Source organism: Chrysoperla carnea, chromosome 5 (assembly GCF_905475395.1).
Source record: "Chrysoperla carnea chromosome 5, inChrCarn1.1, whole genome shotgun sequence".
NCBI lineage: Eukaryota > Metazoa > Arthropoda > Insecta > Neuroptera > Chrysopidae > Chrysoperla > Chrysoperla carnea.
Window position 1 is genome coordinate 64,794,782 of NC_058341.1, and position 130,534 is coordinate 64,925,315.

General features: G+C 29.9%; 7 protein-coding genes across 9 annotated transcripts in view; 4 read left to right on the forward strand and 3 right to left on the reverse strand.

Annotated features, from left to right (window-relative positions):
* The window catches only part of LOC123301301 (ester hydrolase C11orf54 homolog), a 6,561-nt gene extending 4,441 nt beyond the window's left edge, over window positions 1-2,120 (forward strand). The window contains exons 5-6 of the mRNA XM_044884037.1: window positions 1,477-1,643; window positions 1,916-2,120. Of these exons, the coding sequence (XP_044739972.1) occupies window positions 1,477-1,643; window positions 1,916-2,101 (353 nt within the window). The 3' untranslated portion in view covers window positions 2,102-2,120. The remainder of the gene's footprint in view (window positions 1-1,476; window positions 1,644-1,915) is intronic.
* Window positions 2,121-20,664: 18,544 nt separating this feature from the next.
* Window positions 20,665-35,376, reverse strand: LOC123300711 (protein argonaute-2-like). 3 transcript variants are annotated; one of them, XM_044883334.1, is made up of 12 exons: window positions 35,191-35,375; window positions 34,734-35,133; window positions 33,919-34,616; window positions 31,273-31,591; window positions 29,712-29,910; window positions 28,465-28,707; window positions 27,910-28,095; window positions 25,392-25,571; window positions 23,341-23,598; window positions 22,128-22,364; window positions 21,054-21,238; window positions 20,665-20,980 (listed from the first exon to the last, which is right to left on the reverse strand). In XM_044883334.1, exons 1-12 carry the CDS (start codon window positions 35,207-35,209, stop codon window positions 20,887-20,889), a joined length of 3,018 nt encoding a protein of 1,005 aa, XP_044739269.1. In that variant the 5' UTR covers window positions 35,210-35,375; the 3' UTR covers window positions 20,665-20,886. The 3 variants fall into 3 exon arrangements, with proteins under 3 accessions (XP_044739269.1, XP_044739268.1, XP_044739267.1); XM_044883333.1 differs by having other exon boundaries at window positions 33,919-35,133; window positions 35,197-35,376; XM_044883332.1 differs by having other exon boundaries at window positions 33,919-35,133; window positions 35,191-35,376.
* Window positions 35,377-37,986: 2,610 nt separating this feature from the next.
* Window positions 37,987-39,319, forward strand: LOC123301302 (transcriptional adapter 3). Its single transcript, XM_044884038.1, has one exon. The coding sequence runs from the start codon at window positions 37,988-37,990 to the stop codon at window positions 39,317-39,319; it is 1,332 nt and encodes a 443-aa protein (XP_044739973.1). The 5' UTR covers window position 37,987.
* A 15,982-nt stretch (window positions 39,320-55,301) lies between these two features.
* Window positions 55,302-78,864, reverse strand: LOC123300899 (serine/threonine-protein phosphatase 2A catalytic subunit alpha isoform). Its single transcript, XM_044883563.1, has 4 exons — window positions 78,754-78,864; window positions 62,187-62,396; window positions 58,812-59,356; window positions 55,302-56,008 (listed from the first exon to the last, which is right to left on the reverse strand). The coding sequence occupies exons 1-4, from the start codon at window positions 78,853-78,855 to the stop codon at window positions 55,936-55,938; spliced, it is 930 nt and encodes a 309-aa protein (XP_044739498.1). The 5' UTR covers window positions 78,856-78,864; the 3' UTR covers window positions 55,302-55,935.
* Window positions 78,865-80,142: 1,278 nt separating this feature from the next.
* Window positions 80,143-87,304, forward strand: LOC123300898 (guanine nucleotide-binding protein subunit beta-like protein). Its single transcript, XM_044883562.1, has 5 exons — window positions 80,143-80,328; window positions 80,641-80,849; window positions 83,579-83,785; window positions 84,820-85,071; window positions 87,084-87,304. Exons 1-5 carry the CDS (start codon window positions 80,220-80,222, stop codon window positions 87,258-87,260), a joined length of 954 nt encoding a protein of 317 aa, XP_044739497.1. The 5' UTR covers window positions 80,143-80,219; the 3' UTR covers window positions 87,261-87,304.
* Window positions 87,305-97,331: 10,027 nt separating this feature from the next.
* LOC123300729 (zinc finger protein OZF-like) lies at window positions 97,332-98,805 on the forward strand. Its single transcript, XM_044883359.1, has 2 exons — window positions 97,332-97,342; window positions 97,469-98,805. Exon 2 carries the CDS (start codon window positions 97,486-97,488, stop codon window positions 98,785-98,787), a length of 1,302 nt encoding a protein of 433 aa, XP_044739294.1. The 5' UTR covers window positions 97,332-97,342; window positions 97,469-97,485; the 3' UTR covers window positions 98,788-98,805.
* A 3,299-nt stretch (window positions 98,806-102,104) lies between these two features.
* LOC123301303 (odorant receptor 4-like) lies at window positions 102,105-108,224 on the reverse strand. The gene is made up of 4 exons (XM_044884039.1): window positions 107,889-108,224; window positions 106,458-106,667; window positions 104,216-104,476; window positions 102,105-102,165 (listed from the first exon to the last, which is right to left on the reverse strand). Exons 1-4 carry the CDS (start codon window positions 108,222-108,224, stop codon window positions 102,112-102,114), a joined length of 861 nt encoding a protein of 286 aa, XP_044739974.1. The 3' UTR covers window positions 102,105-102,111.
* Window positions 108,225-130,534: the final 22,310 nt, after the last annotated feature.

Consider the following 130,534-nt stretch of genomic DNA (forward strand, 5'->3'; position numbering starts at 1 on the left):
GTTTTGTAAATCCGGGCCTTCAGCGATCTTGATACCATTGGAGATAGCCAAATGCTTCTCAAGCTTTGAAGCCTGTTATTAAAATAAGTGAAATTTACAAAATATAAAAAAAATCCCGATAAATTTTTCGGGTACGGAATCCTAAACTCGTACTTGAAACATATCTAAGAACACACTCCATTAAATTACCTTTCAAATTACAAAAAAAATCTAATTCGGTTCATCAGTTTAAGCACTACGATGGCACAAACTCATAAAACCCCTTCTTTTTGGTTCAGGGGTTACAAATAAGGAAATTTTTAATATAATGTCGGGGCCAGACACAAAGGCAAACAACAATAAAGATAGGCAAATATGAAATGGGTACATACCATTGCGTTGTGATGTTTTTTACTGTTTGGTACTTGCCTATTTTCGTTGTTGTTTGATGTTCACCTTCGTATCTGGTCGCAATTTAATTTAGTTAAATACTATTACCCGACTGCGCGACTCAAAGTAGTGGTAATGAATTTATCAGTCTATATATGTATGTATGTATGCATGTATGTATGTATGCATGTATGTATGTATGCATGTATGTATGTATGCATGTATGTATGTATGCATGTATGTATGTATGTGTGTTCCTTTCAAGCACATTAGAAACCAAACGTTATGATTCGAACGATTCTATTAATCTTGCGAGTGTCACTGAAGATATGGCATTAATGAAAATTCTCTATGGAAAAAAATTAAATTCGAAAAATTATGTTAAGTTGGGTATCTTTGAAAAGCTAAATAGAAAAATCGATATAATAGATTGGAAAAAAAATTATTGCTGATTTGACTAGAGTGGTATGACTTCGATTCTGCTATACTACTTTAACATTTTGAAAATATATCTAGCTACCTTGTCACACACTTAAGAGTTAAAAAATAAACTAGTTATTAACGATAATGGGATCTTACTTATCAAAAGAATACTAAAAATCTTCATAAAAAAATGCACTAGCTCGCCCCGTGAGGAATTCGGCTCCCGTAGTTACCTTAACTCGTGCTACCCTGTACCCGTGGTTAAAAATAACAAACAACCAATTTCGTAGGAAAGTGGTGAAAAAACCAATAGACCTTCAATTAATATTAGGAGAACATGTATTAAAAATAATAATTATATGTCTACAGTATTAGGAGAGCATCTGTAAAAACTAACATGTTTGCTAATAAGCTTATAAATTAAATTTATTTAAATTCATGATATTTTGTCTAGCGTATTTGTCTAGCGTGTGTTTTCCTAAACATATACATAATAAGCTTGAAAATGTTGGGCGAATCAAAGAATTTGATAAAGGACTAAGGAAGATAATGTTAGGACAGAAATAAACTTGCTAGAGTAATAATATATAAGATAAACATTAGACTTATGATATATTTCCGCGAGGCGCATAAATTTGATTCTGCACGCAACGAATAAACCTAGAATAAATTATTTAATATTAGGATTGGGTGGAACATTTTTACTAAAGGAAGGGCAAGCTAAACAGCATGTGATGCCGGATTTTTCTAAAACGCCCATTACATCCGGGGAAGATTTTAATGATTGGTTAAAATTTTATAATATGTCTGCACCACTTATTGCGGTAGGAACTTTAGTAACTGGTCAAACTGTAAGTAAAACATTTTTTCGAGGAAACGAGTTTGTCAATCTAACTAACGACTAAGAACGTATTAAGGATCCAAAAATTTTTATAAAAAAATCACTTCACGTATGAAAATAGCCTTTAAAAGCTCAAACATCTGAATCAAAACGATGTTTTTGAAGAATTTGAACGGCTTATTGTTTTGATCTTATCACGTGCGTTAATCAACGCCATTTTAAAGTACGTTTATTATCAGTCTAATCGTAAAATAATTTTATAAATATATATTTGTTATGCAGGAACTTGATCTGCGTGTTCAACATTTCCACAGTTTCAGTCATCATGGAGAAGGTGGTCATTATCATATTGATACGACGCCCGATTCTGTGGAATACTTAGGTTATTTTAATCTTGGTAAAATTCTATATCGTTTGGACAGACCAAATTTAGATGAACATCAAATGATCAAGTTTGAACGCTTCTGACATTTTGATTTTTATACAATAAAGCGATTCGATTAATTAGCAAAAAAAGAATGTAGATAACAAAACAAAAAATTATTTTTTATAAAGAATAAGGATTATTATTATTTTTATACCATGTATAAATATGTAATATATATAGAAAATTGGAAAATTCGGAAAAATATAAAAATGGTAGCCAAAAACAAATTATTTCGTTTTTTCGAAAAAATAAAAGTTGGGTAATATTGTGCTCTAGTTGTGCTACAATATGCCGTTTAAAAAAATTTAATTACTTTTAAAATCGCTAAAAATTTTCGGGTGAAATGACCCACCAGGGATCATGTTGAAAAAGAAACAGCGTGGTACATGTATATCTGTATAAATTATATGAATGTCACACCCCTTGGTGTCTCACCCCTGCATCAGAAATTTGAAAGGTATTGCTGGATTCAAGCTCTGAAGAGATATTCGAAGCGAATTATATAAATACCGTACAGAAATCAATTTCCGAAGCCCCAGGTGATTTATTTCAGTATGTCATTTATGTAATTAGCTTCAAATACTTATGCAAGTTAGTATCCAGAAACACCGTACAAATTTCTTAAGGCGGCATTTCAATTTTAGAAGCGGCAAAATTTTAAAGACGAAACAATTCAAGGAAATCCTAATTAATTAAAAATAATACTAAAAATTCGTATCGCCGGAGTTGCGTTAGCTAAGCGAATTCCCTCAGAGATTGAAAAAAAAAACAATTTTCTTAAAATGGAATATTGCATTTTGAATTGTTCAAGAATTTTTATTTCGAAAAAAAAACGTCTTGAGAAAAAAATCACAAGAGTTTACAACTGATTTTATAAATAAAAAAAATTTTCTTTGCAAAAATTCAAAATTTTGAACTTTGCGCACCCCCACCCCTTGTTTATCTGTCGACTTTTCTCATTAACGAACTTAACCTTTCAAATACCAAAACCCTTCTTGATACCAAATTTTATTCAAATCGGATTTAAATTGCAACCGCTAGAGAGTTTACAGACATATAAACGTTTAGATATATAAATAAATATATATATAAAAATATATACATTTTAACGATGGTCATTTTTGACATCTATTAGGTAGGATCGATGAATATTTGAAAAATTTTTTGCCAGAATTCCATCATCAGTACAAAAGCAATAGCTCCATTTCCTTCGGCAAATCATTAAATAAATTTATTAAATAATCTAATGATTGAATTTTTTTTTAAATTACCGCAACGTTAATTTTTTAATAGATTAGTAGGCTTTTATCAATATTAGTCTTGATCGATAAATACTATGGATTAATTAAAAAATAATATGGACGAATTGAAAAATTTTGAGAAAATTTTTTTAAACACATTTATGTTCCTCAATGTATTTTTTAATAATTAATTGTTGTGAGCTTTAATTTGTGGAAGTTCATTAATTTAATTCGATTTTAGAAAAATAAAATTATGTAAATTAATTATTTAAAAATTATAATTAATAAATAAATATTTTTAAATAATTAATTTACAAAAATATTTTTTTTCTAAAATCGAATATTTTTTAATATTTGTATTTTCAGTGATATTAATCTCATTACATTAACTTTAATATTTTGATAATTAATCTGAAATTATTACAAACGAGTTGAAAACAAGTGAAAATCAACAATTGAGTTAATTGTTGAAATACCATGTATAGACAGTGTTGATTACGGAATCGTTGGTTTTTTCATGTCATGTAAGTAAAGAGAGATAGCCAGTCATGCATACATGTCACACCCACATGACTGATATCCCCATATAATACATACTATACAATATTCGAACCTAATTTGCACCCTCACGAGTAATCAGTGATGTTTTCGAAAAAATGTTTCCAAATTAAATTGTTTATTTTTTATAAGGAACATTTCAATTTTTGTTCTACCTCTAACGGTTTACAAAATGGGTCCTAAGGACCCAAGACATAATTGACCTATATTGCTCATTTACGAACTCGACATCACTTTTTACGACCTGAGCACGGTGTAAAAAATTTTACTTGATATCTTTTTTTGTTTTTGAGTTATCGCGATGACAGGCGGACAGACAGACAGACAGGCAGGCAGGCAGGCAAGCGGGAATGAACTAATTAGGTGATTTTATGAATCCCTATAACAAAATTTTGTTCATAGCATCAATATTTTTAAGCGTTACTTGGGACTAAACTTAGTATACCTTAATATATTTCATATACATGGTATAAAAATTCAGAACAAACTCGCCAGTAAATATCCCAACAACTTACAAGAAACATTGGTTACATTATCAAAATTGAAGACACCTTAGCCAATGAAGATGTACGCTCGGTATAAAACGGATGTAATTTATTGCATTCACGAAATTTTCAAGATGTTTATCCTAATGTAGATATTGTTCTACGTATTTTTCTGAGTATCGAAGCTACAAATTGTTCAGGAGAAAGATCTTTTTCCAACCTGAAAAGGGTAAAAAATTACTTACGTGCAAGCATGGGCCAAGATTGACTTAATGCTCTTGCATTATTGTTTATTGAAACTTAATTAGTGCAAGAAATTGATTATAAAGATATATAAAATCGACGTTATTCCGCGCAAACCAAAACCAGAAAGAAGAAAGTGATTTTTTAAATAAAATGTTAATTATTTATTTTTGAAAAATTATATTCAAGATTATAATTTATAAGTATTTAAAATTATATTTATAATTAAATAAAATTTTACCCTAAAAAATTAAAAAATATTTGAAAATTAGATTTTTAATTTCATTAATCATTCCTTTAGGAGCCGATTATAAAATATGAGTTTTAGGATACCAAAAAAAAAGTAGAAATAATCACTCCATCACAAAGTAGTGTAGTCTATCTATTTTGACCACAATGTTAAATTTTTGTAACCGAGGTTCAGCAAACCAATACATGTAAAAAATCGGAAATTTTCCGTAGAAATCAATGCTCTATTTTTTACACTTTTAAAGTGTAAAAAATAGTGCAAGTGTAATAATTAAGTATCACATTCAAAATTGCTGCCAAAGTTGTATTTTTTTTAAAATACTCTTTGTATCAAAAAAAGTTTCGAACAAAAATGTTGCGAAACTTTTTATTTCGGATCGATCTAGCCTAGTTAGATGTCAAAAAATTATGAAATAAAAAATTTATTGACAAGAAAAGTGTTAAAAATTGCATTTTTTTTAAACTCCGGTATCTCCTTGAAAAAAATATATTTTTAAACGACCCTTACGCAAAAGTTAGTCCTTAATATGCCCAAGAAAAGCGTTTTTGCAAATTTGAAAAATATTGACAAGTTTGGGAAAAATCGCTTTTATCGACAAAAAGCCTTTTTCTTTCAATTCTAATAGCTCATATGCGCGTGCTTTTTTATTAACGTTTGTGTGCTTAAAATTTTCTTCAATAGTTGCCTGAATTTGTGCGGATATTGCGCGCTTGATTAATTGATCGATAACATGCGAAATATTGGTAAAAAAATCGGTTGTAACACATTTTGAAATACTATATTAATTATTGTTTCAATTTTTTACCTAGTATATTTGCTGCTAGTTGATATTTATACTATTAGTGAGGTCTTAATTTCTGATGGAGGTTTTTTACTTCAAAAATTTGTTTGGGCATCTAGTAAAACTGTGCTCGAAATTTTAAAATTGTTTCCAAACTACTCGCAAAATCGTTTTTTTTTTTTCGGTCATCCGGATGATGCTAGAGTACTAAGTCAGTAGGACGTATACGTAGTTAATTGAAAAACCGGCTCTTAAAACAGAATTTGACTGATAATAATGCGTCCAAAAGAAAAATTTCTATGTAATTAAAAAATTTTTTATTGCAAAATAGTACGATATGAGTGATGAACTGCAGTACCTTCAGTAGGTTGAAGATTCGCTAAGTTAAGTAACCACCTACAAACATATTGAACTTTTTTGAAAGTTTTTTTTTAAAAACCTAAAAAAACTATTTTAAACCAGCTTTGGCAGCGATTTTGAATGTGATCCCACGCTTTAAAAGTGTAAAAAGTGCATTAAATTCTACGGAAAATTTCCGACTTTTTACATGTTGGTTTGTTGTATCTTGGCTTTAGCTCGATAAATGTAGATTGACCAGTCCAAAGCAAAAAAGGGCGGCATGTCAAACCGTGCCTAGGGATACATCAAGCCTAAATTCGCCACTGCAAGTTTAATAAAACATCATATATTTAGTATATAGCAAATATTTGCTAGATAAAGAATTTCGAAGTCTAGTCGCATACCTACTTACTCTTAAACGTAAATATCAATTCATAGAAACTTGGAAAATGTACAAAAAAATAAAAATATGATGTAACAGCTTTCACATTAATGCCCTTCACTAGGCAGCTTATAATTTTAAAATTAAATAAGATGCTCAATGAAGAGCCGAAACGTGATCGGCAAAACGAAACAATTTTAAAATAATAAAAAAATTAAATATAAGGATATAAAAAAAGCAAAAAAAGTAGAATTTGTATACGATACATACCATCAAGAAAACCAAGAGTAAAGAAGGTCTTCAACAATCTCACTAAACTTAGACTTAGATGTTCTTTGAGTAATTTTTAAATATTAAATGAAATTAAAATGATTTGTATTTGGTGTTATAAAGGATAACTAAGCAGTAACTAGTGTAATGTAGCTTCCGGTATGGTATGCTTATCACCAAAAACATCCGTTACAAAGCTAAACTAAGAGTGATAAATTCATAAAAATTAATTTTTATAAATTTTTAACACAATATGGTTTTTTTTCCATATCATTATAAAAATATAGAAAGATGATTGAGATGTTTTACCTCTATGTATAAAAATCATGTATTATTATTATTGAGGCACTTAAACCAGGCGGCCAACCTTCTACGGGTATTTTACTATTAGGCGGGGAGTCGGTGACAATAAAACTGCACTTACATGGATTTCGAAGGTACAATATGAGCTAAAAGTGTGCCAGGGTTTATCCTGGCAGAATTTTTATAAATCTTTATATTTTTAATTATGACAAGTATTATGCACTTTCATGGAAATTAATTTGTAAGAGACCAGTTTATTGCAAATTTTACAAGCGTGAATCCAGGGCACAAAAAAAGTGATGTCGGCCAAATGCGAATTACAAAAGTAAATTTGTGTTTTTTACACATCACAACGTCACATTTAGACTGATAAATTCTGAGCCAATTTTGATGAAACTTTAAATCGAATTAAACAACAGTACCTATACATTTTACATTAAAAAATGTTCCCTATAAACATTATCAGATGAGGGTTTAGTTGAAATTAGGAACAATAGACTATTTAAAGCGATTCATTGTTTTTTTTTTTTAATTTTAATAAATCATAAGTCCATTTAGGTGATGGACATACTCATCATGCCCATATGGGTGGATCCGCCACCAGTGGCAGAAAAGTCAGACACACCGTTTTTTATAATTCATTGGAAACCAACTTTTTTGAGGTACACACTTCGTGACCATGGGGATGGATTAGAAATTTTAACAAAAACAAAAATCCAAAAAAGTTGCACAAAAATTTGGCTTAAAACGATCATTTTTTTAGATTTTTTTTTTGGAAATTTTTGAAAAAAACGGTTTTTTGGGAAAACTATTGATTTTTGTTGATAACATTAAATGGGAAAGTTGAAGATAATAAAAAAATATGTATTTCGACCCTGTATGTTTATTCGTTCCCTTATTATAAGAAATTAAAGTTTTGAAAATGACAAATTTTTTTCTCGAAAACGGCGGAGGTGGGGGATAGTAATAGTTTGAAAAGGTAGTACTTTTTATGTACTATTTATGATATAACACGATATATTATTATAATATAATTAATGTTGAATTTTTCAACGTTCGAATTATTTTCGGAGATACAGCGGATTTTCTGGTAACGAAGGTCGAATTTATCGCTCTGTACTGCGAGTTTCTGCTGCTTCAAAAGAAAACAAACCAGCTCCGTCAACAAAAAAAACTTTGCAAGACATTGCATATGAAGTAGAAGAAGGACTAATGTATGGATTTCGGATCCCCGATTAATCCAAAATGAGTAATATTATTATCCGAGTTTCTCTGTACATGTTTTACTTGAAACTACATTTTTCGAGTTGGTTGACTTGATATCTCAAGTTCTACTCGATTCCTTTGAAATTTGGTGGGAATCTTCATTATAAAACTCTCTATCGTCTGAACCTTAGTTTTAACAAAATTCCAATTTTGATTATTTAAAAACAATTCGAATATACCAAAAAAAGGGATCAAAACAACTTTTTTTTTCATTTCGACGATATTTTATCTTTTTTTTTGGCTGAGGTACAGACGAGAGCGTTATATTATAATGTTTATAATAAAAAGATATAGCGTGTCCCCGGAAAACTATACTTGTAAATTTTCTTATTTTTCATTTTAAGAAAAAAAGTCATTATTTATAAAAATTTTTGCTTGTTCTGAAAAGTATGTAGGTATATATAAAACCTCTAAATAATGTACAAGGTACTCAAAATATTGAAATCACTATTTTTCTTTTTGGTAAACTACCCCCTGGTGGAAAAAATAATTGAAGAAAGAATAAGAAATTCTGAAAAAGTCTTAGAACTTTGAATTTCTCAACGTTTTCGGACTAGTCTAATTCAGAGTTATTCAGAGTTCTTAATACTTTTTTAAAGTTTCTAAAACTATTTCAGAGTTTCCTAAGACTTATTAAGACTTATTCTTTTTTCAAATATTTTTTCCACCAGAGCCCTTCCTTTTTATAAGTTGACAAAATGTTCAGAAAAGTTGCTCGCAATTAACAATTATGAAGCATCATTTTTTGTTTGAACAAAAGTTGTAAGTACAAAAGAACGTGTGAAAGAAAATAATCATAAATCAAATAACATGTACCATTCGAGAGTGTAGTTTTTTGTGGACTAGGTTAGAAAATTAAAAAGGAAATTCATTTTCTCGCATAAACATTCACTAAGAATGGAATTGTCAAAGATGGAAAGATCTTCGTGAAATTTTGTATAGAATCATAATTGTTAATTTCGAGTAACTTTTCTTAGTAACATTTTGTCAACTTATAAAAAGAAAAGGTAGTTTACTCAACAAAAAAAAATAGTGATACCAAATTTTTCGCTACCCTGTACATTATTTAGAGGTTTTAAATATTCCTACATACTTTTCAGAACAAGCAAAATTTTTTATAAAGAATGACTTTTTTCTTAAAATGCAAAATAAGAAAAGTTACAAGTATAGTTACCTCTATCCAGGGACACACTGTATAATGCATAAAGAATTTTCAAATTGTAACCTTTATAAAAAAAAACTACCTTTGAATAAACGTTCCTTGACACTTGAAAATTTAATGGACATAGCGTTGTTAGCGTGGATCAGGGTCCGCCTTTGAACACATATACTTCATACCAAATTGTTTTTTTTTTTTTGTATTTTGTATTTTTGAAGAAACATTACTGTAATTTATGGTTTTGTTGTATCTATATAACGATTTTATAATAATTTTCCATATATCTTCCAAAAATAGAGCAGGTGCCACATAGAGTTGAGTGTACAAAATTCGAGGACCATTTTTTTTCCATTGATTCTTGCTTAGAAAATCTTATAAATTAATATTCCGAATGTCGTCAGAAACCCTATTCGTCCAATTTTTGTATAAACAGTCAAATGTCAATTTTTTGAACCAAAAAAAGCCGAAGCTTTTTGGGTAATCTTACGTCATAAATGATCCTTGTTATTTTTTCCTAAATTTAACCGTTTTGAGATATTAACAGTTTGATGTTTAAAAAAACTACAAAAAGTTATTTTCAAAGCTGAAAATTAAAGCATATAAATTAAATTTTTGAGCTTTTCCAAATTTTAAAATCATTTTTGAACATCTTTCTGAAGAGTAATTACAGAATGTTTAATTTTGAACAAGTTCTGAAGAGTAATTACAGAATGTTAAATTCTAAAGTCTCAATTTTTAAGTGTTAAAAATTGTTAAATTGTTAAATTATGAATTCTTAAAAGTGTTATAATATTTAAAATGTTTATTTTTTTGTAATCAGGCTATATATTTTAGACCGGGAGATAATGACAGAAAACGTTCTCCCATTTTCTGATGCATCCCTTTTTAAAAAAAAAGATAAGATAGAGAAGTTATTAGCAGCTGCACGCTTGCATGTTAAAGCTTTTCTTTTTGTCCAGAAATTTAGTGGCTTTCCGTGATATTATACTGCCTGTCTTTGTAACATAAGGTAGTGCAAACAAAATCAAACATTAATAGTTGATGGCATGCAATTCACAACGGCGGAATGGGCTCAAAGGGCTACGGAAAATGAGATGAAAATGAGTTACGATAAGAGATGTTCAAAGATGATTTTAAGATTTGGAAAAGCTTAAAAATTGAATTTATTTGCATTAATTTTCAGCTTTGAAAATAACCTTCTTGCAATTTTTCCAAACCTTTAATAACTCTTTAATAACTCAAAAACGTAAAATTACCCAAAAAAACCTCGAATAGCTTTATTTGGTTAAAAACATTAACATTTGACTGTTTCTGTGAAGGGGGTGGGATATACAAAAATTGGACGGATTGGGTTTCTGGCCACATTCGGAATATTAATCTACAAGCTTTTCTGAACAAGATTCAATTGACAAAATGCGGCCCTCGATTTTTACACATTCAACTCTATCTAGCGACTGCTCTAAAACTAAATTACAACAAGTGAAAACAAACAATAGACTGAATTAAGTGTTAAAATACCATGTATAAACAGTGATAATGCCGCAATCGTTTGTTTTTTTACGTCACGTAAGTAAAGAAAGATATCTACTCTTAGATAGCCACACACACATAACTGATATTCCCATATAATACATACTATAAAATTGGCACCCAATTTGCAACAACAGTGATTTTTACGAAAAAATGTTTCAAACAAAATTTTTTTTTTTTATAAGTGACATTTTTTACATTTTAACTGTTATTCCATTTCTAACGGTTTGTAAATGGACTAACTATAGGTGATTATATGAATACTTGTACCAAAGGTTTGTTTTTCAATTTTTCGCATGTAGCTCGAAAGCGGTACACCGGACAGAAAATATCATTTTATCCAATATTAAAGAAGGTTAAATTTTTCGTCGAATGAGCCCATAAAACTTCAAATTTTAGTTCAGTGGCACTGTCCAAATCAATGGTTAGAATCAAGGAGTTGAAAACACAGTATAATTTGTATAAAAAAAGGTTAGAAATCGGGAAAATTTCTCATTCAATTGCAAGCTTATATTTTTCGACTTTCTATATAAATTTCAAACAGATTACGCCTGTTGAAAAAGTCACAGAATAAAAATTGTTTAAGAATAAAATTTCACGTTATATATGACACCTCAATTTTCAAATTCAATCATTTTGAAAGACTAGATCTGGCAAAGATTTACCCAATCAGAAAACTAGTTATATAAAGCAAATAATTTTTAATTAGTACCTATTATTAATATTGAAATAATAAGCATTTAAAATTGACCGGCTCAGTGGTCTGGCGGTCTAAGGCGTTAGTCTTTGACCGTTTGGCTACTGACTGGAAGGTTGCGGATTCGAATTCAGCCAGCGACAGTGTGAACAAATTATAATTAATGGGGGTGCAGAATTAATCACATTGTCGTCGCTTGGATAAGAACGAAGTAACCGATTCCACCCACATCATAAAATATAATTGTATATATACGAATATATTTAAATAAATAACGATGTGGGTGGCCTCTGTTAAGGCATATGTCAGAGAAACGGAGATTAAGCCCCATTATTTAAAATTGACATGACATTGATAAAAATGTGAATAAAAACATTTAATAGTATTTCATATTGAATAACATTTTCCATCGGGCATACCGTTTTCGAGCTACAAGCGAAAAACTGAATAACGAGCAAAAATCAGTTAATTGGCTCCCAAAAGATATACACACTACCTTGGATTGGGCAAACTCGGATTACACGCATTTAGGTCCAAATTGAGGCATTAAAATAATTTCCATCTTGCTAAAAAAAACAACATGTATTTATGGTAGTATCAACTTGCCCAAAGCGAAGCGGACGGATAACGGCTCGTTTTAATATATTGTAGTGGTCAATTAAGTATAACTAATTTTTTATCCATGAATATCAACAACTTGAGGTTTCCTTTACAATTATACTTTTTTCTAAAATTAAAAAATTGAGGTTTCCTTTAAATTACCCCAAATATAATAATTAAACTAATTAATTGATAGCAAAATTGATTTTATTCATATTTTAATTATTTTTAAATATGTATATCAACTCATCGTTTCGATCATGTACCTTTAAAATAATTGATTGAGTTAATTGTTTAAATATCCTTTATAGACAATGTTTAATATCAGTGTTTGTATTATTTTTAATAAATTAGAAAACTTTAAAAACCAAAACATTTATTGTGACTATCCGGCTTCCATTTGTTCCATTAGTTTTGTTAAATTTCGAAAATTTTAGATAACTTTCTTTTTTTCGTTTTAAAAAAATCTTTCACAATACTCACTAGTTGAAGCTACCCACAAATTTTCAACTCTCTATCTTTTATAGTTCTGGAGAAAATGGAAAGACCCAATTAGCGTATGTTGCTCATTTATAAACTCAAATTCACTTTTTACGTCTTTACAGTCGGACAGACAAACAAAAAATGGATTAATTAGGTAATTTTATGCGCACCTTTACCGAAATTTTATTTGTAGCATAAATTTTTCTAAGCATTTTGCACAATTTTTTTTCTACAATACTATATAAACATGTCATTTGTTACCGAGATATGTCGCTTCGAAAAAAACGTCATTTTTCAAATCTACCTATTGTACAATTCGCAAAGGAATTTGTAAGTCAGCTAAGTGCTTATATTAGTCACATCAATAAATGTTTTTAATCGGGAGTCCTTAATAACAGCTCCGATTTCGATGATTCTTTTTTTCAAAATGATTCTTTTTGTATATTATTTAGAATCAGAAATATTCCAGAGGGGGTAAATGACGGAATAAGCACTGTCGCGACTGCGATACATCGACGTGTAGGATATTGACTTTATACTGTAGATGTCATTTAAGAACTGATTTTTTTATATTCATCTCCTAAAAAGATGAAAAAGGGGATGAAAATTTGTATGAAAATATATCTAAACAGTCATTTTTGAGTTCACTACTTAACCGATTTTATAAATTATTTCATCTGTAGAATGCTACATTATCAGCAAGTAACATGGGCGTATTTTCTTTTCAAAATAATTAGAGATTCACACTAAAAATTAAAATCCATTAAATAGTGGACAAAAGACACGTTAACAGAATTGAAGGTTTTAACCTGGATATCTGCTAGTTATTTATATTGTTTGAACAATATTTGTGCAACTTATTTAAAAAAATCACTCTTGCGTGATTTTTCACACAAAATATGTATTTTAACTTATTAACAATAAAAATGAATTACAACTTTTGGTGCGTAACCCTTACTATTTTTTAAAACAAAGTACAATCCACGTTAATTTCACCCTTTTACGGGATGGATTTCAAAAAATTTTATCTTAATTGACACTCACAGTGTGATATATTAATATCCATTCGAAATTTCAAACTTCTATCATTAGCGATTTAGGCTGGACGTCGCTATATTAGTCGCGACATTGCCTATTCCCCCACCAGATTATTTCCCCCTTCTGAAATGTTTCTGATTTACAAACAATCATTTTGAAAAAAAAAAATTATCAAATTTGGAGCTGTTATTGAGGACTCCCTAAGAATGGCTATTTTATGTATTCCTTTATCCGACTCTATAAATTTCAAATTAAAATGCAACACTTCGATTAGAGGGCAAATATTAAACAAATAGATACTTTTTTAGCGAAGTTACAAAAATCGATCCGTTACAGGGTTAATTGTTTATACAACTTTGAATTTATTATACAGGCGAACTGCCTGGTTTCGAGGTCCTAAATGGCAGAGAAAACAAGTGAAAACAAACAATTGACTGAGTTAATTGTTGAAATACCATGCATAGTCAGTGTTGTTTTCTTTATCACATTACACATACAAACATGTGACACATACATAACTGATAATCAAGTATAGTACATATTATAAAATTTCCGCCTAATTGGCGCCCTCAGGGGTAAACAGTGATGTTTACGAAAAAATGTTTTAAACAAAAGTTGTTTAATTTTTGATAAAGAATATTTTTTACATTTAAACTTTTGTTCTATTCTGACGGTTTACAAGATGGGTCTTACGGGCACAAGACCCAATTGACCTATGATGCTCATTTACGAACTTGATCTCACTTTTTACGTCCTGAGTACGCTGTAAAAATTTCAGCTCGATATCTTTTTTCGTTTTTGACTTATCGTGTCCACAGACGGACGGACGGCAGGCAACCGAAAATGGACTAATTAGGTGATTTTATGAACACCTATGACAAAATGTGTTTCCTAGCATCATTATTTTTAAGCGTTACAAACTTGGGACTAATTAACTTAATATACTATGTATATTTCATATATACATGGTATAATAATAGCAGACGCGACTAAACTTTTTTTACGTCAGAAAAAAGAGGCCAATTTATTGACTATTTTTTTGAAAAATACTCAATATGAAAATTTGTTAACTCTGGACTTCATTGTTAAAAATTATGATTTTTAGCGGCAATTTTCATTGTTTTGATGCTTTTCGACTTTATAAAAAGAAAACGGTGCACCGCACATAAAAAAAGATAAGAGCTAAAAAATTTTAAGATTTTATCAAAATACGTAGTTTAAGATTAGTTGCGACCTTTTGTCTTTGATCATTCAATTGTTGTAAACAAAACAAAACAAAAACTAGCTCAAAACAACAATTTCTGTTTGATTTTTTTTCTGCTGAACAAATGCTTGTATAGATATCTTATTTCAGCGAAAATGTTGTATTTTGTTTATAAAATACACAGTTTTTAAACCATGTATAAGAAATATACCAAGGTATACTAAGTTTGGTCCCAAGTTTGTAACGCTTAAACATATTGATGCTATGAACAAAATTTTGGTACAGGTGTTCATAAAATCATCTAATTAGGCCATTTCCGGTTGTCCATCTGTCTGTCTGTCTGTCTGTCCATCTGTCATCACGATAACTCAAAAACAAAAAAAGACATCAAGTTGAAATTTTACAGCGTGTTCAGGTCGTAAAAAAACAGGCCGAGTTCGTAAATGAACAACATAGGTCAATTGGGTCTGGGTTCGTAGGACCCATCTTGTAAACCGTTAGAGATAGAACAAAAGTTCCTTATAAAAAAATAAAAAAACTATAAAACTAAACTTTTATTTGAAACATTTTTTTGAAAACATCACTGTTTAATCGTGAGGGTGCAAATTACGTTCGAATATTGTAGTGCCATTCCCATATGTATTAAATGGGAATATTAGTCATGTATGTATGGCTGGCTATCTCCCTTTACTGACATTATGTGAAAAAACAAACGATTCCATAATCAACACTGTCTGTACATGGTATATCAACAATTAACTCAGTCAACTATTTGTTTTCACTTGTTTTTTTTTTTTTTTTTTTTTGTTATTATATCTCACGTATTTTGCAGTTGTTTAAACAAATTAACCAATTTCTATATAAAGGATTTGTGACAATTTTTTTAACTTGTCACTCCGAATGAGCATAAGTATTAAGAACTAACAACTACAAGTTCTTGCTAAAAAATTTTTATTTTTCACCCATCGCACGGAAAATAAATGGTTTATAAACAAATTGAATATCTTGACTCAGAAAAGTCGTATCAAAATGAAACATAGTACAAATGAAAAAAAAAATTAATTGCATAAATTGGCCTCGCTGCGACCAGTAGAACCGGAAATGTCGACCACTTTGCGTTTAATCGTCTCAATTGTTAATTTATTTATTTTTTTTTTTATTAAATCTTTCATGAATATAAAGATAATATGTTAATTTAACTTCTTTTAATTTTACCACAAAATTAATGAAGTTTTTCATAGATTTTTCTCGTATTCAGCGCATTTTTTTATACAAAATTAGTCAATAATCTGACCTCTTTAATTTTCTCACGGAAATCAATAATTTTGACTACAATACGACCAGGTTATAACTTTATTTGTACTGAAATAATTTTTTCTTTATACACGGCCGAAAGTATGTACTTTCTGTTGGGAGGCAGAAAGTCCCACATTTATGCTTTGGTTCTTTGGATAATAATGAAAAATAGTATACATCACACGGGCAGAGAGTTTGAGATTACTGTAAGTTATAGATCTCAAAATAACCTATTGATTGACGTCTGGTAAGTCCGATTTGGATGCGTAGGTGCTGAGAAACTTGAAAAAATGAGCGATAACAGTCGTTTTTACATTTGCTTATAACTTTTTATACCATGTATATATGAAATATACATAGTATATTAAGTTTAGTCTCAAGTTTGTAACGCTTAAAAATAATGATGCTAGGAAAAAAATTTTGTCATAGGTGTTCACTAAATCACCTAATTAGTCCATTTCCGGTTGTCCGTCCGTCCGTCCGTCTGTGGACACGATAACTCAAAAACAAAAAAAGGTATCGAGCTGAAATTTTTACAGCGTATTCAGGACGTAAAAAAACAGGCCGAGTTCGTAAATGAGCATCATAGGTAAATTGGGTCTTGGGTCCGTAGGACCCATCTTGTAAACCGTTAGAGATAGAACAAAAGTTTAAATATAAAAAATATTCCTTATAAAAAAATAACCAACTTTTGTTTGAAACATTTTTTCGTAAACATCAGTGTTTACCCGTGAGGGCGCCAATTAGGCGGAAATTTTATAATATGTACTATACTTGATTATCAGTTATGTATGTGTCACATGTATGCATGTGTTATATGATAAAGAAATCAACACTGACTATGCATGGTATTTCAACAATTAACTGAGTCAATTGTTTGTTTTCACTTGTTTTATTTTCGATTTTAAAGTTGATATTTAGTGAAGTTATGAGTAATAAGTTCATAAATCTTCAGTTTTCTTTTCGGCAAAAAATTTTGAAAATTTTCAATATATCGCTTTTTTTCGAAAAGGACACCTTTCGTAAAAATGTTCTGCTTTAAAAAATACCAACATTAATAAAATTTGTAATAGAAAAGGCGCTCGTTGGAGTTGAGTGTGCAAAAATCGAAGACCGCATTTTGTCAATTGATATTTCTTCAGAAAAGCTTGTAGATTAATATTCCGGATGTTGCCAGCAGAAGTCTATTGGCCCAATTTTTATATATCCCTCCACTCCACAGAAACAGTCAAATGTCAATGTTTTAAATCAAAATAGCTACGGGTAATTTTTGGTAATTTTACGTCAGGTTTTTCGAGGTTTTCTGGGTAAATTTACGTCAACCCTGGTGAAAAAAATATTTGAAGAAAGAATAAGAAATTCTGAAAAAGTCTTGGGAACTTTGAATTTCTCAACGTTTTCGGACTAGTCTAATTCAGAGTTATTCAGAGTTCTTAATACTTTTTTAAAGTTTCTAAGACTTTTCAGAGTTTCCTAAGACTTATTAAGACTTATTCTTTTTTTAAATATTTTTCCACCAGGGAAAAAGACTTCTTGTGATTTTTTCCTGAAGTTCACCGTTTTAGAGTTATTACAGTTTAATGTTTAGAAAAAATCCAGGAATGTTATTTTCAAAGCTGAAAATTAATGCAAATAAATTAAATTTTTGAGCTTTTCAAAATCTTAAAGCCATCTGAAAAATCTTTGAAAATCTTTTACATATAAAGTTCTGAAGCGAGTAATTACAGACTGTTTGATTCTAAAGCCTCAATTTTTAAGTGTTAAATATTATTAAATTGTTAAAAGTTATTATGAATTTTTAAAAGTGTTATAATATATGGAATTGTTTATTTTTTTGTAATCAGTTTATAAATTTGAGTTAGCTACAGTTAAGTCAAACGCGCCAAGTTTAATTAAATTTTTTTTAAACCATCCAAATTTTATAAATTTATTTCGATAATTACGTACAAGCGTTGAAGGACTCCCTCCTCCATACCATTAAAAAATAGTAACATTATGATTAGAACCCCCCTCCCATCCCCTAAATTTGTTACGTAATTTAAGTACAGCACCTAAAAAAATTCCTTAAAATTAAAAATTGTTAAAGAAATAGAATAAAATCAACACAATTATGTTATTTCAAGAAAATAATTTTTAATATTGCCGCCATTTTTATGTAAACTTAAGTTGTTGTTTAAGTTGGTTTACTCCATTGAAGTAATAACAGAACCGCAATGTGGCTGTGCAAACGGTTGATCGTTTTAGAGAGAGACCTAAAAAAAGTACGCGTATAGCTATCTTCGTCTGTCTTATATTACCTCTATGAAATACACAGAATCTACAATGACAAGTATGACAACAATACTTTGTATTGGCATTTCTACACCGCCGCCATGATGGATTGGACCTAAGCAATTACCTCAGTTGTTGGCACGCTTAAAATCGTTTGACGCTGCCCAGTCTATGTAACTTCATGTTCTAAGGTTTTACTTTAATTGCCATGATAATTTTAGTTTTGCGCCTCAAACTCTTAAGTTTTTGCTAAATTTAGAATGACACGCTGTTAAAAAATTGTATAATCTAATTTCTGCCAGCTCACCTTTAGATCTCTGCCAGCTGACAGAAATTGTTGGCATGGAAGTGAAACAATAGGGTGAAAAAAAGGTAATAAACAACATATTTAATTTATTATTCAATATATTTAAATTATTATTTGCAATTTTAATATAATTTAACAGTTTCAATCTTTCATTATGTAGACAAAAAAAAAGTTTTAGTTAAAAAGGGTATACAACGTGCCTTCTAAAGTTGGCTCCATATGGGAAACTTTTACTATAAGGTTTACGAAAAAAGTTATTCTTTATAAAAATCTCCTATTTTTCAGTTTTCATTGATTTGACTAGCAATATTTGACTAGAATACAACAAGCACAAAACCAATAGGGTATTATCGTTAGTCAAAAATAAATTATGAAATTTGAAAAAAGTTAAAATTTATGTAAAAATATACTTAAATATTCTGATTTCGAGTCATAAAAGCACATTTTTCTTTTAAAATATTAAATCGTAATTTTTAAACTGAATACCATCCACGTGACATAAAACGCGGGCAAGCCCTGCTGTGATGTCATATCGGTATGAGCCATAGACCTTCAGTAGATAATAAGTATTTATATTTGTTATAATCAGATGTCTATGAATATATCTCTCAAACTTATTTGTGTTATTTCGTATAGTGATACCCATATTACGTCATCAAATTGGATGCCCGCGTTTTTCACAGTTTAAAATTTAAGTTTTTGGCAAGAAAGCGTGTGTATTTTTCCATAATAAATTTTTGGTGGCTTTTTACTAGCAAAATCAACATTTTGAGGTACTTTTTCAAAAATAGTAGAATACCCTATTGATAGCGTGTTTTTTAACGGGCATTATTAAGATATCTTCTTCATTTATGAAATATATTAACATTACACACTACTGAAATCGTCAATAGAGTGAGAAACTCGTCTCAAAGTAGATTGACAAGGATAATAAATGCGGAAGCATGGTTACTAGTGCGCATGTCTTAATATACTTCAAAATATCCTGGCACGTATTTACAACATAATAATTGCTATTTAATAAATATTATTTGATAATTAAACTTTACTAACATGTGATACATTTCTACTTTAAAATATTCCTTGCAAATAAAACAACTACTAATCATTTTTTATAACTTTTATACAGAATTAATTATACAAACAGTAACTATTAAAGCAGCTGATTTCCGTCAATACGATTATGCGCATTCAATACCATGCTTCCGAATTGTGTTTTCTCTGTCAGCTGTTTGAATATTGTATTTTTGTCTTTGTTAATCTACTCTGTGAAGCCAAAATATACATACTTGGTATACGCTGGGCTTATCTATTAAAAATATATGATCTAAGACTACACCACTGTAGATTGCCGCTTATATATCAGTAGCGCCAATTCAACAAAAAAATCATACACTATAAATATTCTGGTTTGTTCCACTATAAACATAAATTTAATAGGGCATAATCACACTCACGTCTAAAAAACTAAAAAGCTATGAAAGACCAACTTGCGGAACAGGAAGAAGCTTTTGATGAATTATATGGTTCAAAAATCGCTGATTGATGATAGGTTATGTATTGATAATATGCCTTAGAGATAATACATATAGAGAACGCGAGGTATCTGCTAGCCTGCATGTGGATGCGATATTATGAACGAGAGAGAAGACTGCCAGTGAGTTCCCCTGTGTCCTTGTCATAATCATATGATGCGTAGAGATTTTGTGTCTGTTATTATATTTGTATTATTTGTTGTATGTAATTTGTTGTAATATTGTAATATTTGTGCAACTTATTGAAAATAATTAAGCCAGTTTCTAATAGTCCAAAATTTGTCAAAAAAATAAATTATTTTATTTTATTGCGATTATATCAATCAAAACTTTGACTAACACGATTTTGTTTGATTTCATTTTTTGTTTGTTTTGTTTCGGACTACTGAAACCGATGCTAGAGTGGAAACCGATTTTTAGAGCTATCGCAATCAATGTGGTGTAAACAAGTGTTTTTAGCCGAAAAAAATTTTTTATACCCTTTAATACTTGTATAATATTATTTAATTTTTTTTTTTTTTTTTTTGCCATGAACAATAAAATTTCTCTAAAAAATCGTCGATTTTTTGTGTCTGAGAGATAAGCCTCTTAAACAAAAAACATGGGACTATTCTTCCAAAAATCATTTTGAACAAGTAATTTTTTTTCTGTTGCTTTTAAATTTTCCATGTTAATTTTGTACCTAGAAAAATTAAGAAAAATTTAATTTAATTAAGATAATTCATGAACTATGTAAATAAAGAATTTAAATTTACCCGTAAAGATAATTCCGTGCTCTAAAAGCAGCTAAATGTGCGTAGTATGTCGGTGCTGGATATGACACAGATCTTGTACATCGTGCAAATAAATGACACAGGTAATAAGTTAATTCTTGAATGTCATCTTCATCGAAATTATGTTCATCTAATAGAACACAATATCTGGTGGGTCTACTTACACCCTAAAAAATAATTATCAACAAAAAGATTAGAATAGAAATAGTTATCCAGTAAAGAAATGTTCCAATATTCTTCAGATGATTGAAAATCTATCCAAAAAAAATCACATCCTGAAGGCGATGTGGGACTATTCTTTTTAACGGTTGAATAATTTTCAATTTTTTCCCCCGCGAAGTCGATTTACGGGGAGAGAGGGGGGGTTATTCACTTTTAAGGAATAAATATTCTGTAATTTTTTTTCTTAGAATGTTAATTTCGAATATATAAACATTTAAAATTAGTCAAATTTTAGCTATAAATTTGTCTTTTCAGAAGTTTTCGGAAAACTTCAATATGAAAATACAGATGATTAAAGAAAGATCTCGCAACGTGGTTCTAGTCAATTAAAATTTCCTACTCCTTCTGTAGAGACGACTTGAAACCACCAAAGTCCTCTCGTGAGGATGGATGTATGTGTGCAAAGAAGGGTACGAAGGCGAAAAGTTTAGCTAAAGGCGTTGCCGACTAGCAGTCACTACTAAAAGCCAATCAACTCCGAAAAAGGTAAGCGAATTATGTTGGGTTTCAGTAAAATTAACTTACATCACAGCGAAGCAGACGCAGCAATTTTTATGAAATATAAACATTGCTCTGGTGCAAGAACGAGGGTTTAAATTATTTCCACGACCAATAGTCCCAAAGCTTATCTGGTTTACAGGGACCTTGACGCAGTACCTATGCCGTTTCTTTGTGGTAGAGATATTTCAACGATCCCGGTAGACGAAAATCTCTTGGAATAAGAGAGAGATGTAGTTCTGAGCTCAGAGAATTTTCTGTTAACCTCGAATTAACCCCCCCTCCTTTTAAATATCAAGCATTATTTTCTATTTAAGTAAATTAATTAAGTAGTACCTGCAGGGAAGCATGGCTGCATAAATAAAAATCCGTTTCATCTGGAAACGTAATAACTGAATCCACAATAGTTCCTGGTTTTACATTTCCATTTTTCCTATCTCCATCTGCTTGGCGAATAGGGAAAAATCTTGTATGATGTCTTTTTTGCACGACTAGAAATGATATTTTTGGCCTATAAGTTGGACTTAGCTCACGACAAGCGTTTATAATAGCCGGTATTTCTTTAAGTCGAACCTAAAATAAAGTATTCAATTATATTTCTAAATCAGGTTCATTTTACTCGCTATTAGACCAGAGTTACCACATCTCATGTTTTTGCGATAGATCTCACGTATTTATCTAATTCTACCGCTATTTACCCTTTTCGAAAAATCAAATTAAATTGTTAATTTTTTTTTAAATTTTGTTTTTGCATATTCAAAATTTGAAACTCGCACGTCTTTTTATTTTGTAAAGCCATATAGTTTTTTATAACCATAAAAAAATCTCTAGAAAACATTAGAAAAATGGTACCGATTGTAGGAATGTTTTTAATTTTTATAGTTTTTTTTTTATGTTTTAGCTACCGAATGGAACTCATCGCTTACCGCTTTAGTACGTGTGGTAATATTTTGACAGACATTTTTTTAGCAATCCTAGATTGCTAAATCTCCGGGAGCGTAGACAATGCATGTGCAACGATGAGTTTTTTTATTGGTTGAACTTTAAGCTAATCCTGGTGTAGAGTATCTAGGAGTATTCTCATAAATTCCCGGTTGAGGAAATTTTGGTTATGAAGTTTGGAACCGTACTAATCTAACAATCTTGATTCCACACTTATTAGCAGTTCTATCTCTAAGTTAAATATGATTGGACTAGGTGGACAAACTTGCTTTACACCCACATTAATAGGAATTAGAAATATTTCCCCATCTTTAGAGCAAATGATTGTTTGTTTTTTCTTTTGTTTTCTTTTGTTTTTTGTTTTTAATTTGAAGCTGTGTTTGTATAGAGAAGATAATGAAAGGAATGGACAGACAGTAAACTTATAAATATTTACGCGAGGCGACGCTGAACTAGATTCTACACGCAACGAATCGCCTATCTCTTCTAATCCTATATTTCTGTTTAAAAATCGATAAAAATACCACCATACTGATTTTTTAGTAAAACTGGTGCTTTGTTATAAATGTTCTGGAACCCTGTACTGGAAACATAACGGAATACTTACTTCAGGAAACTGTCCTTTAGAGACCCCATCTCTAAAAAATAGAATAGATGAAGGGAATTCCTTTGTATTTGCTTTAAATTGGATTAATTGTTTTTTTATGATTAATCCTAAATCTTCAATTATTTCAGCAGTTGGTCGTTGCAAGCTTGAATGAAAATTATAAACAACTCCATCTAAATCACAGCTGGCAGCCACCGCTGCCACACTTGGTACTGTTTGTTGATCAGGCGATGGATGTGTCACATCAGCTCCGACTATCTACAATGGATCCAACAACAAAATGTATTTATTGAATTTTAATAAATTATTATTTTTGTAAAACTATTCTCTTAATTTCTATTCATTATGGAATACGCATATTCCATTGATAAGTCCTGTGACAAAAATTTTATGTAAAATAGTTATAGCAATAATTTATAACAGAATTCATGGTGAAATTGGCAAATATCAAAATAGTTTTGTTAAAGGAAGAGGAACACCTAATTCTCTGCTCCAGCTTAGAATATTAACAGAACGATCGTTAGAAGTTAATAAACCCGTTTACATCTGTTTTGTAGATTTTAAAAAAGCGTTTGATAGTGTACCTCATAACAAATTGCTCAAACTTAGTGAAATTGATATTGATGGGAGAGATTTAAGATTTATTAGCTCCCGTAATACCACCTGACTTGTTTACTTTGTACTCCGAATTGATATTCAGAAAATTTAAAAATGCCTCTGGAATAATAGTTGTTGGCGACATTACTTATCAGTGATAATGAAAAAAATTTTCAATCCATTGTCCACGAGCTTGTGAAATCATGTGAACACTACGGCTTAATGATAAATACAAGTAAGACAAAGTGCATGATGATCAGCAAAAAAAAAAGTAAATGTGAATTGAGAATTGAGAATTGATAATACCGTGGTGGAACAAGTGAACCAATATGTATACCTTGGAGCTCTTGTAGTTGAAGACGGCAGATGTGTACATGAGGTCAAGAGACGTATGACTCTCGCAAAATGGCTTTCAATAAATTCAGGTCGCTACTGACAAATAAAAATATTTCAAAAATGCGGGTGCTAAAATGTTATGTGTGGCCAAAAGAACAGGAAAAACTCCTAGAAGCAGCGGAGATGTGGTTTTATCAACAATATGAGCGTGTTTCGTGGACCAAACACATTATCAATGACAAAGTGCTAAAACTGTTTGGTGTTAATCGTGAATTAATAGGAACTTTAAGAAAAAGGCAACTTAATTTTTGGGGCACATTATACGAGCTAGAAAGTTAGAATACAATTTAGTAACTGGGAAAATTGCGGGATCAAAAGCAAGAGGAAGAACTCGAACTTCATTAATAACTACCTTAATTCATAATAACATGCGAAGGGTAGACTTCTCCCGTCTTGCTGATGATCGTAATTAGTGGAACGCTATGATTACCAAAGTTTGCATATAGCAAACATGGTACTCGTTATTATTATTATTATTATTATTATTATGAAATACGCATGCAGTGAAGATTTGGAATTTTTTCTTAAAAACATGTAAGTTTAAATTTTAAATATGTTGTTTTTTTGCAAAAATAAGATATTTTTAATACTTAAAAAAAATTATTTAGTTTGATATACTCGTTTTTTATCTTATTACAACAAGTTAAAAATGACGCAAAAAGGCCTATTTTCAGCCTTAAATTAAAATTATAAATAATGAAGATAAACTCCCGAAAGTGGGAGTTTTTTATTGTAAATTTCTTCCTCTTTAAGAATTTTTTTTTAAATTTCATATACTTATATCAAGAGTTTATGAAATATCGGCGAAAAAAGAAATACTTTCTTTTCCATCTTTAATTACTTATAGCTTTTGAAATTTTTTATATGCTGAAAAACGCTTTCAGCACATTTTTCTAGACATCATTCCGAATCCAATAAGCTATCACACGTATTTTTAGACTATTATTTCTATATTTCACCAATTTGAACTTGTTGACCAGACTACTAAGTTTAAAGTGTAAAATCCTTTCAATATTATTTGGTCAAATTTTCATACAAATTTTTGACAGTGTACGTACCATACAACGTTCATCTCGTAATATGCGTGGAGGCGTCTTAAGTACATGATTGGTACCATTTAGTTTGGCATTGACTTTGAGAAGAATGTTCGATACTGTTGATGGATTCATTCTCTGCATTGTTCTCGATTTAATACATTGTGTTAAAATACCATATTTAAGTTCAGCTTTCTGTTTTACCTACAATAAATGTTACAAACAATAAAAATAACTTATATTTATATATGTATGAATATTTCAATCGCTGGGATCAAGATAAGTACCGCCATCGATGGTGACAGGAAGAGACATTTTACTATTCCATTATGATATATGTACATCATGACTAAGTGATATTTTGGCTTTATTCGTGACTCCAAAGTACTGATCTGATCAGTGACGTAACTATCATAGGGCTAGGTGATGCAGTGCACCAGAGTCCAGAAGCTCAGAGGGCCCCCAAAGCTTTAAAAAAATAGAGCAGTCATATTTATCAAAAAATTCATTAGAATTTGTTTTTACGCCATGTATATATTAAATATATCTAGTTATACTAAGTTTAGTCCCAAGTTTGTAACACTTAAATATATTGAAGGTATGAACAAAATTTTGGTTTTGGTATAGGTGTGCATAAAATTTCTTAATTAGTCCATTTTCGGTTGTCTGTCCGTGGACACGATAACTCAACAAAAACGAAAAAATATATCAAGCTGAAATTTATATTATAGCGTGATCAAGACGTAAAAAGTGAGATCGAGTTCTTAAATGAATACCATACCAACTGGTTCTTGGGTCCGTAGCACTCATTTTGTAAACTGTTAGAGAACAAAAGTTTAAATAAAAAAAAGTTGGTTATAAAAAATAAAAAATTTTTGTTTGAAAAATGTATATGATTCGTAAACATCACTGTTTACCCTTAAGGGCGCAAATTATGTACTATGTATTATATGGTAATATCAGTTCTGTGTAGCTATCTAGGAGTGGAGCTTTACTTATATGACGTAAAAAAACAAGCGATTCCGTAATCAACACTGTCTATATATGGTATTTCAACAATTAACTAAGTCAATTGATTGTTTTATAGATTCCAAAACTAGAAAGTACAAGTTTTCAAACGGGCTATTGCGATTCGAAGTTAGATGATTTTTCGGAGGGATGCAGCTGCTTGAAATTATGGTAAAATTTTGAGTCAAAAAATTTCCCTTTAATACTTTATTTTTATCAAATATTGTATTTGATACGACAATTCCAGTAGAACCTCGTTAAGTCGTAAACCTCCTTAAGTCGCAAAAAGTGCCATTCCCTTCCGCTAAACTTCCAAATACGCGGTATTTTAAATTATTTAGACTTTGTAGCCCGAAAAACAAAAATACCTACGACACGTACAATGTTTATATATACAATCGATTTGAAATTTGCATATATATATATATATATATATATATATATATATATATATATATATATATATATATATATATATATATATATATATATATATATATATATATATATATATATATATATATATATATATATATATATATATATACATATATATATATATATATATATATATATATATATATACATATATATACATATATATATATATATATATATATATATATATATATGTGTATATATATATATATATATATATATGCAAATTTCAAATCGATTGAGTATAAAAATTAAATAGTTAAGTTTTTCTTAAACGAAAACTTTAAGTTAATTCAAAAGCGTCATTATTGATTTGAAAGCGAATAGATCAACCAAAAAAATGTAGCATGGAAATATATCTCTGCGTCACAGAATCTGCACAGCTTTTACAATCCGTTTTAGTCTACAAGCCCATACTAAAATTTTTCAGGCTGAAATAACGCACCAGTAATCATGTTGAAAAAAATGCTCCTTTATGTAAAAATAAGTTCAAGCACTATGGTGTCAGTTTTGCGCATTACAGGTGAGTACAGGTGAGAATACGTATGTCACACCCCTTGGGGTTTCACCCCTGCACTAGCAAATATGTACGGCGTTGCTTAATACCAACTTTGCATAAGTATTCGAAGCGAATTACATAAATGCTGTACAGAAATAAATCCGGTTCGATATCGGAAGTTAAAAAAACGTGATTTTCTTCTGTACGGCATTTATGTAATTTGCTTCAAATACTTATGCAAAGATAATATCCAGCAACGTCTTACATATTTGCTGGTGTAGGGGTGACTTACCAAGGGATGTGACATTCATATTCTCACCTGTACCGTGCAAAACTGACGCCATGGTGCTTAAATTATTCGGAATCATTTCACTCGAAAATTTTTATCATGAATTTGTAGAGTATTTAGGTGGATGCCACAGGCAGACAAGTTAAACTAATAACACCCCACTTTTTCGCCGGGGCTCACAACAGAAAAGTAAAATATGATAGAAATATTTAAAATGGTCCATTTCAAATTGTGTACAGTTAATTTTCGGTACCTTCAATGATCTAAAATGCAAATTAATTGTACAAGATAATGAAATATATATTTACCTGACAATATACGTCCGAAGTTCTTTGTGAAGGCAGCACAATAAACACCAGATTAATTTTTGTTTTATGGAATTCACTGAATAATTTATCTATGTCGTCAGATGTTGAACGAACGATATCGAGGCAGATGAACGTCTGAGGATTTTCAATAATCATACCCATTTGCTGCTTTCCTGTATTTATCACCTACATTTCATAATAATGATCATCAAATTAATAAAAAAAAACAAAAAAAGGAAAAAATTAACAATTATTTTTATGAATACACTGCATATTCATTCTTGAGTATGCGTTATATTTTAAATTTTTAATGTCAGATATGTCAGATATCTTTTTTTTTGTCAAATGGACACCCTACCGTACGAATGGCCTCAGTATCAGCCAGAAAGTTCATTAAATGTTGTGTTAAACGATATGACTGAATATCATTCAGGTCGCTAATTGAACGACGCTGTTTAGTAAAAAGAGTAGGCTATAAACCGAACGGCTAATTTAGCTAACTGGACTGCGATATGCTTATTATTACTCCAAATTGAGCATTAGATTACTGCTTACCATATCTTCGAATTTCCTTAAATCTTCTTTACGTACGCGACTATCCAAACTTAATATTATCCAATGTATCAATTTAGGTGAATCGTAGAAATGACTTGGACGCCAGGATCCATCTCGAGGCTTGGTGTCATTATTACGATAACTTAAATAAGGTGGATCTAAGATACGTGAATTAACTTCCACAAATTTTTGATCCACTTCTAATCCAAATTCTTTCATGCATAAATCACCATTGAAATTGACCTGAAAATGTAATGGTATTTAGAAACTAAGAATACTAGGCGAAAAATGCGAGAGTAATAAATCCGTGGAAGCTACACTAATTTTATATTTTGAACTAATTTTATGATGAGGATTACTTTTTCTGTGCCCTTACCTTTAAATATCTAAACTTTATTAAATGAATTTGTAGGTATTAAAATTTCCTATAAATTGGTTTTGGAAGTAATGGCCGATTAGCTTTGAAATTAAGGGAGTTACTGTCGAAAAATCAATTTCGTTTAATAGTTCGAAGTAAATTTACACAACTAAAGTATGAAAGGAACATTTTTTAACGCCAAATTTTACCAAAATTTCAAACACGTGTATCTCTGTGGAAAATCATCGAATTGGGAACCTCAACAACCTGTTTAAAACTTATACTTTCCAATTTTGGAATTTATTGCCAAAAAAGTTTTATCACCTCATGCTGCTTTACACGGAAAGTTGAAATGGTCAAAAATGTTATTCCTAAATTTTATATGAAGTTTAGAAGCGTACCAAAATTTTAAAAATTATTTTACAGCAAATTTGTTAAAATCACTCGATAGCTTGTTTATAGCTCATTTCTTAGAAATGAGCTATAAAAAATTCCCGTACGAGCTTTTAGAGCTAAGATATTCTCAGGTGAAAAAACGTTTAAAATATGGAAAAATTCTGTATTTTGAAATGTTTTAAAAACGAAAAGTAGGAGAGTGGTAAAACTTTTTTACAAAACAATATGCAAGGGCTGAAAAAAGGGCAGTTTAAGTTTTCGAATGATATGTGAAAAATTTCAGTGCGATTATTTTTTCAGACGATACATGATTTTAAATCGATAAGTGTCAATTTTGCTTTTTGTTACCATCGTTAAAATTCAATCAATTTAATATATTTCGCAAGTTACTTTAAGAAAAAGAGTGATAAGCTTTTTTTTAAATTTATTCTAAAGACAAAATGCATTTATTTTACACAGCTTTCACGCTATGGTTTTTGCTAATTATATTTACTTTATTAACGGATGACATAATCTTCTGTTTCCTCTCGTACGTAGATGTTGCTGTTTTTCTGATCATGTTTGTTGTCTGCTCTTCGTTTAATTTTTTATTAATTACTTGACCACCAACAATCGTACATAGTTCTGCTGGGTAATATATTTTTTTGTTTGGATTTCCAACGTGTAGACATGGTAAATTTGGATATAGCAACCTAAAAAAATTTTATATAAAACTAGCTGGGAACTACCCGCTTTGCTGGGCAACATCCCCACTTGCACCCCTCCCTCTACATTTCCTTGCGTTGGATAACAGTTTTGTAATGTACACGTCATGCTCTTTTATTTGATACCCCACTTAGGTATATTTGTAAATATTCGATATTTCCTTCCCACTTTCTCGCTACACCTTTCTACCCTCCGAAGGTTAAAAAAATTTCTAAATGTAATTTAAAACATTCTGACCAAGTTTTGAACTATTAAAAGCCATAATTGAAAAATATGAATTTTTTATTCATGAACACCCCCGCAACTCCCCTTGTGGGTGGAATTTCGTAAAATCCGTTCTTAGCTGACCTCTACTTGGCAAAAGGAATATTCCTACCAAATTTCAAGTCTCTAGGTCTTATAGTTCCAGAGATATCGTGATGAGTGACTATCTATATCTATAGAAAGTCTCCTATATATTTATAGATTTGTTATCATCTCAAAAATTTCGTTAGGAATAAAAGTTAGCGTCCTTTTTTCGAGGCGAATATTTGCACAGCTGATATGGATTCTGGGTCACTCTGGCGTTAAAAGGAATGAAGCAGTGGACTCGTTGACACGAGAGGGGTCGTCTCAATCGCACCTTTCACCTTAGTCTGCCATTCCATAGCAAGATGCTCTGTAATTTACCGAATCAAAGAATCGCTACCCATCTTGATTACTGGGACTTTGCGCAGAACATGCGACAAGCCAAATTGTGTATAACCACAGCTAGGCCACTCGACTGTGCTCGTCTGAAACCTACTAGAGCACAGTGGCGAAGAGTGGTGGGTTTTTATCATATTTAAATATTTAATACTTCTCTTGAGGAATATACAAATTTGCCAGGAAATTATTTGCAATATGATAAATCCTGCAGATTAATTGTGAAAAATTTTCCAATAACTTGTAATAATGAAGTCTTCAAACTGCTTAATAAATTTTACATAGATAAGTTCATACTTTTTCAGAGTGTTTCAGAACTTTTTAGACTTACTTATTCTTCTAGAATTGTTTTTCAGAACATTGCAAGACTAAATTAGGCTATTGGCAAAAAATAATCTAATGATTATAATCATTATAGACTTTTATCCAACCGTTTTATTCTTAGTGGACAACAGCCTATTGGAGTAATACCAATAAGTTAACAATTTCCTGTCGAATTTTCTAGTATATTTCCACAAAAAAATGTTTTAGACTTTTATTACAATGAAACCAAATTACAGCTCAAGGAGGCTATGTTTTACACTTCTCAAAGATCCCAGATCTCAAGGCTTAAGAACTTTCAATTTTTTTTGGTTTAAAACTTTTTACATCAAATTTATCTTTACCTGTAATTTTTTTCTTTAACAAAATACTCTTCTACTGTCATTTCTTGGCCATCATTTAATTTGAATTTTGATTTTCTTGCAGATCCAACAATATTTACAACTTTAGCTATACGTTTTGTAGTTACTTTTTGTGGAATTTCATACTTTATTTTCAATCCTTTCATAAAGGTTTTAAATTTCTCATAAATGTATGGCCGCAATTCTTGCCGTAATTCCGCAAGTCTATCCGATGATCTATTATCTGAACGGAAACCTGAATCCATTAACTCTAATAAAAGTTGAATCACTGTTTGATCGATTGGAAATGCTTTGTGTGCCACTGAAATAAATACAAAATTATATTTAGTAACAAATAGAAACCAACAAAAAACATTCGTTGATTAAACTTTCAAAATTTTAGATCCAAGAAAATGTAGGGTTTTCTATTAACAAGTTTCATTTCACGTTACTTTAAGCTAAGCTTGTGGTTAATCTATAGAGTTTATTATAAAATGTTTCGAAAAAAGTTTCTTTTCTTTTTTTAAATAAACTTCGCTTAAAACTTCGCTTGATCTGGGCATAGTATCAGAAAATTTTAAATTTTAGTATACTTATTAAGGATATTACAACACAGTTACCATCAAATGTTGAAGTCGATTGATCGTCTGCAAATCGAGATAAATTAAGGTTCGGATCATTAACACGGAGAGCTTAGGAGAAGTTTTGTTTTCAACAAGTTTTTCAATTATAGAAAAAGAATTGTCAAAAATTTTCAAAAAACAACTGTTCATTGTAGTACAACTAATAAGCCGGGATGCATAGAAAAAGTTGGAAAAGAGCGCCGATTTTTATGAAAGTTTTTGCAACGTGTTGATAGGATCCCAAGAAAACATTCACCCAACTTAACTTAGCCATAAGGGGTGGTCATATGTAACCTAAATTTTTATGAAATACTGGATACTACTACTGAATACGAATCCGATGTCAGATTACACAAATGCTCTCACGTATTTTTGTATCGGGCATCGGATTCGTAATCAGCGGCCAAAAATAGCTACTAGCCCAAAGTTTTGACGATAAATATTTAGTTTGCCGTTGTTGTACCAAAAAAGTGAAATTCTTGGTCAAAAATGGCACAGTTTTCGGAATAAGTGACAGAATCCGTTAATCTTACATCAGATTCGTAATCAGCGACCAAAAATACCTCTTAGATAACAGTTTGAACGATGAATACTTTTCCCGTTTTTATACCAAATGGAATTTCTTATTAAAAATGATACGAGTTTTGGAATACGTGACAGAGTTCGTGTAAGCTGACATTCGTGTTCAAGAGATGACAATTTTAAGCCAAAATAATCATTTCAAAACAATTTTGGACTATATATGTCACCCGGTACCGTTTCCCCACTTTTCCTATGCATCCCGGCTTATTAATTGGACTAAATCAAAAAATTACTTGAACAAAAGTTGCAGAGTTTGATGAGCGACAACATGTTCTGACATCAGATTGGACCTAGTTCTTCGGGGTTCTTTAAAAGTCAATTTAGATTCTAAACGGTAAGGCATAGAATAACACTTTAAATTAGAAAGTTGTTTCTTATAAAAAACTAACATTTTTTATTTAAATTATTTTTTCGAATAGTTAGCTTTCGGAAAAATATATCATTGTTGAATCTAGTGAATCGAAAGAAAACATGGTAGCTACAAATGTTTTAGCCAAAAGTTATCAAGGGCAATAGAAGACATTCGACTGTATCCTTGACTTTGATCCGTAAGTCTAATCCTTTGATTTTGATCTTCAAACGACCTTTTTTGTTCTTGATAACATTTTTCTAAAAAAATTTTCTAGCGTATTTTCTTTCGATTAAATGCAACAATGACAACAATATTTTTAAGTCACATTTTTTTCAAAAGCTAACAATCTTCAAAAAAAATGGTAATTTTTATGAGAATCTCGCTTTGTAATTTAAAGTGTTATTCTGTAAACTTTAAACTAAACCACGCAAAATAATCAACAAAGAAATAAAATTTTAATTCAAAGTTTGATCCTTATGAAATTAGGCTTTCAGAAATACAAGAGAATTAACAGCATCATTTGATAAGTGGTTTTTTATTTTAGTGCCATTGTTTCGCGATAAGTAACGAAAAAAAACAGCTTTGTAAATTTTTTCAATAGTGGGGGTTCGTAAAAACTTATTTCGATTAAATGAAATAATGACATATTTTTAAGTTAAATTTCCTCGGAAAGCTAACGTTTTTCGAAAAAATTATTTAAGCAAAAACTGTTGGTTTTTTATGAGGATCAACTTTCTAATTTAAAGTGTTATTCTATCTCTTACCGTTTAGAATCTAAATTGACTATTAAAGCAACCCAGGGTAGCCCAATCCGATGTCAGAACATAATGTCCCCCCAACAAACAACTTTTGTTTAAAATATTTTTTAATTGGTTACTACAAAACGAACTATTTAGCCATAATGAGATTAAAATGGTTCACCCTGTATAATAACAATATTTATGTATTCATTGATTTTGCATATGTAACTTGATTTTATGTCACTCAAATTTTGATTCAGGCCCACAAAACAAACTAGCAAAATAGTAATGATAGTAGATCATTACTTGAAAATTATAGCAGTTTCAAATTTTATAATAATAAAATGCTTACCATCAATGTTTAAAAGCGGTTCAGATCCCAAAATAGCACTTACGAATGTTCCATGCCATAATTCCATACCACCAGTTAATTTGATATTCTCCGAAGGTTTTGAAAAAAATGATCTACCGACTCTTGTAAATATTATAGATGGAGCATGCTGAATTACAATATCCAAACATTGAATAGCTCGTTGGGGTTTTATCATATTTTGACCAGCCATATAATTGACTAATGTTGTCAAATCAATTTCAGACGTAAATTGTAGTTTAATTTGAAAACTAATGGATCGTCCATTATCATCTTCTATACTAACTTCACCTTCCATAACCGCTGGTTTGTTTTCAACGTCAATCAAGGATACTGCACTATATAAATTTTTTCTACCATCAAAAACTGGATGATTATTTGGAAAATATTTCAAACGGAAATTTTCCCACGCTAATTTATAAAACCACTTAGGTCCTTTTTGGGGTGTAAATTCTACGTCATAATGATACGCGGTGGTTTTCAATTTGGCTAATCTCAACTTTAGATAGTTTGTTTCAATTCGACATAATCTTCCTTTCGTGCCACCTTTTTTTGATTTTTGAATGATATTAGTTTCCGGACTTTTAATAGAAGTCGAAGTGGAAGCTTGCACCTCTTCAACCCCTTGATATTTTTTTTCATTTTTTGGTATGGTTCTTGTACTACTAATCTGACGTTCCCTTTTTTGTTGTTTTCTGTCACTACATTGACCCACATTCTGTTTTGAATAACCTTTCAAACATTTATCACTTTGTGGGTATTGATCACCAGCCAAATGTTGATCTTGTTGATCTTCCCTTTTTTGTTGTTGTCTGTCACTAGGAGGGTGCCCTCGAGATTGTTGATCACCTCTTCGAAATTGAGCCACATTCTGTTTTGAATAACCTTTGAAATATTTATCACTTTGTGGGTATTGATCACCAGCCAAATGTTGATCTTTTCGCCAGCTTGTTGAGCGTTGATCGTGGCTTTTACGTTGACCCCCTTCTGATCGCTGATCATCCCTTGGTACATGGGTTGGTTCTACAGGTTTATCCCAACCTTTATTCAGTCCGACATCTTGTTTTGATAACGATTTGCCATCTGACTTTTGTCTAACATTCTCTTTTTCGGGTTTTAAATCAGAAATTGATGATTTTTGCTGTGTAGGTTCAGTTGATTTATTAAAGTTTTCCCGACCTGATTTTCCTCTTTTATCTAAAAATTAAACGAATGCATTTATATTTTTTTCCAGAAAATTAAATTGAATATAACTCTTACTTTTTTTCTCCATAATTAAGTTCAATTAATCAAATATATATTATTTGGAATAAAATGTCAATGGCGTGTAGTTTACAGGTCGAAATATAACAACTTACACGTCTCTGCTTTTTCTTTGAAATTAAAAACAATTTTCCAATTACTATTTATTGAAAATAATAAAAAAATTTATTTTATTTTTTATCACTAATAAATATTTATTACATATCTTTGATAATTTGGATAATTGATTAATTAAAAGTACTGTAAACTAAATATGATTCCTAAATTATCCAAGTTATATATAGAAGTCTGACAATGACGTTTTCGTTGCGTAATATTATGAAATAAATCTATATTTGATGAAATCCCCCAATTTCATATGACACTTCAGTAATGCAACTTAAATATATATTCTTTAAAATTGGAGCTACAAGCAAAACAAAAGTCTCCATTTGTATAATTACATATTTTGGTGGTTTCCATTACTCATAAAGCAGCATATTTGTGAGCACTATTGACACTGTGTAATATAGTGAATTCACATCGCATACATTAAGCACCGTTGTGACGTACGACGAGTGATAAGCGAATATTACTAGAATTCCTCGAGTGGGAGTCAATTCGATTGATATTGAATCTCAGGTGAAATTAACGCTGTGTGACAATTGTGCAAATATGTATTGTTCTAATGCCTCTGCAACTGAAAAAGAAATTCTTTGATCAAGAAATGTATTACAGCAAACCGACTAATTGCAAACTAAAAAAATTAAAATCACACACCCCTTTTTTTTAATGGCCAAAAAAAACTGTTAATTCCTATGATCCACCCTGTATAACAAATAACAAGAAAATAATTTTAAAATATTAAATTCTTATGAGACATCGAGACATGTAATTAAATAATGTGCCATATAGGTATGACATATGGTTTTAAAATATTTGTGTATTTTTTGTATAATTTAAAATTTAGCGCGTTATTTAAAAAAAAATTAAAATGATTGCATCTAGAATAGAAGAAACCTTTGATTCTTTAATGAATAGCCTTGATTAAATATATATATAAGCTTATAATACAATGGCTCAAAATATACAAATAATTTTAGTTTAAAAATTTAATTGTCAATTACTTAAAAAAATATGTGTCGAAATAAATTAGAAAAATGGATAAGTAAAACAGAAATATTATCACAGATTTTCATGTCTACCTACTGGTTAAGCAGGTATTTTGGTAGTGGTAGTATTCAAGAAATATTGTTTTTCTTCCAAGAGGACCCTTTCCCGGCTATAAAAAATTCTCATTATGTTAACGTTATCTATCATTTTACGAAATCCTGCTTTTATTATATAGAAACTCTGTATATACCATTCGTATCATATATGAAATAGTTGGCGGGTACTGGCACAATTTTTGAATATTTTAAAATATTACCACGAGGAATAATATAAATCTAAATTCATTTATCCTACGTACATTACCAATTTGAAAGAATAAGAGAATATAATAAAACTAGGGCTCTATATATCTAAGTAAGAAATTCACCATTTTGATGCTAATGTCAAATAGACAAAATGTCGTCAAATCCTATTTTTCAGTGAAGGTAAGTTTTTATAATTGATTATTTATTAATTTTATCATCGGTATGAAAAATTAAGTTCAATTGATTCAGAAAATCTTTTACATCTAAAAATATCATAAACGTTTTTTAACAAACCATAATGGACTGCATAGCAAGTAAACGTCTATAACGTAATAACATTAATTTATACAAAAAAAAAAAAAATACTGCTAGCAAAAGTTGAATTTGATTCAAGAAGGAAGTCATATTAAGTTTAACTCAAAGCAGAGTAGAAGCCGAAAGTTCGATTTCGGTTGAAAAAGTAGTTTCGATCGGAATCAAATAAATGCAACTAAGTATATAATTTAGATCTCAAATAAGCCATGGGAGTACCAGAAGGGGGTCTCGTCAGAGTAGCTGCTCCATTTCTGAGCGTGAATTTGCCATAGATTTTGTAGGCTAATTATCTGTTTCTCGGGTAATTTGAGTTCTGCCGGGTAATTTAGCGGGTGATTCAATATTACCGGGTAAAACGGGTAACTGCTTATACATGGCATTTCAACAATTAACTCAGTCAATTGTTTGTTTTCACTTGTTTATTTTGATGCGCTTTAAAAAAGCAACTTTATTGTTTTTTTTTTTGTGATTTTTCTCTAGGTGCTTAGTTATCGAAATAAAAATTCTTGGAAAACTAAAAATGCAATTAAGAAAAATGGGTTAATTTTTCAATCTCTGAGGGAATTCGCTAAGCTAACGCAGCTCCTGCACTACGAATTTTTTTCTTTTCAGATCGCAGAAATTATAAAAATTTTACTAATTTTTATTTAAAATTTTTATCTTCTTACATGTTTTTGAATAAAATATCATATGATATTTTATTCAACACCACTATCTTCTGTAATTTTTTGAAAATAAAATAATTTTTAAATTTGATTTTAATAAATCTAATAAAAAAATCGCTCAAGTTTTTCTACTTCTTATTAAATAATGCCTGTTAGAATCTTATTGTCATAATTCTATTAAAAAATTTTTTTACGAATGAATCTAAAAATAATAGAAAATTAAATGATTTTGAATTGAAATATTTGAGGTCATCTGATTTAACCGTTATGAAATAATAACTGTCAGAAGAAAGGATAGAAAGATTGAAATGTCAAATTTATAATTTCATAACCTATAACAATTTTAATATAAAAATAATTACAAGTGTGTGAATTTGATTTAGTTCATAAATAATTAATTATTTTTTCAAAATGTTTACAAAACGTCCAACTGCAAATCGTAATGGTGGAAAGTTGAAAGAAAGTCAAACGAAATCTTCTACGGAACCAGAAGTCAACTTAGCAGTTCATTTTCCATTTATTAAAAGCACGGATACAGATTTAGTTCCACACTATTATCATATACTTAAACAAAATGATACTAAAGGTATGGACTTGGAATTAGATGGGTTGCAAATGGATCTTGAAAAGTTATTAAGTTCTGTAGCGATCCGTAATCGAATATTTCAAACCGAAATTAAGTTATTAGAGAAACGTGGAAAATTGTTTGAACGTCAATCAACATCTGGTAAAAGGAAAAAACAAGATGAAAAACTCATTAGTCAAAAAGAAATATTACAGAAAATTAGTAAAACCCACTATAATTTTAAAACCAACAAAAATCAAAGTGGTTATTCACCGTCAAATTCGGTAGGCGGAGGGGGTCCAGTCCATGAGAATCTGAATATCACAACAGATATTCGTAAACTAAATATTCCCAAAATGACTCTACCTAAAAATGACACTGCTAATAGATTTTGGGTCACTGTAAATGAATATTGTCGACCAGTTACTTCTGAAGATGTGAATTTATTAGATCAATTAATTGAAGAGCATAAAGAGGAAACCGAACTGAAAATACCTGAATTAGGGAAACATTATTCATATGAATGGGGTGAAAGTGACCTGTCATTTTTAGATAAAAATGGTGCTCCACCAGCTAAACGAATAGATATTAAAAAAATAAGTGCAAGTGAAGAAAGCAGTGAATTATTGAAAAAAGGAGAAACAGCCATGAAATTGGATTCAATTCCAGGACCATTAACACAACGTTTAGTTTTGGCACTTATGGAGGATAATGTTCCAAATGCAACAAATCGCTTACATCGAAAACCTAATAGGGCACCTGGACAATTAAGTGATGCTCTATGTATTGAGCGACGTTTACGAAAACAATTAGTTGATGTTGGTATTTTAGAACCAAATGATTTAGCTGAAATTGAAGCAGATACAATTACTGAAGAAATGAAACGTGTTCACCAGGAATTGTTGGCTGTGAGTAAACAAAACACTGAAATATTGAAACGTTTAAAAGAAGACGTAAGTCAAGAGTTAATTCGACAAAAAATAGCCAGACAATTAGATGAAGTCGATAAGAAAATTATAAATCATTATAATTCTATAATTTCATATAAAATGAAACAAGAGGAAATACCACCAGAAGTTACTTCATACGCGCATAAATTAATTATTAAACAGGAGGAGTTGTGTAAAGAAATGGAAAGTGTTACACCAAAAGTTATGCGCTATTTTCCTTTAGAATAATAGTAATAATTTTAACGATAAGGCTATTCGTATACAATCGTATCTTTAGCGTGAATACTTTTTAAGGTGTTTCGATACCAAAATGAAAGTGTTAACTTAAAAACTGAAATTTTATTTATCAATTAATAAGTCTTCTGTATAAATTTCAAGTGGATTCTCTGTACGGTTTACGATAAATTAATTAATAATAAGTGAAAACAAACAATTGACTGAGTTAATTGTTGAAATACCATGTATAGATAGTGTTGATGACGCAATCGTTTGTTTTTTGACGTCACGTAAATTAAGAAAGATTTCCACTCTTACATAGCCACACACACATAACTGATATTCCCATATATTAATACATACTACAAAATTTTCACCTAATTAGCTTCCTCGTGGGTAAACAGTCATGTTTACAAAAAAATGTTTCAAACAAAAGCTGTTTATTTTTTTATAAGAAACATTTTTTACATTTAAACATTTGTTCTATCCCTAACGGTTTACAAGATGGGTCCTACGGATCCAAGACCCAATTGACCTATGTTGCTCATTTACGAACTCGACCTCACTTTTTACGTCTTAAGCACACTTTAAAAATTTCAGCTTGATATCTCTTTTCGTTTTTGAGTAGTCGTGATGAAAGACGGACAGACGACAAACAGACATACGGAAATGGACTAATTAGGTGATTCTATGAACACCTAAACCAAAATTTTTTTCGTAGCATCAATATTTTTAAGCAATACAAACTTGGGACTAAACTTAATATACTATGTATATTTCATATATACATGGTATAACAAGTGAAATTTACAAAATTTAAAAAACATCCAACCAATTTTTCGGGTACGGAATTTGAAACATATCTAAGAACACTCTCGATTAAATTACTTTTTTTCTTAAAGCCTATTCCAAACTGGGCCGATTTTGAAGATCATCGCCAATTTTTTAGTTTTTTCGGTTATGAAACCCTAAATTCGCACTTGAAACATAGTTAAGAACACTCTCCATTATTACCTTTCAAACGAAACAAAAAAATCGAAATCGGTTCATCCGCTTAGGCGCTACGATGTCACAGGCAGGCAGGCAGACACACACACATAGCAGTCAAACTTATAACACCCATTTTTTTAGTTCGGGGGTTAAAAACAGCCCATTTTATACATGGTGGTATATCAAGAAGTCGTAATAAATGTTGGTTTTTTAGTCAATAAGTGTTTTTAACTTTAAAATCATACCAAAACTAAAAACTGTGCATTTAAAAATGAAAAACTTTTTTTGCTATAAACACTGGCTTTGGTAGTTAATTTCTCCTAAACCGTTCAGAAAATCGATATGAATTTTTCACTACGTATAAAAGGGTGACTAATTGATGAATAAAATTTTAAATCCTTGGTATCATTTTCAATTTACGGTATCGAAATACCTTAAAGAGTTGAAATGAAAATAATAGCATAAATTTAAAATTTTATTTATCAATTAAAATCATCGTTGTATAGGTCTTTTGTGAATAATTCATATCGATTCGCTGTATGGCTTATACGAAATATGCTCTTTTTTGGTAAAAAAACTAACTTTGATAGTTAATTTCTCCTAAACTGTACAGAGAATCGATATGAATTTTTCCACGACGTATAAAAGGATGATTTATTGATAAATAAAATTTCAAATCTTTGGTATCATTTTCAATTTACGGTATCGAAATGTCTTTAATAGTTGAAATGAAAATGAGAACAAAATTAAAAATTTTATTTATCAATTAATCACTTTTGTATAGATCTTTTGTGAAAAATTCATATCGATTCTCTGTACGGTTTATGAGAGATGTGCCCTTTTTTTGGTAAAAAAATTTACTTTGATAGTTAATAGAGACGTTGCATGTTTTTTAATTTTATTTTATTTCGAAATAATTTTTTTTTTTAAATTAATTGTTCATATAAATTTACAATTTGAAAATGGTTTTTCTAAACTATAAATTCAAACGGCAGTGACGTCTACACTTCGCTTTCGTAACGCCATCGCACCGAAAAATAATAAATTAATATGAATAATGATAAATGGTTTGTCTCTTAACTGGCTTTCACTATATTATAACACATATTTCCATAGAAATCGATTTACTCACAGACTCAAAGGTTGCAAATACGTCACTACCGTTTTTTTAATTCAAAAATATAACTATTTTTAATTAATAATTAATAAAAAAAATGGAATTATTAATTTTAAAAAAAAATTACTTAAATATACTTTAAATAAATTATTGTTTCATTTATATATGTATTTGTGGCAAAAAAATTAATGTAAGTTCTCTATTTCTGCTAAACTGTTCAGAGAATCGATATGAATTTTTCACAAAAGACAGGAATGATTAATTGATAAATAAAATTTCAAATTTTTTGGATCATTTTCATTTTTTTGGAATCGAAATACCTTAAGATAAATTATCTGAAAATTAGCGTGGTTATTGTCGGCTATCGTAAAGCTATTTATTGTTGACTATAGAGGAGTTCGTTGGGTTCTGATGTTATAGCCCTTGCGTTAATAAATGGGACACTATTACAGAAAACGGAAATATTCTATTCACGCTAGAGATCCGCTTGTGTACTTATAATTTTAAATACTTAAGTAACAAATGCATTTGTCAAAAAATAGGTTCTTCTAATACTTAGCCAATAGCCATCAAAAATTACTCGTGTTCAATCAATAAACTAGGTATGTTCTATTGTAAATTTTATACCTAACTTAAGGACGTTCATTTACCCCCCTGTTTAGCTATTTGCGTTCATAGAGAAACAGTATATGTAAGTTTTAAATAATTTTAAATGAATAGAAAAACTGAAAATTTTGTTAAATTTTGAAAATTTAGATAATATAATACAGTAGTGAATAAGCCGGGAAAAAGTGTCGATAGTGGAAAAGTGGAGAAACAGCACCAATTTTAATGAAAATTTTTGTAACGTGTTTATATGACCCCAAAGAACATTCCATCAACTTAACTTAGTCATAGTGGATAATAGGGCCTCAGCGAGGGGCATATGTACTTTTGAAATGCTTATTGGGGCATTAAATCGTCATCTAGTCGCTATTTTTGATCGCTGAATATGAATTCGATGTCAGATTACTCGAATTCCGTTACGTATTTCGAAATCGTTTCATTTTTGATTGGAAATTTCACTTTTTTGTACAATAACACGGATTTTTCCGTATCTTATCTCAAATCTTATATCAAATAACACGGATTTTTCCACATCTTCCGAAAATCGTGCCATTTTTTATCCGAAATTTCACTTTTTGGCACAAAAAATATTAAATATTGACGTTGGAAATAATAAATTTTATATTTACACAATTATATCAAGGTAATAGTAGTTTAATATTTAGTTACTGGCAAAAATGGCACAATTTTCCATTTTTGAACCAAAGAGTGGAATTTCCGATCAAAAATCCTGATTAAGTGGCAGAATCCGTGTAATCTGACATCGGATTCGTATTCAGCAATCAAAAATAGCAACTAGATGAGAATTTAAAGCATAATAAGAATTCAAACAAATTTTGGGCTATATACGTCCCTGCTCTGTGCGTTCCTATGAATAGGTTAAATTGGTTGAATGTTCCTTGGGGTCCTATAAACTCGTTACAAAAAGTTTCATTAAAATCAAAACTGTTTCCTAACTTTTCCTATGCATCCCTGCATGACCAAGAAAATATTTAATGTTCGACTTAAATGATAGTATTACTCGAGTCAAGCGATTGCTATCGGCACATCTAAATAGATTGGCAGATTTTAATATTTTATACCGACATGCAAATATGACATACATATAAGTTCTTAAAATTTTCAATATTTATTGACAACCGTCATACCATGTTGACAAACAACGGGTCTAGCCCGATCACGAAACTAATTAAAAATTTTCTTTTACCTATTATCGATCACTATTCAATGACCGTGAAAGTCAAAGTCTGAACTTTGCACAATTCTTTTAACCATAAAATTTTTGTAAAAGACTTTCTAAAATCATGCAGCTATTTCTTGTTTTATACTTTTTAGTTCGTTATAAAAACATGGTACATAGTTTTTTGCAGGCAATCCAATATCATTATTTTCCGTAATTAAATTATCTTTCATCTGATATCAATTTCGAATGGTTAACAGGTCGGTGATAAATAATGGTGTAGGCTTGCCAGCAAAAAACCGCTCATGGAAAACATTGATTAAAATTAATTTAATTAAAAATAGCCGTGATCACTTTTCGATAGACAAGCTAGTCCCCTATACTATTATAGTTTTGAAAAAAAGGAAACTAAAACTAGTTCCATCTAATGGTTTACAAGAGAAGTTCTGCGGATTAATGAGCCAAGTGAACTATGTTCCTCGTTTTCGAAGTTAAATCACTTTTTACGTCCCTAGTACTCTATAAAAATTTCAACTCGATATCTCTTTTCGGTTTTGATTTATCGTGAAGATGGGCTAACAAAATTTGACTAATTATGTGATTTTATAAACTCCTAAATTTTGTTTATAGCATCACTAAATCTAAGCGTTATAAAATTAAATCTCTCAATCTGATATATTTCTTTTACAGGGTATAAAAATTATCATAATATCGTGAGGTTTAGGAGCTTGTACTATATTCGTAGAAAACTAAGTACCTATTTTGTATTAATTTCAATTACAATATTCAGAAGTGTAGAAGAATGGCTCCTTAAATATGGGAGAGTATGAACAATGCTATAAATTCGATTGTATGTTTCTAAAACATTTAAACCGAATTAAACTAAATTTATACTCTCCCATATTTAATTTGACTACACTACCAAATAATATTCTACTAAGCTTCTAGAAGTCTTTAAAGCTTTGTTAAATTCTAAAATACTTATTTTTATACCATGTATATATGAAATATATCAAGGTAAATAAAGTTTAGTCCCAAGTTTGTAACGCTTAAAAATATTGATGCTATCAAAGAAATTTTGATGTAGGTGTTCATAAAATCACCTAGTTAGTCCATTTTCGGTTGTCTGTTTGTCAACACGATAACTCAAAAACGAAAAAAGATATCAAGTCGAAATTTTTATTGCGTGCTCAAGACAGGAAAGTGAGGTTCGAGGTTTGTAAACCGTTAGAGATAGAACAAAACTTTTTAAATATAAAAAATGTTCCTTATCCAAAAATAAACAACTTTTGTTTGAAACATTTTTTCGTAAACATCACTGTTTCCCCGTTAGAGCTTAAATGAGGCGCAAATTATATAATATGTATGTTACTTACATGGTATTTCAACAATTAACTCAGTCAATTGTTTGTTTTCACTTTTTATAACTAAATTGTTAAAAGAAGAAACTCTCGATTTTTTGTCATGTTATAAAATTCGCTCAGAATTGAAGGGGAAGTAAATAATTCGGACGCCATTTAATTGGTTTCAATTTTCTATTCTCTATCATCGTTATAATACATGAAAATAGATTAAATTTTCGTCATACAAAAAAGTAATTCAAATGTAGGTAAAAGTGAATGGAAATTATCAGATTTAACTAAAATTGTTGTTTTTGAAGGTTTATAACATTTAACTCTCTCTGTGACCCGGTCATCCGTAAACAATAAAATTTATTGTTTCATAATTAAAATAATTGCGCATTCCAAAACTTTATGCAAAATTATTGCGCGTACGTACAATCGTTTAATTCAGATATTTTCGATATAATATTGGTATTAATCGACGGCGTTGTTTTCTCTCTATTAAATGCAAAAATGGTATATTTTTAAGTCGCATTTCCTCCGAATTCTAACGATTTTCGAAAAAATGTTTTAAATTAAGAAATGTTAGTTTTTTTATTTGGATCAACTTTCTAATTTAAATTGTTATTCTATTTCTTACTGTTTAGGATCTAAGTTGACTATTGAAGCAACCCGGAGAACTAGGCCCAATCTGATGTCGTAATATGCTGTCCCCCCAACAAGCTCTGCAACTTTTGTCTTAAGTTATTTTTTGATTTGTTAACTACAAAACGAATTCTTAGCCATATTATATTAAAATGGTCCACTCTGTATATTAGCATAAAAAGCTCAAATAATCGTATAGTACCCGAATGTTGTTTTATTTTATTTATAGACAACGAATTGACGCGCATATAATTTTGCAATGAGTTTTGAAATGCGACGTCCATGCACAATTATTATACCATGTATATATGAAATATACATAGTATATTAAGTTTAGTCCCAAGTTTGTAACGCTTAAAAATAATGATGCTAGGAAAAAATTTTGTCATAGGTGTTCATAAAATCATCTAATTAGTCCATTTCCGGTTGTCCGTCCGTCCGTCTGTGGACACGATAACTCAAAAACGAAAAAAATATTGAGCTGAAATTTTTACAGCGTACTCAGGACTTAAAAAGTGAGATGGGTCCGTAGGACCCATCTTGTAAACCGTTAGAGATAGAACAAAAGTTAAAAAAATGTAAAAAATGTTCGTTATAAAAAATTAAACAACTTTTGTTTGAAACATTTTTTTCGTAAACATTACTGTTTACCCGTGAGAGCGCCAATTAGGCGGAAATTTTATAATATGTACTATACTTGATTATCAGTTATGTATGTGTCACATGTTTGTATGTGTAATGTGATAAAGAAATCAACACTGACTATGCATGGTATTTCAACAATTAACTCAGTCAATTGTTTGTTTTCACTTGTTTTAATTATGAAACAATAAATTTTATTGTTTACGGGAGCCCGGGTCATGGAAGTATGTAAGTTAACTGGTATTAACCTACAAAAATAAGTCGATATTTACCTATTTTTGAAGGTTAATACCAGTTTATATAATGTACTAATCTATCTCACTAAATAATATATTGAGATCAATTTTAAAAATTTATATTTTTTAAATAAATAATACTATTCTAATGAAAAAAAGGGAAGGTTTATTTATGGCAAAAAAAAATTCCTAGTGGCATAATAGTACTTGAATCTGAGTAGGGCGTGTTATGGAGAGTTGAGAAAATCTAGAAACCCCGATTTTTCGAAAAATCCAAGTCTGTCAAGTTTTGATCCTAAGCTGAAACTTCTCGGATTAAAACCTACCGAAAGCAGTCAGTAAACACTTACTGTACGTTTAATTTAATATCCGCAAATAATGGGTTTAAAAGTTATACCACCTTTCATTTAAGCAAAATTTTAAAGCCAACATTTGCGGACAACCAATTAAGCGTAGTGTTTCCTAAATTCTCTATTGATATGTTTTACTACCATAATTCCAACTTAAGATAAAAATTTAGCAACCTCAGCTCTTGATATAATAAAATTTATTAATTTACACTTGAAGGCTAAAGTTTTAACTTTTAGAGTCATCTAAATCACACACAAAACAATATAAAAAGACCTTTTATACTGAATTAACAATTAATAAAAATATTAATTTTCATCTCGAAAAATGATTGTTTCAGTTCGCCATTACAAGTCGTACTCAGGACAAGGTTTTGTATGCCCAAGGAAGCTTTGTGTCAAAAACCAACATTGAATGCCAAAGTGTAGGTCAAAAACTGTATACGGTGGATTGTTAAGAGAATTTTTGAGGCTATAATTGGTTGGTTAACTCACCAAAGTGCAAACAATATGTACTTTAAAAAAGAAAACGTATTCAAATAGATTTTCCTGTATTTTAGTTTTTTCTATTCACATATTTGTATGGGAATAGAAATAAGTAGTTTTCTCAATGTACAAAAATATGGAACTTATACATGATACTTAATTTCACTCTAATTTTCTTAGATATTAAACGGTTATAAGAAATATAAAAATTTACAGTTTAATTTTAGTCGCATCAATGAATGCTTTTACTCAGGAGTACTCAATAACAGCTCTGATTTTAATGAATTTTTAAAAAATGATTCTTTTTTGTATATTATTTAAAATCAGAAATATTTCAGAGGGGTGGGAGTAATCTGGAGGGGGAGAAGGCAATGTCCCGACTGATATATCGATACCCAACCTTAATCGCTAATGATAGAAGTTTCAAATTTCGAGACGATATTGTTTTTATACTGTAGGTGTTATTTAAGAAAGGATTTTTTGAAATTCATAAAGGAGTGTAAAAGGCGATAAAAGTTTGTATGAAAATATATACAAATGAGTTCACTATTTAACCGATTTAAAAAATTATTTCACCTATAGAGTAGTACACTATCAGCAAGTAACATGAGCTATATTCAGTTTTCAAAATAATTAGGGCTCTGCACCAAAAGTAAAGTCCGTTAAATAGTGAAACCGACATTTTTGAGTTCACTACATAAAATTTTAAAAATTATTCATCTAGAGAATGCTACATTATCAGCAAGTGACATGGCCGTATTTTCTTTTCAAAATAATTAGGGATTCGCACTACAATATTTAAATAAATAAAACAATATTTGTGCAACTTATATAAAAATGCATTTCTGCAAAAAATGTATTTTAACTTACTAACAATAAAAATTAAATTTAACTTTTGGTGTGGAACCCTAATTTTTTTGAAAATAAAATATAACCCATGGTAATTGGTGATAGTGTAGCATTATGTAGGTGAAAAATGTTTTAATCGGTTAAGTAGTGAACTCAAAAATGTCAGTATCATTTTTTAATGATTTTTACTTTTGATGCGGACCCTTAATTTTTTGAAAATAAAATACAACCTATGTTATTTTCTATTAATGCAGAATTTTATAGGTGAAAGAATTTTCAAAATCGGTTTTAGAAAACTGTAAAATGAAGATTAGTATATATTTGCATACAAACTTCCATCCCCTATTTCACTCTTAGGCACAGCACAAATTTCGAAAAATCTTTTCTGAAATGACACCCACAATATAAAATCAATATCCTCTCGAAATTTCAAACTTCATCATTAGCGATTTAGGCTGGGCGTTGATAAACTAGTCGGGACATTGCCTTTTCCCCTCCAGATAATTTCCCCCCTCTGAAAGGTTTCTGATTTTAAACAATATATAAAAAGGAACGCGACTCTATGTTATTTCCTTTACGCGACTAAATGGTATATCCAATTTATTTTTAATTCAGGTGCTCCAACCGAAGAAATTGAATGATTTGAAAAAAAGTTGTAAAATGGTAACGAATGTAGAAAAACTAAAAACTGTGTGGTAGTATGCAGGCTTAAGGACTCTCCTACTGCAAACTGTCATACGTTTTGTGCATTTCAGCATTCTTTTTGCAGGTTTTTTAAATTTCTCATTTCTTCAATTTTCAGCACTTGAAATAAAATTGAACTTGATATGACATTTTAAACAGCTAATCTACCATCCTATTAAATTATTATTTTGATTAATTATTATGTTTAGTATAAATGTTTTAAATTAGGGCATTTCGAATCGAACATGCCATACATGGAGACTAGAAAAAGAGACCAAACTCAAGCGGGAGAAATCAAGGTGCAAACGGAACTACTGACATCTTATTTGTGACAGGCATTTGTTTACATGACCATAGATATCCTTCTCTAGTCTTCATGATGCTATACTTGAAATATCAGCATTTTATATCGATACTAAAACTGCTAACTTCATATCTGATCCTGATAGTTTCCTAGCGACATTCTAGTCGTTTATTGAACCTGTATCGGATGCATTGAAGTGTCAGATTTTTCACTAGAGATTCATATAAGAGAGAACTCCTTATGTCTATCCTCTATATTTTGTTGAAATTTATAATTTAAGGAGAAAATGAATGCTGACTTACGCATTTTGAACCAAACCGTTCAAAGCATAAGCGAATTTGTATACTTAAAATGTCGAATTAGTAGTACAAAAGACGTTGTAAGATGGAACTTCATCCATCTGACGAGACACAACCAGATGAGACACATCAATTTTTCCATTAACGGTTTTTTTGCAGGCAAGCTTATGCCATTATTCTTGTAACTAAAATATATTTCTTCTGATACCAATTTCAATTGGTTATCAGATCGTTGTAGTTACCGTTGTACTTACCTTCTGTTAACCAATTGAAATTGGTATCAGAAGAAAGATAATTTAATTACGAAAATAATGGTACAGGCTTGCCTGCAAAAAACTGTTCATGGGAAAATGGATTAAAATTAATTTAAAAAAAAAAAGCTACGAACACTTTTCAATACAAAAATTATGATAGGAGTGTTTAAAAACCAATAAAATTTCATTAAAAATACGGCTCGTCTGGTTATCACATGGGTATAGTTCGATCTTATACCGTCTCTTAGACTATTGGTTCAAAAGTTTTTTTTTTTCAGATCAGATCTTATGCAAAAAATATTGGCATAAGATCTGATTTTGGTCAAATAAAGATTAAAAACCTGAAAATGGTAAACAAAGTTTTCGATATCATAAGGTCTATAATCAGAGTCTGCCTAGATTATCATAGTTCACAGGCACACGCATAATCAACTTTGTAATTACTTACTCAAACAAAATTTATTTATTACAAAATCTCAATTTTGTGTATGTGTCCTTTATGCCCTGTTGGACAACTTCTTGTGCCCTGTTGGAAAATTCTCGATTACGTAGTTTGAAATATGCCCACAAGCTTGAATTTGATAAATATCCGTTTTTGTTATTCTAACAATGAAAATCATCGAATAATGTATGAAAAATTATTGCGTCCAATATTAAAATTAATGATTTTTAAATTTGTTATTAGGTGATCCTTTTCGTTAGAATAATAAAATAAAGGAATGTCCATCAATTTCAAGCTTATGGACGTAATCAAAAATTTTCCGTGCCTACTTAAAGTGAACGCTTCGTTATCCAGAATTTTCTTAACTTTCTTTCGTTGTACAACAAGACATAAAGAGGACATATACAAAGCCTCAACGGTGGAGCAATTAAGTTTTTTAGGAATGGTCGTGGTCTATAGTATGATAATCAAGAGCTTATGAATGATATGAATATAATCAAACCCCACGAATACAGTATAAATATTTGTTTTGTTTGTGCCAACTTAATTTTTTTGGTTTGGAATAAAATGCTTAAATCAGTACCTCTCCTACGCACCAGCGAAATAAAGTGCTTGCTCGGTACCCGTTATCGTTTGTCAAATAGATAATATTTTCTAGTATTGAATGTACATTATGTTTTAGTTTTTATTTAATAATTAAAAATATCTCAATTATTTTTAAAATTATTATTTCTTAAAATTAATGAAAATGAATTTTTTTTTTTAAGCCAAATGATATAGAAAATAATATTGATATTTTATTGGATCGTATTTTAATAAATCACGCTAATTAAAAATGTATGTTGTTTTTTATTTCTAGGGAACTTGAAATTCATATAATTTGTTATAAAAGCTCATCCAATACAAATTTAAGAGTTTTGTGGAACCTCGATTCTGTTGAAGTGTTGAAATGTTTTCACTTGTTTAATGAAATATTGTACAGTATGTTCAAACACTAGCCTGTAAATAAAATGTTAAATCTAGCCTAGAAGTGACTCAAAAAAAGAAAAAAAAAATTCAAATAGAAAGTCGCAAAGGCTCAAGAAGTGGGTTAAACAGTACAGACATTATATGAATAGAGTGCGTGAGTAGCCATAAGTGACAATGTCTGCAGGTATGAGAGAGAACTCTGCCGAGCTACCGTATCTCTCTCTATGTATCATATGATGACGTCACCATAGAGAAAATGATATGGTAGCTCGCCAGCGTTCTTATCTGCGGACACTTTCACTGTTCTCTAGTGTACTCTGTTCTTATAATATTTCTATGGGTTAAACTAACACAAACCCCCATTTACAAAAAATGGGTACATGACAATACAAAACACCTAAAAATAAATGGGTGTAAATATCTATAAAACATTCCTGATATAAAAGTTGGATTCATGAATCGTAAATTTCGGATTCACTATGTTATTTCAAGTGCTTTTGTCTTCTAAACGGTGCCAATTTCTATAAAATTTTGGCAAAACAGACTCTCTATTTGAAGGAAGCATTTAAGAAGTGAATCCCTGAATTATTTTTAAGAATGTTTATTTTGAATCCGAAATTTGAAATTTTTGAGGGATGTTAGTAACACAAAATATCCCGCTGTAAATAGCATTTTTGTTAATTCGCAATTAAAAACCAACGTAGATGTCAGCACTTGCGAATTTATAAGGTAGGTGTAACCGATTACATATAAATTAGTAAGAAATATGAAATGATAACTTAAAATAGCTTAGAGAAAAAATAGTAATTTAAAAATGTTTTCAGTATTAATTTTTTTTAAGTTAGTTAGGTTAGATATACCAATGAACATTAATAAACCTAGCTAGCGATAGTTACGGATTTTAAAATCAGGCGTCAGTCATTTTGCTTTTAATCTTTCAATTGTGAATTGCTATCTTTTAAAAAATTTCAAATAGAAAAAAATTAATGAATTTAAGGCAAATATTATGGGATTGTAGAGCATATTTCTCTCTAAGGTAGATTTATAGAACGGACAGCAGGACTTATTATATTAATTCGTTGTCAAAGGCATACCCAGATTTTGGCTCTTTGGCTCTGTGAGAAAACAAATTTCCATAACGAAAAAGTATTTGAGCTTCAAACGTGCTAATGAGACTCAGTGAAATATAAGGAAACTTTGGTTTCCATGCGTTATTTGACATAAACTGAGACTTCTTACTTAAAGGAAAAATAAATGTTAGGTGAGATAATTTTTAAGATCAGGACCTGTAAAAGAAATTGTTTTTCGAATTTTTTATTCTACTCTCGTTTTTATCGAAAGAAATAGGTAAGTTTGAAGAAATAGCTATTCAAATTTTTTTTAAGTATTTTAATAGCTATTAATTATTTTATACTTTTTAGTCCGTCATAAAAACAATTTTTTATTTTTTGATACAAAATAAGAAATAAATAAAATTTTCTTTTTCATCATTTGCAGCAATTAGTACAAATTAGTAGCATTTGCTTACTGTGAAGTTAATTCTATATTAAAAAATAATGTTCTAGAAAAAGAACTAATAATATGATGCTAAACGCCTAGTTAAAAGCTGGAAATACTTCAACTCTATACTTTCTCTGGTATTTATAGATGGTCTTATTCTCACCCCGTCGATTAGAGCGAACGGGACTCTAGTAATATAACTCAGATTTGAGACTTGATTCATAATTTTGAATTCCATCTTGAGGTAACTAGGTGAAATAATGATGAAGTCATCAACGGTAGGATAATAGGTCTATATATATTACCTTAACCAACGGCATCACAAAGAGAGGCAGGATAGTGGTCACCCCCCTGTAGAGATACGAAAAAAGCGAAATGATAGTAATTAATTGTGAGTTTTAGTATTCCCGCTCGAACAGTTGATATTCTATATTTTAGAATTGTAAATTTTATCTGCCCACTAGTAAATTGAAAAATTTTCAACAAGAAACTCATGATTTCATTCAGTTTGTGGAACATTTTTGTACCACAGTATACAAAAAGCAGCAAGCTAGCAAGGGAATCTTCTTACTGACTGTTTTTGATTGGCTGCGGTTTAAACATATTGTCATTACACATTTGTATAATACTCTCTCACTCTCTGACACAATGATACCCTGCCTCACGCCCCTAAGTGAGACTCACCGTTCGGTTACATTCCATTCCTGCGTTTCTTCATCTATTACAAAATTATTTGTTAACGCAAATTAAACTTCCATGGTATTTTGACCCGCAAAGAACTTTAGTTTTTAAAACAAGCACATCTAATATTGCAACACTGATTCGCAGCAGACTTACAACTACATTTTTGGAATCCCTGCTCACCAAAAGATGACTGACTTAACGACTACGTTATCGATCCAAGTCATTTGACTAGTTATATGATTGAATATCCGAATATATTCAGGCCGCTAGTTGAAAGCTCTCGACTCTGCTCAAACTGAATACTTAATATTTTCTTTTTTTTTTTGTTACTAACAATAATAATTATTTAATAATTTATTTTTAATCTATCAAAAATCATTAATTAGTCAGTCTCAGTCAAAGTCGATTCGTTTTAATTTTTAGTTATAATGCTTCTAATTGGCTGCCTATTTTAATAAATAGCTAACTATCCGTGCATCGTATCGGATCAAAAAATGGAACAGGACTCGTCTTAAATTTTATTTTCTATCTAATGCAACAAAAGTGTGCGGTACATACGGAACACTCTCTGTATGTAATTCACTCAATTTAAACATGAAAAGTGAACGCTGCATCATATCAGATATTTTTGTTTTTTTGATATGTTGTTTGCAATGTAAAATCCAAATTTTCTACCTCGGCAGACGACCGGATCAAACCGAAAAATTAAAAAATCTTGAAAAATTTGACCTTACTTCACTTTGACGATTTTGACCTTTTCATAAAAAATTGTGATTTTCATTTTTAAAGAAGGTTAAATTTTCAACAATTTGAGATAGACAGTTTTTATATAGTTTGTCTCTTTTTCAAGTTACACGTTTTTTCGCAAATTTTTAATTGTAAAAAATGTTGTCTTAAAATATTACAAACAATTAACTGAGTTGATCTCTGTATAGAAAATTTTGAATGTCAGTGCTTGTATTAGTTTTATTTTTTTTTTATAAATTAGAAGGGTTTATAAAAATACAAGTATTTATTTGTTTTTCGAAAATTTTTGAATATCACGGCTAAACAATGATGTTTTCGAAAAAAATTTTCAAACGGAAGTTCTTTATGTTTTATCATGAACATTTAATACAAACTTAAACTTTTGATCTATCTCTAACGGTTTACAAGAAGAAAATTTGCGAAAAATCATGTAACTTAAAAAATAGATAAACTTTGAAAAGCTGTATTTCCGAAACTATTGGTCCTATAAAAACTGGCTTGGTCTCAAATTGTTGCAAATTTAACCATCTTTAAAAATGAACACCACATTTTTTTATGAAAAACCAGCCCCACAGTTCAAAATTTTCGAGGTTTTTTTATTTTTATTTTTCGGTATTTCATTTTATTGGTCGTCTGCGTATACATATATCAAAAAAACAAAAATAGCTTATTTAATGCAGCGTTCAATGTTTAGTTTGATTAGCCAAATATTCTGTATAAAATTGAAAATTGATAACTACATAAAGATTTGAATTTCCTGAAAATTAGATATAATTTTACTGGACAATAAATTATCTTATAAATTAGAAATAAAGAAACAAAGCAAATTTTTTTTTGTAAATTATAATAATGACGATAATGATTAAATACAGTAAATATATTTAATCCAAAAATTAAAAAAAAAAATACATTTGTATATACATGAATGAATGAAATTATTTTTAACCATAAGTTGCTACATAATTTTAATAATAATAATAATAATAATACTTGTACTTGACATAAGTATAATATTAATATATTATTATAAAAAATAATTTTTAAATTGTACTAAATTAACTTTTATTAAAAAACAAAACTTGGTTGCAATGCATTATTTTATGCAAAACTCTCATCAACTCAAACATCTTCATATTGTTCTAATCTCTGACGCATGAACAAACAAACATTGCTCCAATTCATAAATTTAGTAGAAAAGTATTTAAAAAAAGCTTTTTATTTAAGTATACTATCTACATTACAATGTCTTCCTTTCCCATCCCTCATCCATCACAGTTTTACTTAATTAACCCCACTTTAATTGTTTTGTTGATCCCTAGTATCCAGATAGATATTAAAGAATGTAGATATTTTTGAATCTAGTACAATTTAAACATAAATTTGTATTAAAAAAATATTTCTTAAAAAAATACCTACCTGTTGAATGAAACTGAATAAAAAGATCAAAAAGAGGGGAGGGGGTTGTGAATAGTGAATACATAGGTTGTGATAGTGAACATGAACAAACGTATAAAAGGAATTTGAATGAAAACAAAGGGGTTAATATTATTTAAGAAGTAGAAGGTATTTTGTACGAAGCCATTATTTGTTGATTTTGATACATCTATATTAAAGACATATTATTTTAATACATTAATTTTTTTGTTTTTTTGTTTTAATGATTCCATAGTACTTATTTTATAATAATAATAATAATAAATTCAAAAACGTGAGCTGTTATAATAAGCAAATCTCTACAGTTTACAATAAAAATTTTGATTTTGGTAAATAAAATATACAATTTCATTGTTGAGATTTTGTTTTTATTATTGATACATATCTCAATCGAATCCAAACGATAATAATTGATTGATTTGATCGATTGTATCAAAATAGATAGGATCAAAAAATGAACAATGCAATTTGGCTGTGAATTACAAGAAAGTGGTGGTTTTTTTGTTTGTTTGTATGTTTTGTTGGTTGATTGCTTGTGGTTATAGATAATAATGTAATAAAATTATCGATGATGATTTTAACGGATCTTAACTTTAACCATCAAGTATTTATTTTACATGAGACAACACAAAAAAATGATTTATTATAAAGTCTGTTTTGTTTTATTTTGTATTTATATTTAAATGATTTGGATGGTGGGAGCCGTGAAAAAGTGTAAGTCACGATATTCTTTCCAAAACAATATAAAGAATGGGATACGGATACGGATAGGATATAATTCATGATTTGGGCATGCATGTATGTTTTGTTTGTAGGAAATAGAGGAGGATATCAAGGAAAATAATAATAAAAGACAATTATTGGCGTCATTTATAAGAAATAATCCGGCGTTCTTCTAGTAACATGTGGTTCACCTCGTCGAGGCGCAGGATCAAACTGCAAACTGTAAATAAATAATTATACTATTATTATATTTTAAATAGATGTAAATGTAAATTAATGCAATTTCATTAATTCTTTAGAAATATTTCATATTATGGAATTTAATTTTATACGTGTTGTACGACACTCACATGAACGCTGTATCAAATTAGGTACTTTAGTTTTTTTGACATTACTAGTTGTTTATAATGTAATAGTACAATTAAACTAAATATCTAAAGGAAAAAATTAATGCATCTTTGAAAATTTCCACATTTGTTTATTAGGTTAGGTAGAAACTTCGTAAAAAAGTCGACCTTCCATGGTCGTACCTAACCCCCATTTTTGGTTTTGGTTTAATCAGTTTTTTACAAATTACAAAAAAATTATGCATTAAATAAAAAAAAAGTTCAAGTAAAAGTTCTAGCTGAAGTATTTTCGTTTTCTTTTTCGACTTTTTAACTTCAAAATTGACCGAAATATGAAAATTTTAAAATGGAATTTTTTTGCTCATTCTATCAAGTAAAAAAGTATCCAAATTAGTGATAGAACAAAAGTTTAAATGTAAAAGTTATTCCTTATAAAAAAATTAACAACTTTTATGTGAATTATTATTTCGTAAACATCACTGTTTATCCATGAGGACGCAACTTAGGAAAAAACTTTGGTATCCATTTTTTCCAAAACTATAAAAAAAAGGGTGTCGAAAATGTTCGGTTTAACTTCAACCAGTGGTTATGTGAAAAAATTTTCCAGAAAATATTTTCGAAAGTAATTTGGAGACGCCTCACGGATAAAAAGGGATGTTTAAAAAAAATATTTCAAACGAATATTGTTTATCTTTTTATAAAGAAATAACTTTTTATAAAGAAATAAAGTTTTGTTCTATCTCTAACGGTTTACAAAATTGTTTTTTTTTTTTTTTTATTTGAATAAATGAGCAAAAAATTTTAGATAATTTTTAAAATTTCCTGAAATTTTTTTTTTCTTGAATTATTAACAAAACTTCTAGTTTAATTTAATCTGAAAATTTTCAACACACTTTTTTTATAGTTTTGCAGAAAATGGACATCAATGATGTTTTTTCGTAAATTGTGCCCGCCCTCACGCTTAAACAGTGATGTTTACGAAAGAATGATTCAAATAAAAGTTGTTTAAGTTTGTTTTTATATAAGGAATAACTTTTACATTTAAACTTTTGTTTTATCTCTAACTTTTTCAAACTTTCATATCTCGGTCAATTTTGACTCTAGAAAGTCGAAAATGTGCACAAATACTTCAGCTAGATTTTTTATTTGAACTATTTTTTTTTTTATTTAATACATAGTTCTTTTGTAATTTGTAAAAAACTGATTAAAACCATAAATAATAAAGTTACAAAAAAAGTTTGGAAAGTAAAATATTCTGCGGAAAAAGAGCTTTTTTTTTCTCTAAACTTTTTTTGTAACTTTATTCTTTTTCAAGTTATTTAACGATAGAATAGATTAAATATACTCGACTCCAACGGCGCCGGCCGTTCTTTTTAGTCGAAACAATAGCCTCAAGTTACAAGAGAATATTATGAGTTTTTATGTGCATTTATTCTAAATATTAGGCTGTATCAAAAGTTTTGTCCGTTTTGATGAGTCTACAATAAATTGTAATATCTCAGTGAATACTTATTCATTTTAATCGAAATAAGCGCCACTTGAATCAGTGTACTTTTGCCAACATAACACAAGTTGATTAATTCCTTCGGCATAAAAATTATTTACTCGGGATTCGATGAAGTCGGTGGGGGCAAATTTTTGACTTTTCTAATACGTTTTAATTCATCAAAGAGGCAAATGAATAGTATCAATGCATAATAGACTAGAAAATTCTCTACCGATCAATATACAGGGTGTATCATTTTTATATATAATAGCCTGTTTTGTATTTAACCATGCTATAATAGCCAATTTAGATTCTAAACGATAGAAGATAATTAATTACACTTTAAATTAGCAAGTATATCCTCATAAAAAAAAACTAACAATTTTTGTTTAAAACATTTTTTGCAACTTAAAATATGTCATAATTGCATTTAATCAAAAGAAAATACGCTAAGTTGATCGATAATTGTAGGTCAAAGTCGTGGACACAGGCGAATGTTCTCTATTGCCCTTGACAACTGTTACCTAAAGCATTTTTCCGTAGTTTGGGTGTTTCCTTTCGATTAAATTATAATGACATATTTTTAAGTCGCATTTCTTCTGAAAGCTGACGATTTTCGAAAAAATGGTTAAGATGAAAATTTTTTTTTTTATAAGAATCAACTTTCTAATTTCTAAGTGTTATACTATCTCTTATCGTTTAGGATCTAAATTAGCTATTAAAGAAACCCGAAGAACCAACTAGGTCCAATTTTATGTCAGAACATGATGTCACACATCAAACTTAGCAACTTTTGTTTAAAGTGGTTCGGCTGTCGCGTGATTAGTCAATTTGTATGACGTAAATGTAAAAAAATGCTCTAAAAATATCGTAAAAGCGTCAAAAATCGATGTATTTTTATGTTTTCTTTTCTTTTTAGAAAGCATCGTAAGGTAATAGGCCCCAAATGTGATCAAAGGACTTTGAACTACATTTACCGCAAAAAAAAAAAATGAACATTCACCGCGCTAACTACAAAACGAGCTATTAGCCATTATAGATTGAAATGGCCCACTCTTCATACAACAACACAGTATAATAAATATTTATTGAAATACGGAGCTACAAAAGCACATGAAATTAAAACGGACAAAACTTTTGAAACAACCTTATTATTTGAACAAGAAAATTATATTGAATGTGTTACTTACAAGGAGTATTTTAAAGCGTCATCAAGTTCCATAATTGCGGCCTGGTTACCACAACGATAACAATAATTGGGTGCTGAAAATATAGTAACAACATTACGATCATGACACCAATTGTATCCTTCCATGACGAGTTGATGTGCGCGAGAGACAAGAGTTAAACCATTACTATGATTAAATGTTTCTGATATATCTTGACCAAATGTGTAACCAGCACCTCTAGGTGAAATACCCCAACCACCTCTGTCATCTGGATCGGACCATAACAAATCACACATAGGTCCTTCATGTGGTACTTCTTGTAATCTGTCTAATGCTCTGATGTGATCCAATGTATCTATACTAGGACTAAGCCCACCATGTAAACAAAATATTTGACCGTCTACTAATGCCGTCAATGGCAAATAGTCAAATAAATCAGTAAAAAATTTCCATACGTTTGCATTACCATATTTTCTTAAACATTCATCGTAGAATCCATATACTTGTGTAATTTGTCTGGATTCATGATTTCCTCGCAAAATTGTTATTCTTTCTCGATACCGTACCTGTATTAGATAAATACATACATATATTAGTCTAACACTTATTTATCAAATAGATACGTTTTTTTGAGAATTTTCCTGCCTGTTTTGGGAAGTTTTAAAATATTGCTTTTTCATTTTTTTGCTAAACATTTCTCAGAAAACGATTAATTTTCTTAATGTTCATCTAAAGTAAACGACGGAAATAAATTTTCCTGTTGGAAAATGATAATTTTATTTTAATACCAGCTGTATCTCGCCACACTTCGCTGTGGGACATTATGGTTACATGGAAATAGAAGCGAAGTATCTAGTAAATTTTATAAAATTTGATAAACTCCCCATAAAAGAGTTCACAACTTTTAAACAGCTGAACTGATTTTCATGTAATTAACAGTTTTTTAATGTATATATCATGCCCTTTTATTTAATAGCAGACTTGGATATACTTGAATTATTCGATCATTTATACCCAATTTCACCCCTCCCCCATATCCTCTTGCGTCGGGATAACAGTTTTGTAATGTACACGTCATGCTCTTTTATTTGATATCTCACCACTTGAATATGAAAATATTCGATTGTTCATGAATAGGAAGAACGTGTCCATGACAGGAAAGGAAAATTTTAGTAGATATTTTATAAAACCGTAGCTATTAGTAGTTCTGTATCAAATATTCATTCCATATTTGATTTTGTAAGAAAATTTTTTATACTGAATTTGCTTTAGGAATTTGTTAAAAAATTCAAGTTTCTATCTTCAATGGTTTGCCACTTCCGGTTCGAATTGTTTCAAATTTTTCGTACAACGATGAAATATAGTTTTAGATATTCTATTAATAAACAGACTTTCCTAACATACTGCTTGCGAGAATAATAATAATTAAAATTATCTTTTATAAATATTATAAATCACATGAAACTTGAAAAATGAAAAAAAAAAAACCTAGTAACACGGCATTTAGGCAACCTCTGATCTGTATTTACCAAAAAAATTATTTACATAGGTTTTCTCATATACAAAATTTCATCCTCACTTCCACCCCCTGAGATTAAATATAGATAAAAACCATCCTCGAAGCAGGTTGCATATCGTGTACAAATTTGAGCTAAATCGATGCAGAACTTTTTGAGTCCATAAGCAATACACAAACGAACTTAACATTTTTATATATAAATAGATTCTATTGCATGATATAGATTGACGAAGAAACCAGTTTCGACCCAGAAAACAATCCAGTTTTCCAATTTAATGGGGGCGAATAAACAACCGCAAGCCGATTTTTGTGCGTAAACTTTGCGATTAAAATGCAGAAGCGTTTTACAAGTTGGACATGCCTCTAATGAAGGTCTTCGAATCTTTTGACTCGTTTAATTCTGTTACCCCGTCCACTCTCAGACCCAAGAGAGGGTCATGCCTTTAATTAAGTCGAGTTAGCAGAATTAAGATACCATTAAAAGCCTTGAACAGATTTCTTGTGAGTCATACAAGCCGAGAAAATAAATTGCGTAAAACTCCATTCTTATCGATAAAACAGCGTTTCCAATCGGATTTGACTTAATTTAATCTCACTTTTTTCGTTTTTTAATGCTATAGCCCCCTATTTTTTGTTTTTTTTCTTTTTAATGCTCTTTTGTCTTTTTTTGTGTGCAAAAACCAGTGTTTCGCAACTTTCTGATAAAAAAAAAAAATAACTTCCTACACTTCGATTTTCTCCAAAGTAGTTTTTCTTAAAAACTACTATTTTTCTCCTAATTATCGCGTTGAAAAACCGGACAAGTTAATTTTTTTAACACTGAAGTATTTTGTGTTAATTTATAACTCTACTTATAGCACTAGTTATCCGATAGGCATCGCAACATTTTTCATTCAAAAGTAAAGTTACGACACGTCAATAGACATCGAAAATAAACTAAACCTCTCACCTCATAATAGGTCTAGACCAGACGTAGTAGGCAAACAGACCTAAGTCATTTCGTCAAATACTCTCTAATAACTGTCATATATGGAATTTTTGTTCATTCGGGTATCCCTAAAGTACCTGAATTTTATTGATTCTTCACATTAAACGAAGCGAACCACAAAACGCGTGTGGGAGTGTCCTCAGTCGCCGTTTTTAGCACTATTTACACCTCCAAATTAAAATGATAAATATTAGTAATAGAGTTCTGGGTGGTTAAACTTTTTTAAGGTAATTTTCTGCTTTAAGAATTTTTTTCCCGATTTCCAATATCTGTAATAATTTCAAAAAAAACTCTTTTTTTAAATTAATTATTTATAACTTTTGCTTTTTTTGTGGGACTTCAAAACTTTTTATATGCAATTACGCATCGAATAATACTTTGATAGAATAATTTCCTAATTCAAAATTTTTCTGTTATTAGTTTACAGTGCGAATTCATTTTTAAATGACCTTGTAAGTCAACGTCTAATTTACGGCTTCTGTGTGGTGTCACTCTCCAAGTAGCACAACTTTTTCTTGAAACATTTTTTCCAAAAATCTTTCACTGAAGAATTTTCAACTAAATTATTCGAAAGAGGACACAAGGTAGGTTAGGTTAGGTTATATTGGCTGTCCACGTTAGACTTACTTAGGCTATAGAGCCCATTGTGAAACCATATATGTGTTTTACCACCTTTCCGCTGAAGAAAAAAATAAAAAAAGTGTCATGATACACAACTATTAAAGTTCTATCATTTTAAATGAAAAATCCTTTACATATTATCCACACTCTATATCTGGAGTATTTAACGGAGCACTCTGTATATAAAAAGCAACTTCCTCGTAATTTTGAGCAATTTATTGTCTATACTTGATAATATTTATTTATATCCAGGAATACTAGTACTTACTTTCAATGCAACAAGTAATGTAACTGTTTCCACAGAATAATATCCACGATCTACGTAATCACCCATAAATAGATAATTTGTATCTGGTGATCTTCCGCCTATCCGAAATAATTCCATCAAATCGTGAAATTGGCCATGTACATCTCCACATACTGTTACAGGACATTTTACTTCTTGTACGTTTGACTCTTTCGCCAATATTTCTTTTGCCTGAAAACAGAAAATCAAACAGCTTTATTACCTATTCAAAATTGTGTTAAAAAAATATTTATATTGTATTAGCCCGTTGCACAGTGTTTCGTCTAATGCAAGCTAGCGGGACAAAATTATTTTTTGACTTATTTTTATTTTTTATGTATTTTCTGGGTATATTATGCTATTTTAAGAAAGAAAAAACATAATTTGTACACATTAATGTATGTAGACCGTAGATCGGTATTGATATCACAATTTCGCACGTGTCATTACCATTCCCGGGGTGAAATGTAGGTAAACACGCTGTAATTAGGGGTATATACCTACATACGTACCTTACTTACTAATTTGGGTAGAATTTATCATTTATACTTCCTTCAGGTAGATTTTAACATTAAAAAAAAAAAAGATGAATTGTCAAAAACTATATTTGATTCGGTTTCAATATTTTTTCAAATTTTTATATATTAAATTAACTAAAATATGGTAAAAATAAAATTAATAAGCTAAAGTACTAAGAAATTATTTTGAAATATAAAAAAACTTAAAACTATGTAGGTTAGTTGCTAGAAATATAAATCTTAAAACGAGTAACATATACTATATTAAAAAAAATACATAATACTACATTAAAAATAAAAAAAATAAATATTAAAAAAAGTTAATCAAGAAAAAATGTAAAGTTAATAGTCGTCATAAGATTCTTCGTCATTACTATCCCATTCTGTAGAGTCTGACAACAAATAATCCTCCTCATTAATTTCGCGTACTAATGACGTGGATTTTGATGAAATTGAAGGTGGGGCAATTAACGGCAGAGTCTCCGCTGGCAAAGAAGTATAATTCTTCCGTGGTAACTCTCTAAATGCGTTTATTACAGGATCGGAAGTAATCAGAAGCATTCTCAATAGATCTGTATTGGAGGCAACACGTGACCTCTTTCTGGTGTTTTGCTCACTGAATCTACGGCAATCTTTATTTCTTACTTCCTGAGCTTCCTTGGATAGCTGCCCAATTGGAAGAAGACAAGATTAATGACTTCTGTACTGTCTATAAGACTTCGTCTGTAGCGTTGCTGTTCTCGAATCTCTGCTTATATAGAATGTGCCCCGAACTACCATCACAGCCCCATTCACTTATCAAAATGTAGGATGAACGAGGTAACACACTTCTGATAACTTCCGACTGAGCTGCAACTTAGTTCATTTGCAGATCGAGTTTCCAACAGGTCTACTACTCTTGGTCTCTTTGTTTTCATTGATAAGTCATCAAATGACTTTTTTGGTCGGCCTATATTCTGACCTCCAGAGGTCGTTGAAGATGTTGAAAGGCACGGCTGGTTTACACATACAGTTAATTCCATCCCGCACCCATCCAACCAGTTCTTATGTTTCATTAAAAATATTTACCTATTGCATTTTGATGATGCCCACTTTTCACTAAATTTCGCGGAAAAACTTGAGATTTTCGTCTTGAGTTTTCTTGTAGATTCTTCAGACATTTTATTCAGGCTATGTTTATTACATAAAACATCAAAAATGCGATGAATTCTTTCACTTTTGTCATATTTTAGCCATTCTTCGAAAAAATCCGATTTCGTCATAGTTACGACTCGCTCTGAAAAAAGGACAATATTTTTCCTTGCGGGGGTTTTCGGGCCTTAAAATATATATGAATCTTTTCTCAAATGTTTGAAGTATAATATACAGAAAAATCTAGCTGGATACATGTGGATACAAAAAGTTGCAACCCTTTAAAGTTTAAATTTCACAAAAAATATTAAGTATTTCTATGATATTAGTCTAAGCCATGGTACACGAAAAATGTGAGTGATTTAATTATAAAAAAAAACATAAAAATAGAGTACATACCTTCAACTAAATGATCCATCACGAAAATCACTTTCCACTATACCACAAATTTTAAGATATGCTATCGAAAGTGTGAAAAAAATTCAACCGATTTGCAAATGCTACACTACCTTTGTTATCACTGTACTTTGAACACAAACACCTACTTGGGTGGGATGTTTAGCCCAATGGTATCTTCGAATTTGGTACCTACAAAGGGTTGTTAACATAATGTTCTTATCATTTTTTTGAAATTGCGTTATGACTTTTGTCCCGCTAGCTCCATTTAAACGAAACACTGTGCGTTGATGCGATAACTTGAAATTGAAAACAGTAAACTGAATTTTATTTTATTAGAATTATTAATTGTTTTAAATATACAGATTACACTGAGATGGTTATCGATGTTTAAACCAGTGCCGGGTTATGCAAGCGAGAAGTCCGTAGAAATTTCTATAGAGGGGCCATTGGCCCTTAATATGGTGTTTTAAGTATAAAATGGTAAAAAAAATTAAATATTCAATACGTTTATTAGCTCTGTACGTTACAATTTTGTTGGTGTTTAATAATACAGATATAGGCAAGCGGCAAACCCCTAGAAAAACTAAAATGACCGACCAATCACTTAAAAATAATACAAACACTGACGATCAATACTGTTTATGTAGAGTCAATTGCTTATTTTCAATTGTTTAAAGTTTTAATGTACAAAATAATAAATATCTTACGTCTTATTAGTTAAAGGGAGCAGTTCAAAATTTAAACTATGGTCCCCAATGTATTGTGATCTACTTACATGGATAATATTACGAGAAAAGTGTTTAAAATAAACCCCATACCTCAATTTTTATTTCTCTTATATCAAGGACAGCTAAAGGGTAAAGGTGAATGAACTTGTATATGAAATTCTATTAATATGCCAATATTTCTATAAACTATAACAAGTGAAAATTACAAAATTTAAAAAACCCCCCGAAAAATTTTTTGGGTACAGAACACTCTCCATTAAATTATCTTTTTCCTTAAAGCCTTTTTAAAACTGAGCCGATTTTAAAGATTATCACTAATTTTTTAGTTTTTTCGGGTACGGAACCCTAAACTCGCACTTAAAACATAGCTAAGAACACTCTCCATTAAATTATCTTTCAAACGAAACAAAGTCAAAATAGGTTCATCCGTTTAGGCGATACGGTGCAGCAGATAGACAGACAGACGGATTCACAAACATAGCGGTCAAACTTATAACACCCCTTTTAGTTAGAGGGTTAAATAAAAAATACTCCAACAAATACTGCTAGAAAAACAAGTTTATTGAAATATTTGAATACATAACACTATTAAATTATCAATTTATCCAGTATTTACATTCCATAGCACACTAGTTACAAAAGTAAATTTTTAAATTTTATAACTGTGTGCTATGGAATGTAAAAACTGGACAAATTGATATTTTAATAGTGTGTAATAATTTTGAGTGTAGACCAAAATAATGAACAATTTTTCTCTTAGTTTTTTTCCGATATCTCTAATCATCTCTAACGCTAGACAAAATATTAAGAATCGGACCCATTTGTCAATTTGTAATAGGCTGAGTTTAAAGTTCAGATTTCGGTTAAGTATGTTAAATGTGACCAAATTTCAGTTTGATAATTTTTTTCGTTTTTGTATTCTTGTGATCACGGACAAGTAGACAGGTAGCACCAATATTTTGAAGCGTTAAAAACTTGGTACTAAACTTTGTATATCTTGATATACAGTATTTACACGGATAGAGGTAATTATACTTGTAAATTTTCTTATTTTGCATTTTACGATAAAAAGTCATTCTTTATAAAAAAATTTTATCCTATTTCAAAAACGGTTCAACATACAAAAAAAAGTTTCAGGCTACATTTGTAAAAAATTTTAACCTCTACAACTTTTATAATAAATTTTAATGCGATGATAATACGCAAAAGAAACGAGATATTCACAAAAATATGTGACTTTTGGACAACATTTGTACTATCAAAATAAAGGTATTTACAAAAATTCAGCTTATTATGTTGTAAACCGTCAGAGAAAGAACATTTAATGTAAAAGTTATTCCTTATAAATTAATTAACAACTTTTATTTGAATCATTCTTTCGTAAACATTACTATTTACCCGTGAGGGCGCAACTTAAAAAAAAACTTTGGAGTCCATTTTCACCAAAATTATAAAAAAAAGGGTGTTTTTTTTTAGATTAACTTCAACTAGTGGTTCTGTGAAACATTCTAGAAAAAAAAATCTACAAAATACATGCGAAAATATCGAAATTTTTTAAAGTATTTTGGATACGCCCTCACAAGTAAAAAGGGATGTTTAGAAAAAAATATTTCAAACAAAAGTTGTTTATTTTTTTATAAGAAATAATTTTTACATTTAAACTTTTGTTCTATCTCTTACAATATATTTTTTTTTCTTTTTCATTTGATTGAATGAGCAAAAAATTCGAAAGCAGAAAATACTTTAGAAATTTTCGCAAGTATTTTCTGGAATTGTTTTTTGTTTTTCTAGAATGTTTCACAAAACCACTAGTTGATGTTAACCTGAAAAAATCAATTTTTTTTACAGTTTTGGAGAAAATGGTCACTTAATATTTTCTTAAGTTCTTATATAATAATTCCTAGCAAGTTGAAAAAAATGAAAATGTGCACAAATACTTCAGCTAGAACTTTTAATTCAACTTTTTTAATTTGGTGCATAGTTTTTTTATAGTTCATAAAAAATTGATTAAACCCCTCCCTCCTCCCCCCTAAAAAAGAGAGTTGAGGACACCCCTGAGAGGTCTACTTTTACAACCTAATAAACAACTGTGGAAAATTTCAAAGATGCATTAATTTTTTCTTTATTACCATGACATTTTATTTAATTTTATTAAACTGTAAGTCAAAAATCAAAACGTTTTAATAATAGTCGAATATTGAACTAAGATACAAAATATAGCAAGAAAAAAAATTTGACGCACGCTGTGAGTAATTAGATATTTGTCCTTACACGGAAAATCGTGTAGAAAGAAAGAATTAATATTGTATTCATAAGGAAAAATAGTGTTTACAAGCCATGCGATTTGTCTATTACACAGTAGAATGGTAAAAGTACTCACGTCGTTCGTACTTCTAACTCCACCCTCATTTGCAATTGACAATTAATCGCACTAGTAACTATTAAAGAGATCAATAGCTTATATAATTTGTAATTTTGTTTATGATGAAATGTACCTAATGATGTTATTTATACAGAGTGGCGCCTTTAGAACGTTCGGCTACTGACATGGAGGTTGCGGGTTCGAATTCAGGCAGCGGCAGTGTGAAAAATATATAAATAATAGGGGCGGTAAACACTATCGTCGTTTTGATGAGAACCAGGTAACCGACTCCACTCATTACATGCAAATTTAATTGTTTATTGGATGTAGTTTAAAATAAAAATAAATAAAGACAAGTGAAATTTAAAAAGCCCCGACTAATTTTTCGGGTACGGAACCCTAAACTCACACTTGAAACATATCTAAGAACATTTACCATTAAATTGCCTTTTTAGCCGTCGAACTAAAAAAAAGGGTTGCTATAAATTTGATCCCTATATGTGTGTGTCTGCCTGTATGTGGCATCATAGCGCCTAAATGGATGAACCGATTTTTTTTGTTTTTTTTTGTTTCATATGAAAAGTCATTTCATGGAGAATGTTCTTAGCTATGTTTCAAGTGCGAGTTTAAGGTTCCGCACACGAAGAAAAAACAAAAAAATTGCCGACGATCTTCAAAATCGGCTTAGTTTGAAAAAGGCTTAAATTCGCACTTGAAACATAGCTAAGAACACTCGCCATTAAATTACCTTTCAAAATCGGTTCATCCGTTTAGGATGTCACAGACAGACAGGCATACACACACATAGCGGTCAAACTAACGCTCCTTTTTTTAGTTCGGGGGTTAATTAAAAGAATAATGATGTGTATGGCCTCTGTTATAGACACATGTCCGGAAAACGGAGGTTAAACCCCATTATTATTATTATTATTGTTGTTTAAATACCTTTTAGGTATATAATTGAGCCAACGAAACAAAATAGAAATTAAAAGCTTTTTTCATAAACGTTATACTGTCGACTTTTTTCGATCTAGTAAAATAGTAAAACATTTAGACTTTCCATTTTGAAAGCAATTAAACTATTTTAAACTAAGTAAGAAATATTACAATCACTTTTTAGAAAATATACTTGTTTAAAAGATGGGATGGCACTTGAAAAGAGGGCGGTCGATAACGAAACTTGTCATGCATATTACAACGAGCAGTATGCATCTAATCTTTTACAGGGTGCTCTGCAATGTGAATAAGCCTACATAAATGTAAAAATAAAACAAAAATCAACTAAAAATCCCTATATATTATAAATGTGAAAGTAAGAATGTTTGTTTGTTGTTACGCTCTCACGCAAGACTAGCGAATGGTTTTTAATGAAACAGTACAGCAATATAGCTCATACATCAGAATAACACATGAGCTACAAATTCAAAAGATATAGATTAAAAAAAATTTTTTTTTAAATAAATTTAACCTGTCATTTACTATTTTAAATTTTTACAGAAATCTTTAATTTATGGTTCAAAATGATGATCACAGATGGAACAGAGTTATGATCATCATTTTGAACCATAAATTAAAGTTTTCTGTAAAAATTTAAAATAGTAAATTTCACAATTCATGACTTCCTTTTCTGATATACTCAATGAATTATGACTACTTTAGAATTTAAAAATTGAAAACTGTGCATATCTTTTAGCTGCGCATTCCCTTCAAGTGTTATGGAACGTTGATAAATGAGATCAAAAGAGGTAGAGACTATAAAGCGGTGATTTTTTACTTTTAAGTCCAGTGAACGGGCGGGTATCAAGTTAGTATGAAATATTTGCTATTTTAAAATGAAAATGAGAAATGAGTCCAGCTCGAATGCCCTAATTTAACTATATGCCAAATTTATAGTAAAAATATTGCCAAAATCTACAAAAATTAATTTAAGTAATTTTATGATTGATTTTGTCGTAGAATTACACTCCACTACGTATCCAAACTACATCGAAATCAATCATAAAATACATAGAGATATTATAAGAATAGAATGTGCGAGACGTTCGTTTGTGAGACGTTCCGCATGTAAGGAGAGAACGCAACCAATCGAGCAACCGTATTTCTCTCTTACCAGCGGGCACTCTTACTGTTATCTCGTGAACTCTATTCTTATACTATCTCTATGATAAAATATCATGAATTAATTTTTTGAGCCCTAAATACCATTATTATCCCTCTAAAATCAATTACATTGAACATAATTGGAAAAAAAAAATTAAAAAAAAAAACGAATGTGTTAAATAACTAATTAAAACAAACAATTGATTGAGTTAATTGTTGAAATACCCTGTATAGAAAGTATTGAATATCAGTGCTTGCATTATTTTTTTTATATAAATTCAGAGTTTAAAAAGCAATACAATTATGGAGACCTTTAGGCCGCCATTTATTTAGTTTCGAAAATTTTCTAAAGTATTTTCTAGAATAGTTGCTTAAAAATGGTCAAAAAAATATACAAAATATATTTTTTATTTTGAAACAATTTTAAATTTTCTACTTTGCGCAGCACCCCTCCCCCTCTAATTTGAACGAAGAAATATCATAAATTTAAATAATAAGTTTATTAGACAAACATGTTCGTTTCTACAGATGCTCTCCTAACACATATAATTACTATTTTTAAAACATGTTCTCCTAATATTAATTTAAGGTCTTTTGGTTTTTTTCCACCACGAAATTTGTTTTTTGTTCTTTTTAGCCATGGGTTATGGTAACTAAACTAGGGGTGCGGAATTCCGTACGGGTCGAGCTAGTTTTTTATAATTTTAATATAACCCACGTCACTCTCACATTTAAGACGAATTTAACGTCATCATTCAAGCTAAAATCTATGTACCGTTTAGGCTACATAGTACGATAAGTACACTCGAAAAACATAACCCTCCTTGTGGTGCAGTCGGGTAATAACAGTAGGTAATAGGTACATTACCTTTTTTTTTAATATTGACAGTTTTTCTAAGTCTAAGGTGCATTTCACAGTTCACGATTTATATCTATCTATATCTATATCTATGTAAGCAAAGGTCATTAACTTTTCTATCCTATTCTATATATATTAAAACTATTATTTCATTTTTTAATAATTTTTATAAGTAGCTACCTAACCTATCAAATATTACTTGATTTTAAAGAATTTATTTATAACTAACAAATATTATTTTGATTAAAATATTATTACATTAAATTAAAATACGAGTACAACGAAATCAATTTACAAAATTAAAAATTATAAATAGAAAATATTTCATTTTATTTTCATCAAATTTTATTCATATAATCAACTTAAAGCCTTGGCCCCAATATAAAGGATTGTCACTGCTGAGTGCTGAATGCACTAATATCAACCAAATTTTATTTTAAAAAGAGCTGTAATTCTCGCCGCGCCTTACTCCAGTTACTTCCATAATGGCTCGCTCAAAATAATGTTTTTCGGCATCTAATATAAAACCCTATTTACACGCAGTCTCAAAAGTGCTAGGGTAGCGTTAATTAACGCTATATATACATAAAAAAAACGATTTTTGGTCAATATCTTGGAGACCATCAACTTTATGAAAAAAAGTTTCAAACAATAATTGTCGGAAACTTTTTTCTTTAAAAAAATGTAGAATCAAAAATTTCGATATCTTTAGCCGTTTTCAAAACGATCAATTTCATATATATGTTTCGTTAATTATTCAATCATTAAGAGAAATATATATATAAAGTTGATCGTTATGAAAACCGCTAAAGATTATTATTAAAAATATTTTTATAAAATTAATTAGTTTCAAGATATATATATTTGGCCGTTTTCCCGATTTTCGGGAAACTGGCTGAAGCATTCAAAATTTTTCATTCAACATTTATTAAAGGAAAAAAATTTCCGACATTTTTTTTTGAAACTATTTTTCATATGGTTTCCGAGATATTGGCCAAAAATCGTTTTTTTATGTTTGCAAAGCGTTAATTAACGCTACCCTAGCACGTCTGCGCGTTAGAAGGATCTTTAACTAGATGCCAAAACCTTCCTTTTTTAGTTTTTTTTTCCTTTGAATTCATATAATTGTTTATTTTCAGTTACTTTGAACGGCCCATAACTTATACTCCAGTAAACGTGGCTAAAACTTCTAAATTCTTTCCTATAACTCCGATTGACCTGCAAATTTGGGATTAAGTGTTATTCACCCTCTAGATCAAAAGTTATATGGTGCTTTTGTCCTAGGGGTGGTAACCACCCCTTCTAAGGGGTGAAAAAATTTATATTGAAGATGGAAACGGAAATCGATAGAGCGATGAAATCTAAGCAAAAAGAGTCATTTAAGTATGTTTCGGAAAATCAATACTTTCAAAGTTATTGGCAATTGAAATTCGGAGTATTTAACGTTAAGTAACTGAGAAATTTGAATTTTTTTGAAAAAAGTATTTTATTTTTATACACTTTTAAAGTATTTTAAAAACCTTGATAATGAAAAAAATTTCAAGTCATTTGCACGAAAATTAACGGAGTTATAATGAAAAGTAAGTTTCTCGTACCTTTTTTCTATGTTATATTCATCACAAGAATTGATGAATTTACCACGGGAACTAAAATTAATGCTTGCCACTTTTCAATTTACTTTATTAAGGTATTGACAACATGCTCAAACTATAGCAGTTTCGGATATATATTTTTTGAAATATTGAAGTTTAAATGCAAAATATTCTGCGGGAAAAGAGCTAAATTTTTTCCCTCTAAACATTTTTGCAATTTTATTTTTTTCGAGTTTCTTAACGATAGACATTTTTTTCGGTTAATTCGTTTTTTTTTTTTTTTTTTCATTTAAATTGCAATATTTCGAAAACTATATATTTATTTCGAAACTGTTAAATATTTTTGAGCATGTTTCCAGTACCTAAATAAAGTAAATTGAAAAGCGGCAAGCGTTAATTTTAGTTAAAGGTACGAGAAACTTTCTTTTCATTTTAACTCCGTCAATTTTCGTGAAAATGACTTGAAATATAATGATACTTTTTTCAAAAAAACTTCAAATTTTTCAGTTATTTAACGTTAAAACTCGGAAAGAATTGGCTTGTCGAAATATATTTAAATGGCACTTTTTGCTAAGATTTCATCGCTCTATCGATTTCCATTGCCATATTTACCACCCCCCGGGCAAAAGCACCACTAGGTACCATATACCTTAGGATCAAGAGGGTGAATAAAGCTTATCCCAAATTTTCATCAAAATTAGTGCTATACAGGTCAAAATTTATAGATTTCGCCCTTTTTTCTCTTCGTTTTTGGAGTATTAGTACACATTCAAAAAAATGTTCAAAAAGTTATTAGCGCAAGAAAAAATTAAAAAACTGGTAGTGAATTAATTTTAATAAAGTTCAAAAATTAAAACCCCAACTACTACAAAATGACGCTCTAAAAAGTATGACACAAGAAAATATTCTCATCAGAAATTGTTATAAGTAAAATAATCGTTACTGCCGGGGGACCTCTAAGATTAAAAAGTTTTCCACAGAACGATTCCCCGACAGTAATGACAATTTTACTTATCATAACAATTTCAGGTGATAATATTTTCTTGTTATATAATTTTTAGATGGTGATTTTGTAGTAGTCTGGATTTCAGTTTTAGAATGTCATTTTATTTAAATTATTTTGGGGTTTTCAACATGTAGTGGAGAGCCGTTAGATTTTTACTTCGGAATCCAAGAATAGTCAATGAATCTTGATAAAAACTGCCTTGTTAAAAGTGGGCATTAAAAAGTTTAAAAAAAAAAATTGTGCGATCTTGTTCAGGGGTGAGGGGCACTTCTTCTCGGGGGGTGGAAAGAATTATGCTAAAATTGACAATGGGGATCGATTTAGGAATGAATTCTAAGCAAAAAGTGTAATTGAAACATATTTCGAAAAGTCAACACTGTCCGAGCTATTGGCGATTGGAATTCGGAATATTTAACGCCAAGTACCTGAAAAATTTGACGATTTTTGAAAAAAGTATATCGTACACTTTTTAAAGTACTATAAAAAACCTTGAAAATGAAAAACGTTTAAAGTCATTTGCAAGAAAATTAACGGAGTTATATCGAAAAGAAAGTTGTTCGTACCGTTTTTTTTATTTTTTATTGATCACAAAAACAGATGTACATATCTACCACGGTAGATAAAATTAATGCTTGCCGCTTTGCAATTTATTTAATTTTGGTACTGAAAACATGCTCAAAAAGTTTTAGCGATTTCGTATATATATTATTTTTGAAATATTACAATTTAAAAGCAAAAAAAAAATCGGAAAAAAAACTAAAAATGTCTTTATCGCTAAATAACTCAAAAAATAATGAACTTACAAAAAAAATCTGCAGGACAAAAATTGAGCTCTTTTTCCGCAAAATATTTTACTTTTTAGACTTTATTTTGGAATATTTTTCATGTTGCCAGTACCTAAATAAAGTAAATTGAAAAGCGGCAAGCATTAATTTTACTTCCCGTGGTAAATTCATCAGTCTTTGTGCTGAATATAACATAAAAAGAAAGGTACGAAAAACTTTGTTTTCATTATAACTCCGTCAATTTTCATGCAAATGCCTTGAAACTTTTTCTATTTTCATGGTTTTTTATAGTACTTTAAAAAGAGTACCATCTACTTTCTTCAAAAAACTTCAAATTTTTCAATTATTTGACGTAAAATACTCCGAATTTCAATTGCCCATAACTCGGAAAGTATTGAAATATACTTAAATGACTTTTCGAAATATACTTAAATGACTTTTTTTTGCTTAGAATTCATCCTTCTATCGATTCCCCTTGTCATTTTAACATAAGCTTTTCCAGCTCCAAGAAGGGGTGACCCTCACCCCCTGGACAAAATCACACAAATTTTGTTTTTAACTTCTTTAAGTAAGCTTTAAACAATGCATTAGAACAGTTTTTATAAAAATTCATTGACTATCCATGGATTCCGAGCTTTTTACATATTTATACCTTACAGATCTCTGTTAATGGTACTTTGATTTACGTAGTCTTATATTACTTCTTGTGAATAATTAAAAAATAATGAGATTATGTTAATCAAAGTACCATGTAGAAAACACGTATAAATTAAACAGTATTTATCCCATCTATATATGAAATATATCAAGGTTTACTAAGTTTAGTCCCAATTTTGTAACGTTTAAAAATATTGATGTTACAAACAGAATTTATAGCGTGCTCGGGACGTAAAAAGTGTGGTCAAATTTTTTAAATAAAAAAATCCGACCGCGTTAAATAAAAATTGAAAAAAAAAAAAACAAGTCCAGCAGTTTACATAGTGACTTTCAAGCCAGGCGGTACCCCTTAAAAATCAAATTTTTTCAATAATAGGTGTCAACTGTTAATAGGGGAGCCCAAGAGAGGATTTGTGTAGTAACTCGAGCGCGTCAGTTTAACATATTAGGGGTTTCTTAGACCTTCCACCATTAGCCCTAAATATGGGGGCCACGCGTATGGTAGGTTAGTAAAAAAAATTTTCGATAGGTTAACTAACTCGAGCTTATAGAGAATTTTTTATAAGGAACATCTAAATTTTTGTTATATCTCTAACGGTTTACAATATGGGACCTACAGACCAAGACCCAATTGACCTATTTTGCTCATTTACGAACTCGACGTCACTTTTTAAGTATTGAGCAAGCTATAAAAATTTCTACTTCATCTCTCTTTTCGTTTTTGAGTTATCGTGATCACAGACCGACTAATATTATTAAGCATTTCAAACTTGGGACGAAACTTAGTATGCCTTGATATATTTCATACATAAAAAATTTTACTCCAGCATTCCCAAATGTAAATCCATCATAAAAAAATACTCCACAATGTATAAAAATGTGATGGAAAACTTTTGTGTAACATCATTGGCAGGATTTTTATATTGTAATTAATGAATTTAAGCTAAATTTTAACAATTAACATAAATGCAACAACTATTCAAAAATCGGTCTAGTGCCGGCCGAACTCGCTTATCGCGTGTTCCGTACCATCGTTACAAGATATAAGGCTTGTTTTTAAAAAATATGAAGTTGGACTAAGTATAAATCAATTCTGAAAATTTTCAAATAAGAAAACAAATATCACAGGCTACATTTAAAAAAAATTAGGGATCCGTTCCAAAAAAAAAATAAAACCCATGAATTGTTGAAAACGAGGAGACTTAGCGCGGTAGTCTTTAATAACTTGGGCTTTATTTTATTTATAAAAATGAGGGTTACGCGCCAACAAATTAAAATGAATTAGAGCTGTATGCGTGCGTAGCGAGCTCCATGGACGAAGGCAAATAATTGACCAAGAAATGGAAGTAAAGTACGTGAATAGCGGGCGGGCTAAGCGAGATCAAGCATAGTATGGCTACTTATGAACTAAAGGTACTGGAGCTGCATGCGAGTTCAAGTAAAATGGTCGAAAACTATCTAATTTACCAAGATTAACGCGCTTGAAATTAGTATTGAAATAAATACCACGATACTCGAAATAAAATTGTATACTAAGAAATTTTATTTTAAAAATATAATTAAGAGTAAACAAACAATTGACTGAGTTAATTGTTGTAATGTATAGACAGTGTTGATTACGCAATAGTTTGTTTTTTTACGATTGCACACATGTAAGTGTGTGGCATATATGTATTTGTGGCTATCTACGAGTGACTATCCTTTTTTCTTACATGACGAAAAAAACAAACAACGTTCCACGCCGTCCCCAACAACCAAGCGCCTTCACGCATAAACAGTGATGTTTACGAAAAAATGTTTCAAACAAAAGTTGTTTATTTTTAAATAGGAACATTTTTTATATTTACACCTTTGTTTTATTTCCAACGGTTTACAAGATGGAGATAAAAGGACCATGCCCCTGCAGAACCAAGACCCAATGTACTTATGTTGCTCATTTACGAGCTCGACCTTACTTTTTATACACTAAGCACGCAATAAAAATTTCGGCTTGATATCTCTTTTGATTTTGAGTTATCGTGTTGACAATCAGACAATCGGACAAACAGACAACTGAAAATGGATTAAATAGGTGATTTTTTGAACACCTATACCAAAATATTGTTCGTAGCATCAATATTTTTAAGCGTTACGCACTTGGGATTAAACTTAATATACCTTAATATATTTCATATATACATGCTATAAACATATACAACAGATTTACATAAATCTAGCTACTGACGATGGTTGCATTGAAATCGAAATATGTATCGATATTTAACGAAATGTAAGTCTATTGTATGTTTTTTGATTAAAATTTTTTAATAAAATTTCTTTACAATTTTATTTCGAGTATTGTGGTATTTATTTCAATAACTACGTCAAAAACTCGAAGTCAAAATTTATCCTTATACACACAATATGAGTTAATTTCGTCAATACCAAATTTTCATCAAAATAACGAACTTTTTTTGGGCGCTTGTTTCTATAAGTTGGCGAGGTTTAAGAAAATATTTCAAAGAACAAAAAAAGGCTTAGAGTTGTTCAAAATACTTAATAAATTGTTTTTTCCTATTTTCATGATTCGAATTTTTCGAAATATTTTCTAGAAAACTTTTTTTGATTTTTTTTTAAAATTTGCATACGCCTCGCAAGTTGAAGCTACCTACAAATTTTCATCTTTCAATCGTTTATATTTTTGGAGAAGAGGACACCAAAGGTTTGCCTTAATTTGTCCCTGCACGAGAAAACAATGATGACGAAAAATTTTTTCATACAAAAGTTATTTATTTTGGTATGAGGAACATTTTTTATATTTAAAGTTTTGTTCTATCTATTACGGTTTAAGACGGTTCTTCACACATTATTCAACGGCGTCAAATCATTATTTGATTGGCGTGAAACTTTATAATTTTTTTAAGACTCCTCTTATACATGCGTTGGGGGAAAAAAATATTTGTAAAGAAAAGCGGTTTTCCTGATAAGAATGGTTAAAGTTTCAATTGAATTAAAAGCACTGCGATTATACCCTTTACTCTATCGATTTGAAATTTGGATATGTTATCCTACTTTTATTTTTCGAAAATCCTGGTAATTTTCACAATTTTCATTGGTTACACTTAGGTACTTTTTCGTATTCCACTATATCTGGATGTGAACAGTGAAAATTACCCAGATTTTCGAAAAATAAAAGTAGCCAGAGCAGATAGAATATGAGTACCTATAACATACCCAAATTTCAAATCGATAGAGTAAAAGGTATAATCGCAGTTCTTGAAATTCAATTGAAACTTTAACCATTCTTATCTGGAAAACCGCTTTTATTTACAAATATTTTTTTCCACCAACGAATGTTTAAGAGGAGTCTTAAAAAATTATAAAGTTTCACGCTAATCAAATAATGATTTCACGGCGTTGAAGAACCGCCTTAACATAAGCTAAACTCAAAATTTTAGCATTACTGAAATTTTGCAAGCATCATATCTCAAAAACTATTAAATATTTAGTATACTTTGAAAATGATACTAGCATCTTATGTCAAAAGCTTATAATTTTTGAAATGAACAGCAAAAACTGAAAAAAGTCCGAAAATTTTGCAGTTTTTCACGTATTAAGCAGGAAGCACAACTTTTTTGCATGAAAAAAGTAGCTTTACGTTGCACTTTGCGATTTTAACATAGAATTTGACTGGCGTATATGTAAATTTTATGATATTATTACTAGCTAAAAATTTATTAGCACAACGATTTATTATAATTTAGCTACCTGTATGTTGTTATATGCTATTCAAATAACACTCACATACAAACCTTTACCGCTTATATCCAAAGTTAGTACAAAAATTACAACATTGCAAAATGGATTTTTTTCGCACAAATTATAAAATATATACAAATGTTTTCTATAAGAAACCGGTTTCTGAATCAAAAGATATTTACGTTTTTTAGTGTTAATTACAAGTTGAAAGCTAACTCGACCAGAATAGGTATTATATGACAATTAAATATAAATTTAAAAGCTCAAATTGACATTGAAAATATTATATGACCGGAATTCAAGCAAATTATGGAGCAATACAATTTTATTCCCCACTTACATATAATAAATAATTTACTACTAATTATTATTAATTATAATTTGTATTGGATAATCAATTTACACAAATATTAGGGATATTCATCATGTATTATAAATAAATAAGCTAAAAAAAATTTGTGGGGTTTAAATTACGAAAAAGGTTAAGGACAAAAAAAAAGTGGTATGAAAAAATTACGATTTATTTTTTGTAAACTATAATTTTCTATTGAATAATTCAATAATCGTAAAAAATAAAGCGTTAAATATTAATAGAAAGGTATAGTTTTGTTAGCTAAGTAAAACTTGTAATTGTTAAAGAATTACTTGATGGGTTAAAATAAAATAGTAGGTACCTTGTCGCATAATGTTTTAACTTGAGTTTCTGTCAACTGTTTGCATTCATTTAACTGTTCAATCCATTGATCTAATTCTTTAGATGATGACTTTTCGTCCATTGTATGGCTCTGTAAAATTATTTTACAAACACTTAACTAGTTTTTAATTAAGAAAATCACTTTATTAATTAGACAGAGGTAGCCACACAAAATTACAATCAAGCTTACATTTACAAGATGGACGTCAAGCATCTAAGTATGACGTCATTTTTATTTAAAACTAGTTCCATCTATTATTAAAACATATAACGTTCTGATTCATCTACTATACGTAATATACTTTTTATTTCTCATAAATTTTTTTATTTTATTCGTTTATCAACAAATAATTACTACTAATTCTCTTTATCTAATCTAGGAGCCTAATAAAAAATCGAACATTATTTTGTATAAATTATGAGTAATAACACTATATTTGTTATTAAATTCGTCTAAGATTTTCATATATAAAATTAAATTTGGCGCGGGACACTCCCATTTAAAGTTTATGATTAAAAAAAACTTATTTCTGTCTTATTATTATCCTTTTAACACATTAATTAGTCGTTTTTAATTTTAATCAATGAAATATCTGAAAATAATAAGATGATAATTTTTTTTTAAAAGATGAATCATTAGAAAAACGGGTGTTTAAGGAGCCGACCACCACGTGATTATCTGTCAAACTCAAAAGAAATAGCCGTAGAACCTTTTAGTCAGCTGTTATAAGGGGACAATTTTTAAAATATCAATAGTTTTGAAAAGCTTGAATAGTTACTTTATCGTAGTATATATGTAATAATTAAACAATTCGTTTTTCCATTCTTACTTATTCCAATTAGAATAATTAAGTATATTATATAAACCTTAATAGCATTTCGTGTTATTATTGGAGTAATTCGACCACCAGCCATTGCAATTTTCGATTTGGTTGACGCATTTTTAACGCTACTCATGATTTCAAAATTTTGAAATTATATTTCAATAATCTATCTGCAAGTAGTTTATAATTCTTGGTATAACTTCCAAACATTACCATTTATAAAATTATATTTCCTAATAATTTGATTAATTTGAATATAGAATTTATCTAAATCGCTACGCACATATCTTTCGAAACAATCAATTTGATTTTTAAATAAAGAATATCTGACATTTTTATATTTTAAAATAATTTTTGTAAAATGTCAAGATAACTATGTATTTTTCATAGTAAGAATATTTAAATTGGTATTAAATAAAATTTCGCGCCTTAGTTCTTATTTTCTGTACCAACATAACTTTAATGTAACTAAAAATAATCATAAGTTTGTGCACATGCGTAGATTGATTATAAACGTTTGGTGTGGTAAACATGTTTTATTAGACGAGCTCATATTGTAACATTCTTTCCGGCTCGGACGTCGTACTTGCAAGTACTAATTGTTTAAAATAAATTTTTAAAAATGACTGAAACACTTCAGTTACGTGGTACTCTTCGTGGTCACAATGGATGGGTCACACAAATTGCTACAAATCCAAAATATCCTGATATGATTTTATCATCATCACGAGGTAACATATTTTTTTTGTTTAAATTACCAAATTTTGCTGCACATGTAGATGTAACCTATTACATTTAAAAAATGTAATCCATAATTATCTGATGAATCTTTGAAGTAATAATTAATAAGTAACTTAAGTCTCTATGTTTAAATATTATATTACACCAATTTTCTTAAAATTTTTTTGTATGATGACAAAACCTTAAACCTCATGAGTATCTATGAGTGGTTTGCGGATATGGGACTGAAATCAAAAGATATAAATTAACAGATGTTGTTGATATGTCTTGGTTTTCTAATATTAATCAAATTAAATTTACAGATAAGACATTAATTGTATGGAAATTGACTCGTGATGAATTGAATTATGGTGTACCACAAAAACGTCTTTATGGCCATTCTCATTTCATTTCTGATGTAGTATTGTCAAGTGATGGAAACTATGCACTATCTGGATCATGGGATAAGACCTTACGTTTATGGGATTTAGCTGCTGGACGTACAACTCGTCGATTTGAAGACCATACTAAGGTTCGATAAGTATTTCAATGGATATTAGATCTAAGAATTTCAGGAATGGATGTGCTCAATGATATATACACGTATATTTACACCTTTTGTGCCCACCATCTTCATGTATTTTTGAAGAAATGGTGGACCTAGATCCTATTTTTGTAAGTAAAATGTACCGTTGCTCCAATGAAATATTTATATTACGTATAATTATATGTAGTTTCGACAGTTCACAATCTAGAAATCTAGAAAAACTCTCTTATACCTGATTTTCCACATTTTATTGAAGTTGCGGAGAAAATATATCCGACTAAAATTTTTAACTTTATAAAGAAAACTTTAATACAAAGACAACAAAACAGGTTATTTTCAATAAATGGAATTTTAACCATAAGATAAACTTGGCAATTAAAACGTTTTGTTCTCTATCAAATCTTTTTCACATTAGGTCAGTGAGAAATTTTAACTTCGGAACGACTAAGGTCGAAATTTAAAAGCACATCTCAGATTTTTCGGAATCGCTCGCTAAACGTTCCTACGAGGGGCAGAAAAAAACCAGTTTAGTCAGATAGTGTTGTCCGTAAATTTACGCGCGTGAGCGCGCTTACAAGTCCGTAATAACCAATCATGTTGAAAAAAAAACTATTGGATTTTTCCAAAACTTCTACGTTTTGTAGATACAAAGCGTACAAAAAACAAAAATTAATTATTTTGATGCAAAATTGATATTGATAAAATTAACGATTATTCTGTAGTTTTTTGATCACTTATTCAATTATATTTTGATCACATATTCAATTATTATTTTGATTCAAACTTATGCCTTTTTTCTCTAACCTTGCCGGTTTCCAGATATAGGCGTTTAAAAAAAATCGATTTCAATAAAAAACAAGTGAAAACAAACAATTGACTGAGTTTATTTTTTATTTCTGTGATTTTTCAGCACGATTATTACGAACTTTTGTAGATCACGCTTTCTGACTAAATTAATTTGTCAATTTTAATACCTCGATTATACGCTTTTTGAGCTATGAGTAAATGTTACTACTTTATTAAAAATTACTGGCCTAATGTGAACAATTCTTTAGTCTTTTTTTTTTTTGTAGTTTTTTAAAATTTTAACATTCCGTAACACTCAAATGTTTTTTCTAGGCCAAAAACAGTGTTACTTTTCGGGTCTCTGATTATCTCTGCTCAAATTATTACCTAATACAAATTAATTTTAATCAATAATTTTTTCAAAATTTAATAAGCATCCCATAGGAACGAAATATTTTTGGGGATAAAAAGTAATCTTGGCTATTTTTTTTGGACTTTCAAAAGTCTCTAAATTAAAATTCACGCTGGTATAACATTCTGTTTTGGCTTGCAAAAATAACAAGTTAATGATATACAGGATGTCCGTGAAAGTTCTTCAACGCTCTACCACATAAAGCTTACCTACCTGAACATGTCCTAGTCAAGTTACTCCGTTTTGTCGCCATACGCACTTGAGGCCCCCCCCCAATTTTTACACCCATGGAGTTATATATAAAGGACAATTTAAAGTATGGAATTTAGATTAAGTTAACAGTTACAAAAAGGTGTTATTCATAAACATTGATTATTTTCATGGTTTACGAAAAATTTGCAAGATAAACACAATAAATAGATTTCGAAAACTTAATTACTTTTGGTAAAGATATATTTTAGATAAAAATAAGGCTTAAATAAGACTAATTATTCATATCGGCACCTTCTTTATGATTTTTGTGACAATGTCCCCATGAATAAGGCAACACGTTCCCCTGATTTAAATCCAATGTAAAAATTTTTATGGAGACATCTTAAATCGGTTGTTTACCGGCGACTGCTAGAAAATTTAGAGCAATTATAGGAACGAATCGAAAACGCCACAAATATTCTTAAAGAAATTATGTAGGGAATTCATTATAATTTTATTCGTCGTCTAACCTTTGCATGTTTACATGGACGTTGTAATAATAAAGTTTGGATTGAGGAACGAATTGTAACTAAACCTTAAAAAAATCAAAAGTTCGAGACCTATTTTTTGTGTCAATCTTGCTGATACTAAAGATTAAAATTGCAAATTCTGAGTAAAACATGATAATAATCGAGGTTTATGAAGAGCGCTTGTTTTTGAAGTAAACAGTTAACTTCATTTAAACTCCATGCTAACAATTAATTCTTAACTTACTTGGGCGTAAAAAATCGAGGGGTTTAGCTACTAAAACCCCTACATTCTACGCCCATGAATTGATATTACTTATAAGGTTGATGCGAGTTGTTTTGTTTGAAAAGCAGTAGTGCGACCACACCAAATTTTATCAAAATTGTGGTATCCGTTAAGTAATGGAAGAAAAACGATTTCAAAATTGCAACTTCAAGAGAGTATTGTACCAAAAAGGAGCAACTTTTACTAGGGCATGTTTAGCTAAATCGACATATTTTGAACTAAGCTATATGTGGTAAAGCAAGATCTTAAAGGGACATCCTTTATATATTTTAACTTATTTTAGAAATGAATTTTGAAAACTACCTAAATTGATTTTATAGCATTTTTGTACCCTCTTTCACTGAAGTTACATAATTTTTATATTCATAATACTGAAAAAAATTTTGTTAGAAAGAATTCAAATCTACGTTTTCTTTTGTGTCACTAAAATACGCTACATGTAATCCTGAATAGATTGTAAATTTTAAAATTTGTAAGTTTCTAAATAACTAATGTTGTATTTATTTTATAGGATGTACTTAGTGTTGCTTTTTCGGTTGATAACCGTCAAATTGTGTCTGGTTCTCGGGACAAGACAATCAAATTATGGAATACATTAGCTGAATGTAAATATACAATTCAAGAAGATGGTCATAGTGATTGGGTGTCATGTGTACGATTTTCTCCAAATCATAGCAATCCAATTATTGTATCTGCTGGTTGGGATCGTATTGTCAAGGTATTTATTCGAAATTATTTATATTTTTTTATTTTCAATTTAGAACTAAAGAGAGGTGGTATATAATATTATGAATTGTAGAAGAGTTAAAAAGCTCTTTACCTAATTTCGATCTGAGGTGTAATTTCCGAGATTTTGTTATGAAAAAAAAAAAAAAAATAACAACAACCCCAGTCAGTAGATTTGTTAGCCGTATCCTTGTTTAAATAAAGAGGATTGTCAAAAACCATAAAATACTTTAATTGTAGTTAGCTGTCTTTATTTAACTGTTAAATTATGTCAATTTCAAAATAAATATCCGAAACCGTTAGAACTCTTTGAGAATGTTGTAAGTACCTAAATAAAGTAAATTGCAAAGCGGCAAGCATTCATTTTAGTTCCCGTGAAAGATCCATCTGTTTTTTTGCTGAATAAAAAAAAAAGTACGAAGCATCTTTCTTTTCATTATAACTCCGTTAATTTTTGTTCAATTGACGTGAACCTTTTTTCATTTTCAAGTTTTCTTTTATATTACTTTTAAATTTGTGTAGGTGTTATACTTTTTTCAAAAAACGTAAAATTTTAAAGCTATTTTCAAGTCATTCTTTGTGTAGCAAATAATTTAGTGGTTTAACCATCGTATTTTGGACTAATAATAATATAATTGCTAATAATAACCATTCACTGACAGATTCTAACATATTTTTTGTATCAAACGAATCACGTATACCATTCAAGATTTTTATATTTAACAAATTTTATTAATTTATTGATTAGGCTAGCAATTCATTCTGGGTGGATCGATTCGTAATTCAAATAGTTAGATTTTCCGTTTCTTGTTCCAAAACTAAATCAACCATATCCATATTCATTAAATAATACTTTTCTAAATTCAAAAAATACTGAAAAGCATACACCATTCAATCGACAAAAAATGTATATTGTTAGTAGCTGTGCTAGTCTGTATAATATTTCGCCATAATATGCCTCGCTGAATATGTCTTGTTGAAACTACTAATTCTAATTGGATTATTTTTTTTTTTTAATGTACGTAGGTATGGAATTTAGCTAACTGCAGATTGAAGATAAATCACTCAGGTCATACTGGATATTTGAATACAGTGACTGTTTCTCCTGATGGTTCACTTTGCGCTAGCGGTGGTAAAGATTGCAAAGCTATGCTTTGGGACTTAAATGATGGCAAACATTTACATACCTTGGATCATAATGATATCATCACAGCATTATGTTTCTCACCGAACAGATACTGGCTTTGTGCAGCATTCGGACCATCTATTAAAATTTGGGTAATTATAAAATAAAATTTATTGTATTTTTACTACAATAGTATACTCAATGTCACAAAAAATGCTCGTTTTAAAACATTCTAAGTGTTACTATTATAACATAACATATGATGAGTACGCTTAGAATGTTTTAACTGTGACACTTTTTTTGACAGTGAGTGTACATGTGACACGGTATAAGGTTGGTCTTCACCCACCTGATAACCTCATGAAACATTTTTTATAAAATTTCATTGATTTTTAAATACTCCGATGATAGCTTTTTTTCTATCGACAAGTGTTCATGGCTATTTTTAATTAAATTAATTTTAATCAATTTTTTTCATGAACTATTTTTTTCAGGCAAGTCTATACTATTATTATTTTCGTAGTTAAATTATCTTGTTTCTGATATCAATTTCGATTGGTTAACAGAAACGGTGTAGATCTGTTCATTTAATATGAACAGGTGAGTGAATATAGATAACTATACAGATCTGTGAACCAATCGAAATTGTTATCTGAAGAAAGATAATTTAATTATAAAAATAATGGAATAGGCTTGTCAGCTGGAAAACCGTTCATGAAAAATGCAATGTATGTAGTACTTAATCCCGTGAGTTTTCGCTCATAACATGTGTTGAGAAATTGGTATATATTTAAAAAAAAAGTTAATCGGATAATCAAATGTATTCAAAAATTTACCGAGGTTTTTTTTTTTTTTTAATATATTTAAACACAAAGAGTATAAGATAGAGAAGGCTCCCATTACTGGTAATGTTAAAAAATAATATATGAATATGATTTTCAACGCTTCTAGTGATTGAGTCCAGTCATAAACGCTCTTTACTCCATAACGCTCCATAATTTTGTTAAAAACAAATGAAAACAAACAATTGACTGAGTTTTGTTGAAATACCATGTCTAGGTACCTGATAAACAATAGGTACCTGTATCCTGTATATACATACAATATAATGTTTCTAAGCTTTTTTGCGACCTCTCTGGTAAATTGACTTATGTTGCTCATTTACGAACTCGTTTTTTACGTCCTGAGCACGCTATAAAAATTTCAGCTTGATACCTCTTTTTGTTTTTGAGTTATCCTGTGTTCACAGGCAGACGGACGAACAGACATCCAACCGAAAATAGACTAATTAGGTGACTTTATGTACACCTATACCAAAATAAAAATTTTGTTAGTAGCATCAATATTTTTAAGCGTTAACAAACAGAATTTACTTTGTTTACCTTGATTTCATACATATATGGTATAAAAAGTTAGTAGAGCTTAGTTTCGATCTAAAGATCTCTGGTATATTAGCCCAACTCGCTTCTACTACGTCACTCGGTGTAATAATATCGTAATAAAATATACTGATTCTGTTTGTAAATACAGTAGTATTTACAGGATTCAAATACCAGATGGAATTCGTATCTGTAGACGCGACACCTTCTCTATCATATACTCATTGTTTTAACACATAATGATAAATGAATGATTTTCACTAAAAAAATCACGAGTTTTTATTTTACGGGCGAAATAACTATTTGGATCAGTTTATCAAGACATCGAATTTCTGAAAAATATCAAACTTGTTGCTTTTGGCCATATTTTAAGATGTATTTAGAAAGTATTGACCTGGTTTGAATTCATAATAATTTAATTCATATATTTCAAGAAGGAAGGAATTCAAAACTTAAATGACGCGTTAGTATAAATTTCAATTTATCAAGAGAATAAAGTTCACTTTTTTATTTAAAATATTTTTTTATGAAACCAAATTCGATCACCCAGTTTCTTATTCCTCAATACATGTTCTCAATGAAACTTAATTTTTTTTAAAATTCATTCCCACTTTAGTATTGAAAAATTGGTATTTCTTGATTACCATAACACGTCTTACTAAGTATAAATTTTTATTATGCCTAAGAAACTAGCTTGACATGTGAAAATAGATATTATTTACTGAATTTATAAAATTCAATTTAAAAAAAACTCTTATAATAATTTTTTTTTTTATTATTTACAGGATTTGGAAAGCAAAGAAATGGTTGAAGAATTACGACCAGAAATTGTTGCTACAACAGCCAAAGCAGAACCACCACAATGTCTTTCACTTGCATGGTCTACAGATGGACAAACTTTGTTTGCCGGATATTCTGATAATACAATTCGTGTATGGCAAGTTTCTGTATCAGCTCGCTAAGAGCTGTTTTTTTTTTATTTAAATAAATAAAATGATAAATTGAATAATTTTGTTATTATTCTATTACGTATATCGTATTAGTACTACTACATCCTTGAAAATCTTCTAGAAATTTAATAAGCTTGAGGCGAATCTTAGAAGATGTCAATCGAAAATATAAGTACGCCAGTCGACACAGGAAAAATAGTTGGGTTGGAGGGCTCACTGACAGTGAATATTTCGAGATTCCAACTCTGTTGGGTCATCCGTCATCTAAAATTTGAGGGTGAATTTTTGTTTATTAAAGAACTCTTAATTTTACACCAAAACTGGTAATTACCGAAGTTGTTTAAGGAATTAAATTTCTTACACTTCATCAATATTTTCCTAGGATTGATATATTTTGATTTAGACTCGAAAAGAAGTATAAACCTAAATATTCTATTAGGTTGTTTATTATTGATTTTATCGTATAAACAATGATAAATAAATCAGTTGAAAATTGAGATTGAAGTATCTTATTCAGTAATTATGTGTTTTGATATATTTCATACATATGGGTGAATTTTCAACTCGTGGGTAAACTTTAAAAACAAATTTACCAATTTATCTTATCTATAATTTCAAAAGCACCTGCCTTATTTACTTTTGAAAATAGGTACATTTGTTAGCATCGAGAAATTCAAAACAAAATGAAAATATCTATCTACCCAATAGAAAATTTCAAGAAACTTAACAAATACAGTAATTACACGCAAAAAATAGGTAATGTTTACAAGTCCACCTAAATTTTATTCCTGAAATTTCTATAAGATTATTTTTAATTTTATAGAACAAACGTCGCTGGTATTCTGCTGTACTGGAGTTGAGTTTAATGTTTGGAAAGATTAAACAAAGGTCAATTTCAAGATGGAAGAAAATTCTAAAAATGAAATTTTTGAATAAATCTTTGAGCATTCTATAACAAAATCTTTAGAAATAAGTACGTCCCTGATAATATTTCTCTGCCAATAGTCTAATTTAGTCTTCCAGTGTTCTGAAAAACCATTCTAGATGAATTCTAGAATGTAAAACTTAAAGACTGCATTATTATAAAGTTTTTGGACTCTACTAGAAGACTTTCAGAATTAAGCAGACATTTTATGAAAATTTAGCTTAAGAGTAATACTTTATCAGAATTAATCAGAGTAAAATTTATAATATTACATATTTTGGAAAATTAATTACTGTAGTTTTAATCATATTTAATACTTCTCATGAGGAATATAAAAACTTATCAGGAAGAGGGTTATGAGAAAAAAAAATTTTTATATTTTATTTGAAGATTTATTTTGCTCTTGTTATTTAATATACACATACGGTTGCATCAGAGACTATATCAGTAAACAGATGAATATCTTAAATGCGCAAGTTAAACTCAGTGATAGCCCATTTGATCTTTTCTTTATCGATCAGTGCTTGGGCGAAGTTATGCGAATTAGCTGCAGCCTCTAAGCCATCATATTCCCGCTGCTCTTGGCCAGGGAAATGGTGATTGACCAGAAGCTCCAGAGTGCCCAAGCTTTATTCCGTCCATTGGCCAGTTATAGGGTCTTCCAGATGTCCTGGTGCCACTGGACTTGAAGATAGAATTTTTCTTAGTGGGCTCTCCTCCCAGGTTGCCTCTAATTTCTCGCAGAAGTCTGCCCAAGAGGTCCTTTTTGCAAGCCTTAATGCTTTTTTGAAGGTGTTCAAGCTGGCTTTATAGGCGTTCCACTGATTGGTTCTTTTGGCCAGATTAAATAAGCGTCGACAATTTTTCCTAAGGATACCAATTTCGGGAGACCACCATAGAGGTTTCGATTTCTCCTTGATTATTCTTGTTGGACATGATGCTCTAATAGCTTCATTGCATGCCGTAGTGAGGGTTTCCACTAATTGGTCTAGCTCTTCCTTAGGGACCGGAACCCTTACTGGCAGTAAATTTTGAAAAGTATCAACGTACATTTCCCAGTCTGTCTTACGTCTGTGTCTTTATCGTTAAATAACTCAAAAAATAATAAACTTACAAAAAAATCAAGAGTGCAAAAATTTAGCTCTTTTTCTGCAAAATATTTTACCTTTTAGACTTTATTTTGGAATATTTTTCATCTTATTTAACGATAAAGACATTTATTGTTACTTTTTTCGATTAATTTTTTTCTTTTAAGTTGCAGTATTTAAAAAAATATATATCCGAAATTGCTAGAAATTTTTGAACATGTTGCCAGCACCTAAATAAAGTAAATTGAAAAGCGGCAAGCATTAATTTTAGTCGGTGTGGTAAATTCATCAGTCTTTGTGCTGAATATAACATAAAAAGAAAGGTACGAAAAACTTTGTTTTCATTATAACTTCATCAATTTTCATGCAAATGCCTTGAAACTTTTTCCATTTTCATGGTTTTTTATAGTACTTTAAAAAGAGTATCATCTACTTTCTTCAAAAACTTCAAATTTTTCAGTATTTCACATTAAATACTCCGAATTTCAATCGCCAATAACTCGGAAAATATTGACTTTTCGAAATATATATAAATAACTTTTTTTGCTAAGAAATTCATCCTTCTATCTATTCCCGTAATTATTTTTAACGTAAACTTTTCCAACCCCAAGAAGGGGTGGCCCCCACCCTCTGGACAAGAACGCAGAAATTTTTGTTTTTAACTTCTTTAATTAAGCATTAAACAATGCAGTCGAACAGTTTTTACTCAGATTCCGATTACAGTTTTTAGAAAGATTCATTGACTATCCCTAGATTCCGAGCTTTTAACATATTTATACCTTACGGATCTCTGTTAAACTAGACTGCTTATAACTTCAATTGCTTATAAGTAACGGATAAATAATAATCGATTATAAGTAATCGGGGTCGGGTCTTTGTTCAAAAAACGTATTTTTAAATTATCTTCAATTTCCTATTTAATGCTATCAGCGAAAATCAATAGTTTTCCCCAAAAAAAATCGATAGTTTTCCCAAAAATGTTTTCAAAGTTTTTCAAAAACTCCCAAAAAAGATCGTTCAAGGTCAAATTTTTGTGCAATTTTTTTGGATTTTTTTTTTTTGGATAACATTAAGACCTCATCCGCCATGGCCGTAAAGTGTGTAGGTACCCCAAAAAAGCTAATCCGGTTTTTTGGCTGATAGGGAGACTGGCCTATAGCGTGGTACCCTGTTTTTGACAGACAGTTTTTTTGTTGTTGCTATTTTTGAGTTTTTATTTTTACATTATTTTGTAACAAAGAGGTTATATATAACATGTTATTCTATATGTTTTGTAATTATTACAGTAATTTTATACATACGGTAGGCATCAAATCCGGTAGTTCTGATTTTTTGCATACTTGTTTATGATGTTATTCCGGTTTGTTAATCCAAGTTTGTGACCTCCAGCGCCGAACGCAACTTTGCCAAAAATAGAAAAATCCGTGAAAATTTCGGATTTTGGCTATTATAACCCTAAAGGGCTAGTTTTTTTATCAAACCTTTTCAGAACGTTTTTAAAGTAGACTAAGTTTGCTTTAATATGCGCTGAAAATGTAGACAAAATACTTTCCGAGATAACGCCTTTCAAAATTTATCGACGTAAGTTTATACATCAGAGCTAACGTAAAATACGGTAGTTCTGATTTTTGCAGACTTGTTTATGATATTGTCCTAATGAATAATCCAAGCTTGTGACCTCGAACGACGAACGCAACTTTGTCGACAAACAAAAAACTCGAGTCTTTATCAAATATTGATATGAAGCCTAATTTACGAGATAATTATCCTACTCGTATTATAATGAATTAATAAAAAATACATTCCTCAAAATCAAATTCATCCAATAAAACACTACTTAAACAGAGGATGTGTTTTATTATTATAGTGTGGGAGAGTGATCTAAATGCAAAATTATTATAAAAAAAACTATTTGGCTACTTATGTTATTATAAAAACTAATCCATAAAAACCAAGTATTATTACACTCCCTCTCTTGGTAAATTAAGTGTTGTACGCAACCTATCGTGCGAATATCACATACCTTAACCATGTATTTGTTTAAAACGGACCAAAGCCCGTTTTATCATACAGAGAAACCACATTAAGTATATTGTGTTGATGTTGTAAAAACGCGCTAGTATATTATATTGTATATAGCTCCGTATAGTTAGCAGGTAAAATTGTTATTTTTCAAACTATTTCCATTCATTTGGGAATCGTTTGGGAGGATTTGGGAATATAATTTTAGAATTTGGGAATTATTAGTTTTCCTGTAATTAATGATTCTTTTTTCAGCGTATAGTTAGCAGGTAGGAAATGAAATCCACTTAATTTTTATGTTATTCGAAAAGGAAATCATTTGGGAATTACGATAAACACGGTTTCAGAGTTTGGGAATGTATAATTAATTAATTACACCTATTTTTTAGTTAATTGATAGGTTATGTTAATTAACCGTACATTACTTGTTATATAGAAGTATGGCGCCAATATTCAAATATTACTGAATAATTTATTTTATAATTTATGTAAATGTTAAGTTTTATTTTGCCTTAAAACTGTTCTTATTCAATTGGAAATCGTTTGGGAAGATTTAGGAATATAATTTTATTATTTAGGACTGATTAGTTTTCATTTAATTAATTAGTTCTTCAAAGCGTATACTTAGAAGGTAAAAAAATAAATTTTCTCCATTTTTACGTTATCTTATATATATAGGAGACTTTCTATAGATATAGATAGTCACTCATCACGATATCTCTGGAACTATAAGACCTAGAGACTTGAAATTTGGGAAGAATATTCCTTTTGCCAAGTAGAGGTCAGCTAAGAACGGATTTTACGAAATTCCACCCACAAGGGGGGTTGCGGGGGTGTTCATGAATAAAAAATTCATATTTTTCAATTATGGATTTTAATAGTTCAAAACTTGGTCAGAATGTTTTAAATTACATTTAGAAATTTTTTTAACCTTCGGAGGGTAGAAAGGTGTAGCGTGAAAGTGGGAAGGAAATATCGAATATTTACAAATATACCTAAGTGGGGTATCAAATAAAAGAGCATGACGTGTACATTACAAAACTGTTATCCAACGCAAGGAAATGTGGAGGGAGGGGTGCAAGTGGAGATGTTGCCCAGCAAAGCGGGCGGGTAACAGCTAGTTCTATATATATATAGGAGACTTTCTATAGATATAGATAGTCACTCATCACGATATCTCTGGAACTATAAGACCTAGAGACTTGAAATTTGGCAGGAACATTCCTTTTGCCAAGTAGAGGTCAGCTAAGAACGGATTTTACGAAATTCCATCCACAAGGGGGGTTGCGGGGGTGTTCATGAATAAAAAATTTATATTTTTAAATTATGGCTTTTAATAGTTCAAAACTTGGTCAGAATGTTTTAAATTACATTTAGAAATTTTTTTAACCTTCGGAGGGTAGAAAGGTGTAGCGAGAAAGTGGGAAGGAAATATCGAATATTTACAAATATACCTAAGTGGGGTATCAAATAAAAGAGCATGACGTGTACATTACAAAAATGTTATCCAACGCGAGGAAATGTGGAGGGAGGGGTGCAAGTGGGAATGTTGCCCAGCAAAGCGGGTATATTTTACGCCACGCAAAGCGGGCGGGTAACAGCTAGTTTGATAATAATTTAGATGGACACTAATCTAATTAATTTGGGAATCACATTAAACACGGTTTCATCATTTGGGATACTAAAATTATTTAATTAATTACATTTATTTTTTAGTTGATTTTTTGTGGTTATATTAATGGCGGCAATATTCAAATGTTACTTCATTGACAATAATTTTGTTTTTTTAATTTATGTAAATGTTAAGTTTTATTTTTCATTAAAACAATTCTTATTCAATTGGGAATCGCTTGGGAAGATTTAGGAACATAATTTTATTATTTAGGACTGATTAGTTTTCATGTAATTAATTAGTTTTTCAAAGCGTATACTTAGAAGGTAAAAAAATTAAATTTTCGCCATTTTTACGTTATTTGATAATAGTTTACATGGAGACTAATCTAATTAATTTGGGAATCACATTAAACACGATTTCATCATTTGGGACACTAAAATTATTTAATTAATTACATTTATTTTTTAGTTGATTTTTTGTGGTTATATAATTAATGGCGGCAATATTCAAATGTTATATTAATGGCGGCAATATTCAAACAATCAAACTAATTAATTACATTAAAACTAATCAGTCCTAAATAATAAAATTATATTCCTAAATCTTCCCAAACGATTCCCAATTGAATAAGAACAGTTTTAAGGGAAAGTAAAACTTAACATTTACATAAATTAAAAAAACAAAATTATTGTCAATGAAGTAACATTTGAATATTGCCGCCATTAATATAACCACAAAAAAATCAACTAAAAAATAAATGTAATTAATAAATTAATTATACTTTCCCAAATGATGAAACCGTGATTAATATGATTCCCAAATTAATTAGATTAGTCTCCATGTAAATTATTATCAAATAACATCAATGTTCAGTTAGTTTATTTCCTTCTCATAATTGCCCCACATATTTTAGTAGTCTCCGGTAAACCACCCTTTTTATATGTCCCCATAAATAACTATTCAATGGATTTAAATCAGTAGAACGTGGTGGCCAATTTACGAGGGTATCGCAATTATGGAAACGAATCAAAGACGTTCGACATATTTTTTTTAATTTCATTTCTTTCATTGGTGGAAAACACATGTAAGGAAAAGAAAAACTTGTGTCTTAATTCACATTTATGTTTGTAAAGGGGGATAAAATTGGATGAAAAAATTTTTTATTTTAAATAAAGATTTCTTTAACTAAAGTAACAATATTTATTTGAATAAATAACTGTAAATATAAAAATTATAATATTAATTATTCTAAAATAAACGAAATTATGAACCAAGGCGAAAAATAATTAGATATGTAAAGCACTTCACACGTTACGGCCTGCAAAATTGAAGAAAATTACAAAGAACTATGAAAAAACAGATATCGAACGACGTACAGTTTTAATTACTTCAGTGGCACTTGTTAGGGTTGCCAACTCTCCGGTTTTCGAAGAATAATATTCAAATTTTTACCATTTTAATAAGAAAAAGAAAAAAATAATTCGATTTTTAAATATAAACCCAACTTCATGTTAAAGAAACTATTTTAAAAAGAGGATTTAAAAAATTTATTTTTAGTTTTCTTTTAGTGGCAAGGATGCACGCAGGCTGAATTTCGCATCCCAGCGTCTAATTTGATTAAGACAGCCTTATTTAGTATACAGAATGTTCTATTTACATCTAGGCATACAAATATCACGAGTATGACAGAGTACATGCGTTAAGCAATGCACCTAAGTAAGAGGTATTATAGGTGTTATATGAAATTTCAAAAGTGACTTGTATCGTGGCTTGATCTGATGTAGTTCATCTATTCAACTAAGAAACTCCCACTCTACAAGCGTCTTAAAACTATCTCAACGCATATCGATGCTTCAACACATTTACATAATACCTCTCACTTAGATGCATTGCTTAGCGCATGTATTCTGATATACTCGTGATATTTATATGCCTAGATGTAAATCGAACATTCTGTATAATTATTTCACTATTTAAAATGATTCTATTTTTGAAAATGATTCTATCCCATTGAGTTTTCTTTTACGTACATTTTTTCTTTGTTTAAATGATTTCTTAAGAAAATCACATGGAAATGGCTTTTCTTTAATGTGGATTCATTTTCCATCATTGTGTAATCGTTTATGTACACTCACTGTCAGAAAAAGTGCCACAGTTAAAACATTCTAAGCGTACGCATCATATGTTATGTTATAATAGTAACACTTAGAATGTTTTAAAACGAGCATTTTTTGTGACATTGAGTATACATATAAATAACTTTTGTGTCTAAATGATTTTTCACAAATATCACAGGAAAATGGTTTTTCTCCAGTATGAGTCCGTTTGTGTAAAGTTAAGCCACTTTGTTGATTAAATGTCTTATCACAAATTTCACAAGAAAATGGTTTTTCACCACTATGAATTCGTGTATGTGCAATTAAATTATTTTTATGTCGAAATGTTTTTTCACAAATTTCACATGAAAATGGTTTTTCTCCAGAATGGATTCGTTTATGTACAATTAAAGAGCTTAACTGAGAAAATGTTTTATCACAAAAGTTGCATGGATATGGTTTTTCTCCAGAATGAGTTCGTTTATGTGAAATTAAACTACTAGGATTAGAAAACTTTTTATCACAAATGTCACACCGAAATAGTTTTTCTCCGCTATGAATTCGTTTATGATCAACTAAACTGCTTCCATAAACAAATGTTTTATTATAAATATCACACGAAAATGGTTTTTCTCTAGGGTGTGTTCGTTTATGGATAATTAAACTGCCTTGCTGCGAAAATGTTTTTCCACAAATTTTACAAAAAAATGGTTTTTCTCCAGAGTGAATGCGTTTATGCTCAGATAAACACCTTCGAATTTTAAATTTTCTCTCACAAATATCACAAGAAAATGGTTTTTCATCGGAGTGAGTTCTTTTATGGAAATTTAAAGTGCTTTGTTGAGTAAAAGTTTTATTACAAATATTACAGGAAAATGGTTTTTCTCTAGAATGAGTTCGTTTATGATCAACTAAATACCTTCGAATACTAAATCTCCTTTCACAAATATCACATGAATATGGTTTTTCTCCAGAGTGAATTCGTTTGTGCTTCATTAAATTATATTTTCTAGTAATTGTTTTATCACAAACTTCACATGTTAAAGAATTTTTCCCAAACTTTGTCTTTTTAAGTTGTTTATGATAGCTTAAAGTCCTTTTATTACTAAATCTATTCCCAAAACTATCACATGAAAATGTCTTTTCTTCTGCGATAACTTGTTGTGATTCTAAAACACTTACATCGAATATTTCGTCTTTTATAATAAATTCTGTATTTAATTTGTTTTCACAATTAATTGTAGACAAATTTCCTTGCTTCACATAAATTATTTCAGGATTCACACTAACTTTGCTGTCTTCTAATATTTCATTTTTAATTCGTCCTTGTTCGATTGTAACACCGTCTTCTTGAATTTCATTTTTAATTTTTCCATCTTCTATTTTAACATCTTCATATAATATTTCTTCTTTAACATCCACTAATTCTGTATTTACTTGTTTTTCAACTTTTATATTTTCTTTGTTGACAAATAAATGCTTATTTACATCATTAAATGAATTGTTTGCCATTTTCTTTCCAATTTAATTAATTATTAATTTATAAAGCAGTAAAAACGGTCCTAGTAAAAAAGCACCAACTTTGACGTTTATAATTATTATGTGTACCATGAACTTTTGGCCGAACCGCCCATGTGCTTGTGAACCGAGAATATATCGTAAGACAGAAGCGAAAGTCAATGCTAATTTTTATTGCCGGTCATTTAATGCCATCTCTGAAGATCAACGCAAACTAAATTAGTATAATCGTCAAAATACATCTCATTATTATCTTATATAATAAGGTTCCTATCTTGAATAGTAAGCTTATTGTCTTGCATACAAATGGTATTTATTCTATATGCATCAACATTAGAAAACTTATAATCTTTAATATTATAAGTTTTTTAATGTCATGCAAATAGGATGAATACCATTTTCATACAAGCGATCGTTCTCCTTCTTTATAATCTTCATGAGCGCGTCTGTCCCTGAAAATTTGTAGAATTTATAGTTCATTTTTCAGCCACCAGCCGCGCTGTCATCAAGAAGTAGTATCTGCGAAGTTAGCTGTTTATGAGTACAAGTAGATGAAGTTAGTTGCATAATGTACAAATTGCTATATCATTTCAAATTAGCGCACAACAGCCCGCTTTTATTGATACTAGTTAGCGGTCGCAGCGCCTCACTTATTTTATCCATATTTTGGGGATAATATTTTCCATAGCGATTGTTCTCCTTCTTATAACCTTCATGGACGCACTAATGCTTTAACACGTAGCGATCGTTCTCCTTCTTTATAACCTTCATGTTTAAGATCTTTATAACCTTCATGATCATAAATTAACACCAAAGACTATTAACACATGGTAAGCATGAAACGCCTATTCGTCAAAAAAATCTTCCAACTTTTAACATAAATTAAACTTTTTTTTGAAAATAAAAAACAATTTTTTGATAAAATACAGTTTAAAAAAATTTACATAATTTTACAGAAATCGAAATTTAAAAAATGGAAAATATTGCTAAGAAATCGTTTTTAATTAAAGATATACAAATTAAAATTGAAAAATTAAACACAGAATTAATTATAGATGATGAAAATATAAAAACAGAACTAGATGCAGATTTTACAGTGAAAAATGAAGAATTCGAAGAGAGTGATTCAGATAAAGAAGAACCGGTTCGTACGACAAAAAGACGTTTCTCGTGTGATAATTGTGATAAAATTTACACCACTAAATACAGTTTATTAAGACATCAGAGATGTCATACTGGAGAAATTATTGAAAAAATCCCATGTAATATTTGTAAGAAATTATTCAGCACTAAAAGCGTTATGTACCAACACAAAAGAATTCATACAGGGAAAAAACCGTTTTCTTGTGACGTTTGTGAGAAAAAATTTATAGATAAATCACATTTAGTTCTACATAAACGAACTCACACCGGAGAGAGGCCATATTCTTGTGATATTTGTGACAGATTATTTGTGAGAAAAGGTGATTTAGATGCTCATCAAATAGTTCATACTGGAGAAAAGACATTTTCTTGTGATGTTTGTGGAAAACTATTTGGTCGCAGTTGTAGTTTATCTCAACATAAAGCAACGCATTCAAAAGTTTTTCGATTTTCATGTGATGTTTGTAATAAAAAATTCATTCATCAAAAAAGTTATAATCTACATAAATCAATTCATATTCATGGAAAAATTATTGTATCTTGTGATGTTTGTGGTAAAAAAATAGTGGAAAAATATCTGGCTAAACATAAAAAAATACATCTTGAAGAAAAACCTTTTGCATGTAATATTTGTGATAAAAAATATGTAGACAAAATACCATTGCTTGAACATGTAAGATCAGTGCATACTAAAGAAAAACCTTTTAAATGCGATGTTTGCGAGAAATACTTCTCAATGAAACGCAATATGCTACAACATAAACTCGTACATATTTCAAAACAGTATGCATGTGATGAATGTGATAGAAAATTTACCCAACGGGGTCATTTGGCAAAACATCGAGTAATCCATACTGGAGAAAAACTTTTTCCATGTAATTTTTGTGATTATAAATTTAGCTTGCGACAGAATTTAATTCGACATTTAAAACCTTTCTCATGTAATATTTGTGACGAAAAATTTAATTGTCGAATGAGTTATTTGAAACATAAAAAAACGCATAAACCAAAAAAGTCGTCTTCAGGTAACGACATTTCTGAGAATTTTGACGAACAAATATCTGATGATTCTGACAAAAAAATCTCTAACAAATATAATTTAAGACAATCTCATTTGAACAATGCGGAGTAATAAATAAAACTTAACAATAAGATAAGTTCTATAATTTTAAATATAAATCGGATGTAATTTTTATAAATAAAATTGTTCTGACAATAAAAATTTGTGTGTATTTTTGTTTAATGTTTTAATCCATTAATTTTTCAATTTCTTGGGGTATTTCTTTCCCAACACTGCAGTCAAAAATTATCGGCTAATTACCCATACTATACGTATTTGAAGTTTTGAGGATTACTTCATATTTTGCTTGTATGACTCGTAGAGACAACACACTTTGAGCGTTTTCCCAAAGTAGTAATGACGTCATGAGAAAAGCGTGGCGGATAACTATTCGGTCGAACTTGTATGCATTAGAGTGCGTGGAATAATAACTTTATTAAATTATGTTTCAACAACACGACAAATTGTCGTAAAACTAATACATCCAATCTTTGGAAATAGGTTACAGTGAAAATTTGGCGCTGGCCAGTGTATTTCAGATCGAATCATCAGTATAGTGGCATTACCAATGAGAAGTATACTGACATATATTACGGAAAATACCCTCTATGTAACCAAATATCTGTCAAAATTATGATGTCAGTAGATTCCTTTTGCATCGGATAGTGAAGCGAATATAAAGCACAAGTTTGAATTAAAAAATATGGTGCATTTATTTAATATTTTGTACGTACGTTCGTATTTATTTTGTGCTATGCATTCGGTGTAAAAGGAACGCTAGCGACGCTATAACTTCTGCCGTTTCGTTGGCAAATTATGTCCATTCTCCCTTTTGAGTTTAAAGTGTTTGTTTACGTGTCCATGGCATGATGCTACACAAGAACTACATTAATTTTTATTTAGACATAAAAATCTAAGTTTGGACAAGATAAATAGTCGTCATTTTTAATCGCAAAAATTCGTAATATGTCAGAGCATGGAGGGTAGTATCGGAGAAACAAAAAATTCAAACTCTTTACGTTTCAGTCTACAGAATTGAAATTTTTCCAAATTTTAAATTTCTTATTACCATAGACTTATACATGTAATAAATTGTATTATATTTACGATTACGAACGTAGTTTCCAAGATATTACTTACAACTTTAATACTCTAAACCATTTTCAGGAACACTCGCCCAAACGCGAAATGAACCCAATTTTCGTATACTTTACGTACGGATTTATTGGAAAATATTTTTCGAAGAGTGTCTTGATGACGTAGAAACAATTATAAATTATAATTATTTTGGGTAAAACTTTTCAGTCCGTTTTTTCGTTAACTATACTGTTTTCGGCAAATGTTTCGAACAAAAATGTTACATTTTTAACCATAAAAACTTTCTAATTTAAAGTGTTTCTCTATCTGTTACCAATTACGGAGTAGATTGAGCTTTTCATTGAACTTGAAATCTTAGATCAAGTTTATAAATATCTGCGTAAGATGTGCGCATATTCACCCAAAATGTTTTGTTTGAAGCTTTTTTTATCGATAAAATTTATTTATCGAGTTTCAAGTATATGCTATAAACTCTTTATATGAAGCAGGGATCAGGCGTACTTGAGTTTGCGAAATTATATCAATTAAAAACGGGAATGCATTAAACACCATATATTATCTATGCCAATATAGTGATAATATATCGTATTTTCAAATGAAGTAACATTTGAATATTGCCGCCATTAATATAACCACAAAAAATCAACTAAAAAATAAATATAATTAATAAATTAATTATACTTTCCCAAATGATGAAACCGTGTTTAATGTGATTCCCAAATTAATTAGATTAGTCTCCATGTAAATTATTATCAAATAAAGTAAAAATGGTGAAAATTTAATTTTTTACCTTCTAAGTATACGCTTTGAAGAACTAATTAATTAAATGAAAACTAATCAGTCCTAAATAATAAAAATATATTCCTAAATCTTCCCAAACGATTTCCAATTGAATAAGATCAGTTTTAAGGCAAAATAAAACTTAACATTTACATAAATTATAAAATAAATTATTCAGTAATATTTGAATATTGGCGCCATACTGTCTTATAACAATTAATGGTTGTGTACGGTTAATTAACATAACCTATAAATAAACTAAAAAATAGGTGATTATTAATTAAGTATACATTCCCAAACTCTGAAACCATGTTTATCGTAATTCCCAAATGATTTCCTTTCGAATAACATAAAAATTAAGTGGATTTAATTTCCTACCTGCTAACTATACGCTGAAAAAAGAATCATTAATTACAGGAAAACTAATAATTCCCAAATTCTAAAATTATATTCCCAAATCCTCCCAAACGATTCCCAAATGAATGGAAATAGTTTGAGTGAAAAATAACAATTTTACCTGCTAACTATACGGAGCTATTGTATATTAAGACATGCGCATTCATAATCATGCTCTCGCATTTATTATCCTTCACTATTTTTTGGAAAGGTTTCTCTATCTGTATTATCTCTATGTCAACCCTGGTAGATTAGTTGGTTAAGGGGTAACCAATAACGTTCGCGGTGTGCCTAGGGTAGCGGGATCGATTCCCGCCGTCACATCAAAAATTAATTTAATTAATAGTTATGATAGGCTGGGGTAGTGCATGGTATTATGCATGAAGGAGGTGGACTCAGCCTCTCAAAATATTTGAGGAACTGATAAATGAAATTATCAGCGGAGGTGTTAAAACACATATCTGGTATCATAATATACTCTATAGCCTAAGTGTGTTCTTCGTGGACAGCCAATATAACCTAACCTAACTTAACCTATGCCATTAACATAGCAAAATAACCTTAAAATATCAAGAAAACCGCAGTAACCTCATATTTTCAACTTTCTTTGATAACTTTTCGAAAATTGAAGAAAAAGAGTTGCAATTGTGGAAAAAGATGTAACTTATAATCATAAAAAAGGTGGAAAATTTTAGCTCGATTCATAAACTCAATTTTGAGAAAAACAAATTATTATAGAAAATTTTTAGAGCGACAGTTTCGTACAGTTCAGGCAAATCATCGGATTGTGATAATATTTTTTTTTCAAAACCTGATTATCAGCCGAAAATGTTTTGTAATATTTTGTAATGTTTTGTAATGTATAACTATTTTTTTTAATTTTTTTTTTATTTTTTTTAATTTCATTGTGTACTTATTTATTTAATTTTGTTAAAAATTTAAATTAACAACGTATTTCCTACTTTTTATTTATTTAAATTAAAAACCATTAATTAATTAATTAATTAATCCATTGAAATGTGCAGAATAAATGTGTAAAAACATCCATTGTCCATTGAAAATGTGGAATGAAATTAGTTTTGTTTCACAAAAAGAGTAAATTAAATAAATATTCAGACCATTTTATTCATTAACTCTGCTTAACACAGCATAATAAGATCCACCTCCACGTATAATCTTAAAGTTAACATTTTAAGTGAATAATTGTAGCGTAGGGCCTGAGTGGGTTTCGTATGCATTTACAGGTCCCACCGAACAAGGAGTGTATTTCGACGTAGTTTGACCTCCTGAATCTGAATTTTCATCGCTCAGATTGGGGGGAAAGTTATGAACAAATTAATTGTTCATACGGCTATAGCTCCTAAACTATTGAAATTGTTAGGAAGTAATTTTATACCATTTTATTTTACATGAAAAATCAAATATTTCCTTTTCTTATTTGTCTTGGTACGATTAATATAACCGGAGATGTGGTTAAAATTGTAATCAAAAATGATTCTACATAAGGTCGGCGCGCAGCTCTTGGTTTGAAACGTCCGTAGATTGGCCAATAAATAATATTTAGGTACTTTAAGGTACCCATTTTAAAGGTGCATTTTAAAATAAGCAAGTTGAAAATTCTGATTCAGCGGGTCAAAATACGTTGAAATACACTCCTTGTTCGGTGGGACCAATAAATACATACGAAACCCACTCAACGCCTACACTATTGACTCTATCAAAGTAGCATCGCATACTCACGAAAAAGTCTATGAACGAGCACATTTCTATCCTCATGATGATTGTTAAAGAACAAAGGGAAAATAAAATAACGACCTGACTCTAACAAACTCAATGTAGGCTATAACGTTGGAATTGACCATGGAAATTACAGTCTATAAAATAAAAATCAATAACAGGGCTAATCAATTAAAGAAGGAATAAAATCAACAATTAGATCCTTTGTACTTAAATATATAAATCTTTTGCGTCCTTCTTAAATACACCCCATCATCTGGAGGAAGAGACGTCTTCCGATTAACTAAAATTACAAGTTTCAGTCCAGGCCTATGGATATTAAAAAAAAACGCAATGTACCTGCCAAGATTACTCCTAGAATCAATAGGTTTAAAGTATCGGATCCAAGCATTCTATATCTCTAAGTCCTTACAGGCTTCTATAGATGAAAATATCAACATTTAAGGATTCGCTGCCCTCTATACACGGCTGCATATAGGACTTAAGAATCTCACTCCCCTGTTAAAAGTCACACTACCCTTTTTAATCGTTTCCTAGTCCATTTTAACCGATAATTCTACGATGATGCCTTACATGCACTCCATGAAATCCCAGTAATCAAGGAGGGTTGGCTAAATTCTACTAATCTACGAAGCAATCATCGAAAGGCCGGCCTGGTAAATAAATTTGTAGTTTGCCCTTGTGGAAAAATTTCTCTGTCAAAATTAAAAACTAGTTCGAATAACAGTTCTTAAATTTTTACTTTTTCTTAAGAAGTTTGAAAAAGTCTTCACTTTCAAAGAAATCACTTTTAATTTGACGTATAAAGTCAGAGTAATTCCAAGATTTCAGATTCTCTTCTAGAAGAGTTATTCAGAGTTAATTAGACTTCCAAAAAGAGTTACTAAGACTTCATAATACTTTAAAAAAGCGAAATAAATTAAATATAATTTCAAATATAAATTATAAACTTAAATATAATTTTTCAAAAATAAATAATTAACATTATATTTAAATAATCACTTAAAGAATCATTTTCTTCTTCCTGGTTTTGGTTTGCGCGAAATAACGTCAATTATATTATTTTTATAATCGATATTATATATACATATCTTTATAATTTTTTTAAAATTAATCCATAGTAGTTATCGATCAAGACTAATATTGATAAAAGCCTAATAATCAAAAATTAACATTGCGGTGATTTAAAAAGGAAATTCAATCATTATTGATTATTCAATCCAGAAATTTGGATTGCCCTTGAATAATATCGCCTTTAAAATTTAGCCGTCCCTAAAATTGTGTCGTCCAAGGCAACTGCCTCACGCGCCTAAGCCTAAATCCAGCACTATTACTCTAATAAAATAACGCCTGTATACTACATATCTGGTATGCTAGGATAATAAAAAGCGAAATTTCTTCGTCATAGTCAGTAGAAATTTATTCGTTCGTAGCTTTTTTCGAGTTGAGTGCTGAATGCTGCTAAGACACCATACTATTAAATACTTACACTAGCATAAGTTTCTAGAGATAACTTTGAAAATTTTCCAGCTGTTAAATAGAGTGGACGTTGTGAACGATTTATTAGTAACATTAAACTTGTTTGTACTTTATGTTCAGTTCCGATCCATTCACAATTATAGGCAGCTTCAGCAATTAATTCACTTTCTGTCGAAATTTCTTGGCCAAAATAACAATATATGAATAACTGATATAACACCCATGTTAGATACAGAGGGACACTTGGATATGCAGGACTATTAAGTGGATTCTAAAATGTTTTCAATATTAAAAAATATATTAATTTAACGGATTTGGCTATGTATCCAGCATGCAATAAAGGTCTCGAATAAGCTAAGGTATCCTAGTCTGTCTGCATTGGACCACTCTTATAGTTCAGAAGATGGTATAAGATCGACCATGATTGATAAACATGCCTATGATTGCTTGTCTATCAAAAAGTGTTCATGACTATTTTAAATTAAATTATCTTTCTTCTGATAACAATTGCTTACGTTACTTGCTGACAATGTAGTATTCTATAGGTGAAATAATTTTTATAATCGGTTAAGTAGTGGACTCAAAAATGACGGACTTTCAAATAAACGTTCATCTCCTATTTCATCCCCTTAGAGTTAAAATTTCGGAAATCCTTTCTTACCAGATGCCTACGTCATACAAAGAACACACCCTCTTAGTTTCAGGTCTTTACGATCAGTAGTTAAGGCTGTGTGTTGATCCGTCAGTCAGTTAGTCGGCTGCGTTTGGCAGAAAAAAGCGTTTGAGAGCGCTTACTAGCGCTGAAAAACAAACTGTACAGTTTTCGGCCAGGACATGTTTGCTAACTTCAGTTGCCCTGACATAATCCGCCATTTTGCTTATTTATTTTGCAAACATTTATTTAAATAATAGCTTTATACGCCTTAAGTTGTTTGTAAAATTATATAATTAGTATATTTGTACATTATTTAATATATATTATTCATTATTGGTAAATTTTTAATATGAATAATTTACAAACATATATTTAAATTAGGTTAGGTTCCCCGGTTAAAGCTAACTTAGTGTCCTAGAGGAAAATAGCTATTTACTATTTGACAGCGCTTACCGTTTAACAATCGCCATTTTGCTTATAAACGCTTACTAGTGCTTTTTTCTGCCAAACGCAGCCAATAAATCTGTCTTTCAGGACACAAAGCATTTTATATGAATAGATTAAGTATGGTGAAAGAAATCAATTAGATTGAGCTAATTGTTGAAATACCCTGTATAGACAATGTTGAATATCAGTGCTTGCATTATTTTTAATAGATTAGAAAAGTTGAAAAAACCTACAATTTATGACGGGGCTTTCTGGCCGCCATTTGGTCTAGTTTTCGAAAATTTTGGAAATTTTCGAAGTATTTTCTAGCAAACTTTTTTTTGTTTTTTCAAAAATCTTTCATAAGGCTCACTAGTTGAAACTACCTTCAAATTTTAGATTTCCTATCTTTTATAGTTTTGGAGAAAATGAACACCAAAATTTTGTCCTAATTTGCGTCCTTACGGGTAAACAGTGATGCTTACGAAAAAATGTTTCAATCAAAAGTTGTTTATTTTTTTATAAGGATTTTTATATTTAAACCTTTGCTCTATCTCGACTTCTACGGAATTAAGACCCAATTGCCATTTGTGGCTCATTTACGAACTCAAACCCACTCATTACGTCCTGAGGACGCTATAAAAATTTTAACTTTATATCTCTTTTCTTTTTTGAGTAATCGTGATCACGGACATAATTCGGTGATTTTAGGAACACCTTTACCAACATTTTGTTCCTATCATCAACATTTCTAAGCGTTACAAACTTGGGACTAAAATTAGTATAACTTTATATGTATATCTCATATATACAGGGTGTAAAAATAATGGTATAGGCGTCCCTGGAAAAACCGTTCTTGGAAAAAATTGACTAAAATTAATTAAATTAAAAACAGCCATGAACACTTTTCGATAGACAAGCTATCATATATGAGTTTATAAATCTATAAAATATCATAAAACATATGTCTTATCTGGTTATCAAATGGGTGAAGGTCGACTTTATACCGTTTCTTAGACTATTATGAAAGAAGTCTCATTGAATGAAATGCAAATTTTTAATCGATTTGATAAGATATTTTTGGGATCAAAATAAAAATCCGCCTAAATCAATAATTGTGTAAAGAAATGAGTTTCTTTTGATTCCAGGTGAAAATATATTTGATACTTACAATTGACATTTGAAACATACACAAGCAAACAAGTAATAAACTTCCAAAAAATTGAAATAATATCAAAATATTAAATTCAGCTTCCATTTCATCAGTTAAATCGATAATTAATTGATGATGGTCAATACATTCTGACAATTTATTGTTCAAAGTCTTTTTAAAAATGGCTGATGATATTTCTATGTCCTTTAATTGATCGCGGTGCTTTTTCTGAAAGATTTTTGCATATGAATTTAAGTTATTTCAGCACAGACATTTTGTGCCTGTAAAGTAATGAAGTTAATATTTGTCCTGTATGATAACTTCATACTTCAAACTACAGAGAATTTTTTTCTTACAGGAGTTATATATTTTTTTAAATAGGTTTAGTATCACGTACTGATGGAATACGCGGGGGAAGTACCTCCATTTTAAGGAAAACAGTTTTAGGCTATATAGTCATAACCGTGCACTTTAGACCAAAAATGATAATAGTTTTTATTGTAGATAATTAAATTTCCGGTCTTTTTTGTATAATATTTATTTTTTGTATCACTATAACCGTATATGACTTATACGACTATGACGATATACTTATTGATTATTTGACCGATATCTCTTCTAATATTTGTTTCATGTTACATTCAGCGGGTCAAAATACATCGAAATACACTCCTTGTTCGGTAGAACTTTTAAATGCATATGAAACCCACTCAGCGGCTACACTATAAATAATATGCATTTTAAATTGACTGTTAATACTAAATTCGGTTAGTAGAGTGTTGAAAATGATTCCAAACTCTTTATTCGAAGGTTTTTGGGATCACTGAACGCGAATATTGCGGAACAGAATCAGCCTCCGAGGTACCTGGTGACCAGGGTGAACGGGATCTTGTTACTTTGAGGGGGGGGGTCGCTTAGCACTAAGATCACGACAACTGAACTAAGTAACTATTAAAGTAACAAAATACATATGCATATCTTAGAGCGCGCGGCTACGAAACATTCAAAGATACGATCATAATAACTTTACATATAAATACTAATGCATATTATCCTGTTATGCGATGCGTGCGCATGGACTGTGCGTCGCTGTTACTCTTTTGTTACGCTGCAACGATCTTTGACTGGTCAAAAGCAATCGAAGAACTACTATGCTGCTCTGTGGCGTTCGAACAAATATGATAAATATAATTGTGTCAGATTTTGCTATATTTGATTCAAGATACGTTTTTTACTTTCATTCAACTTAATTTTAGTTAACTTAATTTTCACGCAGATTTACAACATTTTCTGCTAAAAAATATTACGTGATATTTGCCAAGACCCCCCTCTCCCCCGAAGTGAGATTTAGTAAGAATTGGCTCGACAACCCTCCCCCCTAAATGCATCACGTAATTAATGGACGCCCCCCTAACATATTTAAACATCAATAAATAAATATATACATACAATTGCGTTATGAGTTCGTTGTATGACAGTAGTTAAGGAGCGATTTAAAATGATTAATTGTGCTCTCAAATGAACCAAAACTCCAATAATGATGATATCAACTAATGCAATATAATAGCCATATAAATATAATCCAATAGCTTGTATTACAAATGTATATTCAAAGCATGGCGATATTGTTTTGTTGCATGGCGCCCAGCTCTTATATGGTAAAATTTTGTACTTCTCATATATTATATTATTTATTGTTGCATTTATATTTGTTGATTCGATAAGAACTGGAGTACTTCTAGTACTTGAATATGCAGCAGATGCACATCGAGTTGTTACAACCATTGTAACTAATGAAAAAAAACCAACCAGCTAAAAATAATATATCTAATTAATCCAATGAAACCAGGGCCCGATCTAGACAAAAATAAAAAATAATGTATTGAAACACAATAAAAAACACTTTAGCTAAGACTCCAATCATTAGTTGAATAATTACTTTACCGATGCACAGATGTCAGATAAATATATATAAGTTAAATTAATTTTCTTAAAAAAATCCTTATAATGATACGTTATGAAAAATATTAATAATTTCTATTTTCATTTTTAATTTCTGAAATATTAAAAATACTTACAGTATTTTTATATGTAAGAATTTTTCATAAAAAGGAAAAAAACAAGTCATTGTTGGACAAGGAGAGATGTATACATAGCTAACATATAAATTATAGAGACAGCTATTTAAATTCATATATATAAGCTAGACGCTGTATACAGTGAGTCAGTGTAGTAAGCAGTACAAAACCAAGGATGTCTTCAATTTAATACTCAACAACATGGAATAAAGAAAACTATATATACATCTTTCTTCGGCCAACAAGGATATGTATAAACGTTATTTGATTTAATATTCTACTTCAAAATGTTCTGGTGAGACCTTAAATAAAAAACTTTAAATATTTTAATTTCTTTTTGAACTTTATCTTATTTCTTTGATAAATTTGATACTTGTTCTTTTAAATCAATCTAAGTGCTAAATGACAATCAAATAAGATTATTTTATTGAATTGTAAGCAACTTTAGATAGATGATATAAAAATGTTATTTTATATAGTATTGGAATGATTTATGTAACTTTTTTGGGAAGTTCATGTGTTCTTGGTGTGTGATGAATTTAACACTCCAGAACATAGTTTAACATGAACCTTTTGTTGTTATATTATTTTTTCTAAATGAGAAATTTGTAACTAATTATTTTTTTGTTGTTGCATAAATCATCCTTGCTAATTTTTTTTGAAACATTTTGTTTCTTTTAGATATGACTAACTCATTATTTTAGACTATGTCATTTATATATTTATTCTTTTTTTTTAAAGTTTATTAAATAAACTTTTGGATTCTTCTAATCCATTTAATATATGGTTAACTCTCTTTATAGAGACGATATCATTTTATATTATTTGACGATGTCATTAATATGTATTTATTTTTTTTAAAGTTTATTAAATAAACTTTTGGATTCTTCTAATCCATTTAATATATGGTTAACTCTCTTTATAGAGACGATATCATTTTGTATTTTTGACTATGTCATTAATATTTAATATTTTATAGAGTTTATTAAGTAAACTTAGGATTATTTTTAATCCTTTTAAAATATGATTAACTCTCCTTTATAGGGACTATATCATTTTGTATAAACTAAAACGGTCGCTTGGCTTGACAAATTGGGGTATGCATTCATTGTAATATTTTTGTTTTTTTTTTACTTCATTATTTTTGAACTTGTTGAATGCGGTATGCAATTTGTCGAATCAAGTCACTTGTATATATAATTCTGTTATTTGCTTTTGTATGGACTATTTTTTTTGAATTATTGTGAAAGAATATTGGTTACGAAATTGAATTTAATCTCTTTCATTAGTGAAGAATAAAACTCGAATTTATTAAAAATTTAAATACTGATTTCATTATTTTCTCTTAATCAAATTTATATTTCAGATTAATTAATTTTCACGCTTCCACGTAAACATTTATGAATGAATTGAACTTGTTACATATATGAGATTGAGTACGGTTAACTCGTGGCTAGAATAATCTAGTTCGAGAGAATATCTCGGTTAACAACCATTCTTATTAGTACTTGTTCATTTCACGCTAATATAACGTTCCAATATCAACTAACTATAAATCTCGTTACAATTTTTAAAACAAATTTTCTCATTGTATCAATATTGGCACCAATCGCTACGTTTCAATAATTAGATACCTTTTTTTGTATCAATATTGGCATCAGATCGTAACACAACAACTTTTTTTTTGTATCAATATTGGTAGCAGACAAAACAAGATTTACACCTCTGAAATTCGTAACATTTTCTTTCATAATTTTCTTAAATCTTAACAGGGTATTTAGACTATTGTTCACAGATTTATGAACTCAGATTCAGATAATAGTGTTGAGGAATTTTATGGATTTTCTCCTGAAGAACAAAGGGACATTCATTATAGATTCAAACAACTATTTAAAATCACAATGGACAAAGAAACTTTGGATGAATTATGGACAAATTTAGGAGCACAATTGGAAGGAACCTCAAATTTGATCCAGGAAACCAATGTGGTATTAAATCAAATTTCCGAAGCAACACTGCATAACACCAATCAAATTTCGGAGCTAAGTACCAAAATTACTTTAAAAAATTCTATAGATGACAAATTTCAAAAAATTGACTTAAATATAATTACCAAAGACATACCAGTATTAAACTTATTCTACCCTGATAGTATAGTTAGCTTCACTCTAGAAACTGACAATCTAGCAAAATTAAATCTCGTTTCAGAACATTTTCTTTTAAAATTTTTATTTACTAAAATACATAAAAATGCAAAAGATTTTTGGGCAAATTATTTAGAACAAGCAAGAACTTGGAACTTTATAAAAAAAGATTTAATTGAAAACTATTTATCAGCTTCTCAATTAACAATAGCAAAAGATCGTTTTGTTAACAGACGACAAAAAGATGATGAAACCTTCTCATCATTTATTACTGATATTACAAAATACGCAAAACTTTTACAACCTGAATCTACTGATTCTAGTATAATTAATATAATCTTTGCACATGTAAACGCCCAAACATTTGAATTAATAAAATTAATGGATCCACCCGATTCAATAGTAAAGTTAAATGAGTTAGGAAGAAAAATTTCTGAAATCACAGCTAGATCGAAGTTTTATAAAAATCAAAAATCAAATTTACATAATTCTATTTCAAATCAACAAAACACACAAAAATCAAACACCAATAATGGTGATAAACTAAAGTATAAAAGTCAGTATAACTGTACTCACTGTAAAAAATCAGGGCATACAATTAAGTTTTGTTCTTTACTAAAAAATCAAAAAGTAAAAACTGAAAATACTAACCCTTTTGTAAATAATATCACTACCCAAGCTGATATTCACAATTCCGAATCTGACATTTCAAAAAACTAGAAAATCTCACCAAACATTTGCCTGTTATAAACATTAACATCGGTAACTTTAAATTTCATGCATTAGTAGACTCAGGTAGTTCAATTAATGCTATTACAAAAAAGGCCTACAATAAAATTAAAAAAATTTTCGCAATTAAAATTATAAATTCACCCTTAACAGCATCTTTGCCAGGATCTAATAGTTTAAAAATACATAATAAAATTAATTTATCTTTTAAAATTGATCATCTAACTTGGAAACAAGATTTTTACATCATTGATTCATTACCATATGATATTCTTTTGGGTATACCAACACTACATAAGTGTGGAATTTTATTGAATTTCAATAGTAATTCATTATCATTTCATCACTTTAATTATCTTAATATTCCATTCATTGATACTGAACCTAAGATTACCTTTAATACAATATGCGAAATTCAAATAAATTTAGATAAATTAAATCAAGATAAATTAAATGCATTATTAAATAAATATAAAATAGTTTTAACAAAAACACCGGGACGTGCGCGTAATTTTGAATACACTATATTTATTAAAGACAAGGAACCAATTCATAAGACTCCGTATTATCTACCACCAGATAAAGAAATATTACTTAAAAATCATATTAATGAACTGGTAAATCTAAATATTCTTAAACCAGCGCAATCTCCTTGGGCAAGTCCGGTATTTTTTGTAAAAAAAAAAACTAATAATGAATTTAGAATGGTATCCGACTATCGTTTCTTGAACAAAAAGATTGTTTTTGACCCAATAAGTAATGTATCAATTAATCATATATTTTCAAACTTAGGAAACGCCACAGTGTATAGTTTAATTGATATGTCAAATGCATTCTACCAAGTGCCATTGGATGATAGCAGCAAACCTTATACGGCTATCATAACACAATTTGGTCAATTTATCTTTAATGTTATTCCGTATGGTCTCAGTATTTCAAGTCAAGCCCTTTGTAGGCTCTTACTAAAAGAATTTGCGGACTTAATAAATAAAATTATGGTAATCTATTATGATGATATTATTATTTTTTCGGAGAATATTCAAGAACATCATAAACATTTACAAATAGTACTAGCGCGTTTTAAAAAACTTAATCTAACTATTAATCCTAATAAAGCAAAATTTTTTATGCAACGTTTGAAAATCTTAGGACACGTAATTTCTTCCGAAGGTAGGATACCTAATCCTGAAAAAGTAGAAGCAATTAGAACTATGCCTATTCCTAAAAACCTTAAGGAATTACAATCATTTCTTGGAATGGCAGCCTTCTTCGCTAGATATATACAGAATTTTAGTACTATAGTGGCACCTTTAAATGCCTTAAAAAAGAAAGATGCTAAATTCATTATAACGCAAACACATGTGGATGCTATTAATAAACTTAAAACAGTGCTCACTACGGCACCAATTTTACGATTTCCTATTTTTGATGACAAACATCCTTTCATAGTAACTACAGATGCAAGTTCTATAGGTGTAGGTGCTTGTCTAATGCAAAAATTTGAAAACAAACTACATCCAATTGAATACTGTTCGCGAAAACTTAATCCAGCAGAATCAAAATACCCAGTATACCAACTGGAATTATTGGCTGTTTTACATGCATTAAATACATTTAAAGACTACCTTTTAGATCGAAAATTTATATTACGTACTGATTGCAACGCTTTGGTGTATTTATTTAATACACCACAACGTTTTAATAAACTTTCCAGATGGTTATTAACTATCTCGAAATTTAATTTTACAACAGAACATATTAGAGGCACAGAAAATGTAGTAGCCGATTGTTTAAGTAGATTATTTTGTGAAAATGAAACAAATATTGAGGAAAATATTCAATCAAAAAACATAGAACCAATTACACTTCTTAATCAGATATTAACTGACCCCAAAGGTTTTTTATCTATAAAAAAGGAACAAAAAGCTTCTCCAGATTGTAGACACATTTACCAATTAATTAAATCAGGCTCAAATGTACAAAATTTTGCAATTCGCGATGGCTTATTAGTTCGTTTTGTTGGGCGCAATAGAAATAAACGTATTGTTCTCACAGATTCTTTATTGGACTATGTATTAGATTACTTTCATTCCTCAGTATTTGGATGTCATTCAGGCGTCACGAAAACATATCGTGAGATAGCCAAACGTTTTTCATATCCTGACTTATATAAAAAAACTGTAGATTATGTTAAAAAGTGTAGTGTTTGTGCTACCTGCAAACCAATTAACTATAAAATCTCAGCACCTGATGCATCAATTAGTGAAAAAAATGTGTACAATAAATTATACGTAGACTTTATTGGACCCCTAATACCTTCTGCAGATAATGGCTTCAAATATATTTTTGTTATTACAGATGCTTATAGCAAGTTTTGTTGGGCCTACCCCACTAGGAAAGCAACGTCAGCAGTGGTAATTAAAATTTTACATCAACTATTCATGGTATTTGGATTTCCAAAAGTTCTAATTAGCGATAATGCTAAAAGCTTCAAATCTAATAAATATACACAATTTTTATTATTAAATGGAATTCGCATTGGATATACCTCGCCTTACCGTCCTCAAAGTAATATCACAGAAAGAATAAACAGGAATATAAAAATAAATTTAACCTGCGTAATCAAACTATACCAAATGAAACATAAGGACTGGAATAAAATATTGCCATTTATAATATTCAATTACAATTCGACATATCACTCAATTATTAAAGCTTCACCAGCAGCAGTTTTTTTGGGTCGAACTTGGAATCAACCATTGGATTTATTACTAAATACCACCGATATTTTGGCTATGGAAAAACCTCCTAGTGTGGATATGGTCCAGCAGGCACTGCATAAAGCTACTGTAATGCGAAAAGCAAGACAACATCAAGCTCCAACTGATGTTAAATTCCACGTTAATCAACTTGTACGGGTTAGACTACCACCTGCAGCATCAAACATCGACGAAGACAGAAAATTTTCACCTCGATTCAGCGATGTTAAAAGAATCATCCGTTTTACAACTCCAGTTAGTGTAGAATTAATTGATCCAAAAACTAACGAATTAACTAGAACACATGTCACACACTTGAAACGTGCTGAAGTGCTATAAGATGAACTTTTTTTTAGAGGTGGTGAGTGAAACACAATAAAAAACACTTTAGCTAAGACTCCAATCATTAGTTGAATAATTACTTTACCGATGCACAGATGTCAGATAAATATATATAAGTTAAATTAATTTTCTTAAAAAAATCCTTATAATGATACGTTATGAAAAATATTAATAATTTCTATTTTCATTTTTAATTTCTGAAATATTAAAAATACTTACAGTATTTTTATATGTAAGAATTTTTCATAAAAAGGAAAAAAACAAGTCATTGTTGGACAAGGAGAGATGTATACATAGCTAACATATAAATTATAGAGACAGCTATTTAAATTCATATATATAAGCTAGACGCTGTATACAGTGAGTCAGTGTAGTAAGCAGTACAAAACCAAGGATGTCTTCAATTTAATACTCAACAACATGGAATAAAGAAAACTATATATACATCTTTCTTCGGCCAACAAGGATATGTATAAACGTTATTTGATTTAATATTCTACTTCAAAATGTTCTGGTGAGACCTTAAATAAAAAACTTTAAATATTTTAATTTCTTTTTGAACTTTATCTTATTTCTTTGATAAATTTGATACTTGTTCTTTTAAATCAATCTAAGTGCTAAATGACAATCAAATAAGATTATTTTATTGAATTGTAAGCAACTTTAGATAGATGATATAAAAATGTTATTTTATATAGTATTGGAATGATTTATGTAACTTTTTTGGGAAGTTCATGTGTTCTTGGTGTGTGATGAATTTAACACTCCAGAACATAGTTTAACATGAACCTTTTGTTGTTATATTATTTTTTCTAAATGAGAAATTTGTAACTAATTATTTTTTTGTTGTTGCATAAATCATCCTTGCTAATTTTTTTTGAAACATTTTGTTTCTTTTAGATATGACTAACTCATTATTTTAGACTATGTCATTTATATATTTATTCTTTTTTTTTAAAGTTTATTAAATAAACTTTTGGATTCTTCTAATCCATTTAATATATGGTTAACTCTCTTTATAGAGACGATATCATTTTATATTATTTGACGATGTCATTAATATGTATTTATTTTTTTTAAAGTTTATTAAATAAACTTTTGGATTCTTCTAATCCATTTAATATATGGTTAACTCTCTTTATAGAGACGATATCATTTTGTATTTTTGACTATGTCATTAATATTTAATATTTTATAGAGTTTATTAAGTAAACTTAGGATTATTTTTAATCCTTTTAAAATATGATTAACTCTCCTTTATAGGGACTATATCATTTTGTATAAACTAAAACGGTCGCTTGGCTTGACAAATTGGGGTATGCATTCATTGTAATATTTTTGTTTTTTTTTTACTTCATTATTTTTGAACTTGTTGAATGCGGTATGCAATTTGTCGAATCAAGTCACTTGTATATATAATTCTGTTATTTGCTTTTGTATGGACTATTTTTTTTGAATTATTGTGAAAGAATATTGGTTACGAAATTGAATTTAATCTCTTTCATTAGTGAAGAATAAAACTCGAATTTATTAAAAATTTAAATACTGATTTCATTATTTTCTCTTAATCAAATTTATATTTCAGATTAATTAATTTTCACGCTTCCACGTAAACATTTATGAATGAATTGAACTTGTTACATATATGAGATTGAGTACGGTTAACTCGTGGCTAGAATAATCTAGTTCGAGAGAATATCTCGGTTAACAACCATTCTTATTAGTACTTGTTCATTTCACGCTAATATAACGTTCCAATATCAACTAACTATAAATCTCGTTACAATTTTTAAAACAAATTTTCTCATTGTATCAATATTGGCACCAATCGCTACGTTTCAATAATTAGATACCTTTTTTTGTATCAATATTGGCATCAGATCGTAACCAGGGCCGGATTAACAAGTAGGCAGAATAGGCAGTTGCCTGGGGCCCCCGATTTTAGGGGGCCCCCGAAAAATGAAAAAGACTTCTAAAATTTTCTTACAAACATAAAATTCTAGAGAGTGAAAGAAAAATATAATCAGAACTTGTAATATTTGGGGTTGCGCAGGGACAAATAGGACACAACTAAACAACGTACAGGATAATTTAGAAATTTAATTAAGAATTAATATACATAGAAAAATGTTCGTATTAAAGTTCATCAATATTCATGAAATAAAATCACATCAGTGTTCATACTAAATTAACGCATGTAATACAGTTTAGATACGCTGCTATACAACAACCTCAATACAGTTTAGATACGCTGCTATACAGCAAACACAATACAGTTTAAATACGCTGCTATACGCCAAACACAATACAGTTTAAATACGCTGTTATACGCCAAACACACTTCAGTTTAAATACGCTGCTTTTCGCCCAAACACAATACAGTTCAGACGCGCTGCTATACCACATACACAGTAACACTTCTTACTCACAACTTCCCGCAGCCTGCTTGTCCACAACCTTCGTCAACAACACTCGCACTCACTGACTCCCCGCAGCCTGCTTGTCCACAACCTTCGTCAACAACACTCGCACTCACTGAGATACCTTCTCGCTTGTGTCCAAACTCAGACTGACTGTTGTTACACACGCTTATTTGTTAGTGTCTTCTAAGCACACCCGCGGTTATTTTTGGAACAGAGGGTGTAGAAGCCTTCAAGCGGAAATTTCAACTAGAATGATGAATGAGTGAATGATTAATGATGGATGACAAATAAATGAATGTATCATTTAGTATCATTTAACAAATACCTTTTCGTAAATGTTCGAGAATAGAAGTTAATGAAAAGGTCGAGAATATTCGAGAACAATAAATGACTGGAATTTTCGATAATATTCTGGAACATTTGAATTTATATATAAGACGAAGAATTCGCTGTACGGGGATAGTCAAGTCTGAGAATACTCACCGTAAACAATTACATAGTGTAAAGTGAATAAGTGAATAAAATATCCTTGTTATTATCACGTAAAAGTCCGCGTTTTTTTCTTTACCGTAGTGAGACCATCATTTTTCGGGAGTGATAGTTTAAGTGCAATACACTAGTAAATACTCAAACTATCGTTAGCGTCTAAAGTTGTTATTATGTAAAAAAATGTCTCGTTCATATTTAAGCGGCGCGCAAAAAAGAAAGGTTGCCGAAGAAAAACGATCACGAACAAGTGCAGTGTTAGAAAAAGTTCCAAAACTCGACAATTATTTTCATCGGAACGTAAAAACACCAAATTCATCAGGCAGTCAAGGACTTGCAACTAGTCCTGAATTGAACGATGATCCAGTCAACTCAACACCTGAATCTTCAAACCAATCTCTTGTGGGCGAAAGTGTACATAAAAATCAAGGTGTAGAAATTTCCAACCGTTCCAACGATCCAGGAAAATGGGAAAATTTACTAGTGAAGATGTAAGATTTTGGATTGAACATGGGCCATCCACATGTCAAAATTCGCAGTTTACGATTCATTTGATATCATATTAGAGGCTCTAGAAATCATTGCTGATGATGAATCACAAAATACTGATACTCGTTATGAGGCGACGTGTATCGCGAATAAAATGCAAAAATTCGAATTTGGTTTCATGTTGATTTTATGGAACTCTATTTTGACTGCTATGCGTTCAGTGAGTAAGTCATTGCAAAGTGAAAAAGCAGATTTGCAAACGTGTGCTTTTTTGTACGGATCGTTAGAAGAGAGTTTAGTTTCATTCCGTGAAAAGTTCAATGATTTCGAGGAAAAAACAAAACAATTATTACCTGGTGTAGGTTATACAGAAATCGTAAAACGTACTCGTCGTAGAAAAAAACAACCTAATGACGGAAATGCTCCAGAAGTAGAATTTTCGCCTCGCGATGATTTTAGGACAAAAGGTTTCCTCGAAATCATCGACAATCTTCACAGTGAAATCAAACGACGTGCAAAAGTGTATATGGAAGTTTCAGAGAGATTTGCATTTCTCATCAACTTTTCTCTAAGTGATGGAGACCTCCACGAAGCTATAAATAACTTAGTTCGTTTTTATTCTAGAGATTTGGAAGAATTTTTTATTGAAATGAAACAATTCCAAAGTTACGTGAACTCCAGATACACTGATGCACAAAAAACTCATAGTCATTTGTATAAGATTCTAATGGAAGATCAATTAGCCGATGTATTTCCTAACACAGAAATAGCTCTTCGGATTTTTTTAACATTAATGATCACAAATTGTTCTGCCGAACGATCCTTCTCGCAATTAAAAAGAATCAAAGCTGCTGAAAGAGCTACAACGCGACAAGAGCGACTCGAGATGTTAGGTATACTTTGCATTGAGTCAGATTTATTGAACAAAATCGATACTGATGATATAATTGATGAATTTGCCGAAAACAAATGTAGAAAACGACATGTTTAAAATGTAGATAGTAATTTTATTGATATTATTACATTGGGACAATAAAATTTTTATGAAAGATAAAAGTTTGTATTTTTTAATCGAAAAAAGAAGGGAACGGACGTGAAAAAAAGGGCCCCCAAATTGATGGTTGCCTAGGGCCCCGTTGAGGGTTAATCCGGCCCTGATCGTAACACAACCTTATTTTTCGTATCAGTATGCCGCTCTTTACAATCAGACCTCATACAGGGTCAGTGGCGGATTAAGTATTTTGCCGCCCTAGGCCCTGTCTGATTAGCCGCCCTTTTTAAAAGATGAAATTTTATTTTTTTGAATCCGTTTATATTATTTATCCGTTTATAATACTTATATCAATTTATATATGAAACACCAGAATCATTGAAAATAAAATAAGAAAACATTGTGCAATTCTAGAAGCGGCTTACATGTAAGATTAATTTTACTAAAGATACAAAAAATCAACAGAGCTTTGAAAATTCTTCAAAAAAAGCTTATCAATATTCAATTATTTCTGTTATAAAACATTTTTTATCAGTATTGCACTCACAAATAAAAAAGTTAATCAGAAAATAAATTCCATTCTATTTCATAGAAATTTATTTGTAAATTTATATAAAAAAAATTCGAATAGATCCTTAAAATGTATTGTCGTTACATTATATCAGATTTAAAATTTTGACATTCTGAAAAATTTGCCGCCCCCCAAATTGTGCCGCCCTAGGCCCGGGCCTCACGGGCCTAGGCGGTAATCCATCACTGTACAGGGTGTCTTTTTAAGTTGTTTTTAACATGTACGTGAAACTCGATAAAGAAATTTAATTGAGGAAAATGCTTCAAACGAAAAATATAAGTTCAAAAGATACATCTTATACTGGCATCGAATTCGCTCAATGGCTCACATGGGTCATGACCCCCCCCCCCCCAAACAGCCCGCATTTCAAAAAAAAGAGCTGAATCAATATTTTACAAACCGAAAAACAAAAAAAAATCTTTGTTTATTTGGTTTTTTTGTTATTTTATTGAAAAACAAAAATAACAAAAATTCTACGACCCCCCCCCCCCCCCTCCGAAAAAAGTTTCTAGATCCGCGCCTGAATATTCCTGATTTTATTGAGTCCCGATTATCGACATTACTGTATATCATATTTTAAGAATTTCCCGCCTGACATTTTCGCCCCAGGCCATTAACCGAACCGCCCTTTCCCTAGATCGGGCACTGATTGAACGAACAAGTAAGTGTTCAAGTAAAGCGCACTATGTTTTACTAACTTCGACTTACAGAGCCTGCTTTTAGAAATTCGGGTTATAGAGTATTAATATGTGTACTATCGATACCTCGTACGGAAATAATTTTTTGTTCGAGTTACAGAGTCCAAATAATTCGAGGTACCGCGTATTTAGAGGTTCAGTGGAAGGGAATGCCACTTTTTCCGATTTGCTGAGAATTACGACTTAACGAGGTTTGAGTTATCAATGTTCCACTGTATCTTCCCAACTAAACTTACCATACGATTAACTAATTTGATAGCATCCGAAACAATTTTATATTCTTGAATTCCACCTCGTTCTAGATTAGGGGTAAAACTACCTGATTGTAATACTTGTAAAAGTTTGATAATATTTTTTCTTTTATATACAATCATAATCATTTTAACAGCTCCTAAAAATATTATATTTTAAAGTAGGATTATATAAGTTTTAAGTTGTCCAATATAATCAAGATATTGTGCTCGCACGCATGTGGTATAAAGTGCAATTTCTGTAAAAAATGGTTTAAGTCGTAAATCAAGTTAGAGAGTGCAATTTTTGTATTTATTTAACAAAATCCATTTTTTATGAAAAATTGCACTTAATATATGTGTGCACAATACTATCTAGTCCGAGCAATAAGCGGTAAATCGCGGTAAAATAAGCTAGAAATAGGCGGTAAATAATTAATAAATTAATTATTGATTACTTAATTAATATTAATAGCACCTATGAAATTAAAACAAATGATTCGGCCAAAACAACATCAATCATTGTATGTGAAACATTCCAGAGGGGGGAAATAATCCGGAAAGGGAATAGGCAATGTCACGATTGGTATATCAACACCCAGCCTATATCGCTAAAGATAGAAGTTTCAAATTTCGAGAAGATATTGATTTTATACTGTATATGGCACATAATAAACGATTTTTCGAAATTCATCCCATATAAGGGTGAAATAGGGAATGCAAATTTTGTATGAAAATATATATAAACAGTCATTTTTGAGTAATTCACTACTTAACCGATTTTAAAAGTCTTTCATCTATAGAATACTACATAATCGGCAAGTGACTTATCAGAATTTTTTTCAAAATTATTAAGGATTTGCACTAAAAGTACAATTTAGGAGACGATTCTCAAAAAATTCTTTCTTATGTGACACCTACAGTATATTACTACAAAACTATATTTTCTCAAAATTTGAAACTTCTATCGTTAGCGATTTAGGCTGGACGTCGATATATCAGTCGTGACATAGCCTATCCCCCCTCCAGATTATTTTCTCCCTCTGAAATGTAACTGATTTTAAATAATATACAAAAAGAATCATTTTGAAAAAAAAATCATCAAAATCTTAGCTGTTATTGAGGAATAAAGGATAAAGGAATACATAAAATAGCCATTCTTAGGGAGGGCTATTTTATGTATTCCTTTATCCGACGAGGAGGAGCTATCATTTAATGGGCCACATTTAATGGATAGCAATACATATTCAAAAGTCTGTCCACATCCAAAACTTGGGTAAAATCGATTCATAAATACCGATTTTATAAAATTACCCCTTCTTTAATGTAAGTATGCACAACATTCGTGCAAAATTGCATGTTTGTTCCAAAAATGTTAGGTAGTAGCGTTTATCGATCGGACTATTATTAGTCTAGTCAAGAAGTTCAAATTGGGGAAATATAGATGATTCCATACAATAGTATGTTGAGAATATGGGCTTAAAAAAATAATAGAAATAAAATAAGTTAATTACTGAATAGTAATAATTTTATTAGTAAAATTTTATATACATTTTATATCATGTATATGAAATATACCAAGGTATACTAAGTTTAGTCCAAGTTTGTAACGCTTAAAAATATTGATGCCATGAACAACATTTTGGTATAGGTGTTAATAAAATCACCTAATTAGTCCATTTCCGGTTGTCCGTCCGTCTGTGAACAGGATAACTCAAAAACGAAACAAGATATCAAGCTGAAATTTTTACAGCGCACTCAGGACGTCAAAAGTGAGGTCGTTTTCGTAAATAAGCAACATAGGTCAATTGGGTCTTGGGTCCGTAGGACCCATCTTGTAAACCGTTAGAGATAGAACAAAAGTTTAAATGTAAAAATGTTCCTTATCAAAAATAAACAACTTTTATTTGAAATATTTTTTTGTAAACATCACTGTTTACTCACGAGGACACACATTAGATGCAAATTTTATAGTATGTAGGTAGGTATTAATATGGGATTATCAGTTATGTATTTTTGACATGTATAGATTTATGTGTAATGTGATAGAGTGATCAACACTGTCTATACATGGTATTTCAACAATTAACTCAGTCAATTGTTTCTTTTCACTTATTTAAAGTGAATTTTCTTTGTATTTATTATAATCACATCGAGTTATGTAGTTTTGTTCCATCAGCCATTTGCTGATTGATTTTTTTCACATTTTTTTTCATTTGATTCTTGAAGGACCCCCAGAATACTCGGAAGCCGGTGGGGCCCCCAAAACACTCGGGAGCCTAAATAAAATACTCCCACTCCCGAAACTCTATTTCCATTATTTATAATTTTAATTTAAGGCTGAAAATAGGTCTTTTGCGTCATATGTAGATTGTTGTACCTAATAACATCAAAAACAAATATCTCACACTAAATAATTTTTTTAAGGTATTAAATATTAATTTTAAAATTGGTAAAAATTATTGTGTATTCTGAACATTTTAGAGAATTGATTACCGCTGGAAATTTACATTTAAGTTAAAGAATTTTTATAAACAAAGTATTAAAATTTTTTTAACTCTTTTGATGTGATCTTGTGTAGTATATAGTATATAAGTAGGGCTCCACGAAGCAAAAAAAATTTACGCCAATTTTTATTTAAACATTTTTTTTTAGTTTACAATGAAAACGGAAATTTCAGAAAATTTTCTTATTGAAAAATTGTTTAACTTGTTGAAAAATTAATTTTAAGATAAATTTCCAACGATAATAACTTCTTTAAAGTGTTAAGAATACATAATAATTTTTTCAAATTTTTAATTTAATTTTTAATACCTTAAAAAACTATTTAGGGTTACGTACTCATTTTTATCGCTAACACAACAATCTAATAATGACGCACAAAGACCTTTTTTTTAGAGTTCAGGAAGTAGGGGTTTTATATTGAAAATTTTCTCCTCTTTAAGAATCATTTTTTTAAATTTCTTAAACATTAAAATTTTATAAAATATGTCAAGTGGGAGCCTTGACATCCGCGGAACGAGGTACAACTATTACTATTGAAATTTGTTTTAACGCTGCAGGGACATACCTTCCTCCTATGTTTATATATCCGTATGAAGCCCGAACTAAAACGAACTTTGTTCTAAAACAAACCCAGTTATGCTGATTTTAGATGGTCATGCCTCTCACACGCAAAATTTGCAGTTAATTGATAACGCACGTGAACATGGCGTGACAATAATATGCTTCCCACCACACACTACTCACAAACTACAGCCAGCTGATGTTGGTTTTATGCGGCCTTTGAGTATCTTTTATGATCAGGCTCTAACAGCATGGTTGAGATCAAATCCTGGGAAAATAGTTTCCCAACTTCAAGTGGCTGAACTTTTCGGGCAAGTGTTTACTCGGGCAGCAACAATGTCAAATGCAATAAATGCTTTTAAAACATGTGGAATTTCACCTTACAATGCGCATATTTTTACCGAAGACGACTTCATTGCTGCAGAGGCCACCTAAATCGAATTGAACGCTGAAAAGGAACCCGAAGCTGATATAACTCCAACGCCATCGGTAGCAGTAATCTCACAACGAACACTGGCAGTTCCATCAACAGTAATATCGTCATCTCCTGATCCACAAATGGCCACCGGCATTGCAAATTCTTCAGCAAACACTGTACCTCAAGTAGCTGGTACAACCTCAAATCCAGTACAGCAAGCATCAGTAAATGATTCTTTGGATACTTCATCATTCAATCTGATTAGCCCGAAACAGTTAATGCCTTATCCACGAATGGCCAAAAAAAGACCAAGACAAGTTCAAAGAAGAGGGAAAGCAGCTATTATCACTGCTTCTCCATATAAAGCAGAATTAGAAGAAAGACAAAATAGTAAGAAATCGACACCAAAGGTAACAAACAAAAAGGAAATGAAAAAAACAAACAAGAGATCTAAAAAAGATAAGAAAACTGACGATGGAGCTCAGATATCAGATGATGAAGATGCAGAATGTTTGTACTGCCAAGGCTTGTATTCAGAGTCTAGTGAAGGATGGATCACTTGCCAGAATTGCGGTAAATGGGCTCATTGTGGCTGTGCAGGAGTGGACGATAACGATGACGAAGCTGTTCATACTTGCCCGGTTTGCGAATAGAACGACGCTTAAATACTCTATACCCCATCTTACCCAAGGGGGTACCCCGTTTTGCTATAGGTGGGGCAAGATGGGGAGATTTAATGATTTTGTTAAAATTGATATTTCTATGAGAAGACTTATTATATTTTGTTTTAACTGATTATAATTAAAGAAAGAAAGACTGATTATTTTCTTAATAAAAGTTCCTACATTGTGCAATTAAAACTGAGGGTTTTATTTATAAAAAGTATGCCTTTTTTAAACTAATATTACAATTAATTCATAAAGTATAGAGTTAAAGTAGCTTTAATATTTAATTCTTTAAACAATAAAACAAGTATTTGACTTCTTAAATTAATACTTAAAGTTTTTAGAATTACCAATGCACAGATATGTAAACAGTATCGTGAGAGATAAAATGAAAACAAAATTAAATCTAAAATTACCAATGCACAGAAACGTAAATAGTATCGTAAGAGAAAAAATAAAAAGAAACCATTTACAATAAACTTATTACACTTTACCTGCAAATTGCTCATACAATTATTTGTATTTTCAAATAATTTTTATCTTGTTGTATATTTTTCAGTTTTTTGAAAATGTGTTTTTTTTATAGCAAATTGACTACAAGTAAAAAAGTAATCGCTACATTTATAATATGCGAAGATACTATAGGACCATAGTTCCAACCGGGTATCCCACGACACATTTCTTTTTTCTAAACATCATTTCAAATCCAACAAGCTATCACGCGTATTTTTACGACCATTATCTTTATATTTCACCAATTAGAACTTGTTAACTATAGACTATATCTCTTGAAACACATACTCACCCAAAAAGTGCGTTATAAGAAAACATAGTGTAAAACTAATTTCATTAATATCGTCCAGCACTTCAAATAAATAAGCTGCTTCAATTATTAAAAATCCTATTATCCAAAATCCAAACATATAAATTGCATATAAACTGTATAATAATTCAATACATTTATTATCAAAATCAAATCGAAGATTAACACCAAGCCATTTTAATGCCATAAAAACTTTATCGAAATAATTATCTGGTAGTTTTGGTAATGTATTCATTATTTCAAAATATTGTGAAAGTATATGAAAAATTAGTTTTTTTTTTTACCGAATAGTATTTACACAATAGCTCTGTCTATTGCTTTTATATCTACCTACTATTTCATAATATACAGAATGTTTTAAGAAGAACGTTCTTGAAATTACGATTCCAATGTGAAACAATTGTAATATAAAGTTTTTTTTTTTTTTTTTTTTTTTTTTTTTAAATTTATTTGCTGCACTTTTAACAGCCTGGATCATTTGTACCATTTTTTTTGCTTGTATTACATAATATGGGATAGAATAAAGTATTTATTTTTTAAGAACTTTTGAAAAATAAGGAACTGTTAACTGTTGATCAAAATTAAAAATATGTACTAAATTAAGAGCGAAGCAAAAACTGTTTATTAAAATTAAATATCCATAGGTACTAAATTGCAATCGAGATGATACCGTAAACAGGCGCGCATACAGCCCTCAAAACAGGTGATGGGCACGGCACAGACACCCGAAAATCAGCCAAATGCTAGTTGGAGTATGAACTCGCTCATTATCGATTGAGTGCATTCCTACAAAGGAGATGTTTACAAAATATATGACGTCCTGACCAAGAATTTGTACAGAGTATTTGTCCTCATGGGCAAAGCCGTGGGGTGGACACTAGTAAATAAATAAATCTGTAAGATGTTAGTTTGTTCGCCCACAAAAATTACGAAAGTAAATGTTTGCACATCACAATGTCGTCGCATTTAGATTCTAAACTACGGAACAAATTTTGATGAAATTTTTACAACTTCAATTTAAATTAAACGCTAGTATACATTTTTCATTAAATAATTTTATTTAGATGCTTACTTAAATAAAAAATTCAAGCTATTGTTTTTTTTTCGCGAAAGCGTTGATAATATCGATATCCAGATGTTTAGGAAAGCTAGCTCGAATAAATTTTCCTGTCCCGTTGAGGCACGCAACCAAGATTTTACCCCACGAAGTATAGAAAACGATCCCTTATGCGGTCGTTAGGCATTATGGTACAAATCTTGGTCGCATGCTTCGGTGAGATGCGAGCTACCGACTTTGGTATGGAGGAAATGTTTTCACATTCAATTTTCCATTTGGCCATCCAGAGTTGGTATTCATTTATAACAGTTGATTCACTATCATTAATGATCGCTGGTACATCTGAACTAATTTGGTTCAGGTAGTAATACTCCTAATAGGAACAATAGACTAACTATTTAAAGCGATTCATTGTTTTTTTAAATTTTATTAAATCATAAGTCTATTTATGTGATGGGCATGCTCATTATGTCCATATGGGTGGATCCGCCACTGACCGTAAGCCGAAAGAAGATCAAATACCAAGCGTAGGCAAAATACCTCTTTATTATTAAAATTACTAATAAATAAAAACCACGATACTTGAAATAAAATGCCTCAACTCGAAGTCAACAAAAAGTCATTCTACTATTGGTATATTATTCAATTAAATTTATCTCAGAATACTAGATCCCGAAGTTGCAGAATTTTTGATCGTTAAGATCGCGAGATAATCAGCTGCAAAGTTCGCGATTTTCCCATTCAATGTATGTAAAACTCAGTATCCTCCCATCTATTTTTTGCGATATTAAATAATTCTCTCGGCAGAATTGAAAAAAATGTATGATAGTTCAAAGGAATGATTTTAGAATAAAAAAAAAAGTAATAATAATAGCACCATTTCGTTCTGTTTTCGAGATATTAATTTTGACGTATTAGGTATTACCTATAAATTATCTCGTGTTTTAAACGGTCAAAATTTCTGAAACTTTGGGATTAGGTAGCCCTATTTTAGTCTTAAATTTAGTATAGGAACTGTAAATATCATACTGGTAATACCTTAACATTTAAGAAATGTAACCTTCTGGCAACACTGTTACCCATAGCAAAGTTTACTAGCTATAATTACCCATTCGCTAGCGAGTAGCGTGTTAAGTTGAGGAATTTAAATTTTAACTTGGCTATCTTCTATAGTTTGTTAGCTAGTACATATTAACATGATTGTATTTGAGAGTTTACTAGCAGCGAATAAACTCGTCAACTAGCAGCTAGTAAACTTTCTCAGTATAATCTCCGCTTTTTTACATTTAGGATTTGATATCTTATTCTTATTACATCCTGTACTGCAAAAAGAATAATTATTATAATAAATAATTGAATTTAGTTTCTTAAGTATATGTTGATATTGTTTTTGAAAGTTTGAAACTTTAGCTAAGTTTTGAAACAGGTGGCATTTTTCAGGTAAATAAATAATTTTCACATGCTAAATATCTAAATATTTTTTTTTAGTGAAGGGGAAAGTAGCACCTACCTAGAATACAAATTTACATTTATGTTTTGCTTAAGGTAGTACGAGCTCAAAGTTAATTTTGTACCTTATTTTTAACTTTGATGATGAATTTTGTTAGGTATAACTTCATGAATATAGACGAAAAATAAGAATAAAATTGTTCGATATCTTCATTGGTTTTGGAAATATCGAAAGCTAAATAACTAATTTTCAATTTTCAATATTTTGAAAATTACCTAAGATATCTAAAAATTTTATTCTTACTTTTCGTCTTATATTGTCAAGTTAAAAAATAATTCATCATCAAAATTGAATATATATATGTTTGAATTTGTGTCACCACTACCGTGCTCATACATACCTAATTAGTCAGACACAACGATTTTTTTGTTAAAACAGGATATACAGTATATCATGCTAACGTTTAACTATGATAACGTTTAACTACTTGCCTACCCTAGTCATTATACCATGTATATGAAATATAGCAAGGTATACTAAGTTTAGACCCAAGATTGTAACGCTTAAAAGTATTGATACCATGAACAACAAAATTTTGGTATAGGTGTTCATAAAATATTAGTCCATTTCCGGTTGTCTGTCTGTCTATCTGTCTATCTGTCTATCGTCTGTCTGCCCGTCTGTCATCACGATTACTCAAAAACAAAAAGAGATATCAAGCTGAAATTAATGCGTGCTTAGGACGTCAAAGTGAGTTCCTTATAAATTAACAACTTTTTTATGAAACATCGCTGTTTACCCGTGAGACCGCAAATTATGCGCTAATTGTATAGTGTATATTATATGGGAATATCAGTTATATATGTGTGACATGTATGTGTGTATAATGTGACAAAGTAATCAACACTGTCTATACATGGTATTTCAACAATTAACTCAGTCAATTGTTTGTTTTCACTTGTTTTAATTTTGCTTCATTTTCTGACACCTGTCGCTGAAACCCACACACCGTCAATATGACAAGCAACAATTTTGTGATTCTTACAGTTTGATGCGATTACCCCAAAAATTAGTACGAGTATAGTGACAAAAATTTGGAACTAAGTGTGGTACTATTAAAAACTGAGTTTCACTTCAAGAGTTGCAGTTCTCAGATACAAACATTGCTGACGTAATTTCAGATAATCCAATTTTTTCGATAGACGCCTTGTCAAGACAGTCACTTTTCTGTGATCAGGGATCAAAAAATGTATTTTTAAGCCTTCTGTGAATCAGTGTCTCTATAATAAATGTGCTTCCCTGGCGGAAAAAATATTTGAAAAAGGAATAAGTCTTAATAAGTCTTAGGAAACTCTGAAAAAGTCTTAAAAACTTTAAAAAAGTATTAAGAACTCTGAATAACTCTGAATTAGACTAGTCCGAAAACGTTGAGAAATTCAAAGTTCCTAAGACTTTTTCAGAATTTCTTATTCTTTCTTCAAATATTTTTTCCACCAGGGTTGTTTTAAAAACAAAGTTCTTTGAGGATGCAAATGCCATGGAAGTTATAACGTGTTAATTTGCATTAACAAATAATATTTTAATTAATTTCTGGTGTAATTTGTTTTTAAGTAAGGCTGTTTAATCTATTAGGTTATGATTACCAAATAACAATATGCTATATTTAAAATTACTCTAATAAACAATTTAATTCAGATATTTAATCTTGTTTTTGTCAAATAATCACCCTATGTATGAATGGCCTAAGCATCAACCAGCCAGTTCATTAAATGTTGTATTAGACGATACGGCTGAAAATAAATCAGGCCGCTAGTTGAACGGCGCCGAGTAGTAAAAAGGCTAGACTGCTAATTAAATGGCAAAAATAAAAATAAATAAATAAAAACCAATCTACTTGATTGATAATACAGAATATTCATGAAATTTAAATTTGGTTCAAATGTTTTTCTTCCGTAACTTTATTGACTGTACATTTCAACTGAACCATTATTTTAGTAATTAATATCTTTTTAATTACTTAAAATTAATTAATAAAAGTACAAATTCAGTGAGGGCATTTAAAAATTTCTAAAACGGAAATTCAAATTTTTATACGTACGTGACATCATAGTACGGGCTTGTCAAATTTGTTGACATATTGTTTCATATTAATTACTTAAATTTTATATGGTATTTCATTAAATTATACTATTCTACGGCTTTTTATTAGAAAACTTAATAATAAAGAGTGTAAATTCTGTTTGGTAAATTCATTTTTTTAAAGTGTAAGTTATACATTGAACTGTCACCAATTGACAGATCACGTACTTATACGTCATCAACAGAGAGCTCCAAAAAACTGCGTTTAAATATCTCAAAATTATTCTGTATTTTAAATATTTTTTTACATTTAATTACAGCATTTTTAAGCAGTATTTATATTTTTTACTTTTTTATAACGGTGTAAACAATGAATTAAAAATATAACAAAAATACATGAATATTCCCTATTGTTTTAATTTTTCTGAGAGATTAACAAGAAGAACATTTTTATTTTTTACTTTTCAAATAACCTTTCACCAAGACAAGGCATTATGAAGAGAAATTTTTGGTTGTCAATAATCAAGACGCATATATTTGTCAATAATAAAAATTTATATTAAACAAGTCAAATACATACATATAATACAATAACAT

What these genes read in the sequence shown, in the direction of transcription:
- LOC123300711 (XM_044883332.1), bottom strand. An exon ending in CTAAAGGACAGTTTCCTGAA is followed by an intron (nt 22,365 to 23,340) that starts GTAAGTATTCCG and finishes ACTTTATTTTAG; the next exon opens with GTTCGACTTAAAGAAATACC. An exon ending in GCACGGAATTATCTTTACGG is followed by an intron (nt 20,981 to 21,053) that starts GTAAATTTAAAT and finishes TAATTTTTCTAG; the next exon opens with GTACAAAATTAACATGGAAA.
- LOC123301302 (XM_044884038.1), top strand. Translation starts at nt 37,988, where the DNA reads ATGTTTACAAAACGTCCAACTGCAAATCGTAATGGTGGAAAGTTGAAA.
- LOC123300899 (XM_044883563.1), bottom strand. Translation starts at nt 78,855, where the DNA reads ATGGACGAAAAGTCATCATCTAAAGAATTAGATCAATGGATTGAACAG. An exon ending in TTAAAACATTATGCGACAAG is followed by an intron (nt 62,397 to 78,753) that starts GTACCTACTATT and finishes TTCTGTTTTCAG; the next exon opens with GCAAAAGAAATATTGGCGAA. An exon ending in GACGCTTTAAAATACTCCTT is followed by an intron (nt 56,009 to 58,811) that starts GTAAGTAACACA and finishes ATTTATTTACAG; the next exon opens with TTTGCAGTTTGATCCTGCGC.
- LOC123300898 (XM_044883562.1), top strand. Translation starts at nt 80,220, where the DNA reads ATGACTGAAACACTTCAGTTACGTGGTACTCTTCGTGGTCACAATGGA. An exon ending in GATTTTATCATCATCACGAG is followed by an intron (nt 80,329 to 80,640) that starts GTAACATATTTT and finishes TTAAATTTACAG; the next exon opens with ATAAGACATTAATTGTATGG. An exon ending in GTTGGGATCGTATTGTCAAG is followed by an intron (nt 83,786 to 84,819) that starts GTATTTATTCGA and finishes TAATGTACGTAG; the next exon opens with GTATGGAATTTAGCTAACTG.
- LOC123300729 (XM_044883359.1), top strand. Translation starts at nt 97,486, where the DNA reads ATGGAAAATATTGCTAAGAAATCGTTTTTAATTAAAGATATACAAATT.
- LOC123301303 (XM_044884039.1), bottom strand. Translation starts at nt 108,224, where the DNA reads ATGGTTGTAACAACTCGATGTGCATCTGCTGCATATTCAAGTACTAGA. An exon ending in AACGAACTCATAACGCAATT is followed by an intron (nt 106,668 to 107,888) that starts GTATGTATATAT and finishes AAAATCTTTCAG; the next exon opens with AAAAAGCACCGCGATCAATT. An exon ending in GTATGTTTCAAATGTCAATT is followed by an intron (nt 104,477 to 106,457) that starts GTAAGTATCAAA and finishes AAAACATTTTAG; the next exon opens with AATCCACTTAATAGTCCTGC.